The sequence below is a fragment of the Sphaerodactylus townsendi genome, linkage group LG13, assembly GCF_021028975.2.
Source record: "Sphaerodactylus townsendi isolate TG3544 linkage group LG13, MPM_Stown_v2.3, whole genome shotgun sequence".
In the NCBI taxonomy this organism is placed as follows: Eukaryota; Metazoa; Chordata; class Lepidosauria; order Squamata; family Sphaerodactylidae; genus Sphaerodactylus; species Sphaerodactylus townsendi.
Window position 1 is genome coordinate 4,335,492 of NC_059437.1, and position 143,659 is coordinate 4,479,150.

The following is a 143,659-nucleotide window of genomic DNA, read 5'->3' on the forward strand; positions in this document are numbered from 1 at the left end:
CCCCACAAGACTTGATTCCACTAGAAGTTTCCGCTTCGCTTGGTGCATGCGACCCACCAGTTCAGCAAAGGAGTGGGGTGAGGGGTGGGGATTAATAAAACAAGCGTGTTAGGGAAAGGTGTGTGTTTGGGGGGAAGGGTGAGTCGTTTATCTTCCTTGCAACTCCTTCCACGCCCCAGGTCAGGCGTGGATCTTGCCAGGCAGAGCTTTGGGAGGAAACAGTCCTAAAGGAAAGAATTGGTTTATATTTATTTATAATGTCTGCCAGGTTGTTCTAGAGCTGGGACCCCAATGTTTCCCAGCCTGCGTCGGGCACATGAAGAACCCCACACGGCACAGTGGGCACAAAGCGACTGGCGGCACGGCCTGGCTTCCATGATGCAGCGTAGACCCTTGCGCTGGGTCGGCATCCGCTGGTGCCACAGCAACGTTTTAAACACCCTGCCCGACAAATCTCCACTGGTCCTTATGGGCAAAAGCGCCACCTGGCCTCGCGTTGGTGAGTGACCTGGTGCCCGCGGGCACCGTGTTGGGGACCCCCTTTCTAGGGGCACAACAACCTTGCCAGGAACAAAAGGGGGAGGGGGGGCAGCCCTGCCATTCCCTCTCCCGGGGACCCCGGGAAAGTGGAGATGTGGTGATGTGGTGGATCTTGCTCTTCGCTCAGGCCTCTGCGACCCACCGGTTCAGCAAAGCAACGGGGTGGGGGGTGGGGATTAATAAAACAAGCATGTTAGGGAAAGGTGTCTGTGGGGGGGGGGGGTGATAGGAGACCTGATGGGACGGCGAAGAGGGGGGGGGGTCCGATCTTGCCTATTCTTTGCCCCTTTCCCCCGGCGTCTCTTGTTCACAATACTCCCCCCTCCCAGCAACACACACACAGACACACAGACACACACAACACCCCGCCCTTTCCTCCTGCCCCCCCCCCAGAGAGAACGGGCGGCTCCACCCCCCCCGCACCTTCGTCGAATCGCCATTTGCGTGCCAAGCCGAGCGAGGGGGCGCGGGAGGGAGGCGGGTCTGGGCAGCCCCCCCCCCCCCCCGCCGCCGCCGCCGCCTTCAGTCTGGCCCCGGCAGCCGCCGAGGAAGCCTCGCCTCCGCAGACCCCCCGCGCCCCTGAAGGGCTGCCCCCACCCCACCCCAACCCACCCACCCCCACCCTGCTGCGCGGGGGTCTCCCTGGAGGAGGGCGGGCAGCAGCAGCAGCAGCAGCAGCAGGTGTCGCCCGTCGCCCTCCGGGCTCCACAGAGCTCGGCGCCGCTCCGTCCCCGCCGCCCGCCTGCAGGTGGCTCCTCGGGGGCAAAAGGGCCCGCGGGGCCGCCGAGGGAGGGAGCCGGGAGAGCGGCGCCTGCGCCTGAGACGGACCCCCCGGGAGCCTCCCGACGGTGACCCGGGCGCCGCCGCCGCCTGAAGCCCAGCAGACCGGTGAGCGGGCGGGGGGGGGGGGATCGGCTGTCTCGCTTGCGGATCCGGGTCCATCCCGGCGGGGGGGCTCCAGCTGGTTGGTTGGGGGGGGGGTGCCACACGGGAGGGGGGGGCTTCGCCGGAGCTCGGGCTGCTGCGCTGCGTTCCCATCCAGACCTCTCTAGGAAGGTCCCCCCATTCCCCCCCCCCCCCCCACGCCTTAAGCGACGCCGTCGAGCCCGTCCTTGTCCCGCGGGCTTCGCAACAGCCGGTGCTGAGATCCTCCGCCTCACTCGCTGGGAAAGTCCGTCCCGTCGGTTCAAGGGGGCTTACTCGCGAGTAAGGAGGGAGACGGCGCGTTCCCCTGGCCTCTGAGCAAGCGGCGTGCGGGGCCAACCAGAACGCGCGCCCCGCAGCCGAATTTGCGCTCCCGGAGTAGCTGCCCTGCGCTTTGACGCTTCTGCCGGCTGGTCTCGCCCTCCTCCCACCCACCCCAGTTGGGCTCACCAGTTTGGGGAAAGATCGCAGCCAAGTCTGGATCGCAGCCATGCATGATAGAAAGTCAGGATTGTCACCATGCTGCCTAGGAGCCATTTCCCCCATAGCAGCCATTAGAAGTGATGCCGTTGCAGGGTGGATCCCCCCCCCCCCTCCAAAAACAGCATCACTTTCAATGTTGGTTAAACTAGGGAGCCCTGGGTGTGTTCAGATGTGTGCGTTGGGACATGTTCTATAATGTGATGGTGGCTTTTGAGATGACCTGGTGCAAAAAAATGTTGTTTGGTCGTGGGGGGGGGGGGAAGGGACGCTGCCCATATTGGGGGGGGGGAGGCAAAACTCAGATTTTGTCCTGGGCTCCATTTTCCCTAGCTATGCCACTGAACCCTGCCCAGCCAGCTTCTCCCCCTGGGAGCCTGAGCCACTGGAGTGTCGGAGAAAGATGTGGGAAGGCACTAGGGCGGGGGCAGGGGGTGGGGAACCCTCGAACTCAAGCCCTGAGCCAAGCCCGACCCGGCTTTGCGTTTCCCAAGTGGATTCCGCACTGCATATCTATCACGAGATGCAAGCGTGGAAAAATGAACTCGTTTTGGAATATGCGGTGCGGACTCACACCCGGCTCCGGGGCAAAACAGCTGAGCTTTTGTTCTGGGAGATCCTTGCTGGTTGGAGGAAACTGGGCGCTGGAAGAACTGACTCCCAGGTCCAGTCTAGGAGACCATTCTTTCTGGGCCGGTCCCGGTACTTAAAAGAGCGAAAGCCCTAGCACTGTTTGAGTGACCTGGGTGCATAATGTGCACTATAGTAGACAATGGCCATAATGTATATGTTTCAAGTAATGTGCATGATGTATAATGTGCAGCAGGTATTGGGGGGTGGCTGGGGGTGGTTTCCGGATGCCACCAAATGCCCCAGATTTGGAAAAACACCCGTGGTGACAACGTGATGCTGCTCAAATAAAGAACTCCGGCAAACAGGGAGATGGTCAGACCATGAAAGTCTGCTTTGGGCTTCACCCTTAAAATAATCTCCATGTCTAGGAGAAGGTTATTGGGAGGATATGTGATTTCTGTCCTGACTTGGAGGGTCACCCGGTTAGGAACTGTGGACAGAACTCTTCTCCTGACCCCCCACCCCACCCCAATGCATTATCATCCTCGGACCATGCTATTGCTAGGGTAGTTGCTCTGCAGTAGAAGAGCGAGGTTCGAATTCAGGAGCACCTTAAAAACCCAACAGGATTTTCGAAGGTAAAGCTCTGCCAAAGAAAGTTGAAAGCTTCTACCCCGGAGATCACAAAGGTATTATTTGTAGCTGTTTGCTTCCGCGCTTTTGCTACAGATAGCATTCTCATTATTGCTTGCAACCGTCTTACAATAATAGGTTAAAGTGATGTAGCGCCGCTTCTGATGGCAGTGGAGGGCCCATGGCTCAGTGGCAAAGCATCTGCTTTGCGCCCAGAAGGTCGCAGGTTTGGTCCTCCAGCATCTCCAATTAACAGAGATCCAATGGGAGAGAATGTGAAAGGCCTCTGCTTGAGACCTTGGAAAGCAGCTGCCCGTTGGAGTAGACCAGGGGTCTGCGACCTGTGGCTCTCCAGATGTGCATGGACTACAAATCCCATCAGCCCCTGTCAGCATGGCCAGGCTCAATAAAGGCAGCTTCATGTGTTCAGCATTTCAAAAGCCCATGAACTGACTACAGGTTTGTGCGGGGGGGTTGGGGGGGGGGTCGGAAGAAGAAGAAGAGTTTGGATTTATATCCCCCCTTTCTCTCCTGCAGGAGACTCAAAAGAGGCTGACAATCTCCTTACCCTTCCCCCCTCACAACAAACACTCTGTGAGGTGGGTGGGGCTGAGAGAGCTCCAAGAAGCTGTGACTAGCCAAAGGTCACCCAGCTGGCGTGTGTGGGAGTGTACAGACTAATCTGAATTCCCCAGATAAGCCTCCACAGCTCAGGCGGCAGAGCTGGGAATCAAACCCGGTTCCTCCAGATTAGATACACGAGCTCTTAACCTCCTACGCCACTGCTGCTCCTATTGTTAGGGTAAAAACACGTCCAGGAGCCCCACTTGAGCCTGGGAGCAGACTCAAAGCTCTCACAGTCGGAGAGCTCCGTGTTTCTATTCCCAAATGATATTCTGCTTGAGAAAGAACTCTTTTGAGTTCTATGTACTGTCAAAGGCTCTCCCAGCTGGAATCAACTGAGTATTGTGGGTTTTCCAGTCTGTGTGGTCATGGTCTGGTAGTTCTTGCTCCTAATGTTTTGCCCACATCGATGGATATAATTTAAAGTGCCAGCCATAGATGCAAGGAAAACGGGAGGAGCAAAAACTACCGGACCATGGCCACACAGCCTGGAAAACCCACAACACCCACCCGAGATTCATGGCTGAGCAGAAGTTCAGGGCAAACCCCTACACCTACATCCATATTTATTGGGTACTCTTTGTATTCAATGGGTATTCATTGGGTACTGCCAATTGACCATGGCAGCAGGGGCTGATGAGAATTGTAGTCCATGAACATCTGAAGTACCAGAGTTGGACACCCCGGGTTAGAAGAAGAAGAAGAGTTTGGATGTATATCCCCCCTTTCTCTCCTGTAGGAGACTCAAAGGGGCTTACAATCTCCTTGCCCTTCCCCGCTCACAACAAACACCCTGTGAGGTAGGTGGGGCTGAGAGAGCTCCGAGAAGCTGTGACTCGCCCAAGGTCACCCAGCTGGCGTGTGTGGGAGTGCCCAGGCTAACCTGAATTCCCCAGATAAGCCTCCAGATAAGGAGATAGAGTCTCAGACTAGGAGAGGAGAGGACTGCTACTGAGATCATAACATGGAGGTGGGTAGAATGATACTGCAAGTGGTTCTGGGTCCTCATTGGGGGAGAAAAGAGGGGTACAAATGAAATAAAAATAAAATACATATTTCAGGCACCAAAAATCACTCCTCAGCAGGGTTTCCAAGTCCTGCCTCTGGAGCAGCCCTGGATTTCCTTGGAGGCCTCCCGTCCAAGAATGAACCAGGGTCAACTGTAGCTAGCAGCCAGGATCTGATGTGATCGAGATAGCCTGAGCGCTGCCACCACCACCACCTGGCCTGGGAAATTATTTATTTGAAAATCTGTTTATGATGACGCTAGACTTTGCAAGTCACAGTCTCTTTCAACTGAAATCCCCACATTTGCATAACGGAGAGAACATAGTTGTTGGGGATGAAGCAGGCATGTTAAAATCCCCCCCCCCCCCGGCAGATGTTTACAATTGGCCATGCTGGCAGAAGCTGATGGGAATTGTAGTCTGTTAGCATCTGGAAAGGCAGAGTTTGACACCCCTGCTGTAGAGTAAACCTTCACCCTGAGGGCTTATCCACATCAGGAGGTCCATCAGGAAATTGTCCAGAGCAAAACTTTACTCAAGGAGCAGCAGAGGTGTAGGAGGTGAAGAGCTCGTGTATCTAATCTGGAGAAACGGGGTTTGATTCCCAGCTCTGCCGCCTGAGCTGTGGAGGCTTATCTGGGGAATTCAGATTAGCCTGTGCACTCTCCCACATGCCAGCTGGGTGACCTTGGGTTACTCACAGCTTCTCGGAGCTCTCTCAGCCCCACCCACCTCACAGGGTGTTTGTTGTGAGGAGGGAAGGGCAAGGAGATTGTCAGCCCCTTTGAGTCTCCTGCAGGAGAGAAAGGGGGGATATACATCCAATCTCCTCCTCCTCCTCCTCCTCCTCTTCTTCTTCTTCTCCTCCTCCTCCTCTCCTCCTCCTCCTCTTCTCGTTCTCCTTCTCGTTCTCCTTCTCGTTCTCCTTCTCGTTCTCCTTCTCGTTCTCCTTCTCGTTCTTCTTCTTCTTCTTCTTCTTCTTCTTCTTCTTCTTCTTCTTCTTCTTCTTCTTCTTCTTCTTCTTCTTCTTCTTCTTCTTCTTCTTCTTCTTCTTCTTCTTCAAGTGTGGAAGTGATGCAAGGCCTGCCCCCTCAGGGATGCCAGAACGGAAAGACTTCTGGGTGCATTGTGACCCTAGTATTTATTTATTTTGCCGTTCTGGAGTGCAACTAATTCAGTGCGCTGGTCCCTGCGGAAATCACAGCATCGGTGCATGCGCCTGCTGAGCTGCTCATAATAGTTGTATGCGCAGCCCATGTCCAAATGGTGCAGCTCATGCACAAAGGAGAACATGATGTCAGCAACCAAAGTATTGCTTCGTTTTGCTTCGTTTTCTTTTGAGCATTTCTTTCTGTAATTCTGGTTTAGTGCTGAAGACCAAACCAAGCGGGAGATTTCACAAGGATATTAATTTAAGACAACTAGCTAGTATACGCTGGGAATGTTCAGGGAGAGCGGCGGGAGGATAATACATTCTCTTCCCACACACACATACATGATTTTTCAGACATTATATGAGTCAGAAGCGTCTATATTCCAGGTTAGCTCCCTAGTTCTGTCGTGCATTCCAAGTGACTCCTGCAATTAAATAGGCTTTTGGGTGCTGTGTGGTTTCCGGGCGGTATGGCCATGTTCTAGCAGCATTCTCTCCTGACGTTTCGCCTGCATCTGTGGCTGGCATCTTCAGAGGATCCTCTGAAGATGCCAGCCAGAGATGCAGGCGAGACATCAGGAGAGAATGCGGCTAGAACACGGCCATACAGCCCGGAAACCACACAGCACCCAAGTGATTCCGGCCGTGAAAGCCTTCGACAATACATTAAATAGGCTTTTGTTTTGGGCATGCTGGCCAGAAGCACGATTCCTCAAGCTCGAAAGAGGGTGATAATGGTTTGCCTTCGAGCCTCCCTTCCTCCTTTGAGTGAACTTCATTTGCTCTCCTCTGCTTTGTTATGGTTCTTGGTCGCACTAGTGTGCGATGGACTCAGCGCTGGGAAATGTTCGCAAAAGGTCCATCGTTATGATAGAGATGGCATGCGAGCGTAGGTACGGCGTATTTTTCTTACAGATGCCTGGGAGACATTAACAAAATATACAATCTTACGGCAGGAGGAGTATTTGCCGAGGCTGGGTGCTCTTGTATATAGTAAGGACTTGTTAGGGAAAGCCCAGCTCACCTCCGAGATCCCAATTTGCAAAGACTCGGGGGCAAACATACAGAGTGTTGGTTGTTAGCGATGGCTTTTTCGTGCGTGCAGTTGCACGAGGAGGGGAGTTTTTTTCCAAAACAAGTCGTCAAGTGTGTCTGATCTGCTTTGGAATCTCTGATGCCTCCTTTAATCCACCTAAAAAATGTTGCTTAAAAATAGCAATGCTCTGAAGCCAAAATATCCACAATATGATCCGGGGAAGTTGCAGGCCGTGAGACTCTGTACGTGTCTGTCTGTTCTCTTAAAGTCTGGATTTCTCAGTATTGTACTAAAATATCCATTGGGTACACTTTTACCTAGAAATGAGGGTTTTTTTTAAAAAAAATGTGGTGCTCCGTTCCCTTTCTGGCATGCGTTATTTCTGTTGTTTTGTCTTGTGGACATACAAGTTAGAATTCTTTTCCCTCCCCCCACCCCCCCATTGGTGCAGTTGTTAATGAATTGCTGACAAATCAAAGACAAAGCTTTTGATCAACTAAAAGGATGCCCTCGGTTGGGCAGCAAGCTTTTAAAAATCGTTTTTAAATACAGATCTGTACAAATTGTGCAAACAGCCAGAACCCCCTTAGAAGAGGCGGTTCTTCCGCAATAAGGCCAAACAAGTGGGGAGACTTTCTGATGACGCCTGGCCGGTCTTTGCTCATGTCGAAATCGACTCAGATTGAATCAGTCGCATGATTTGAGTAAAAAAAAACCCTCAAATTATTATTCTATACACACAAACATGATTTTAATGAGGTTGAGTGCATGCTGAAATGAACAGCACTGTTGAAATTAACAGCACTGAACCTTTCAACTTTGGCAGGCTCAAGAAGATAAGACTTGGAACGGTTGGTTGAGCTGATTTTGGATTTAGGGCACTGGTCATTTACAGTCCCTCCTAAATCTTTGTCCCCTTCCGCACATGCAGAATCGTGCACTTTCAGTCCACCTTCACAATTGTTTGCAAGTGGATTTTGCTATTCTGCACGGTAAAATCCAGCAGCAGCGTGCATTGAAAGTGGATTGAAAGTGCATGATTCTACATGTGTGGAAGGGGCCTCGGACTGGTTTGTGGTCACAGTGTTACCGCTGCTGCTCGGGTAACATTAAGTGATTTCAGCTCAGGCAACATAGTGAGGCGCAGGAAGACGATGTTCTTCAAAAGTAAAGTATTTTATTCGGAAGTGGTTGCTACAGCTCGGGCAGGGGAATCGCGCTTTCGTAGCCAAGCGCTAGAACTTTTATACACACACATCAAAAGGGGCAAGGGGGCAGGTAAGGGGGCAGGTCCCTTACCTTGCAACAATAAGGAAACATCAACACATAAAAGAAAAGGTACAATTACAACTTTGTGAATGGGACCATGAGATCTCGCTGTCAGGCGTCTTCCTGCGAGACTTTACGATAGTGCTGAATGGAGAGCGGAGAGGGTCCGTTCATAAAACTGGGTGAGGCTGTTTAACACACCCAGGAATCTGGTTATCAGATGGGCTGCTTCCTTGAGTTGTGTCCTGAGGCTCCCGCGCCCCAGTCCCGCAACAAAAGAAAGTTCAAATGGTCCAATGGCGATCTTGGCACGTCCTTCAACGGCTGGGATATCTGGGGTGCCGTCATCAGATTCAATTTGTAAATCCAAAGGGGTCTTTGTTTTCGCTAAAGAGATCTACCGGGTGTTGGTCCAAACTGAATTCCAAGGCTAGCTTCCTTGGCCCTTAATATCAGCTGCTACAAGCTGCTGCTTTTTCCAACAGATACAGATTTCTAAAATAACATTTCTAAACTTAAAACATTAGAGGAAATCTTAAAGAACCTCCAATACAGTACAAGCACATATACATATAAGCATGAGTATCCTAAATTAACAGTAACAAAACCTTAAATCAACTGGAGAACCTAGCTAAAGCATAATCCTAAACATTGGGCAAATAATAAACCCTACACTGAGGGGACTTACATTAAACCTTAAAAAGGATAATAAAACAAGAAAAAACCACATAAAACATGGGCACAATCACATATATATGTCCTTTTCAAGCCTTATGGAGGCTTCTGGACCACACTGGTCTCTTTGCTCTGATCTTTAGCCAGTGTAGTTCAGCGACAGGCTCAGGAAAATATTTTTCCTATTTTCCTGTCGGTAACAACAGGGCAAAGGCTGTGGCTTACTGTGTTTCCCCGAAAATAAGACAGTGTCTTATATTAATTTTTGCTCCCAAAGATGCACTATGTCTTATTTTCAGGGGATGTCCTATTTTTCCGCTCCACAGCTGCATCCTCTGGTGTTCTGTTCGACGGGCATGCTTCCAAACAAAAACTTTGCTACGTCTTACTTTTGGGAGATGCCTTATATTTTGCACTTCTGCAAAACCTCTACTACGTCTTATTTTCCAGGGATGTCTTATATTTAAGGAAACAGGGTAGTAGTAGAGCATCTGCTTGGCATGCAGAAGGTCCCAGGTTCAGTTCCTGACATTCCCAGAGGGGAAAAAACTGGGTAAGAGGTGATGTGAAAGGCCTTAGCAAGTCCTATGGCGTCTTCCGCCCATGCAGAGTAATGCACCTTCAATCCACTTTCACAGTTGTTTGCAAGTGGATTTTGCTATTTCGCACAGTAAAATCCAGCTGCAACGTGCATTGAAAGTAGATTGAAAGTGCATTATTCTGCATGTGCGAAAGTGCCCTGAGAAGACATGACTCAGCTTGATGGATGTCATGACCCTATCTGGGCTCTTGCCATGCTTTCATGTCTTGGGGAGGTGATGGTGGCTGGGAGCAGAGGCGCAGCTAGGCCTGGTGCGCATCCTATATTTTCCACCACCCCATGCCCCCGCAGCGCCCCACCCCCACCCCCCTTCCCACACTTACCTTAGCTCCTTTCCTTTTTCTAGAACTATACTTCCCAGGAAATATACAGCCCCAAGGTCTCCTGGGAAATGTAGTTCCTCAGGCCGTTTTTACTGCGAACATGCCTTTTGCAGCCTGAAAAAGTTCTTGAAAAAGGAAAGGAACTAAGGTAAGTGTGGGAAGGGGGGGTGGGGGTGCCATGGGGGGAAGGGAGAGGGGCCTGGGGGCGATTTTCTGCGCCCCCCAGGTGTGCGCCCTGTGCACAGTGCACCCCCCTATCCCCTTGTGGCTCCGCCACTGGCTGGGAGAATGTGACACCTGATGCATGTGTATTCCTTTTGATTGCTTTGCATTGCATTAGGCTTAGCCTGCTGTTTAAAGTAACGGTGTCATTTCTCTGAGCCAGGCGGCACCCGGCTCCTTGTTGGACTCTGACCCGGGAGAAGCGGCTCAGCCTGGGAACGGAACACTGTTTCTCTTGGGGGGGGGGCTGTGGGAGGGGGTGAAGAGCAGGGTTTGAGTTAGCGGCAGGGATGTTTGAATTTCAGTTTCAGCCACGCTTGAGGGCAGCCTGTTTGTTACTCAGATGCAACAAACCGATTTTGTTTGAACCCGAGTCTGGCTATTGGGGAGGAGGCTGACAGCCACGGCAACGGATGACTGATTCACTACAAGACAGTCCCAGGTGTGCCTGTTTGCCTGGACTGAATTAAGTTTATATGAAGCAGCTGCCTACTGAGTCAAACTACTGGTCCAGTGTATACTAGTGGCGTAATGGCTAACAGCAGGTGCATTCTGATCTGGAGGAACCGGGTTTGATTCCCAGCTCTGCCGCCTGAGCTGTGGAGGCTTCTCTGGGGAATTCAGATTAGCCTGTGCACTCCCACACACGCCAGCTGGGTGACCTTGGGCTAGTCACAACTTCTCGGAGCTCTCTCAGCCCCACCCACCTCACAGGGTGTTTGTTGTGAGGGGAGGAAGGCAAGGAGATTGTCAGCCCCTTTGAGTCTCCTGCAGGAGAGAACGGGGGATATAAATCCAAACTCCTCCTCCTCCTCCTCCTCCTCCTCCTCCTCCTCTGATGGGCAGCAGCTCTCCAGCATTCTCTGCAAAGAAAAGTATTTTCCACTAGCTGCTACCTGAGAGCTTTAACTAGAGATGTCCGGGACTGAACTTGGGAAGTCCTGTAAGCAAAGCAAATGTTTCATCATTAAATCCTCACCTAGGGTTGCCAGCTCTTTCCTGGCTATCGGCGGCGGGTGGGGGTGGGGTGGGGGGGTTAGGATCAGTGGCGTAAAGGCAGTCCAAGGTAGGACTGGGCCTGCTAAAAGAAGGACCTCCTTGCAGGCCAGGGGATGGGGCTCACGGGTAGGGGGATGCCCCCAAGCCCCGCCCCCCACCTCGATGCACGCAAGCCAGAGCTTTTGAAAGCTGCCTGGCACAGGGGGTGGTGGGTGGGTGGGTGTGCCCTGAGAAGGAGTACCTTATGCTGCAAGATCTGAGAGCTTTTACTCTTGCAAGAAGTGCACATTTACCTTCTTCTGTCTTAGAAGGGAAATATCAAAAGATGCTGCAAGGTTATGTTCTTGCTCTCTGAATTCTGTAGAAACTATAGAGCATATGTTATTAAAGTGTCCCCTTTATGAGGAGGCAAGGAAAAAAAATGCCTGTCCCATCTACTACACAAGATGACATATTGTTCTGATAAAGTTTGTTGTGAAAAACTATTACAAGATAAGAAGGAGAATATTACTAAATGGGTAGCAAAATTCTGTCTATTCATTATGAAAAAGAAAAAAAAATGATCTGAATATGGTATCCCCCTTAGATATTTTTGTTTTGCTTAGTATTTTTATGCTGTTTGGTGTGTTTACAAAGTAGAATGATATATAGATGGATAGTGCTGGATTACGGGAGAGAGATCGGCATTCTTGTTTTGTTGTAGGTATTTTGGAGATTTGTAATATATCTGGTCATTGACTGTAAATAAAGTCTTCTTCTTCTAGAGAAGGAGTTGTCTCTGGGTGCCATTTCCTACCCATCCACCTCTGGTTAGGATTGCCAGTTCCAGGTTGGGTGACTCCCTACATATTTGTGGATGGAGGCTGGGGAGGTCCATTTGGGTGGGTGCTGCGGCAAAGAGCCCGCCCTCCAAAGCGGCCATTTTCTCTGTAGCCCGGAGACAAGCTGTAATGCCGGGGAATCCCCAGGCCCCTCCCACTTGGAGCCAGCACGCCTGTCACCATCTTTGCCTGAGGCCAGACCCACGACCCCCATCGCCACCCAGTGCTGTGGGCAAGCCTGGTCCCAGAGGTGGGATCCAGCAGGTTCTCACAGGTTCCCGAGAGCAGGTTACTAATTATTTGTGTGTGCCGAGAGGGGGTTACTAATTGGTGATTTTGCCACGTGATTTTTGCCTTAGTTCCGCCCCTCCTCTCAGCAGTAGCGCGCAGAACTTGAAGCAGTCTAGCAGGAGGTGCACCGGCGTGCGTGGCAGCCTGCGCCTGCGTGCATTCGTTTCCCGCCCAAGGACCGGCACAGCGGCTGCGTCCTTGCCACAGCCCCGCCCTGGAATGCCCCGCCCCCGGAATGCCCGGCCACGCCCTGTTGTGCCCCGCCCAGCTCTACACCACTGTTTGAATCCCACCAACATGGGAACCTGTTACTAAAATTTTTGGATCCCATCACTGCCTGGTCCTTCCTTTTCCTGTGATTTCTAGTCATTCAAGCCAAATTTTCCAGAAAAGCTGGTGTTGACAACTGTGGATTAACCCCCTCCCCCCCCCCGAACAATAAGGAAAATGGGAAAACAGCTGCACCGAGTCCAGCAAGCACTGTAGAGATCAGCAAGGTTTGGGAGATATTGGATCTATCACTGGGAAAAATAAATTGCTGGAGAGCAAACCAGGTCACCAAACCTTCACCTTTCAAGCATGCCAGATCCATGTGTCTGTTTTCTCCCTTCAAAGCCATCAGCGCATGGTTTATTTTTTCAGATAATCTCTTACAACTTTTCTTGTCCCCTCTCTTCACTTCTAGTATTTATTGTCTTGTCCCAAGACATGTGAACATGTTATTAATCTTATCACCGTAAATGTGATTCAGTCAAGTAAATTTTAGGTCAGACTAATCGGCCAATGAAAGCTTTTGACTGGACTGCTTTCAAAAGCCAAAACTCGGGGTGGCTTTGGTTCTGAAAAGCTCGTACCCAAAAGGTCTTCTCGGATTCCCAGAGTGCATTGCACTTGGATCTACCTGCGCAGCTGCAGACCAAACTTGTGGCAACAATGAATGTGTAACTGGAACCAAAAGCTCCGTTGCCCGAAATAAGCATAAGCATTTATTGTCATTGTGCACGCACAACGAAAATTTACAGCAGCATTCCTCGATGCACACAATTTCAGACTCATACCCCATCCTTACTTTCCCCTTCCTCCACCCATCCCTACACAGCCCCAAACACATCAGCACGAAGCCACGGAGTTCAGCATCGCCACAGCTTTAGAGTAGAAGCTGTCTCTAAGCCTCTTGGTCCTAGTTTTGATAGACCTGTTTCGTCTGCCGGATGGTAACAGTTCAAAAAGAGAGTGTGCTGGATGTGACGGGTCTCTCGGAATATTTTGGGCTTTCTTTAGGCTTCGGGAACTATAGAGCTCTTCCAAGGAGGGGAGAGGGCAGCCGATAATCCTCTGCGCAGTAGTGATCACCCTTTGGAGCACCTTCCTATCCGCCACTATGCAACTGGAGAAACATACACAGATGCAGTAGGTTAAGACACTCTCTATAGCACAGCTATAATAGAATGAGGTCATAACGTTTTAAGGTAAAACTGGACACATTTTGTACAGTGCGGGGTGGGGGGAGGGCTGTACCGTTTAGTACACAGGGCTTAATAAAGAGGTAGTTCGTTTTTGGAAAGAAATAGATGTAGAGAGGGGATCAAAAGAAATAGTCTGTGGCGTTACTATGCAAAATGCTGAAGACAAGCTAAGCAGTGTGGCCGTTCATAGCAACAGTAGCTTCTGGCCAAACGGGCTCTTTCTCTATGTTAAATTGCCTTCCATATAACATCCATATGATCAAAAATTGGGATCATTTTAAAAGTGAACTTACCCAAAGAATCAAAGATGTATCACGACAGTCTGATCTGGCAAGATATTCAGATTTTCCTCTATGCTATACACAGAAATATTTCACTGCCCCTGCTCCTTATTTAACTTATCTGGATAACAAAGATCTAAGGGGTGGGCAACTATGGCCCTCCAGATGTTCGTGGACTACAATTCCCATCAGCCCCTGCCAGAATAGCCAATTTGCCATGCTGGCAGGGGCTGATGGGAATTGTAGTCCACGAACATCTGGAGGGCCATAGTTGCCCACCCCTGACTGAAGTGCACATTTACCTTCTGCTGTCTTAGCAGGGAAATATCAAAAGATACCTTATGCTGCAAGGTTATGTTCTTGCTCTCTGAATTCTGTAGAAACTATAGAGCATATGTTATTAAAGTGTCCCCTTTATGAGGAGGCAAGGAAAAAATGCCTGTCACATCTACTACACAAGATGACATATTGTTCTGATAAAGTTTGTTGTGAAAAACTATTACAAGATAAGAAGGAGAACATTACTAAATGGGTAGCAAAATTCTGTCTATTCATTATGAAAAAGAAAAAATGATCTGAATATGCAATATCCCCCTTAGATACTTTTGTTTTGTTTAGTATTTTTATGCTGTTTGGTGTGTTTACAAAGTATAACGATATATAGATGGATAGTGCTGGAATACGGGAGAGAGATCTGCATTCTTGTTTTGTTGTAGATATTTTGGAGATTTGTAATATATCTGGTCATTGACTGTAAATAAAGTCTTCTTCTTCTTCTTCTTCTTCTTCTATGTTAAATTATTTTTTCCTTGTATCTTTTCTAGTGCTTGGAGGGCAGGCCGGGTGGGGTGGGGGGGTTGGATCAGACACAGGAGGGCCCCGGGGCCCCAAAGGAAGATGGCTACAAACTTGTTTCTTGCTCCACACCTTGGCAAATTTGTAGTTTGATTCTTCTCACTGTGTCTCCAAGGCTTTAATTCCGGGCCTCCACCTGAAACAGCTTCGGCTCTTCTTCCGCTACAGGTCCCAGATTCTCAGCACCGTTTTGTTTTGTTTTCGCTGGCAAAGATGTAACAGAGCGGAGCTTGGAAGACCGCTGGCTCCTCCTCGCCTGTGTGCTCTGGCCTCCTTTTGTATGGAGGGCAGTAAAACGGAACACGTGGAAATGTGAGTAAAGATTTGAAATGGTCGGATTAGCAAAGGTTCAGGCCTGCTTCGCAAAGAGAGACCTTGGTTCCATTTTCAGGACCTCCAGAAGCATCTAACTGGCACAAGTGGTTTCATCCCTAAGACTAATAATGTGATGCTGGTTTTCTGATACCATACCGTTCTACAATTCCTAAGTCCCCAGGTTAAAACGAAACATACATTGAAGAAATGAAGCATAATGGGCCCAGGATGCCTTATCACCGGGCATGATGCTCTTTGAGGGTGGGTGGGAAATGGCGCAACTTGGTCACAAGTGGAGAATCCTTCCTTTCACCTCCTCTACAAATTGTGCCGAACAACGCATTCGGGATAGAGGGGAACAGGTTCCCCACTTGACGGTCATCGCAAACTGAAGTCTGCTTTGCAGCCACAGGGCAGTGATGGCGAACCTTTTCAAAACCCGAGTGCCCAAACTGCAACCCAAACCCCACTTATTTATCGCAAAGGGCCAACATGGCAATTTAACCTGAATACTGAGGTTTTAGTATAGAAAAAACGGCTATTCCAAGGCATGTGTTACTCATGAGTAAGCTTGGTGGTAGTCGTAGGCTTTTGCTTTCTAAACTAAACTGTGCAACACTTCAAATGGGTGAATCACAATCCTAGGATATTTACCTGTAGCGCAAAGCCCCAGCAAATCCAAGCTTTACTCCCAGGTAAAGGATCACACTTTTTTTAGTTCTTTGCATGAAAATCAGTAGAGTTTAATGAGCTTTAACAGGGTTATCTACGCCGCTTCCCAAAAGCTAGGTCTTAGGTTTATTGCTAATAATCTCCCTGAATAATTGCACTATTATCACATGATCTAACTCTGTGCATGCGTGCCCACAGAGAGGGCTCTGAGTGCCACCTCTGGTTTCGCCACCACTGCCATAGGGAGACCCTAGAATTGCTTTGCCTGTCAGAGGAACTGTACAGCAATACGTGAAGTTTCCTTCTGCTGTTAATCTTCTTAACGTAATTGATTCAGCCTCCTATAAGAAATACAGTCCCCATTTCTCATCAAACACTCGTTTTGACCATCTGCTTACAAGATCTGTTAATGATGGTCTGCTTTACAAGAGATTTGTTAATTACCTTCTGCTGTTAGATTTGAATTCAGCATCTCCCCTGAGAGTGGCAAGATTTTCAGGGCAGAGGCTTTTCGAGAGCCAAAACCTTCGCCTGATCCGCTGTGTAGGAATGGAGTTCCCTGAATTCTTATTTCCGAATGAGAAAGTGGGAGGAGTGTTGTAAAGGACTTGCACGGTACGCACTCCTTCCTTTGCAACACTCTTCCCACCTTCCGAAAGTGAGAGGAAGAGACTCCGGCCTCCATTCCCATTTGCATCCGACTCTCAAAAGCTTATGCCCAAGAAATCTTGTTGGTCCTTAAGGTGTTTCTGGACAAGAGTCTAGCTCCAGTGATGGTTAACCTTTTCAAGACCAAGTGCCCAAATTGCAACCCAAAACTCTGCTTATTTATTCCAAAGTGCCAACCCGGCAATTTTACCTGAATACTGAGGTTTTACTTTAGAAAAAACGGCTGGCTCTGCTACGCATGCGTTACTCAGGAGTAAGCTTGGTGGTAGTGGGTGGCTTTCCTTTGGTACAACCATGCAACTCTTCCAATGGGTAAATCACAACCCTAGGAGGGTTTACTCAGAAGCAAGTTCCATTACCAGCAACAGAGCTTGCTCCCTGTGTGAAGGATCACGCTTTTAGTTCTTTGCATGAAAATCAGTGGGCTTTAACAGTGCTTCTTTAACAGGGTTATCTACACTGCTTCCCCAAAACTAAGTCTTAGGTTTAATGCTAATAATCGAGCTCCAGCAGCCCAGGCCAGCCTAGATGTGGGGGGGGGGGGGGGAGCCCCCGCCAGAATAGCCAATTTGCCATGCTGGCAGGGGCTGATGGGACCAGGTCCACTGAACATCTGGAGGGCCATAGTTGCCCACCCCTGACTGAAGTGCACATTTACCTTCTGCTGTCTTAGCAGGGAAATATCAAAAAAGATTACCCTTTATGCTGCAGGTTATGTTCTTTGCCTCCTCTGAATTCTGTAGAAACTATAGAGCATATGTTATTAAAGTGTCCCCTTTATGAGGAGGCAAGGAAAAAATGCCTGTCACATCTACTACACAAGATGACATATTGTTCTGATAAAGTTTGTTGTGAAAAACTATTACAAGATAAGAAGGAGAACATTACTAAATGGGTAGCAAAATTCTGTCTATTCATTATGAAAAAGAAAAAATGATCTGAATATGCAATATCCCCCTTAGATACTTTTGTTTTGTTTAGTATTTTTATGCTGTTTGGTGTGTTTACAAAGTATAACGATATATAGATGGATAGTGCTGGAATACGGGAGAGAGATCTGCATTCTTGTTTTGTTGTAGATATTTTGGAGATTTGTAATATATCTGGTCATTGACTGTAAATAAAGTCTTCTTCTTCTTCTTCTTCTTCTTCTATGTTAAATTATTTTTTCCTTGTATCTTTTCTAGTGCTTGGAGGGCAGGCCGGGTGGGGTGGGGGGGTTGGATCAGACACAGGAGGGCCCCGGGGCCCCAAAGGAAGATGGCTACAAACTTGTTTCTTGCTCCACACCTTGGCAAATTTGTAGTTTGATTCTTCTCACTGTGTTCCAAGGCTTTAATTCCGCTCCACCTGAAACAGCTTCGGCTCTTCTTCCGTTATAGGTCCCAGATTCTCAGCACCGTTTTGTTTTGTTTTCGTTGGCAAAGATGGGAACAGAGCGGAGCTTGGAAGACCGCCGGCTCCTCCTCGCCTGTGTGCTCTGCCTCCTTTTTATGGAGGGCAGTAAAACGGAACACGTGAAATGTGAGTAAAGATTTGAATGGTCGGATTAGCAAAGGTTCAGGCCTGCTTCGCAAAGAGAGACCTCGGTTCCATTTTCAGGACCTCCAGAAGCATCTAACTGGCTGTCATGGTTTCATCCTAAGTATAATAATGTGATGTTGGAGCTTTCTGATACCATAATGTTCTGCTACTCCTAAGTCCCCAGGTTAAAACGAAACATACATTGAAGAAATGAAGCATACGGGCCCAGGTTGTCTTATCACTGGGCATGATGCTCTTTGAGGGTGGGTGGGAAATGGGTGCAACTTGGCCGCAAGTGGAGAATCCTTCCTTTCACCTCTACAGCAAATTGTGTGTTGAACAACGCATTCGGGATAGAGGGGAACAGGTTCCCCACTTGACGGTCATCGCAAACTGAAGTCTGCTTTGCAGCCACAGGGCAGTGATGGCGAACCTTTTCAAAACCCGAGTGCCCAAACTGCAACCCAAACCCCACTTATTTATCGCAAAGGGCCAACATGGCAATTTAACCTGAATACTGAGGTTTTAGTATAGAAAAAACGGTTGGCTCCAAGGCATGCGTTACTCATGAGTAAGCTTGGTGGTAGTCGGTGGCTTTGCTTTGAAGCAACTGTGCAACACTTCAAATGGGTGAATCACAATCCTAGGAGGGTTTACTCAGAAGCAAGCCCCATTGCCAGCAACTAAGCTTACTCCCAGGTAAAGGATCACACTTTAGTTCTTTGCATGAAAATCAGTAGAGTTTAACAGCGCTTAACAGGGTTATCTACGCTGCTTCCCCAAAACTAGGTCTTAGGTTTATTGCTAATAATCTCCCTGAATAATTGCACTATTATCACATGACGAACTCTGTGCATGCGTGCCCACAGAGAGGGCTCTGAGTGCCACCTCTGGTTTCGCCACCACTGCCATAGGGAGACCCTAGAATTGCTTTGCCTGTCAGAGGAACTGTACAGCAATACGTGAAGTTTCCTTCTGCTGTTACTCTTTTTAACGTAATTGATTCAGCCTCCTATAAGAAATACAGTCCCCATTTCTCATCAAACACTCGTTTTGACCATCTGCTTACAAGATCTGTTAATGATGGTCTGTTTACAAGATTTGTTAATTACCTTCTGCTGTTAGATTTGAATTCAGCATCTCCCTGGAGAGTGGCAAGATTTTCAGGGCAGAGGCTTTTCGAGAGCCAAAACCTTCGTCTGATCCGTGTAGGAATGGAGTTCCCTGAATTCTTATTTCCGAATGAGAAAGTGGGAGGAGTGTTGTAAAGGATTCCAAGGTACGCACCCCTTCCTTGCAACACTCTTCCCACCTTCCGAGTGAGAGGAAGAGACTCCGGTCTCCATTCTCATTTGCATCCGACTCTCAAAAGCTTATGCCCAAGAAATCTTGTTGGTCCTTAAGGTGTTTCTGGACAAGAGTCTAGCTCAGTGATGGCGAACCTTTTCAAGACCAAGTGCCCAAATTGCAACCCAAAACCTGCTTATTTATTCCAAAGTGCCAACCCGGCAATTTCACCTGAATACTGAGGTTTTACTTTAGAAAAAACGGCTGGCTCCAAGGCGTGCGTTACTCAGGAGTAAGCTTGGTGGTAGTGGGTGGCTTTCCTTTGAAGCAACCGTGCAACTCTTCCAATGGGTGAATCACAACCCTAGGAGGGTTTACTCAGAAGCAAGCCCCATTGCCAGCAACAGAGCTCGCTCCCAGGTGAAGGATCACGCTTTAGTTCTTTGCATGAAAATCAGTGGGGTTTAACAGTGCTTAACAGGGTTACCTACACTGCTTCCCCAAAACTAAGTCTTAGGTTTAATGCTAATAATCGAGCCCAGCAGCCCAGGCCAGCCTAGATGTGGGGGGGGGGGGGGCGCACTCTGTTTGCGCGTGCCCACAGAGAGGGCTCTGAGTGCCACCTCTGGCACCCGTGCCATAGGTTCACCACCACTGGTCTAGCTCTTTGAGTGGAGACCAACATGGCTGCCCTCTGAACTGAGTCAGCCTCTTGGTCTATGAAGGTCAGCACTGACTATGCTGACTTGCAGAGGCTCTCCGGGGTATTGGGCAAAGGTCTTTCACAGCATCTACTACCTCATCCTTTTAATTGGAGACCCTGGGGCAGAGCCGTAGCCATGCCCCCGCACTGGCATGCGCCCGGTGCGTCACGCCTCGCCCTACCCCCTTGGCGCTATGCCACTGCCCTGCAGATGGAACCTGGGACCTCAGCCTGCAAAGAGGAGGCTGCCGTGTTGGTCTATCAGATCCAGTATTATTTACTCAGGCCAGCAGCAGCAGCATTCCAGGGTGTCTTTCCCATCATTTTTACTAGCTGCTCCTTTTAAATGGAGAGGCCAAGGACTGAACCGGGGAGTTGGGACCTCCTGCCAAGCGGACACTCTACCACCGAGTCTCTTTCCTCCCGTGGATTCCACGTGATGCTTGGTGCTTTGCGACCACATGTCGCCAACGGGGCGAGCGCATTCCTTCATTCCAGCTCCAGCAAACGGAGGGATGAGAAAGGGAAGACGGGCATGGCCAGGGTCCAAGCCGAGCATTCCCTCTGCTCCACTGAGCTTATTCACAAGAAGGAGCTGTGCAAATAGCTTTGTCCAAAGCAGGGGCATCACCGGGGGACGGCCGGTGGCATCTCCAGTTCACTGCTTCCCAGACATGAAAGCCTCATTCATCCTGCAGAGGACGGAAATGAAAGCGGGGCCTTTCGCGTCTGCCAACGTGCACCCTGCTCTCTGCTGGGGGAGGAAGGGGAGTGACAGCGATCAGGTTGAAGGAAGGGTGCTAGATTCTAGGTGAGGGATGGAGGTCTTCCACTGTTACGGCTGATCTCCATTGGGTGTCCTTCCCTCAGGACAGAGGTGGGATCCAGCAGGTTCTCACAGGTTCCCGAGAGTAGGTTACTAATTATTTGTGTGCGCCGAGAGGGGGTTACTCATTGGTGATTTTGCCACGTGATTTTTGCCTTAGTTACGCCCCTCCTCTCAGCAGTAGCGCGCAGAACTTGAAGCAGTCTAGCAGGAGGTGCACTGGCGTGCATGGCAGCCTGCGCCTGCGTGCATTCGTTTCCCGCCCAAGGACCAGTGCAGCGGCTGCGTCCTTGCCACAGCCCCGCTGTAAGGAATTCCATAGAAGCAGAAATAAAAGGCTCGTTGGTGAAAAAGACCGTTTATTCAGACATCTTAGAAAGCTCAAGTACACGCAGTGGCAGGAATGACACTTCCCGCCAGAAGCACAGGTTATAACTCTATCCATCCCATCCCCCTCCCGGCTTCCCATGGGAACGGAGACCTCATCTCCCGCGCAGAGATAAAGTCTCCGCCGATGAAGCTGGCCCATCGCCCGGGCTGTGGAATGTACTCAAGGTTAGGCGGCTGCCCTTCCCATCAACACCATTGAAACCTTTACACCCGCCCCGGGAATGCCCCGCCCCCAGAATGCCTGGCCACGCCCCCATCGTGCCCTGCCCAGCCCCATTGGCGCTATGCCACATTTTGAATCCCACCACCATGGGAACCTGTTACTAAAATTTTTGGATCCCACCACTGCCTCAGGGCCAGATCTAGGGGTGTGGGGGTCAGGGGCCCTGGGCGGTGGACAGAGAGAGGGCAGCACAGGATGGGGGAGGGGGCTCTATTGCCTGGAAAACATGGCTTGTTCTGCAGTTAATGGGCCCTTCCCCCAACAAGGGCACTGCAGGAGAGGGTCTGACAGAGGTGGTTTATTCTGCAACGCACATCCTGTTAGGGATGTAGCTTTATAAAACAGTGCCCAGGGCTAACCTTGGGCACCACAGTCATCCCCACCCCCTACCCCCATGTGCGCGCGCGCACACACACACACACACACAGAGCGGCTCCTGTCTCCCAAATTCCACATGGAGATCGGGAGCAGGGCTGGCTGGGCTCAGACCAGCTTGGTCTCCTTGTGAAGTTTGGGAGTGGGCCGACATGAGGAGACTGGGCGCCGGGCAGGCCCATTTGATGCTGGCCTCCGCTCACCTGGGTCTACTTTTAAACTGCAGGCTTCCGACCTGCCGCTTAAAGCTCGATCCGAGGCTCTCGGAGGCCAGGATCCCAGTGAGCCCTGGCTCTAGCTTTATACGGTCGGCTCCACCTCCCAAATTGCGCCCACTCCTGAACGCCACATGGAGACCGCCAAGGCAAGTCCAGCTGGCCCTGCTCCCGATCTACACTGTTTGCACGGCTGTTCCAGGGCGCTGTTCGCATGGCTGCCGCCTCTGCATCAAGGCAACCTGAGGGAATATTCAAACAGAGCTAAAGTGATGTAAAAATTTAATTATTCATTAAAAGTTCATAGAGTTCAACAAAATTTTGTTCTATCATTTAAAAGAGTTGTTGATCATACACACACACACACACACACACACATAAAGAAAAATGTGTATATAATATATGGGGGTGCCATGTTGTACTTTTGTTCCCCTTCAAAAATGTAGAAACTGCCTTGCTTCCCTCTCCAGATCCCACTCTCTTCAGGCTGTACCCCCAAAACCACCAGGTATTTCCCGAGCTAGGAACTCTAGGTTGAGGTATCTCATTCAGTGATTTTCTTTCATAGGCACAGAACATAAGAACTGCCCCTGCTGGCTCTACCAAACTTAATTTCCACCCTGTGTTACATGTAAGAGATTGTCTTTCAAGGAAGAATCCCACCTACTCATTCTTAACCTGTGATATTTTTATAAAATCAGATAACAGATAAAATTAGGAGCAGCAGTGGCATAGGAGGTTAAGAGCTCGTGTATCTAATCTGGAGGAACCAGGTTCGATTCCCCGCTCTGCTGCCTGAGCTGTGGAGGCTTATCTGGGGAATTCAGATTAGCCTGTGCACTCCCACACACGCCAGCTGGGTGACCTTGGGCTAGTCACAGCTTCTCGGAGCTCTCTCAGCCCCACCTACCTCACAGGGTGTTTGTTGTGAGGAGGGAAGGGCAAGGAGATTGTAAGCCCCTTTGAGTCTCCTGCAGGAGAGAAAGGGGGGATATAAATCCCAACTCTTCTAACTGGGAAGAGTTACTAAATGGGCAGTCTGCAGTTTATAGATGCCCAGGTCTGAATCCAGGGAGGCTTCGGGTGGGATCCACGATCCAACACATCTTTATTAATTTACTTTCTCCCCAATGAAGACCCAAAGCAGCTTCCACCGCCCCGGTTTCATCCTCACCACAGCCTTGTGAGGTAGGTCAGGCCGAGTGTATACGACTAGCCAAAGGTCATCTGACAAGCTTCCGTGGCTAGGTGGGGATTCAAACCAGGGTCACCCAGATCCTAGTCCAGTGATGGCGAACGTTTTCGAGACCGAGTGCCCAAATTGCAACCCAGAACCCACTTATTTATCGCAAAGTGCCAACACGGCAATTTAACCTGAATACTGAGGTTTTAGTTTAGAAAAAACGGTTGGCTCCGAGGCGCACGTTAAGCTTAGTGAAGCCAACCGTGCAATGCTTCGAACTGGTGAATCACGACCCTAGGAGGGTTTACTCAGAAGCAAGCCCCATTGCCAGCAACTGAGCTTACTCCCAGGTAAAGGATCATGCCCAGGCTAGCCTAGATGTGTGTGTGTGTGTGGGGGGGGTGATTTTCTGCCCCCCCCCCCACATGATGAACTCTGTGCACGTGTGCCCACAGAATCGGCTCTGAGTGCCACCTCTGGCACCCGTGCCACCTGTTCGCCATCACTGTCCTAGTCTGACTCCTGAACTGCTATACCGTCCTGGCTCACGGTCCGGAAGATAACCTCTCGCTTCTCTAGTGAAAATCATTTCAGAAAGACCATTCTCTGCTGGAGACTCAGAAAAAGCTCCTGTGTGTCAGAGTGGATAAGACAGACCAGCAGTTGGCTTTCAGCGAGACAGTTTCCTAAGTGCTCTGAGCCTGCATCGCAGCCGGGCAAATGGTTCACCTGCTCACAGCTTCGTCTCCTTTGCAGATCCAGAGACCTACTGTGTGTTTCAAGACAAGAAGTACCGTGTCGGAGAAAGGTGGCATCCCTACTTGGAACCCTACGGAATCGTTTACTGTGTTAACTGTCTCTGCTCCGAGGTATTTCTTGCAGCTACTTCTCATGTCTTCTTGGTGCAGAAGGTTATAAATAGCGATCGAAAGGCTGTTGTTTTTTTTAAAAAATGTAGGAAATGGACCAGTGGACAGGGTGGATCTCTACTTCACCTGCCCCATTTTTGTGGTGACTCAAGTGCCCGGAGAGGAAACTTTGCCCAGGAGCAGCAGTGGCGTAGGAGGTTAAGAGCTCGTGTATCTAATCTGGAGGGACCGGGTTTGATTCCCTGCTCTGCCGCCTGAGCTGTGGAGGCTTATCTGGGGAATTCAGGTTAGCCTGGGCACTCCCACACACGCCAGCTGGGTGACCTTGGGCTAGTCACAGCTTCTCAGAGCTCTCTCAGCCCCACCTACCTCACAGGGTATCGTAACGAACTAGTAAAGTCCAGGCAAAAGCAACCGTTATGAGTTCTTTATTGAGCTGGCATTCTTAGTCAGGAACAAGCAATGCGAGAACTGAAACCCAGATCTCGATCAACAGCTTTTACAGGGTAGTAGACAGGCTCCCGCCAAAAAAGTATAAACAAGGCAGGATTTCACACGGGGTTTCACACAGACTAGCAAGCAAGTGAAAGATAACCAAAACAGCTAAATTCCTCTTCCCCGGTGTTAAGCCAAAAACTTCCAGTGGGAACCTTTTCAAGGTCAGACAGCACACACACACACCACCTTACATGCATGAAGTTTCCAGCGCAAGTGGGAATTTGCACTGGATACAATTCATCATGTTGTTAATCATGGTACCAACCCTGCAAGGTAGGCCAATACGATTTACACTTGATATTAATTTATTCAAATGCTTATAATCTACCTTTCCTGACATCAAAGGCAACTTAAGGCAGTTGACAGCTTACAGATAATGGTTCATTGGCACAATTGGCAATGTGTTCATTGGCACAATTAAAAGCAAGCTTAAGCAAGAATGTTCTACCGTATCTGCCTCAGCTACAGTCCCTACCATCAAGACCCCTCTGTCTGGCAGCCAGTATGGCATAATGGTTACAGTGTTGGGCAGGGGCATAGCTACTTAAAATGGCTAACCTGGATGCCACGACCTCCTGATGTGTCCTGCCTCTTCCGGGACAGGGGTACACTTGAAGGGCAGGGTAGTCTTCACCGGGAGTTTGGGAAAGGGGCCAACAGGGCTTACCTTGCTCCCATCTCCACGTGGAAGCTGTGTGGGGCCAGCCGGCTGGCCCTATGCCTGATCCAGTGACGAAGGGAGGGGAAACTGGGCCCGGGAGGGGGGCGCCCATCGTCCCCTCCCACCCCCCTCTGACCCGCCCCCCAAACGGCCCCACCCCCCGACACGTGACGGCAATGGCGGCGCCCGGGACAAGCCACCCCAGATGTCCCCATTGCCGCTACACGTCTGGCCTGATCTCCACGTGGAGTTGGGAGCAGCAAGGGCCTGTTCGAGCCTGGCTGGGACCAAACTCAAACGAGTTCTTGCTGCTCCCGTCTCCCAGGTCTCTATCAGTGCAGATGGGGGCAGAGCAAGCCCAGCTGGACCCATTTCCAATCTCCACATGGAGACTGTGGGCGGGAACCCGCTCGCCAGCCTCCAACTGCGTCTTTGTTCCAAACTCCTCGGGGAGTTCCAGACCAGGGCGCAGTTATGATGGAGGGTGCAGCTGCAAATTCTCCCCCAAGAAGTGGCGCCTGGGGCCCCACTCCCTTGTGCCCACCCAGCTACGCCACTGGTATTGGACTAGAATCTGGGTGACACGGTTCAAATCCCTGTTCTGCCATGGAAGCATGCTGCATGTCTTTGGGCCCGCATCGTACCCCAGTGAAGTCCCTGCTCAAACCCCGCTCTCCTCACGCCCCACCCCCAAATCTCCAGGTATTCCCCAGTCCAGAGCTAGCAGTTTTGGTTCTGAGTCACTCCACTGGACCATCAAAGTCAGTGTTGTCTGCTCAGACAACAGCTTTCCCAGGGGCTAAGACAGGTCTTTTCCACCACCTATTACCAGACTTTTTAGTTGTGGATGTACTAGAGTACGGGTGGCCAACCTATGGTGCTCCATATGTTCATGGACTACAACTGTGGATGTACTAGAGTAGGGGTGGCCAACCTATGGACTACAACTGTTCATGCACTACAGGTCTTTTCCACCACCTGTTACCGGACTTTTTAGTTGTGGATGTACTAGAGTAGGAGTGACCAACCTATGGTGCTCCAGATGTTCATGAACTACAACTGTGGATGTGCTAGAGTAAGGGTGGCCAACCTATGGTGCTCCAGATGTTCATGGACTACAACTCTGGATGTGCTAGAGTAGGAGTGGCCAACCTATGGTGCTCCAGATGTTCATGGACTACAATTCCCATCAGCCCCTGCCAGCATGGCCAATTGACCATGCTGGTAGGAGCTGGTGGGAATTGTAATCCGTGAACATCTGGAGCACCATAGGTTGGCCACCCCTGTACTAGAGAATTGAACCGGGGACCTTGTGCACTTAAAGTAGATGCTCTACTGCTGAGCCCCAGCCAATCCCACTCCATTTCTAGAATTAAAATCTCAGAGTGGGGCATGCCCAACCTGGAAAGTGTGGGTTTATTTTATCAAAGAAGCTATCTCAGAATTTGCCGTTTGCCACCAAATGCAAGCTGCTGGCTGTTTTTCTTCAACAAACATTCATTGTCGTGCCCAACTATCAAGGGGAGAGAGGTGCAACTAGATCCGGGAAACACAAGCACAGAGTCTTATTCCAACCAACAAAATCCCCATGAAGCCTCGGGCAGGCAAATATTTGTGAGCCTCTTTTTTCATTTAGAGACAGCTGAGGGGGGGGCATGTTTATAAAATCATTTGCAGTCTATAAAAGTATTCACAGGGTGGACAGAGTTTGCTTTTTCTCCCGTTCTCGAAATACTAGAACTTGAGGGCGTCCATTGAAGCGGAAGAACAGTATGTTCAGGATGGATGAAACAAAATATGTCTTTATCCAATGAGGGATTAAAATGGGCCGTTCTGCTGCCAGAGGATGCAGCGATGGCCACAGGCATAGACAACCCTGAGAAGAGGTTAGACCAGACCTGGGCATTATAGGGCCCACGGGCCACATCCGACCCCCGGCCGACCCTGACTGGCCCCCCTGCCGTGCTGGGGAGCGCGGCGCCTTTGAAAGCCCCGCAGAAGCCGGTTGCCTTGGCTGCCGGCTTCCGCGGGGCTTTCAAAAGCGCCTCGCCCCCCTGCTTTTTGGCCCGGCCCTCCACAATATTTTCTGTTTCTTATGCGGCCCCATGGCAAAAATAATTGCCCACCCCTGGGTTACACAGATTCATGGAGGAGAGGTCTGTCCATGGCTACTGGCCACGGGGGCCGCCACATGCTGAGGCAGGAAAGACCAAAGTACCTATGCCCGTTGGCAACGTCAGCCTCAGCCGCTGTGCCTGGTGTTGACTGTCCAGAAGAACTGGTTGGCCACCATGTGAAGCAGGATGCCAAACTCGGGCTGCTAGCCCCACACTGGTGGTGGGGAATCCCCCACCTCTGGACCCCACCTCCCCAGCTGGCCGCTGCTGATCAGATCAGGTCAGTGGGGAGGGGGTGAATTTACTGGGAGCAGCTGGGAGTCCTAAACCTCTATTGCTGGCCACACAGCATCATCTGTGTGCGCTGGAAGTGACATCACCGTATCACCAGCATCACAGTGATGCTCTAGAACAGTGGTGGCGAACCTTTGGCACTCTAGATGTTATGGACTACAATTCCCTTCAGCCAATTGGCCTTTCTGGTAGGGGCTGATGGGAATTGTAGTCCATAACATCTAGAGTGCCAAAGGTTCACTACCACGGCTCTAGAATTTAGGCAAAAACTCTATGGTAGAGCTCATTTTTACCATTGAGCGTTTGCCCAAATACCAGAGCACTGATGCAATGCTCACAGTGGGATGACATCACTTCTGGTGCCTCTTGGAAGTGATGTCGCCATGTTGCTGGTTCCCCCATAATGAACTTTTGCGAGAAGCAGGAAAAAAACTAGCAGAGCGCAGTCCGACTGGTGTTGGTTGCGCATACGTTGGTATTGTTACTTACAAGTAAAATCTTTTCACTCAAGTGGGAGGTCTCTGTTTTTGAAACTGTTGTTTCAGCCTGGTTGGTACATATTATCTCTTGTTTGCCATGTTGCTGGTGGCCGTGGTCTAAGCCTCCCTCCTGCAAAGTCTCCCTGCCCCTGACTAGTTTCCAGGAGGGATGTGGCAACCATATGCTACACCAGGGGTCTGCAACCTGCGGCTCTCCAGATGTTCGTGGACTACAATTCCCATCAGCCCCTGCCACCATGGCCAATTGGAATTGTAGTGCACTCTGCAGAGCCTCAGGTTGTAGACCCCTGTGCTAGATAGACTACTGATCCAGCAGGGCCCTTCATATATTGCTATGAATGTATGAAAAATTGGGAGCTCTTTGTGCAACCAAATGAGAAAAATGGTGAGACCTTTCACATACTGCTGTTATCATAAACATAGTCCTTGTGGTTCTTTCCCCAGAATGGAAATGTGCTGTGCAACAGAATACGATGTCCTGCCCTCCACTGCCCGGCCCCGGTCCATGTGCCTCAGCTGTGCTGCCCACGGTGTCCAGGTAATACCTATTTGCAGTCCCACAAAACTCTGGAATGGAGCACTCAGCCATGCTCCGTTCTCACGGTGGAAGCTGCTGTTTCGAGAGGCACTTGCAACGGTGGCAGAAAAGAACTTTCCTTCCGATCTTTTCCTTCCACACACTTGTTGCTTCTCCGGCTGGTTGGGGCTGGTGCGGGACCAGGGTGGGATTCTTCCATGTCTGCACATCCGTGATTGTCAAAGTGCCCCCAAATGCATAGCTGAATGAGGCTGTTGTTCCTCCGCACCACATGACCGCCGGTGGGGTGCCTGTTTCGGTGCTCCTCCCCTGGAAAGAAGGAGTATCGGACAGGTTGCTGTGCCAATGGAGATGCATGCCCCCCTCCAGTGGTGGGATCCAAAACTTTTAGTAACAGGTTCCCATGGTGGTGGGATTCAAACTGTGGCGTAGCGCCAATGGGGCTGGGGCGAGACACGCATTCGGGCTTGACCGGGCATTCGAGAGCGGAGGCATTGCCTGGGGCGGGGCGCTGTGGCAGGAAGCAGCCGCCATGGGCCAGTCCTTGGGTGAGGAAAGCAGGAATGAAATTGCGCCCAGGTGCGGAAGCCTGCCACGCACGCCGGTGCACCTCCTGCTAGACTGCTTCAAGTTCTGCGCGCTACTGCTGAGAGGAGGGGCGTAACTAAGGCCAAAATCACGGGGCAAAATCACCCATTAGTAACCCCCTCTCGGCACACACAAATAATTAGCAACCTACTCTCGGGAACCTGCGAGAACCTGCTGGATCCCACCTCTGCCCCCCTCCCCATATTCACCCTCTTGCAAAAAGGGTCGTGAAAAGCTTGGGGTTGCCAGCTTTGGGCTGGGAAATCCCTGGAGATTTACAGGAATGGAGTTGGGGAAGGTTTGGGGAGAGGAGACCTCGGTGGGCTACAGTGGTATAGAGGCCATCTTCCCTAGTAGGCATTTCCTCCAAGGGAATTGATTTCTGCAGCCTGACGGGCAGTTTAATTCCAGGAGGTCTCCGGGGGCCCCCTGGAGGTTGGCAGCCCTGGGAAAATGGCCGGGGTGGGGAGCTCATTTCTCAGAGGGCAAAATATTTGCATCGGCTCAGGGCTGCTGCAATGTAATCTACCGAAATTGCTGGGGCAGAGCAAACAGACAAATTCCCTGCCTAAAAATAACAATGGAATGCTTTCATGCAGCAAACCCTGTTATACACTCCATTTATGACAAGAGAGGCTTGTATTCTCAGGAGCCGTTTGGCTGGGGGGCAGACTGGATGAAAGCCTGCCCCCCTCCCCTCCTGCCCTCGAGTCCTATGTCTCTCAGGCTTCCCCCCATTCCGTCCATTGGCAAGCGAATTCCCTACAAATGGGCCTGTTTAATAGAAGAAGAAGAAGAGGAAGAGGAAGAAGAGGAAGAAGAGGAGGAGGAGGAAGAAGAGGAGGAGGAGGAGTTTGGATTTATAGAAGAAGAATTAGAAGAAGAAGAAGAAGAAGAAGAAGAAGAAGAAGAAGAAGAAGAAGAAGAAGAAGAAGAAGAAGAAGAAGAAGAAGAGGTGGAGGAGGAGGAGGAGGAGGAGGAGGAGGAGTAGTTTGGATTTATAGAAGAAGAGGAGGAGGAGGAGGAGGAGTTTGGATTTATAGAAGAAGAGGAGGAGGAGGAGTTTGGATTTATAGCCCCCCTTTCTCAGGAGTCTCAAAGGGGCTTACAATCTCCTTTCCCTCCCCACCCCCCAACAACAAACACCCTGTGAGATGGGTGAGGCTGAGAGAGCTCCGAAGAGCTGTGACTCACCCAAGATCACCCAGCTGGCGTGTGTTAGAGTGCACAGGCTAATCTAATTCCCCAGATAAGCCTCCACAGTTCATGTGACAGAGCGGGGAATCAAACCTGGTTCTCCAGATTAGAGTGCACCTGCTCTTAACCACTACGCCACTGTTTCTGTTGTCTTGCTGGGCTGATGGTACAGAGATGGCTGAACATTTATCCAGGAGCAAAATCTTTGGCTCCCAGCTGTATCTGTTTGGCTGGCACACTTTTGACTTTGGGGATGTATCTCAGAATGTGACTACTGCCCTTCAGGGTAGAGTAGGGGTACCAAAGGCTTTCTACCCAGCAAGAAGGGGGAGGTGTTGCCTGACCATCCTAAAGCAGAAATGTGAGGGCGTCAGCACAGAGTTTCTAGGCTTAGAAAGGGGGAAAGCATTTCGCAACCTGCTCCTCTCCGCCTCTTCATTTGGAAGATGGCTGCTAAGGCCAAAGAGAGACTTCCAGCTTCCTGTAGCAGAGAGATGGGCTGCAGGGGGTCAAATTTTCTCCCGTGTCTCATAATGCTAGAACTTGGGTTGTCATCCACTGAAGCTAACAGGTGGGAGATTCAGGGCAGACAGAAGAAATTATTCCTTCACATAACACATGGTGGAACTCCCTGCTCCAGGATGTAGTGATGGTTGCCAAGTTGAAGGCTTTAAAAGGGGAATGGACAAATTCATGGAGGGCTATCAATGGCCCCTAATCATGGTGGTGATCTCCTCCCTCCACTACCAGAAAGTATGCCACTTTAGGTTAAGAGCCTGCGGTATCTAATCTGAGGAACCGGTTTACCCCAGCTTCCCGTCGCTCGAGCTGTGGAGGTTTCTCTGGGGAATTCCAGATTGGGCCTGTACATCTCCCAATAACACGCCGCTGGTGACCTTGGCTAACACAGCTTCGAGTTCTTCAGCCCCAAATTCACCGCAGGGTGTTTGTTGTGAGGGGGGAAGGGCAAGGAGATTGTCAGCCCCTTTGAGTCTCCTGCAGGAGAGAAAGGGGGGATATAAATCCAAACTCTTCTTCTTCTTCTTTATATCATTCACTGGGGAACCTGAGTAGAGGAATAGTGTTTCAGTTGTCCTGCTTGTGGGTTTCCTGGAGGCAGCTGGTTGGTCATTGCATGAACAGAATGCTGGACTTGATGGGTTGTTGGTTTGATCCCGCATGGCTCTTCTTAGGTTCTCATGTGTACAGCCACATTGGTCCAAAAGTACAATCCCCAAATCCAAGAATATGTGCCATGTAACCTGTGTTAAGAGTGCCATCAAGTCACAGTCAGCCTATGCAACCCCGTAGGGTTTTCCAGGCAAGAGATGGTCAGAGGTAGTTTGTCATGGCCTGCCTGTGCCTAGCGACTCTAGACTTCCTTGGTGGTCTCCCATCCAACTGCTAGCCAGGGCTGACCCTGCGTAGCTGATCTGATGAGATTGGGTCATCCAGGTCAAGGTAAAAGCCATGTAATACATGCCTTTTTATGACGTCCAACCCAAGGGAGCAGATGTTCTTGGTCAATGTGTTCTACGAGACCTCATGGACAAATTTCCACCTTTTAGCATATTGCTTATATGTTAGGAGCCACGTGGCATTGTGGTGAAGTGCTTGCCCTGCCACTCACACCCAGGTCAGAACCGAGCCCCCGCTGTGGGTCCAGGATATCCCTGGCAGCTGTGGCTCATCAGTCAACTCAGCTCATCCATCCATTCCTTGAGTTGGTGAAATGAGTGCTCTAACCTCAGGGAAATGCCAAATCCAGGTCTCTCCGCGGATTCATTATCGTCCCTGCCAGCATGGCCAAGTGGCAGGGCTGATGGGAATTGTAGTTCATGAACATCTGGGGGACCATTGAAGACCCTTGACCTAACTCATAGCTAGGGGGTAAAGAATAGCCGGGGAAAGCAATGGCACACTACCCCACAAAAACGGCTTGCCTATAAAATCACTGCTCGCAGTGGTGCCCCAGGGTCGAACACGACTGAAGGGGAAACTTTACCTTTTACTATGTTAGAAATCCTTTGTTGACTATCAATGAAGGGGGTCTATTTTGATCTATCAGATATTGGAGGTGATTCACTGGTGGGGTTTGGTATTATACTTTCATTGCACACTTTATTGCATAGGTGTCAAACTCGCGGCCCTCCAGATGTTATGGACTACAGTTCCCATCATCCCCCTGCCCGCATCATGCGGGCAGGGGATGATGGGAACTGTAGTCCATAACATCTGGAGGGCCGCGAGTTTGACACCTGTGCTTTATTGTGTCCTCCTTCTAAGAGACTCAGGAGAAGCAAGACAACAAGTTCCTGGTGTTATGGTGGTGAGAAGTGGTATCAAGTCGCAACCAATTTATGGCAGCCCTGCAGGCAAGAGATGGTCAGAGGTGGTTTGCCGTTGCCGGCCTCTGCATAGCAACCCTGGTATTCCTTGATGGTCTTCCCATCCAAATGTAGACCAGAACTGACCGTGTTTAGCTTCTGAGATTTAATGAGATCGGGCTAACGTGGGCGATCCAGGTCAGGGCCCTGGTGGTATACCTGATGCTATTCAGTCCTGTCTTAGGGTTGCTTGAAAGGATTGAGAAGGATCCACTCAGCAGCGGTCGTGGTAACAGCAGAAGCAGTTAAGAAAAAGAAAACGCAGGAACCCAGGCGTTGTTCACTTCAAAGAAGAGAAGGGTTTTATTCCTTGTTTCTTAATCACAAAACAGTCTGACAGAGTGCAGTGCAGCAACTGGATAACCAAAGCACGCACAGAGCAAACTGTTCTGTGCACATATATACAGATATACAACCAATCAGGGCGTAGTGATGCAATCACACTGGATGTGCTTAGTCATGGTTGCATCACCCACCTGAAACTAGGTGAAAGGTGGAGGATTGCATCAGCCAAGCTGTCAAGTAGATTTTGCTGATCTAATTGTCAAGTCCTAACAAGAATATGTAACAAAGTCGGCCTCTGGGCTTGCTTCAGGATCTGGTCCCTGGGCTAATGTCCCTTGTAGTCCATCGCTGCTGGTGGGGAACTGTTTTTAGGAGCTGTCTAGCAACTGTTTTGGAAGGCAGCTGTCTATAAGTCAGTGAAAACCCATTGCCGAAGGCCTCTGAGAGATCCAGGATAGCCTATAGCCAGGCACGTAGCTGCAGTAGGGATATGTGGGGCGGCTTGTCCCAAACGCCACCATTTGCAGTCACATGAGGAGGCGGGGGCGGGGAGGAGTGGGAAGGGGTGTTTTGGGGGGGGGAGGATGCGCACGGGCAGCTCATGCTCCGGCCGCAGTTCCCCCTCCCTTTGTGACTGCCTATAGCTCACTGATGAAGTGATTTAAGGTTGGAGCTTAAGGTGACACTACAGGGATGATTTGCCTCTCTCTTCTGGGCAAGGAGAGTGGGCCTGGCTCAGTGGAAGAGCCTGTGCTTGGATGCATAAGGCTCCAGGTTCAGTCCCAGGCATCTCCAGTTAAAAAGGGCCTGGCAGTATGTGGTGGGAGCGACTTCTGCCTGAGATCTTGGACAGCGGCTGCCAGCCTGAGTAGACAAGGGGCGATTCCGCACACGAGTAAAATAGGTTCGACCCAGTTCCCTGAGAAGGGTGCTAACCTAGGTCGAAGCCATTGTTGTTCCCCACTGCAACCAGCTTGATCCCATCTCGGAGGGTGGAATCATCCTGTGCCTCTTCGCCGCTCCGTTCCGATTGGCTACTGTTCTACGGCCATGTTCCGTCTATCCCCACACACGTTATAAAAAAAACTGCCACAGGAATGGAGGGATGAAGGTGGCATTTTTTGATTGGCCAGCTGTAAGCATTCCCAGAACACTCAGCTGTGATTGGCTGAATGGGGGACTCCTGGCACCAGAGATTCTGCACTTTACTGGAATCGAGCTGAGTTCGAGCGGGGTTCCCTGAAAAAGTAGTAGTTCCCAACTGGAGTCGGAAATTTGACCGTTACACGGGGCGAAGCTGGTACAAAACCGCGTCGATCCCAGTGGTTGTGCGGAGCACTTAGGTCGAACGCAGCTTGAACTTAGGTCGATAACACAAGTGCGGAATCGACCATAGAGCACCAACAAATGAAGAAGATTCATTCCAGTTTGGAATGAGTGATCATCAGTATAAGGCAGCCTCGTGTGGATGGAAATGGCTTGTCTTGTACCAGTTTGACTTTGGGTACCAGCCTGGCCTTCACTTCGCCAGGTGGGTTTGGCACAGATTGCCCGCTGAAAATTCTTCTGCGCTCGAGTCTAAGGAACTGGAGCTGGTACATAATAGGACTTGCCTGCATCTGTGTGGTGTGCTCCAGAGGTGTGATGAAGTAGATTTCAGCAGCTTTTCTGGTTTCAAGGGATCCATAATATCAGTGATGTAATCAGTGGCGTAGTGATAAGGGACAGGGGGAGTGTGCGATGCTTTCCCCCAGACGCAATTCCCCCTTGCTCTGGCCCTGAATGTAATTGCCCACCGGTGTCTCGAAAATTAAACCTGCTGCATGGACTGATCCAAATTCAGATTGATAAGAAGGTGGAAACGGTTGAAGCCCTGATAAAATTTCACAATTCCTCTCATGAGTTCAGCTAATAAAAATGCCACTGGTGTGTCTCAAGCAAAGGAGAGGCATTAGGGAGGCAGGGAATGAGCAAGCGGTATACTAAATTTAATAAATGATGATGATGACGATGACGATGACGACGATGACGATGATGATGATGATGATGATGATGATGATGATGATGATGATGATGATGATGATGATGATGATGATGATGATGATGATGATGATGATGATGATAATCCTGGACTGTATGCTTGGGCCAGGGTCACACAGCGAGCTTCCGTGGCAGAGTGGGGATTTAAACCTGGGACTCCTAGATCCTACCCTCTAACCCAGCGATTCCCAACTAGGGTTCCATGGTACCCTGGGGTGCCGTGAGAATGTCCCTGGGGTACCGCAGCAATGCTACTGCGCCCCCTCACTTTTGCGGTGTCTTCCGCCGGTGCCAGCAAGTCGATCTATGGCTACCAATCTTGATCCTCTTTGATCTGAGATTGCAAATGCCTTAACAGACCAGGTGCTCAGGAGCAGCAGCAGCAGAAGGCCATTGCTTTCACATCCTGCCACTTCCCGCCCCACAGTGCTTCCTTTCACCCTGGGAGGGGAAGGTGGGGGGGGTGGCAAGCAGGGGCACTGAGAGGGGAAGGTGGGGGGGATGGCAGGGGTACCGTGAGATATGAAGAGTGAGGTCAAGGGTACCGTGACATCGAAAAGGTTGGAAAACACTGCTCTAACCACTATACCACAGTGGCTCTCATTATTTTTTTATTTATTCATTTATTATTTAAATTTATAGACCGCCCAATCCCCAAGGGGCTCTGGGCGGTGCACAACGCTATCTGCATACAATATATAACAAGGGTCACAATAGTGACCATATACACTAAAATCCCATTAAAAACCATTAAAACCGTTTAAGCAGCGGTCAAAAACAGTAACAATAATAGAACCCATTAGTAGAACCCATGGCCTCATTTTTCCTTTCCCGGTGAAAGGCACAGTGAGGTCGTGTCAAGATGGCATCCTTGGAGGAAGGATCGCTACATTCTTGTCCTGGGCACGGGCTCTGATCGCACCCGCTGGTGCAATTTGTGGAAGGCCACTCCTGTGCCCAAAGGAGCAAAGAAGAACAGAGGGGCAGCCTCAATAGAAGCCATATACGGCCGGAATCCTCCATGCAAAAGAGCTCTACTTTGTAATTAGGGGAAGGAGCTGTAAATCAGAGCTGTGGATGTTTATGGCTACATAAAGCCGTCTGCGTGTTGCGTAATGAACTTCCACAGACTGTACGTTTATTATAAGTTCATTGTTAGGAGCCGCCGTACAATGCCGATGAAGCAAGATCTCGCACGGCTTGGCTGCAAAATCCCCGACATGGCCTAATGTCTGGCCGGTGCACGGCTGTCCCGCCCCGCCGCCTCTCACCACCCTCTCTCTGGCTCCTTATTTCCAGTTATAAAAGGGTATTAGTTACACAGCACTGCAAAGGAGGAATTTAGTCAGCATTCTTCAGAGAGCTACTGAGTTACTCTGCTGCTGATACGAGCAAATGTCAGACAGGATAGAACCCGGGGAAATTGGGGCGAGACCTTACTCGACACATCTAGCAATTGGGTTGAATTGTGAGAACAGGAATGTTAAAGGTCTAGAGAAGAAGGTTAGGGATTTACCATAATAATAATAATTTAAAAACTGCAGGGATTGTCACCTCTAGCCAACAGAAACCATTTCCCATTACTTTTGGCCAACGAAGTAAGAGCATAAGAACATAAGAACTAGCCTGCTGGATCAGACCAGAGTCCATCTAGTCCAGCACTCTGCTACTCGCAGTGGCCCACCAGGTGCCTTTGGGAGCTCACAGGCAGGAGGTGAAAGCAATGGCCTTAAGAACATAAGGAAGAGCCTGCTGGATCAGACCAGAGTCCATCTAGTCCAGCACTCTGCTACTCGCAGTGGCCCACCAGGTGCCTTTGGGAGCTCACAGGCAGGAGGTGAAAGCAATGGCCTTAAGAACATAAGGGAAGGGAGCCTGCTGGATCAGACCAGAGTCCATCTAGTCCAGCACTCTGCTACTCGCAGTGGCCCACCAGGTGCCTTTGGGAGCTCACAGGCAGGAGGTGAAAGCAATGGCCTTAGAACATAAGGAAGAGCCACGCGGATCAGACCAGAGTCCATCTAGTCAGCACTCTGCTGCTGCAGCAGTGGCCCACCAGGTGCCTTTGGGAGCTCACAGGCAGGAGGTGAAAGCAATGGCCTTAAGAACATAAGGAAGAGCCTGCTGGATCAGACCAGAGTCCATCTAGTCCAGCACTCTGCTACTCGCAGTGGCCCACCAGGTGCCTTTGGGAGCTCACAGGCAGGAGGTGAAAGCAATGGCCTTCTGCTGCTGCTGCTGCCGAGCAAAGTAAGTTTTCAAGACTGCAGGATCCAGTCCCCTAAAGCGGGTCCCTGCCACAGATATAGAATCAGCGAAAGCAAGTTTCGCCCATGATGTTGTTTAGTTTTCCCCATTTCAGAGAATCCCTCCCTCCATCTCAATCCCATCCATAATAAGGAACAGATTTATGTCCAGTAGCATCTTGGGGACCAACAAGGTTTGGGCGGAAAAAGCCGTCAAGAGTCAGCACTCTCTTCATCAGATACACATCTGGCAAAAGGAGGTCTCACTTTTGGAAGCGTAAACTTCCAAACTTTTGGAAGCTTAAACTTTGCACGGCTGCCCGTCAGCGCGTTCAGGCCGGGAGGAAGAACTCCAGTGAATTATGCACGAGCCCCCAGTTTATTTTTATTTTCCACATTAACGTTTACATTTATGTAGTTTGCGTAAGTTTATGTAGGAGCAGCAGTGGCGTAGGAGGTTAAGAGTTTATGTATCTAATCTGGAGGAACCGGGTTTGATTCCCTGCTGTGGCTCCCCCTGGGGCTGCCTGCCCCACCCAGCACTCTGCTCTCCTCCCCTCCCTTCCAAATGACCCCGGATGAAAGTCCAGCACCCGACCCAAATGCTTTATATGGGGCCCAGTGTGTGCAGCATCCAGGTGGGCTGCTACCCTTTCTCTGCCTGCCATCAGGGCAGGGGCGTAATGCCCATTGGGCAAGGTGGGCAGCTGCCCAGGGCACCACCTTGTGGGGGGCATCAAGATGCAGGGTTCGTTTTGGGGTATTTTTAGTGGTTTTCCATTTTTGGCCTGCAGGGGGCGCAGTTTTTAGGCTAGTTTCAGCGTTTCATCAGGAGACTGTCAAAAATTTCAAAATTTCAGCGTTTCATCAGGAGACTGTCCTTATGTCCTGATGGCACCCCCAAGGTTTGGTGTAGTTTGGTTCAGGGGGTCCAAAGTTATGGACCCCCAAAAGGTTAGCCCCCGTTTCCTTAGCAAAGAATAGGGGATGGGGCTTGCCCCGAGGGTCCACAACCATAGACTCCTAGAACCAAATACTCTTAAACTTGGGGGGGGTAACAGGACAATCTCTGATTTAGAAGTGGGGTGCTGCTATGTCTATAAATGCACCCCCTGCAGGCACCAATGCTCTGGTGCAAAAAAAAATTTGGTCGTGGTGGTGTGGCCGCCCATGGGGGGGGGCATCCAACTCAGGTTTTGCCAAGGGCTACAGTTTGCCTCGTTACGCCCCTGCACCAGTGGCAGTTGCTCCCCCTCTCCCCTCATAGATCCTGCCCTGGGCACAACATGAGAGGAGATTCCTGGCGTAGGATAATAGCAGCAACATCTGGAAGCTGGTGCATGGCTGGATATCATCAGGATATTGTTGATGAGCCCACATGCCCTGTGTTATGAATGACCTCACTGGAAATGGGATACGAATAGTTTCAAAGTACAGGGAACGCCGCTAACCCCCGCAGAACTCCCCAGGACAAGTCCCAAGCCGTAATCTCTTCGTTGCCAGCAACGACTTTCTGCAGACAACCAAAAAGAAAGGACTCAAACCCTCTCCAGATAACCCCTTTAATCTCTGCTCTACCCTGCAAGCAACAACAGTTAAGAGGCAGACCAGTGTTTCCCAACCTTTTCGAGGTCAGGGTACCCTTGAGCTCACTCTTCATATCTCACGGTACCCCTGCCACCACCCGCCACCTTCCCCTCCCATTGCCCCTGCTTGCCACACACCCCACCTTCCCCTCCCAGGGTGAAGGGAAGCACTGGGGGGGGGGTGGCTGCTGACCTTGTGGCAGGCCCTGCCCCATGGGCCAGCTCCATGTCCTTGCTGGCGCTGGTGGGAGACACCACAAAAATGAGGGGGGGGGGGTAGTGTTGCCGCGGTACCCCTGGGACATGCTCACGGCATCCCAGGGTACCACGGAACCCTGGTTGAGAATGGCTGAGGCAGACCAAAATCCATTTAGGATTGTCAATTTCCAGGTAGCAGCTGGAGATGTCCCGGGATTGCAATTGACCTCCAGATTACAGAGGTCAGTTTACCCGGATAAAATGGCTGCTTTGGAAGATGGACTATATGGCTTTATACACCACGGAAGTCCTTCTCTTCCCTAAGCCCTGTCCTCTTCAGATATTTCCCAACTTGGAGCTGGCAACTATAGAGATCGTCAACCCACAACTACCCGTGCCACCTGAGCCTACGGCTGCTGGGAGATTTCCCAGTGGCTGCTGCTGTTGCCTGCCACCACTCGGAGTATGAGAAAATTAAAAAACAAAACACACTGGAGTCCTCTTTATTGCTACACCCCTTCCAAGGGAAATGGCAGAGTCTTGAGCAATTCCTAGAGGTACCTGACATCACTTCTCAGGTATAAAGTACCTCTAGCCAGGAGATGCTCTTTCCCATCCTTGCCTACAGTCTGCCCACCAACTGCCAGGCACAGCCCGGCAACCCAACCTCAGTCCCAAAACCTGGCCAGAAGAAGAAGAAGAAGGAGGAGGAGGAGGAGGAGGAGGAGGAGGAGGAGGAAGAGGAGGAAGAGGGAGGAGGAGGAGGAGGAGGAGGAGGAAGAGGGAGGAGGAGGAGGAGGAGGAGTTTGGATTTATATCTCCCCTTTCTCTCCTGTAGGAGACTCAAAGGGGCTTACAATCTTCTTGCCCTTCCCCCCTCACAACAAACACCCTGTGAGGTAGGTGGGGCTCCGAGAAGCTGTGACTAGCCCAAGGTCATCCAGCTGGCGTGTGTGGGAGTGCACAGGCTAATCTGAATTCCCCAGATAAGCCTCCACAGCTCAGGCAGCAGAGCGGGGAATCAAACCTGCTTCCTCCAGATTAGATACACGAGCTCTTAACCTCCTACGCCACTGGCCTCTAGGCAGTGGTGTAGCACCCAGGGGGCGGTGTGGTGCACAGCATTCCAGGCACACACTGGTGCGGAGGTGTGGCTGGGGCGCAGGGTGCACGTGTGCCCCGGGCGTAGTTCCCCCTCGCTCCAGCCCTGCCTCTAGGAAACCTTCCATTTGTTCTGCTACCACCCAGCACCAGGTTTTCAGAGAAGCTGGAATAAGATGGATGTTTTGTTACTGGACTACCCCAGTCTTTATTGGCATAAAATAAACATACAAAATCAGCATACAAAATTTGCCCATTATTGCTCACAATTATAGACACTGGTACTAAAATACTAAAATATATACCACATGTGGTCCTTCTGTAACTATATTTCCTTCAGCTGGATTAACTCACTTGGCGATCATGGGATACTGACAGAAGCTAGCAAAATTACTGCTGGCTATATGTGGTCATAATACATAGACATTGGTTGGTATTCATCTAGACTTACGTCTATTATTGTTAGCAGAAATTTTGCTACATTCTCACACACTGTGGGATCCATGTTGTTCAAAAGCATAGGTATCTTAAGAGCATCAGTTAGATTGTTTATACAAAGAAAGGGGATAAGTGCAGGTTGTGACGTTCTGATTTTAGCAAACCTTACACAATGAAAGAGGGTATGATCGAGTGTCTCCACCTGACCCATATTGCATGGACATAGCCTCCTCTGTTTATCAATTTGTTGACATCTGCCATAGCGCAGCATAGAAGGCGTGGGATTGAATCTGGCCAGTGTTAAAGCTCTTCTTAATTTAGGGTTGGTGATCACACTGCAAATAATTGGCCATGTGTCCTTGTTCAATTGGAATAAGCAGGGTCAGGGGGAAACCGCGTTTTCATCGCAGCTGTTATCATATCCCGATACTCTTGTTCTAATAGCTTAGTTTTCAAGCAGCTATATGCTTCTGATAGGGAAAGAGGGACTAAACATTCTAATGAAAAGCCCAGAGTGTTGATCTTTCCCTCAACTAGTGTAAGCCACCTAGAATTTGCATGAGTGGGAAAGCATGAGGGTGTAACAAACTGGAGTGATCCTGCAGATAGTGGATCACGTAGCCAGTATCTGACAGTTCTCAGCCAGACCATCGTGTCTGATATTTGGAAGTTCTAAACATGGAGCTGCATATGACTACAATTTGGTAAGCCCATAATTTTGTGGAAAAAGCAGGACTGGGCTGTGTTTATATTTTTTTTGTTTATAGCTCCACGGTCCAAATAGGTGCTTGCTCCATGGGAGGAGCTGAGAGCCACATTTAGCATTGAACACCTTCAAATACGGATGGTACTACTGGTATTAGAAAAGCGGCTGAATTGCTAGGGCATATTTGTTAGCTGCAGCGAGTGCTAATTTCCTATGTACTGTAATTAAGGTTGCTAGTAAGAGTTATGCCCAAATATTTGAACTGGTTAACTTGTTCTATGGGTCCATTATTGATGGTCCATGTATGACTAGGGGGTCTTCAAGACCAGGTATTTTGGATTTTTCATGGTTAATTACGGTTTCGTTTCCTCTTACAATATTCAGCACAGCAATTTAAGAGAACGAGGTAGAGACCAACTTTAGTGTGGGAAAAGAAGAAGCGGTGTGCGATCAGCATGCACAGTAACTGCAGACGCGTGTTTGAGTGCTTGGTTTGGGAACATGTATTGGCCTTCTGGAGGGTTGGCACTAGATCACTAAGGAATATGTATTATTGAACAAGGAAGTGGGGGGCAATGTACAGCCTTGTTTTGACCCCTCTGGTTGTGATGATATTTTTTCTGTAGGCGGTCCTTTTATTTCGCGGCTTCTTGTTCTGCAGCTAGTGCAAGTAGTAGCTGTTTTATAAGAAACAGTAGTCTGGGGTCCATGTGTAACGCCGTCAATTTTCTCCACAGTAGGGCTCTAGATATGGAGTCAAATGCCCCTTACCCAAATCCAGGAAGGCTGCAAGCAGTTCACGGTTATTATGAGTTATACTTTTGTTAGCTAGGTGTATTAAAACTGTTACATGATCCAGTGTTGATTTATTTTTAGTGAATCCAATTTGCTCCGGTCCTATTACTTCTGCTTGCTTGACCCAATCTTCCACTCTCCTAAGGGGTGGTTTTGCATATAGTTTGCCGATGACAGTTAATAGGCTTATAGGGGCGATAGTTTGAAGGATTTGTAATATCACCCTTTTTGTAGATTAGGACAACTATAGGCGCCAACCCACATCTTTGGGATCTTGACCCGTGTTATTTACATGGGTAAATAAAGGAAGTTGTAGCCCTGCTTTCGGGTGAGGATTTGAATATTTCTGGTATTATTGCATCAGGACCTGGGGCCTTATAAGCTTTTCAAACCACTGATTAGTTTACTCACTTCTTGAGGATTAACCTCAGGCCAATCTGGTAGCTCCTCTGGTATTGAAGTGGAATCAGGGTATTCAGTTAGGCTAGCATTGAACAGATTAGAAAAATAACTGAACCGGTCATAGTGGGAAATGGGGCAACTGGATACGTTTGGGCCCTTCTATTTACATGATCTGCCAGAATTGCTTAATGTTATTTGTTAAAGTGGCTTGATATAGTTGTTCCCACTGCTGTTCGAATTGATTTTTTAGTTTCCATTGTACCATAATTTGAAACTCCTTTTTCAGTTGGGTTATATTGCTGAGTAACGCACCTATAGCGGTAGCTTCTATATAGTGATAAGTATTAAGTTGTTAAATTCAATACAGTGGCGATCAAACCATTCTCTATGACCGTTTACAGCCTTAGATTTGAGTCGAGGAGGCGGCTTGAAGTTCCCCTGCTAAATTTGAAACTAGTTGTTCAAAGTGATGTATTCCGCGTTCTGAGTGTGTCAGCCTGTAATATATTCTCTTTTTTAATTTATTAAATGTAAAGAAGCTAAGTAGTGTTTCTGTGGCAACTGCCACCTGAAGGTGACCATGTTATTTTCTGATGCCTAAAGTTGGTGGGGTCCTCTGTATTAGTCTTTACCTCAAATGAAAAAGTTACATTGAGTGGAAGGGCAGTCACTTAGTAATGAGTGCGCTAAAAGATGTGACACACTGTGGTGTAGATAGGGGGATATTAAGATGTCGATCCATGCTTGGCGAGTTTACTGGGTAAAGCTATCTGCATTCCTATAGCACTTGAGGCCGTTTAACCATAATTTGTTAAATTTGATGGCAAATTTGATTAACTGAATTCCTGCCGCATTCACGAGAGAGTCCTTTGAGGAGCGAAGAGCTGGAGTGACTACCCCAGTCTAAGTTTTACACTGGAACTTCTAGGGCAGGGGTAGGGAACCTGCGGCTCTCCAGATGTTCAGGAACTACAATTCCCATCAGCCCCTACTGCTTGCCAGTGGCCATGCTGACTGACTGATGGGGTGTGGATTCCTGATTTCTGACCTCTGGGAGATCTCCTGCTAATACCTGGAGATTGGCAACCCTAGCAAGGACTTATTATGAGGCTTCCGGACAATAGTGTAAAGCAAAGTTTCCACTGGGATAAACAAATACACTCCAGCCTTTAACAAAGACTTTCCATCTTCTACCTACTGCTTTGATCTCTCAAAATGTTTGGCTGGGTAACACCATGTTCTGCCGCATGGGTCAGCCCATCTGGCTCCAAGCAGCATTTTCAGCTTGTGACTCAGACTACTTGAAGGCTGTAGGAACATTCATGATTAGTTACACATTTACGCTCAGGCTCCTGTGAATTTATGGTTTTCCAGCATGTATCAGGTTCAAACAGCTTCTTCTCTCTCTCTCTCTCTCTCTCTCTCTCTCTCTCACACACACACACACACACACACACACACACACACACACACACACACACACACACACACACACACACACACATATTCCAGTATATATATATTTTATTTATAAGGTCCAAGACAAGGGAATAAAACATAGTACAAAAATACTAAAAATAATACAAAACTTTGTACCAACATTTGCATGTTTAAATGTGGCACTGTTTTTCTAAAATTACAAGTGACTCACACAGGTTTTCCATATTTTACTCATTATTCAACCATTATAAGTGAACTCCTGGTTCCTATACTCTGTCCCAACTTAAGTTAAAAAGAGATTTGGGAATTAATCTGCCATTTCCTGGACTGCCTTTGTTCTAGAATGCTCCGCTTGGGTCCTAGTGCTTTGGGGGCAGAACTATTCATTCATTCATTCATCTCTCTCTCTCTCTCTCTCTCTCTCTCTCTCTCTCTCTCTCTCTCTCTCTCTCTCTCTCTCTCTCTATCTATCTATCTATCTATCTATCTATCTATCTATCTATCTATCTATCTATCTAATTCCATCCTGTCTTATCCCTGCAGGGCTCAGGGTGGGTCACAACACAATTTCTCAAACGTACAAACCATTAAACTTTAAAACATTAAAAATATATAATAACAATACAGAAATATATACTATGATACTTTATATACTATAAAACCAATGCTAGGACAGGTGTTAGAAAACAGACAGCAATGAACCCCACCCCACCCCCCACCCCGCCTCCATTCCCTCCCTAGGAAGGCACTCGGACCCGAGTAGAGCATAAGTTGGGACTGAGTATACCTGTTAGCACAGTCAAAAGGAGAGTTTTTCTATCTCTTCCTTGGAAATGAGAGAGTAATGAGACCTCCCCTAATATGACTATAAATCTGGCAGTCAAATAAGATATACACCATTGACTCAATGATCCCTTCTCCACACAGACGTAAACATTCTGCTGGAGGTATTCTTTTGTATTTACCATAGAGGATGGTAGAGGGTAATACATTGCATCTTAATACAGTAAAAAATATTCTACAATCAGGATTATCTAAATTCTTAACATAATGCATCAAGATGTTCAGGGTACTTGGATTGTAAAGAAAACTCTTTAACTTTGTTCAGATCATGCTGTCTTTCTACGTTCAAGTTTCTCTGTTTCACTATCTCCAGAGGTGGGATCCAGCAGGTTTTCACAGGTTCCCGAGAGTAGGTTACTAATTATTTGTGTGTGCCGTTACTAATTGGTGATTTTGCCATGTGATTTTTGCCTTAGTCACGCCCCTCCTCTCAGCAGTAGCGTGCAGAACTTGAAGCAGTCTAGCAGGAGGTGCACCGGCGTGCGTGGCAGCCTGCGCCTGCATGCATTCGTTTCCCGCCCAAGGACCGGCGCAGCGGCTGCGTCCTTGCCACAGCCCCGCCCAGGAATGCCCCGCCCTGGAATGCCCAGCCACGCCCCCGTCATACCCCGTCCAGCCCCATTGGTGCTACGCCACAGTTTGAATCCCACCACCATGGGAACCTGTTACTAAAATTTTTGGATCCCACCACTGACTATCTCCTTTGCCTGCGCATAGTCCATGGTTATGAGAAGTTGTTGTGGAAGACCATAGTATCTCACTTTGCCCTCCACCTGCCAACTCCGTTCCATGTTGAAAAAGTCAGGAAAGTCAAAAGTGGGGAAATTAGGCTTTTAATATTTTTTTAATCATTCCTATACATTAGATCATTACTTAGCCTACGTCTGTATCCAGTTGACAAGATCTTTCTTTTGCACAGAAGTGCAAAACAGTAATCTTAGAAAACTCTACAGTTCTTACAGTAAGGAGTAATTTAGAATAGGGAGATATAGGCAAGAGGGCACAGCGCCACTGTCCTGATCGAATTCAGAGCCCCCCCCCCCCCGGGGCCGCCTATAGCAGTGACGGCGAACCTTTTCGAGACCGAGTGCCCAAATTGCAACCCAAAACCCACTTATTTATCACAAAGAGCCAACACGGCAGTTTAACCTGAATACTGAGTTGGCTCCAAGGCGTGCGTTACTCGGGAGTAAGCTTGGTGATAGTCGGTGGCTTTGCTTTGAAGCAACCATGCAACTCTTCCAACGGATGAATCACGGCCCTAGGAGGGTTTGCTCAGAAGCAAGCCCCATTGCCAGCAACCGAGCTTACTCCTAGGTAAAGGATCACGCTTTAGTTCTTCGCATGAAAATCAGTGGGGTTTAGCAGCGCTTAACAGGGTTATGTACTCTGCTTCCCCAAAACTAGGTCTTAGGTTTAATGCTAATAATCGAGCCCAGCAGCCCAAGCCAGCCTAGATGTGGGGGGGGGGGACTCTGTTTGCCCGTGCCCACAGAGAGGGCTCTGAGTGCCACCTCTGGCACCCGTGCCATAGGTTCACCTATAGGTTTTCGTTTGAGTTTTAAGAGACAGTCGCAAATTGTCATAATTTACCAAATTATGTAGGGTGGTGAGAACCACAAAGGATTGCGAAGAGCTCCAAGCGGACCTTGATAAATTAGGTGAGTGGGCTCAGAAATGGCAAATGCAGTTCAATGTAGCAAAATGTAAAGTGATGCACATAGGGGCAAAAAATCCAGACTTCACATACACGCTACTGGGGTCAGTGCTATCAGTCACAGACCAGGAAAGGGATTTAGGCGTCTTAGTTGATAGTTCCATGGGAGTGTCAACTCAATGCATGGCAGCTGTAAAAAAGGCAGACTCTATGCTGGGGATCATTAGAAAAGGAATTGATAATAAAACTGCAAAGATTGTCATGCCCTTATATAAAGCAGTGGTAAGTGCTGACCGCACTTAGAGTACAATGTCCGGATTCTGGTGGCTGCATCTCAAAAAAGGATATTGGGGGGCGAGAAAAAGAGGTGCAAGAGAAGGGCAACAAGGATGACTGGGGGACTGGAGCACTTTCCCTATGAGGAGAGGCTGCAGCGTTTGGGACTCTTTAGTTTGGAGAGCAGGCGGCTGATGGGGGATAGCAATTAAGTCTACAAAATTATGCCCGGCGTAGAACACGTTGACAGAGAGAAATTTTTCTCTCTTTCTCCTGTCACTAGAACCAGGGGACATTCATTTATGAAAATGCTGGGGGGAAGAATTGAAACTAATAAAAGGAAACACTTCTTCACGCAACGTGTGATTGGTGTTTGGAATATGCTGCCACAGGAGGTGGTGATGGCCACTAACCTGGATAGCTTTAAAAGGGGCTTGGACAGATTTATGGAGGAGAAGTCGATTTATGGCTACCAATCTTGATCCTCCTTGATCTGAGATTGCAAATGCCTTAGCAGACCAGGTGCTCGGGGGGAGCAGCAGCAGAAGGCCATTGCGTTCACATCCTACATGTGAGCTCCCAAAGGCACCTGGTGGGCCACTGCGAGTAGCAGAGAGCTGGACTAGATGGACTTTGGTCTGATCCAGCTGGCTTGTTCTTATGTTCTTCTTATGTTCTTATGTCAGGATCAGGTGTGGATCTGTGTGATTTGTTTGTTTAGAAATTAAGGAGAAGAACAATCACCAAGGGCCAGATGAACAAAGGTGAAATCCCGATAGGGAAACAATGAGAGACCCCTCGTTGCGTCCCGTTCTCTAGAAGCATCAAACACCATGAACCTTGCAAGCCTTCTGAAAATATCCTCCCAGCCTCTGACATTGTAATCTAATATTATGATTTGTGGAGAAAGAGAGGTTTATTAGTGGCTTTTTGCCATGATGGTTCAGAGGAACCTCCATATTCAGAAGCAGTCAAATCTCCCAGGAAGTTGTCTGCCTCCGTGCCTCTATTTGTGGGCCTTCTGGGGAATCTGATTGGCTAGTAGTGACGGAAAGTGCCATCAAATCACAGCCGACATGGCAAGTCAGCAGTGTTTCCATCGCAAAAAACGTTCAGAGACGATTTCGCCACTGGCTGGTACTGTCGTTTCCCATCCAAATGCTAACCGTGGTTGACCCTGCTTAGCTTCCCAAAAATGGCCAGATCAGGCTAGCCTGGACCATCCAGGTAAGGACGTCTGCCTGGTTATTGTAGGGAAAAGGATGCTGGATTTCGCCTGTTTAATGTCTCATTCATGCCCTCATTGAGTAATTTCTTGTGCCATTGTAACCTCAGCTCGCGGGTTCTGTGGGGCAGAACTTGGAATGAGTTTGCAGCAACAATTTTTTTAAACAAAATGGTTTACTTTCTTAACATATAACATTAAACATCAACATTTGACATCACATTTCAAGGTCCTGTTCAGGTTGTATTTTCAAGTCCTTATCTTTACAGTCTACTGATACTGCCAAGTCCAATTCTTCTTTGCAAGTGGGTTGGCTCCTGAAGACTCCAAGGGCTTGATGAACAGGATGCAACATGATGAAGGTTTCCAGGAGAACTCTCACCCATTACAAACATAAAAAGAAACCCTGAAACAATAAACTCCAACATTTACAACATAGCAAAAATAAACAACTACCTTCCCAGTAGTTCCCAACAATATTGCAGTTACCTTAACAAGGTGTTAAGGGCTTATAGAAATCAAGGTCCGAGTCTGGTAGCCTTGTCTCCTCCAACTACATGAGGTCTGCTGCAGCCTCTTGCTGCTTTGAGTCTCCACCCCTTACTGGGTCAACCCATTCTGAGCATGGGGGTTACACCATCATAAAAAACAAACAAAGAAAAACACAGGAAATTAAGCTGCAGGCACACACCCACAAATACAAAAGCACTGGCGGGCAAGCCACCTTTTGCTCAAGGAAGCTAAAGAAACCTGATCATCAGAATCAAAAGGGTACCATTCACCTGATATAGTCGATAGGCCATTTATGGTCGTACTGGTTTAATAGGGCCAAGCGGTGGGTGATCTTGTGCGTGCTACCGGCTGGAATAAGGCCCTACGTTGGCTTGGTGTTCATAAGCTTAGCACAGCCCTTGAAGTTTCTTTCAAAAAGGACAGGGTAGGGTAATGTGTTTGACACCTGTGTCTTAAGGCTGCACATCTGGATTCAGTTAGCGTTCTCATTGGCGGTTGTTTGACACTGGATTGCTTCCCGGCCTCTTTTCACTCCTTTCAGCTGTTGCTTAAAAAGTAACCCATTTAGAAAACGAATCTGAGCCCTTCTCCCAAATCACTTTGTATTTTATTTAACTATTACATTACAGTATGCTTAAGGACAGAGGGATCTGGATTTGCCATTCTTGAATGTATGTACATATGGATTCTAGGGTTTCTTCAAAGCCCATTTAAATCCTTGGAAAGTTTCCCAATGACTTTGAAAACAGCACTGAATGTTATATACCTTATCGCCGACAGTTCTGAAGTTAATTAGAATTACACACACATGCACAAGCATGCATGCACTCAAAGTATTTCAGTTCTAGAGAAGTTTGCAATCCTGGTTTCTAACAAAATTTCTTGTCCCACTATTCAAAAATAATTGCTATTTAAAGTTTATCTCCTCAAATTAACATTGGGCAAATAAATGTAACTTTTTGAACCTTTTGTTCCTTTGACTTCTGCCGTTTCCGCACGGCCAAATAACAGTGCCCTAGGGACGGAAAAAAACCCGTCCCTAGGGTGCTTGTTTGCACAGGAGGTGCTGCTGCATTGCAGCAGCGCTGTCCTGGCCACCCCCAAGTGGCGCGAAGGCGCCGCTTTCAAACCTCGGTCAACAAGCGAGGTTTTTGAAAAGCAGCATCTTCCCACCGGTGCGGTGTGAAGAGCACCAGCAGGAAGACGCCGCTTTTCCTGTCCCCTCCACTCACCTTCCCGTCCAGCGCTGCTCTGGAGGGACACGCCCACACTGCCCTCCAACCCCTGGAGCTGCCTCTCCGGCTGGGGAGAAAGTCGGGGCCACTCACACAATAGAGGGCAAACAGTCCCCAAGCCTCCACCGGCATTATGCCGGTGGAGCTGCATTTCCGCCACCGTGCGGAAACGGCCTTCTCTTCACACCAGCTCTAGCCTTTATCATCCACTCTGGGAAAAGAAAACAAAAAAGCAACCTAATTAAAATTGTATATACACAGAATATTTTAGTTCTAAAGAAGTTTCAGTCCTGGTTCCTAACAGAATTCCTTGTTATATGCTTGAAAAATATTGCTATTTAAACTTTTGCTTTTAGGAATAAAATAATAACCTTAGAAATTTTGCACCTTCAAATTCTTCGGCCTTTTTTCATACCAGCTCTAGCCTCTATTATCCAATCTAGAAAAAGAAAGCAGGAAAGGAAGAAGAAAAGGAGAAAATGGGTGGAGTGCATATGGTCATATTCTCAGGTTGGTCTCAGGGGTTGATAAGGTAAAAGCACAGAGGCGGAGATACCAGCAGGCTGGGGAGAGCGTGTTGCATCGGGCGCATTCCTGGGGGTGGAAAATCGCCCCACCCACCCCCGCGGCACACCACTCCCCCCCTGCCCCCACACTTACCTTATTGAAACACTGCAGGCTGGAGAAGCGGCCTGTTCCCTTCAGGCTGAAAACAGCCTGGCGGGAACTACACTTCCCAGGAGACCTTGCGAGCCCCAAGGTCTCATGGGAAGTGTAGTTCCCACCAGGCCATGTTCAGTCTGAAGGGAACAGGCTGCTTTTCCAGGCTGAACTAAGGTAAGTGTGGGGGGGCAGGGCGCTGCAGGGGGGCCGCGGAAAACGCAGAGTGCACACCGGGCACAGTATGGCCCAGCTACGCCTCTGGGTAGGCACCTGGCACGTCCTGCGATATGGCAGACGTTCTCTTCCACAACTGAACCAATAAGTTCACTCTCCCATTTCCCAAAGGAAATGCCTGGAAGCATCAGCAGAAGCCAAGTACAAGAGAACTGTGCTTTGCTGTCTCCTTCAAGCACCTTTTCAATCAACCTGGAGACCCTGATACCATTACAGTGAATCATAGTTGCTCCTTTGAGGCCCCTTCCACACATGCAGAATAATGCATTTTCAGTCCACTTTCACAATTGTTTGCAAGTGGATTTTGATATTTCACGCTGTAAAATCCAGCTGCAAAGTGCATTGACAGTGGATTGAAAGTGCATTATTCTGCATGTGTGGAAAGGGCCGCAGACCCACCAGCGCCAGTGGAGCTAAAAGGACTGAGAGGAAGTTTTAGTCCAGGGGTCTTCAGCCATTGAATTCCACTCCTTCCAGAGGTGGGATCCAGCAGGTTCTCGCCAGTTCCCGAGAGTGGGTTACTAATTATTTGTGTGTGCCGAGAGGGGGTTACTAATTGGGTCTGCTTTTCCGTTAGAAATTCCATTAGGTCCAAAAATCATAAAGTCCTGTTGTTTCCTATGTGGCTGGTTAGCAAAGGTAGAAAACGGGATAATTCTCCCTGTTGGGCTGTTTTTAAAACATGTTTTAGAAATATGGTCAAGTTCCTTGTTTAAGGAAAGTATCCTTCTTTTGATTTCTAGAAACAAAATTAAGTATTTGAAAGTATTAAGTATTTGACAGGCAGTCAATTAGAGGAGAAGTAGTTGTTTCTGTTGGCAGTAGACGATAGGACTTGCTATAATGAGTTTAAATTATGGACAGAAAGATACCAGCTGGAAATTAGGTACTTTTGTTTTTACAGTAAGTTTTTTACAGTAACAGAGAAATTATTAATGCCCCGCCCCCGGAATGCCTGGCCACGCCACTGTTGTGCCCCGCCCAGCCCCATTGGCGCTACGCCACTGTTTGAATCCCACCACCACGGGAACCTGTTACTAAAATTTTTGGATCCCACCGCTGACTCCTTCATCCACCACTCTAGCATCTTTGAAAACAAGAGACAACTTGTGTACTTTAACAGATTCGGAAAAATCACTTTGTTGCTTATCAGAGGCAACCAGTGACTCGAAGCCCATGAAATGAAGCCGTTTGGGAGGGGGACAGTCTTCATTCAGAAAGCCAGAATCACCCAACCAGGGATTTGGGGGTGAGGTAGTCTTTGAGTTAGGTACCATATGCCACCGTTAATATACTGTGCATGAACCAATGGGGAGGGAGATTGTATAATGCTACCAGACATGTGCCAAGATTTTTCAAAGTACGCACTTGACATTTACACGAGCAAATTACTCTGGGTTTAGTTTTCTGTTTGGCAGGACAAGGGGTTATTATGAGAGCAGCCAAGATCTTCCAATGAATGTGGTTTTACATATCAAGTTTGGAGAGGAACCAGGAAAGGGATATATGCCGCAGAAAAGGAGGTACAAATCTGAGCTATTATCAATTCTTGTACCTGCAGTAAATTTCCTTAGGAGTAAGTCCCATTGATTTCCTGTGGGGACTTGGCCTATGAAATCTAGTACATGTACAAAATGGTTCACAAACTTATTTGGATACATTATTAGGGACTGTGGTCTATACTGCTACGTATAACTTACTGTAAGTAGGATCCAATTAAGTACCACTTAAAGCTGTGGTGGCGAACCTATGGCACGGGTGCCAGAGGTGGCACTCAGAGCCCTCTCTGTGGGCATGCGCAAACAGAGTCCCCCCCCCCCCCCAGGCTGGCCTGGGCCGCTCCGCTCGATTATTAGCATTAAGCCTAAGACCTAGTTTTGGGGAAGCAGTGTAGGTAACCCTGCTAAGCGCTGTTAAACGCCACTGATTTTCATGTGAAGAACTAAAGCACAATCCTTTACCTGGGAGTAAACTCAGTTGCTGGCAATGGGCCTTGCTTCTGAGCAAACCCTCCTAGGGTCGTGATTCACCCATTTGGAAGAGTTGCACGGTTGCTTCAAAGCAAAGCCACCGGCTACCACCAAGCTTACTCCTGAGTAATGCATGCCTTGGAGCCAACCGTTTTTTCTATACTAAAACCTTAGTATTCAGGTTAAATTGCCATGTTGGCACTTTGCAATAAATAAGTGGGTTTTGGATTGCAGTTTGGGCACTTGGTCTCGAAAAGGTTCACCATCACTGTCCTGTGGGGACTTGGCCTATGAAATCTAGTACATGTACAAAATGGTTCACAAACTTATTTGGATAAATTATTAGGGACTGTGGTCTATACTGCTACGTTTAACTTACTGTAAGTAGGATCCAATTAAGTACCACTTAAAGTGTCATGTTAGTGGAAAAGTTTGGATTTATTCCCTGTCTTCGCTCCTGTGAGGAGTCTCAAAGGGGCTTACAAACTCTTTCCCTTCCTCTCCCCACAACAGGCTCTTTATGAGGTAGGTGGGGCTTGCAGAATTTGGAGAGAACTGTGACTGGCCCAAAGTTACTCAGCAGGCTTCATAAAGAGAACAAACCCCGGTTCCCCAGATAAGAGTCCACCACTCATATGGAAGAGTGGGGACTCAAACTTGGTTCTCCAGATAAGAGTCCACTGCTCTTATCCACTAAACCAGTGGTGGCGAACCTTTGGCACTCCAGATGTTATGGACTACAATTCCCATCAGCCCCTCCTAGCATGGCCAATTGACCATGCTGGCAGGGGCTGATGGAAATTGTAGTCCATAACATCTGGAGTGCCAAAGGTTCGCCACCACAGCACTAAACCATTCTGGCTGTCTTATGCTATAAGCTATGCTTCTATACATTCTGATGGTTCCAGATGTCAACAATCGTGATGCATTGGTTATTCAATGTCCCATTTTCTGACTGTAATCTCCCTCGAATCCCTGTGAAACAGGTGGACTATAAATAACGTAAATTAAAATGTAAAAATAAAATAATGTAAGTTACATGTCATCAAGTTACTTCTGAATTATGGGGACGCTATGAATTAACGACCTCCAAAACATCCCACCTGGCTCAAGTCTTGCAAACTGAAGGCCAAGACTTCCTTTATAGAGTCAATTCTTCTCATGTTGAGTCTTCCTCTTTTTCTGCAAACTAGATGGTTATTTAACTGATTTAACTAGATTGTTATTCAACTGAAGACCTCTGCATACGTGGAGCAGGGAGGGGGCTGGCAAATGTAGTCACCAAGAACATGTGAAGCCTTCTGGATCAGACCAGCGGTCCATCTAGATCAGCATCGTGTCTTCCACAGTGGCCAACCTGATACTCTGGAGGGCCAAACAACACAGGATTCCAAATGGAGCTGTACTGTAGCTCTACACAAGGGTCCATTCCGCAAAGCACAGAAAAGACCTCTGTGGGACATCTTTAAAAGTGGCAACTGCCTCTTTTCACTCTGCCCACCCAAAATAAGATGTCTGGGGGACGTCTTTAAAAGAGGGGACTTCTGGTGTGTTTTCCAGACAGCAAAGGTGGGAAACAGGCTGTTTCCCGACTGACTGTTTTGCTGTCTGGTCAGTTTCACCCTCCACTTGCATCCGACATTTTGTGCGCAACTGAAGGGATTCTTCCTACCGCCATTTGCTGAAAGTTGCCTCAGGATGTTTGCTCCTCAGGCTCCGATCCTGGGCACCTTTTCAGCCCCAAAAGTACATAGTTGTACTCAGCTGGTCCTGTCAATTCGGGCAATATATGGTTTTCCTATTTTTAAAAAAAAGTTCAATGGACTATCTCCATAGCGACACAGACAAAAATATGAGAATCTTGGCCACTCAAAAGATGGGTCTACCACCCATTGAGAAATATTGGGTTGATCTGCTCTCTGTGAACCGACTTGATTCGGTCTGTGGAGAGCAGATCAACTCAGTGCTTCTCAGTGGGAAGTAGATGGGTCTTCCAAGCAGCTTAGATTCTTATATTTGTGTCTGTATAGCTATGGAGATAGCTCATTGGAAACAACAGGAAAACTATATATCGCCAGAGTCGACAGGACCAGCTGAGTACAACTATGTACTTTCTGGGCTGAAAAGGTGCCCAGGATCGGAGCCTGCGGAGCAAATGTCCTGGAGCAACCTTCAGCATCTGCTCACAAAACGTTGGGCACAAGTTGCGGGTGAAACTGACCAGAGAGCAAAACAGTTGGGTGGGAAAAATGGGATGCCTCCTGAGCTCTGCATTCTGCACAGCCAGGCAGGAAACGTTTTGAAGGCGGCTTAGGGGGGAAATGTGCACTTTGAAGCGTTCTCCAAAAAAGACGGCTTGAGTTAAAATAAGGCATCCTGGGGCCATCCTGGAAAGAAAGCTGTGTGAAGTGCCTTCCCAGGATGCCTTCTTTAGCACCCCCAGGATGTCTTATTTAGGCTGTGCTGAATAAACCATGGGCAATATAAGAACATAAGAACAAGCCAGCTGGATCAGACCAGAGTCCATCTAGTCCAGCTCTCTGCTACCCGCAGTGGCCCATCAGGTGCCTTTGGGAGCTCACATGCAGGATGTGAAAGCAATGGCCTTCTGCTGCTGCTTCTGCTGCTCCCGAGCACCTGGTCTGCTAAGGCATTTGCAATCTCAGATCAAAGAGGATCAAGATTGGTAGCCATAAATCGACTTCTCCATAAATCTGTCCAAGCCCCTTTTAAAGCTATCCAGGTTAGTGGCCATCACCACCTCCTGTATATATATATATAAAATATCAGTCATTTTATTTCCAGTCCCTTCCCTAATCGTTTGCTTTTTGCAAGTCAACCACCAGCTGTTTGTTCTGGCCCCCTTGACTGCCCTTCACTGAAAGAAGATCAAGTGGTGGGAACGTGAGAGAAAGCTTTTTAGGGGACAACCCCACAAATAGGAAATGGCCTACCCAGCAAGGGTGTTCCTGATCCCCTCACTTTCCCTCTTCAAGAAGCAGTCTTATTTAGGACCACATTAGATTATTTTACTGTCTCCTGAGTTGTGGCTTTAAAATTCATTGTTTCTAATGCATTTTATGTAGCCTGTTGTATAGATTTTATTAATATCTGCCGGCACATATGGGAGTATAACTGTACGTGACGGTGATCTCTGTTTTTTCCTTCTTATGCGCTCACCTTCCTTGAAAGTGGCTCTCCACCCAGCAACCATATCTAGGGCTTCTGGCTCTGGGTTGGGAAATACTGGGAAATTCTCAGGGCAGAGCTTGGGGAGGTGTGGGGGCTGGGGGGAGAATGGGGGAGGGTGGGGGAGGGTGGGGGTTGGGGGGGATAATGCCACAGAGCCCACCTTCCATTTTGTCCAGGAAAACTGATCTAGGGTTGCCAAGTCTTCCCTGACCAATAGTGGGAGATAGGGCATAGGGTTGCCAGATGCAGATTTGCCAACGTTTGAAGATTTGGGGGTGGACTGGAGTCTGGGAAGGACAAAAACCTCGCTGGGGTTCAGGGCCATAGCATCCACCCTCCAAAACACCCATTTTTTTATTTTTGTAGTCAAGGTGTAATTCTGGGGGAGTCCCAGGTCCCGGCTGGAGGCTGGCACCCCTAAACTGATTTCTATCATTTGATTTCTTTTCACCTGATTTGATCTACTTTTGCTCCTCTGCCTCCACGCCTACAAGAGAGGCTTCTGCTTTCTGCATTATAGTCTGCAGCGGGGAGAAGGGGCTGCCAGACAGTGTCTGGCAACTGGACGGAGGGATGGGCAGGGGGAGAGGGCAGAATGCTAGGAGAAGAATTTAAAAGAAAAGCTGTGCTCCAGCCAGAGCTATAGCAAGGGGGAGCTGCGCCCGGCACGCACGTGTGCCCTGTGCCCCTGCCACGCCCCCACCATGTCCCTGAATGCCCCCGCCACGCCTCCGCACCAGCACGTACCTGTTGCGTCACGCCCCCGCCACGCCCCTTGACGCTATGCCACTGGCTCCAGCTACTTAGAAGAAGAAGAAGAGTTTGGATTTATATCCCCCCCTTTCTCTCCTGCAGGAGACTCAAAGGGGCTGACAATCCCTTGCCCTTCCCCCCTCACAACAAACACCCTGTGAGGTAGGTGGGGCTGAGAGAGCTCCGAGAAGCTGTGACTAGCCCAAGGTCACCCAGCTGGCATGTGTGGGAGTGTACAAGCTAATCTGAATTCCCCAGATAAGCCTCCACAGCTCAGGCGGCAGAGCTGGGAATCAAACCCGGTTCCTCCAGATTAGATACACCAGCTCTTAACCTCCTACACCACTGCTGTTCTGACCGTAGAGGTCCTGGCAATTCCTAAAACTATCTGGAACTGACTGATGTTAGTTCAAGAAAAACATCAGAAACTTCATGGTAAGATTATCATATAGTTTCTGGAGATCCATTCCACATAGCTCTAGAGAGCATCTGGTGCCCTGTGGTCAGAACTTCCTGAGAGTATACAAGGCCCTTATTTTTCTTTTTAATTTTTCTCCTCAGGGTGATTCACCCCCTATCAGCCCCCATTTCTGCCCACCGATCAGCGAACCAGTATTGGCGGGCAAGGGCTAAAATTGATTTGCGATCTCCTGCCATAAATGGGGAAATAGAAACCCCAGCCCTCTCCCTGACTAAATAGTGGCCCAAGAAAATCACAAGCAAGGGACTCTGGAGGAACAGTAGGAGAGCAAGGCTGCCCCACATTTTCAAGTAAGCCAGGGACACAATTTAACATGAGCTCAAAGGGATCAAAATCAAAAACGGTTTCTCCCTTCCCCATTCTGTACCTCGGCCGTGAGGCCTCGGGGGTATACACATAAGACTGTAACACGTCAAGTTTCATGGGTATTATGCAATACAGAGGTCCTGAGATTTACTTTTCATGTTACTTCAAAGGGGTATTAAAAGGCCGAGGTGCCCGCGTGCCAAAATAAATGGTTTACAGAGGCCTCGAAACATTGCTGTTTCTCTCTGATGCCTATAACCTGAAACCTCTCTCGCACATTTGGTCGAGTGCCCAACTTAACAAATGAAGGGAGAGGGCAGCCCGGCATTCCTCGGTAGCATAATAATTCTGGAGCGTTTCTTTTTACATTATATTAACCCACAGATGTTAAGAAGCTGCAGCCACCCATGAATTCTGCAGGTCAGGGACGAGGGTTTCGTTTGCACTGAGACTCCAGCCCGGCGGATTCCTTGCGTGCCATCATTATTTGGGTTCCAGCAAACCAACACTTTGTCGTTCCTTGCCCAAAACACTTGGTTTAAAATGACTGTGTGCTGAAGCAAACTTATAAGGTTCCCAGCGGACAGACTTGCTTAGTTTGTGAAGCCGCCGACATAACGTATTGTCAACGGCTTTCGTGGCCAGAATCAACTAGCAGTTGTGGGTTTTCCGGGCTGTGTGGCCACGGTCTGGTAGTTTTTGCTCCTAACATTTCACCTGCGTCTTATTGCATACATCTTACCTTGATGTGCCTCTGAAGAGGCCAGTCATAGATGTGGAATGAAATGTTAGGAGCAAAAACTATCAGGCCATGGCCACACAGCCTAGAAAACTCACAACAACCTACCAGAGGCATATCGGGGGGAAACAGCACCAGGGGACAACACCTGCTCCGGGCACCCCCGCGCCCCCTGCTGGCAGGGGCTGATGGGAATTGTAGTCCATGAACATCTGGAGAGCCACAGGTGGCAGATCCCTGGTATATGGGAAAATGCAGTCCCTAAGATAAGAAGGTCCTAGATTGCAAAGGGCTTTTAAGGTTAGGTGTCAGCACCTTGACTTGAATATGGAAATAGCCAACATAAAGGCCAAAGAATCAGGTCCACGTGCACATAAGACTCCACCCCCACCCCTTAACATTTTTAGTGCTTCAGCATTTTTAAGTAGTCATAAGTACAGCATTCCCTTCAAGGAGAAGGCCATGTAGAGCGTATGAAAATAATCTGTTCATGATGGTTACTGTAGTAGGAATTAGCATTGTTGTCAAAGGCAAAGGATTGTATTATTTTTGCTGTTGTTGTTAATTGCTTTTCTCCTCTGCCACCACCACCCCCCAACCCCCATCTCACCTTTACAGACGATTCCCTTTTTTCCATGGGTGGTAAGATCACTGGGAAGTCATGTGAATATAACGGCACCACCTATCACCACGGAGAAATGTTTGTGGCAGAGGGACTCTTTCAGAACAGACAAGCCAACCAGTGTGCCCAGTGCAGCTGCTCCGTAAGTAACACAGCAGCTCAATACTCCCACTGTGTACGCTGCATTAGGTGTACTAAGATGTAGAGCAAACCTGCTGAACAGACCTGGTCAGACATGCAGAGTTTTGAGGCGAGTTTAAACTCTCATAAACAAGGTCAGAGTATGAAGGAAACCCTAGTAACACAAGCGAGTTCACACCCTAACAAACTGAATGGTGCTATGTGTTTTGAAATATCTAATGTTTTTTAACATTTAAACAGGACCCACAGGATAATAGTAGAATAACATGAAAGCATGTGCTTAACTTGGAAATTATTTTCATATATATGTATTTTCCTATTGCTTCATAGGAATAACAACATAAACAAATATTTCTTTGTACCAAAGTTGTACACACCTATTGCTTCATAGAAGAATTATATGCAGAAAAATCATTTCATAATTAACAACAAACACTATTAGGTAACAAACACTATTTTTAGTCACAATATAGCACAGCAATTTTAAGGTCTCATTCAGAGTATTTGACTGTGGTATGACACACAGCTAAATTCCCATTCATAATACTCTTGTCCAAGTCAAAATAGGCACTTCATTCATAATAGGTGACAACTCTCTGTAGACTCAGTCCATTCATGAAATTGGCTCTCCAGCTGACGCTATCCAAGGAGTCGCTCATAGAAAGTCAATTCAAGGACAACCTTGTAAGATAGGACGTCTGTTGCAAGCAAGCATCAGACAGAACGCATCGCGCTTGATATTGCGTTTTCAGCTTAATGTTAAAAAACATTAGATATTTCAAAATACATAGCACCATTCAGTTTCTTAGGGTGAGCTTAAATTCACCAGAAAAAGTCAGCCACCACGAGGCCAATGACGTAAGGATAGGGTTGTGCAGTGTTCAGGTATGTCGCTTTATTGTCTCTATACTGACTTATGTCAGGAGACCTGGAAGGTTGTGCCTGGGAAAGGTGTAGTTTCAGGGAATGTGACATCACATACTCTGTGATGTTCTAGGAATTTTGTCCATATCTGTGGTAAAGACCATAGAGACTGGTGAAACACCTGAAGAATCTTGAATGATGTTAACATCATTTCTAGGTGGACTTTTGGAAAATAGGTCATTCCAGATGATTCTGTGAGGATCCTTACAGTCTCTATATTCCCCTACTCCCCAAATAATCAATAGCAAGGGATTAATGTTGAGGTGCGGATTTGTTCACTATGGGAGGGCAAAGTGCAAACCTATATGAGGGCATTATGAAGGAGTCATATTAGAGTTACTAACCTCAGAGAAGGTCTAGAGCAGTGGTGGCGAACCTTTGGCACTCCAGATGTTATGGACTACAATTCCCATCAGCCCCTGCCAGCACGTCGTGATTTACCCATTGAGCGTTACGCAGGTTGTTTCACCAGCTTACTCGGCGTAACATGCACCTCAGAGCCAACTGTTATTTCTTCTAAGCGAAAACCTCAATATTCAGGTTAAATTGCCGTGTTGGCACTGCGATAAATAAGTGGAGTTTTGGGTTGCAATTTAGACTCGGTCTACCAATGTTATGCGTCACTGATATGGAGCATCCCTGAAAATACAAGGCAGTAGTAGAGGTTTGCTGAAGTCACGAAATATAAGACATCCCGAGAAAGTAAGCAAGTTTTTTGTTTGGAAGCATGCAGCCAGACAGAACCGCAGAAAAATAAGACATCCCTGAAAATGAACACAGGCGCCTCTCTTTGGGGCAAAAAAATTAATATAAGACACTGTCTTATTTTGGTGTTAGGCCTGAGCAGACCAACTCATCTCTTATAGCGGTGCTGGAGGAAAGCCGAAAGGAAGTCCAGTGTCTCCTGATGCAGAGCTTGATCTGAAGCATCAAAATGACTATTCTGTTTCCCAAAATAAGATCTATCCGAAAAGTAAGACCTAGCATGATTTTTAGGGATTTTTTGGAGGATGTAGCGAAATATAAGCCCTACTCAAAATAAGCCCTAGTTACAGATTCCCGGCAGCTGATCTGGTCATGTGGGGGAGTGCAAAATCATGGGGAAAAATAAGGCATCCCCTGAAAATAAGCCATAATGCACCATCTTTTGGAGCAAAATTAATAAGACCCTGTCTTATTTCCGGAAACACAGTACAGCCAGACCTTCAAAGATTGCTTGAATATAGCATCTCATGCACACTCATTGCAGCTGACCGAAGTGGTTAGACACACTGACCAATGTGCCCGTTACTGGGAACTAGAAGTCTAAGTAAAGTCTCATGCCAGACTCTACTCCTTGGACACCTTGCCCAGTGCCTTTTGGGTTGCAGGTGTGGCAGGATAGTTGCCTTCTGGCTTAGGAAATTCTGGATAGATTTGGGGAATACCTAGCAGGAGAATGATAGAGGTGTAGTCTATGGTTATCTAGGTATAGGTTAAGCCACCACAGCTCTATGGCATCACATCCCCTCTGAGTTCTCCCCAAATCCCATCCTCTTTAAGCTCCGCCCCCAAATCTCCAGGAATTTCCTAACTCAGTGTTGGCAACCCTGCTTTGCCATCTGCCAGTCCGGGCAGCTGCGTGCCACCTGACTATATTTGTGCAAAGGCTTCTGGTAGCCTTTGTCATTAGGGCTGCCAGCTCTGGGTTGAGAAATACCTGGGGAGGGTGGAAGGATTGGGGAGGACTGGTAGAGTGTATAATGCCACGGGTACACTTCCGCAGCAACCATTCTCCAGGGTCGAGGCCGAACCTCAGGAGATCTCCAGGCCCTACCTGGAGGTTGGCAACTTTATTTGTGATGCCAAAGGTTCCATTCAGAGATAGACCAGCCCTTTTCATTGACCTTGAACATTCCTGCTGGGTGGGTTCAGGGTGGCCGCTTTCTGGAGATTTGTGGGATGGAGCTGGGATGGGTGGAGTTTGGGAATGGGAAGGAGATCAGTGGAGATATAGGATATCAGGGGAGTCACAAGGCAGCCATTTTCTCCAGAGTGCAGATCTGAGCAGCCTGGAGACCGCGTGTAATGCCAGGAGGTATCAAGGCCCCGTTGGGAGGCTGGCTGCATTTCCAGCATGTCCAACATTTCTTCATGGTCAAAGACCATCCCCACTCAGGTAGGGCTGACAGCCTCCAGGTGATGGCTCCAGCTCTTGCAATTGATCTTCAGGCAATAGGGATCAGTTCTCCTGAACAAAACAGCTGCTGGAAGGTGAGCTCTATGGTATTAAGCCCACAGCTGAAGTTCCTCCCCTCTGCAAACCCTACGACACCAGGCTCTACCCAAAATCTCAGGTGGCTAAATGTCCCGGAACTGGCACAGCTGTGGGGCTGCAGCAATTCCTATTAGGAAATTCACACCTGGCATAGGAGTCACCTGAAGAAGGAGGGGAGGGAATTCAGCAGGATATAATGCCCTAGAACCCACCCACAGGGGTCTGCAACCTGCGGCTCTCCAATTGGCCATGCTGGCAGGGGCTGATAGAATTACAGTCACCAATTTAGGACTCTTGCTCAGGAGAACTGATCTCTGTAGCTGTAATTCTAGGAAATTTCCAGAACTCCAACCCCCATAAACATTGGGACCCTCAAAGGCTCCCCTCCCCCATTCTTTGCTAAGGAGATGGGGGCTACCCTTTTGAGGGTCCATAACTTTGGACCCCCTGAACCAAACTGCACCAAACCTGGGGGGTACCATAGGAACGGTTTCCAGATGATGATACCCTGAAATTTTGGTAACTGATACATCAAAATGCATATACTGGAACATCCCAGAAATTTGCCCAGAATCTTTGTTGAAGCATTGAGTTTTCTATATTGCTTGCTGTCAATGGGGGTTGCAGGCTGGGGGGGGGGGCATTTCTGAAGACACAGTCTCAAAACTTTCAGGGTCTCATCAGGAGATTTCCCTAATGATACACCCCAGGTTTGGTGCAGTTTGGTTCAGGGGCCAAAGTTATGGACAGACCCTCAGATCTAACCCTCATCTCCTATTATCCAGTGGAAACAATGGGGATGAGGCCTGCTAAGGGGAGTCCCTTTGGATCCATGACAAACCACCAAACTTGGGGGTAGCGGCAAGGACAGTCTCTGAGTGATACCTTTGAAATTTTGGTGCTGCTAATAAAAACTTCTCCCTGTGGGCCAAAAATGGAAAACCACTAAAAATACCCCAAAACCGAACCCACCGTTTGATGCCCCACAAGATGGTGCTCTGGGCAGCTGTCCACCTTGCCCAATGGGCATTATGCCCCAGTTCCTAGTGGCTGGCAAGCTGTCTTTCTTGCCCTGCTGGCCTGAGACTGGCTCTCCAGCCTTCCTGGCCGTCCTTGTTGATTGCAGCCTGGCTGGGGTTGTGCTGTCCCTGCCCCACTCTCTAAGCTGCTGTGGGCTGTTGCTTGCAGCTTGGCCAGGGCTGTGCTGCCTCCACCCTGATCCCTGGAACTGCTGAAGCCTGCTGTTGTTGCTCAGGCTCTTCTGCCATTTCTCTGCTGCTCCTTCTTGCTGTTGGCTTCCTGGAGGTCGGTTATGGGATGCCCCAAGGCTTCCTAGAGCATCACTATGGCAGCCACCTTTGCTCCTCCTCAGTTCCTCAGTGAGTGGGATTGGAGCTAAGGCAGGCAATTGGCAAGCCACGTTTCATAGGTTCTTGCAGTGGACACTGGATTGTGGACGTGTGCATTTTAAAAAAATTGTATTATTTGGCTGATTGGGAGGACCCCTTTGTGGGAAAAAATGGGGTTCCTGCTCAGGAGGAAAGAGGGATGTTAGCAAGAGGAACCAGAAAGGAAATTCCGCTGGGGGGAAAACGGAGCCGTGTTCTCTGCGGCCAACTCTTTGGCTGTCTCCATTAGTGCAAGTGTTTTAAACTGTGGCTTGATTTGCAGACTCTCTGCAAGACATTTCTTTGCTTGTTTTATAGTTTCAGCTTTACAAACAAAAACACGTTCAGACTTTTTTTTTTAAAAAAAACATTCCTCCGAGAAGCATAAATGCAGCCAAGGATACACAATACTGAATAAGCCCAATTATGCTTCATTTTTGTGGCGGAAACATAAACAAGGAAACAAATTCAAATACTGACTTTGTTTAGTGTAAGACAGACTGGTAATTTCTGGAATCGCCAGGGGTAGTTGAGAGAAGTAATGGCAACTTTCAGCAGCATGTTTCACCTTAGCTTTCCAGATACCTTGGTTAAATTAAGTCTGTTTATTTGTTTGTTTATTTCTAAATAAATAATATGTTGATGAAGGCATGTCACAATAAAGCAGCTTCAAGATCCATTGATTTATATATTTTTAAATTTTTTTATAGTATAGAATATTATTATATTGGTTACATTCAATATGTTTGTTCCAACTATATACATTTTCCTTTTCACCCCCTCCCCTCTTTTCCATTGATGGATTTCAAGCAAGCAGCTGGGTTCATTCTTCTTATTCTCTTGTTCCATGGTTCTTAGTCAAATCCGGCTTCTTCCATGCATTTTCTAATGTCCATAGCTTTATAATATCTTCTAGTTTCTCTTGCCATGGTGTATTTTTTTTTTGCCAGACTCTCAAGGAATCTCTAACTGAATTGTTCCAAATATATTCCAACCATTTGAGACTGTCCATTTCTTGTTATCTTCAATAGCGCCAACACTAGGTATTGCTGCTCTGATCATTATTTTATACATTGGTTCAAATTTCTGTTCACTCTTATATCATCTAGTATTCCCACAATAAGATCCATTGGTTGTAGAACCTTTGGCATCTGATATTCTTTGCATCGTTTACAGAGAGTTAATTTTAGATCGAGAATATGCCTTATGAGGGAGGCTGCAGCGTTTGGGACTCTTTGGTATATACTTTCAAATGTAATTTTGTTTCTAGAAATCCAAAAGAAGGATACTTTCCTTAAGGAACTTTACCATATTAGGAAAAATGGAGCCAGCGGAGTCGATGCTCCCTGTTGGGCTGTTTTAAAACATGTTTTAGAAATAGCAAGTTCATTTTAGAAATATCTGATAAAACAAATGAATATTAAAAAAAAATGAAGCGATCAATTAGAGAGAGAAGTAGTTGTTCCTGTTGGCCATAGGCGATAGGACTTGCTATAATGAGTTTAAACCCCTTGGACAGAAAGATACCAGCTGGAATTAGGAACTTTCTTTTTTTTGACAGTAGAGTTTTACAGTAACAGAGAAATTATTAATGCTGCCCCTGGAATGCCGCCCGCCCCACCGTGCCGCCTAGCCCATTGGTAGCTACACCACTGTTTGAATCCCAGCACCATGAAGACCTGCTACCTAAAATGTTGGATCCCACCACTGAGCGTGTGTCTTATACCAAAATCAGACTATCAAAGGTCAGTCTTGTCTACTCAGAGCGAGCAACAGATCTCTGCTGGTGAGGCAGAGCTCTTTCATATCTCCTGCACACTACTACGGTGGTTTTAAACTGGGAGATGCCAGGGATTGAACCTGGGAACTTCACATGAAACAGATGCTGGGTCACTAGTCCCAGCCCTTCCCAGCAATTTGGTACCAGCCTAAACCACCTCGGATCGTTCCAAGGACAGTTCTCTCAAAATTCTCTCAGCCTTACCTACCCCACAAGGTCCATTGTGTGTGGGCGGGAGGAAAAGAGTTTGTAAGCTGATTTGGGGCTTCTTAAAGAAGAGTGGGTATAAAATCCAACTCTTCTCCTCCCGTTCGGGATTTAGCTAGCTAGCCACACAGCTCATTTCTCTTCTCTTTAAGGGTCAGTGGGACAGAGGCCAACATTTGACCTATATATAAGCTGCACAGTGTTCTGGAAATCAAGAGCAATTCTGTTCTCCAAGGGACAGGAACACAGAGGATTCATCACGCTGTCTGATGGTAGCTGCTCAAAGGCAACAATCTCTTTAGGGATGCCCAGAAAGTTATGCATGGTCTGCGATGCCCATTCTGAATCCTTTCAAGACCATACTGCTGACCATGTGAAGAATTGAAAAAGGGCAGATTGGCCTGGCCTGGTGGAACAATGGTGCAGAATTCCTGCCGTGCATCCTAGAGATGTGCTTTCCTGCATCTTATTTCAGCAGAAGGCTACTCTGGGTGGCGTGAGAAGTGCAGACAGGCTTTCAAGAGTAAGAAAGGCACTGAGAATGTAAACAAGAGGAACAAAAATAATGCCAAACGTGCAGATCAAGCTGCGAAGTAAAACTTCGATTACCTTTTGCCCGTGCGCGTGCGTGCATGCGTGTATCTCAAAAGCGAGAAGAAAGTGGTCTTTGGAGTAGGGTATAGGGTTCTTGGAATGCACACTCTGAAGCGGTGTAAATACCCCTCACTCACGTCAGAGAAACTGTGGGTACATTTTGCAAAAAAAGCTCAAGGCCTTGGAATAGGGATTGCTGTTTATATTGCATGCCCTTGTCCAGTGGTGGGATCCAAAATTTTTAGTAACAGGTTCCCATGGTGGTGGGATTCAAACAGTGGTGTGGCCAATGGGGGCTGGGCGAGGAGACTGCCAGAGTGGCCGGGCATTCCAGAAGTGAGGGCATTAATAATTTCTCTGTTACTGTAAAAGCTCTTACTGTCAAAAGAAAGTTCCTAATTTCCATCTGGTATCTTTTCTGTCCCATAATTCAAACTCATTATAGCAAGTCTATCGTCTTCTCCTCTCAACTACTTCTCCTCTCATTGACTGCCTGTCAAATACTTAATACTTTCAAATGCCAATTTTTGTTTCCTGCCTCCTGATGGTCTGCCTCTCTTCTTTAAAGTTGAAGCATGGAAGTGTAAATGATTTGAAACCATGAATGTGTGTTAGTGTGGGGAGGATCATCCATGTCTCCTGTAACAGAAGTGTCTGGTGGGTGAGGTAGTGGGTAAATTGAGGAGTTCAGTGTCTTATTTACTTACCAGCAATGTTCAGGAGATGGTCTCAAAGGTCTGTTAGGCGGGGCATTTTGGGGTAGTAGTCAGTCTGTAGGTTCAACTTCCCAATTTTCTTCATCGATATGGTGGCACACATCCGTTCTGTTGCTGTTGTTTAAAGATGTTCTAAGCTGGAAGAGGGTCTGGGGATTATATTTCCCATGCTAGCCCATACAGACTGCAAGAAGTGTCTCTGTGTTTTCAGGTCCATAGCAGCGTCATTGTGGTGGTGGAATATTGGATGCTTGTTGGATTAAGGTAAATCTTTATCTTTGTTGAATGCCTGCATTGAACCTCAGGTAGCTCCTTGTCCATCTTGGATGCCTCAGAACTTCAAATTGATGATTTAGCTTCAGTTATAGGCGGGGTTTCCGGGCACTTGTGGTTGTACTTGTAGATGGATTGTGGTGGCACTCTCACCTGCTGTGCAGTTTGTAGAGAGTCATCCAACTGAGTTCAAGTAGTTAAATTGTGCCCATGATTTGCGGCTGTTACTTTGGGTCCATGGATATAAAGCCTCCATGGGTTTGGGTCCCATCCCACTCATGCGCCCACATTTTGAGAGAACTTTGACAGTTGTTGCTTTTGATTTAGAGTTTCCATATAAAGCTTCATGGAGCTAATGTAAGCTACAGGTTAATAAGCTAGAACTGGGGTGTCAATCAAATTCAATTAGTTCTCATCAGAATCAGGCCACTCCCTGTCCTGTAGTGTCTTCTTTGGACTTTGCTTTTCTTTGTTGTCTATTTAATATCCCTGTGGTGATAAGTTGGTTTATCTTATTAAGCTCCTCCTGTTCCTGTTGGGATAGTGAGCACCATTTGATCAGAAAGGATTGTGATACTAATTGATTTCGTCTTCCTATAAAGCGGGTGAGACTAAGCTTTGGTACTATATTCTTTGAAATTGTGTGCATCGAGGAATGCTGCTGTAAATTTCGTTGTGCGTGCACAATGACAATAAAATGCTTATGCTTATGCTTATGCTTAGATTCCCTTCCGATCAGCTTGTTCATGTGATGCTGAAGCATTTCTTTTCCCTAAGGATATCATATTTTTTCTGCGGTGCTCTTTAATTTGGAGCAAGTCTATTAGGAGTCTTGCTTTCATAGCGATGAGAACAAGCCTTTATAATAACCGACCCATTTTGGGGAGTGACTCCAGATTTAAGAAAGATGTAAACTCAGGTTTACATTGCAACAGAAACTTAGTGACTGTCTGATTGAATAATGAAGCTGCTAACGGTTTGCATTCAGACTGGAGTCTCCAATATACAAGGCTATTTGCTCCCTTTGCAGTACTAAGGACTAAGGACTTAATAATTTCTCTGTTACTGTAAAAAGCTCTTACTGTAAAGAAAAAAGTTCCTAATTTTCCAGCTGGTATCTTTCTGTCCATAATTTAAATATTGCAACAGTCATAGTCTGCAGCAAACAACTTCACTTCTCCTCTCATTGACTGCCTGTCCAAATGCTTAATGCTTTCAAATACTTAATTTTGTTTCTAGAAATCAAAAGAAAGATACTTTCCTTAAAACAAGGGAACTTTACCATATTTCTAAAACATGTTTTAAAAAAGCCCAACAGGGAAAAATTATCCCGTTTTCTACCTTCGCTAACCATTGCCACGAGGAAACAACAGGACTTTATGATTTTTGGACCTAGATGGAATTTCTAACAGGGAAAAAAGCAGACCCACCAGTAACCCCTCTCGGGCACACACACAAATGATTAGCAACCCACTCTCGGGAACTGGTGAGAACCTGCTGGATCCCACCTCTGGACACGTTCACATATGCATATGAAATGTCCGAGACTGCTGTTGAACTCTGAAGAACACGTTCCTAGCAGTAAGTCCCACTGAATGAACCTATGATTTTTAACTAGAACGGTTCTTGATGCCACTTGGTTTGTGAATATGTTGGCTAAATGGCATAGGAGCAGCAGTGGCGTAAGAGGTTAAGAGCTTGTGTATCTAATCTGGAGGAACCGGGTTTGATTCCCAGCTCTGCCGCCTGAGCTGTGGAGGCTTATCTTGGGGAATCTCAGATTAGCCTGTGCACTCCCACACACGCCAGCTGGGTGAGCCTTGGGCTAGTCACAGCTTCTCGGAGCTCTCTCAGTGCCCCACCCCACCTCACAGGGGTGTTTGTTGGGAGGGGGAAGGGCAAGGAGATTGTCAGCCCTTTGAGTCTCCTGCAGGAGAGAAAAGGGAGATATAAAAGGGGGATATAAATCCAAAAAAATAAAAATAAATAAGCTCCTGGGGCTTGTTCGTAATTCCAGCCCTCCCAAAGCTGCTCAGCGAGGCACAACTCATAGCACAAATCTCACTAAGAGAGACATCTCCTGCTGCACATCTCACAAAATGACACGGCTGGACCCTCCTAACAACCAGCTCTCGCTTGTTTCCCCCAAGGGAGGTTTTCTACCAAAATGGAAGAAATTCAAAGCAGCTCAGATCTGAAGGCCAAAGGCGTGAAGCAACTCTTCTGGGCAGCAAAGCCTTTAACGATCGCGTCTCCTCTAGAACATACGAGGAAATCCGGCCAGCAAAAATGCCTCGCCTTCTCTGACAGAGGCCCATTGTCTTTGTGAGAAAAATAATTAAGCTCAAGTAAACGAGGGAACTCGTTGCTGGAGATGTAATTGCAACGTTAGAAAGCAAAGAGGAGGACGAGTGCTATTCATCTCCTCACAAAGGGCCGTGCTGCCATAATTTCACAGCAACGTTTTCTCTTGTCTTGGTATTATTTTGGACATACGAACAAGAGGGAAAAGGTGGAGCTCCATCGCATTTCTGGGACGACTGCAGCGGTGGGATTCGGCTGGTTTGCACCACTTCAGCAGAACCGGTTGTTGAAATGGTGCTTGTAAACAACCAGTTGTTAAGTTATTTGAATTCCACCTCTGAATGAGTGCAAGCAGATTTTGATAGATCTTCCAACTCTTGTTTACTCAATGGTTTCAGCTTGTCTATATCAACAGTTTTTTAAAAAAATGGTCCAAGAAAAAATGGATTTATATCCCTCCTTCTCTCTCCTGCAAGGAGAGACTCAGAGGGCTTACAAGCGAGCAACAGTGGCGTGAGGGGAGGTTAAGAGCTTCGTGTATCTTATCTGGAGGAACGGGTTTGATTCCCTGCTTTCTGCCGCCCTGAGCTGTGGGGAGGCTTATCTTGGGGGAATTCAGATTAAGCCTATACACTCCCACACATGCCAACGTTGGGTGACTTTGGGCTAGTTACATAGCTTCTCAGAGGCTCTCAGCCCCCACCTACCTCACCAGGGGTGTGTTGTGTGTGAGGGCAAGGGAAGGGATGTGTAAGCCCCTTTGGAGTTCTCCTGCAGGAGAGAAAGGGGGATCTCATCAAATCCTCCTCCTCCTCCTCCTCCCTCCTCCTCCTCCTCCTCCTCCTCCTCCTTCTTCTTCTTCTTCTCTTCTTCTTCTTCTTCTTCTTCTTCTTCTTCTTTCCTTCTTCTTCTTCTTCTTCTCTTCTTTGCTTCTTCTTCTTCTTCTTCTTCTTCTTCTTCTTCTTCTTCTTCTTCTTCTTCTTCTTCTTCTTCTTCTTCTTCTTCTTCTTCTTCTTCTTCTTCTTCTTCTTCTTCTTCTTCTTCTTCTTCTTCTTCTTCTTCTTCTTCTTCCTTCCACAACAAACACCCTGTGAGAGAGCTCCAAGAAGCTGTGACTAGCCCAAGGTCACCCAGCTGGCGTGTGTGGGAGTGCACAAGTTAATCTCCATTTTCCAAGGAGACATATTGCATTATTTTATTTGAATGTCGCCTTTCCATTTCTGTAGTCTGGAGATGAGTTGTAATGCTGGGATTTCTCCAAGTCCCACCTGGGCCCTGGTATCCCGACTTCTGCTGGACATGTTAGTTGCCTGGCAGCCACATTCTACACCACTTTCCATTTCCAAAATGGTCTTCAAAGGCATCTCACCAAAGTTGGGTTCGTTCTTCCCACAATAAGATCACCAAAGCATACATCAGAGATCTCCGACATGGTTCCTGCCAGAGGGCGCAGGGTTGCCCTCGACCTTTTCCCTCTTCCCACAGCCAGCAAATCTAGTAAACCCCCCCCCCTGCACTCCCTTGCGCTGCTTTGCACGCTTCTACCTCACCCTCCTCCCTGTTGCCGACTCCTTCTGCCTCTGTAAACACTTGTATTGATACATTGATTTCAAGCAAGGTCTGTTTCTGGCTCCATCCCACCTCCCCCACTCTGCTTCTTTCCTTCCTTCCCCGATGATCGGGAGGGTGTTTTTAAAACTCTCTTTCAGACAAGCTTCTATTTTAAAAACAAGTCTCTTTCTTGCAGCAGCAGCAGCAGCAATGAGAGAGAGTGTGTGGAGGGGAAGAGAATATCAGCGAGATCTGTGCCTTTAAGGCTGTTGATGGGTGGTGTTAAGAGAAGCAGCATAAGGAGAGGGTTGAGACTTCAGTAAGCAGCTGCCTCCTCGTATGTAAAACTGAGAAATGTGAGGAGAGCCCTCTGCAAACCCACTGCACAGAGAAGAGTCCTGAGGTAACCATTCCCTGCGTAATCTGCCATTATGAGAAGACAAGAGTCACTGGAAAAAAACAATGCTAGGAAAAGTGGAAGGGAACAGGAAAAGAGGAAGACCTGACACCAGGTAGGTTGACGAGTAATACACGGTCCTCAGTTTGCAAAACCTGAGCAAGGCTGTTAATGTTAGGATGTTAATGATAGGATGTTTTGGAGGACACTGATTCATAGGGTTGCCACAAGTCGGAAGTGACTGGACTGCACTTAAGATATACAAAAAGGGCATGGAAAGGAAATGAGCTTGTTAGTCATCCCAGTGCTGTTGTATGCATTGGCCAGAGGTATAGCAGCTAAGACATAGTGACCAGATGTCCCGCTTTTGGCGGAACAGTCCCACTTTTGGCGGGACAGTCCCACTTTTAAGCAATTTGTCCTGTGTCCCGTGGGTTTTTTAAAATCTCCCGATTTTTGGAAGGCTGCCGCACTGCTTTCTGGGGTGCTCCCCTTTTCCCACCCTGTCACAGGGGAGTGCCCCTGTCAGAACCCCCAGTAAAACGACAAACTCGTGTTGTAGAACAGCAGTTTATTGAAACGATGGGTCTGCAGTTGGCAAAGCCAAGAATACCGGAGTCAGTATTCACACAGCAATTATAGTCAAACGGACAACCACCCCCCCAATGGGAAAGAGCGCCCCACATAGAATGCATGTAGATAACAGTGAGAGAACCAGGGCCTGTGACCTTTTGAAGACACTCCAGCGATGATGCAGACATTCCAGTACAGCAGCTGCTAGAAAGACAGTTAGAAAACAGCATTAACCCTCCTACTCCTCCCCTACAGTGAGACTCTAAAGCAGCAAAAGCGCATATCCCCTTTATTTAGGCCTCCTGGACATACTGCCTCTCTTTTAGGCTTTCCTCCCGCTTGTTTAAGCAACGTTGATGAAACTTTTTTTATAAGACTAGGGGGGCTTTTACATTTGTAAATAAAGATCCATTGATTCTGCCCAGGCAAACAACCTTTCCAGGAGACCAAATACTGTAGGCGGTTTCGAGAGATGCAAGAATCCAAGAATAGTTGTGACACTTCATAATGCTTTGGGAACCATCAATCAGAATCGGAGGGGGGCATCTTTTCATCTCTGGATGCCAGACACATCCGGGAATTGGTTTTCTTCAGCAGGCTGCAATGAAACACAGGGTGAATTTTACTCAAAGCTTTTGGCAAAGTCCAGTTCAGTGGTTACCTTGTTACATGACCCTGGACACCCAGGGGGGGCAGCTCCACATATTTCTCGCGACTCAGCTTGGAGGGTCGGTGTGCAGACTACGCGAAATTCTTAGTGGACAAATAGTCCATGTCACCCACCACCAACGGGAAATCACTATACTTATTTGCTTCTGATCGCTCGTAGGCCTCCCTTAGCCTTCTTTGTAAGCGGGCACGCAGGATTTCTGGCCATTGCTGAGCCACAGACTGAATCCAATCCTGAAGTTCAGGTGCGGGTGAAGCATCTGACAGCAGTTAAAATGGGGCAAGGAGGGTGCTGACTGTCCATGAACCACCTTCAGAATGGAGTCTTGCCCGTACTCGCTATGAACAACAGAGTTATTATAGGCTTAGTTCAGCATAGGGGCAACAGGTCAACCCAATTATCCTGCTGATAATTGGCATAAAGCAACGGCTATTGTTCCAATGTCTGTTGGGTTCCTCTCGGTTCAGTTTCATCGATCTGTGGATGAAAAGGCAGATGAGACCCCTGCTCCACCCCCCCTAACAATTTGAGTAAGGCCTCTCCAGAAACGAGACTAACTAACATGGAGCCGCGATCCCAAAATTAACTTCTTCGGAAACGTATTGTAAACGGTAGATATGCAACATAAACAGTTCAGCCAATTTCTGGGCAGTGGGAATAGAAGCACATGGAATAAAGTGGGCTTGTTTCTCGAGAATAAAATCTAATACTACAGTCCAAATCACCGTTTTGCCATGACTCAGAGGCAGGTCAGTAATGAAATCCATGGAAATCACTTGCCAGGGGGCACTAGGTAAGGCAATGTCCTGTAACAGGCCCTGAGTCTTTACAGGGATTGTCTTGGCCATGGCACACACAGGACATCCTTTGATGTAATCCTCAATATCCTTACGATGAGTTCTCCACCAAAACTGCCTTCTTAACAAGTGCAGAGTTTTCACAAAGCCAAAATGGCCTGCAGTTTTGACATCATGTCCCAGGTGGAGAATTTGAGACCGCAGTGGGGGTGGAACAAACAGCAGAGATCCACAATACCAAAGACCATTCTGTAAGATCAGCTTCATCACCCTCTCTCCTCCTTTGTAACCGGGAGACTCTGCCAGCCTCCAAGAACCCAGAGAGGAGGTGGTCTGGAGGAGCCAGTCCAGGCGTGCCCTGAGCCTGGCGAGCGAGAGCGGGTAACCACGAGGCCCAAATGGGAGGGGAGAGAATCGCATTTACGAGGAGGAAAGCAGACGGAGGGAGGGCCTCCCCCTCCTCCCCGCAGCCTAGAGAGCGATCCGGCCAACCGCATTGGTTTTGCCAGGAAAGAAATAACAGTGAATCTGAACCTAGCAGTTAGAAATCCACCACCGCGAGCTGCTTTAGCTGTCAGATCTACCCGGGGTGCATAAAACAGCCAGATTTTTATGGTCAGTCCAAACTTCAAAAAGGCTGTTCAGCTCTCTAAGAAATGCCTCCAAACAGACAGAGCAGACTTGATAGCACAGGTTTCTTTATCCCCCACAGTTCAATCCGCTACAACTCCAGCCCCCCGGTAAAAATTCTGCGTAGACAGGTAGGCGCAGGGGTGGAGGCGCTTACCAGCAGAGTCCTCTCTGGAGGAGTGGCAGTGCCAAGAGCTTTGTCAGAGGCATCCACGTGCAACACAAAGCGGGGACGAGAGGGGTCAGGGTGAGCAAGCGACAGGCTTCCAGATGTGAACGCCGCCTTCAGGTTGTCGCCGCTTCCTGGCAGGCAGAGTTCCAGGGCAAACTAGCACCGGGCGTGGCTGCAGCAGAACCCCTCGTCTTGGTATGCAAGAGGTCAGGGCAGGGCAGAGCCAGGGAGGAAAAATTTGAATAAAGTCACGGTAGAAATTCGCAGTCTGCGGTGAAGGACTGGAAGCTGTTTACGGAGCAGGGGACTGCCAGGCCAGCACATCCTTCACCTTGGCAGGGTCCATTTGTAATCCAGCAGCAGAAATACGATAACCCAGTGAAAGTCCAGTTGAGATTTATGAAATTCACCACTTGAAAGCTTCACAAATAAGGGAGTTTGCAAGAAGCCGCTGACAAGACCTCCCTAACCAAGGCAACATGAGAGGCCTCGGCCCTGGGTATAAATTAACACATCATCTAAGTAGACCACCACCCCTTGAACAACAAGTCATTCAGAACAACACCAAGCTGATAAGACTTTGAAACACTGGGAGGGGCCCCCCAGTGAGGCCGAACGGCATCATGCAGTAATTTGAACTGGACCATATCTAGTGTTGAAAGCAGTCAAGTGCTCTTGGGCCAAGCAGCCATGCGACTCCTGTAGTAAGCCTCTATCAAATCCAGTTTAGTGAAAACCTTTCCAGAGCCCAAGTTGGACAACAAATCCTTGATCAACGGGAGGGGGTATTTATTAGAGCTGGAAACAGCGTTTAAACCTCTATAATCCGTGCATTAAAGCGTGAAGTTGAGCTCATCTTTCCTCTTCACAAACGTAAGACAATAGGGCAGCATAAGCACCGCGCGGCTTTTTTTTTTGAATAAATCCTCGAGCCAGATTCTTGTCCAGAAAAAGCCCTCAATTCAGCATCCTCCAGGGACTCATGGGATAAATCCTGCTCCTTTGGGAAGCTCTTTGCTCCAGGAATCAGTTCAACTTACAGTCTGGTCTCCCCGGTGGGGGAGTGTAGCACATTACACTCCATAGTTTCCTCAAAGACACGCTTGTAAATCCCGGTAAGGGGCAGGGACCGCAGGATCAACGCTTGGCCGGGCTGGAAGGCTACACGCCATGCCCTTAGGTGCACATAACAGGTGGCTGGGAGGCTCAGATTGCATGTGGTCCCCACAAGGAGGGTCAGTAAAAGTCAGTGTTCTGCGAGACCAACGCACGTTAGGGTCATGATTGGTGAGCCAGGAGAGCCCCGAGATCCCAGGGTGCTGGGAAATGGGGGCAATGATGAAACTGCGGCACTAAGCCTCTAACGCTTCCTTACAACCAACCAAAAGTTTGGGAGTGCGGGACGTAATGGGGCCGCCCCCCATAGGGGAGCCATCCATCTGATCGAACCGAATAGTCTCAGTCAATAGTACTGGTTGCAGGTGCAAAGCTTCTACCAAACGTGGGTGGATCAAACAATGGGAGCAGCCCGTGTCCACAAGGGCCTGCGCTAGAAATTTAGGGCAACCCGGACCCATAGTCAGAACAAGGGGCAACAGGATAGGATCACTCACCCGTTCAGCTTGCGGGGGCTCCCAGGGGATCGGCTGCTCCCTGCCCTCAGAGAGACCCGTGGCAGCACGGCCCCCCCCCCTTTTGAGAAGGATTTCCAGATTTAGGCGACTTAGCCACGGGAGTGGAGGAGGCGGAGGGGGCCCCTTTCTTGGCGGGACAGGCAGAGGCAAAGTGGCCCCCCTCCCCACAATAGAGACAGAGGTTCAAACGACGACGGCGAGCATTCTCCTCCGGGGTGAGCTGGCGGCGGGGCTGCTTTTAGAGCCTTCTGGCTTCGGCTAGAAAACCACCTTCCGTGGATGCAGCAGCGTTGGTGTTTTCCTCCAGTTTACACTCCCAGGTGTGGCTGCTTCCACGCATCCTAGCATCCTCGCAGAGTACCAGCCAGGATAATCCATTCCATCAGGGTCTGGGGGTTATCCCGAATGAGGCACCAGTTCAGAAGATCAGGGTGCTAGGCCTTTTTGAAGGCAAATACTTTGACAGGATCGTCCCAATCAGGAATCCGGCTAGCTACTGTACGGAAAAGTCTCGGCTAAATTCCACAAAGGGAGTTTTGTTCCCTGACGATGTCCATGAGTTCCTGTTTAGCCTGGGTTCCCCAACAAAGGGGCTTTCAAAACGCCGCGTGAGGGCCATCATAAATTCCTTGAAAGCTGTACAGGCTCCAGAGCTTGGCGCGCTTGAAGAGGCTCCACGTATCTTCAAATTCACTCAAGCGGTCCATCCAGATTCGGGAAGCCAACTTCACACACAATACGCTCCGGGCAAATCATTCCAGGTACTGCCTCCCATATTGTAACATGTGAGTGTTCACCTGAACCAGGAAAGCAGGCAACAGATCCTGGGTTCCATTAGAACGGTAGGAAAACTGAACCCTGGCCATGAACGGTGGCCGAGGCAAACCCCCCCCCCCCCAATTGCCAGACTGGAGGAGCTCCCATCAATCCCGGCATTGGCGGAGCCAGAAGCGGAGCTCGGGGTGGTACAGGTAGTTGAGGGGCCGGCGGCGGTGGCGGTTGAACAGGTGGTTGAACAGGAGGTGGTGGTTGAACAGGTAATCCAGGCGGAGGCGGGGCAGGTTGCGCAGGAAGTGCCCCAGCTCCATCGACAGGTGCAAGGCCAGGTGCAGGAACAGGGCCAGGCACAGGAGCATGAGGTTGCAGTTGCAACATGGTGGCTTGCAACTGCCCCACCGTGAGTTGCATCTGTTGCATGGTCCGACGATACTCTTCCCTGTCCAAGTCCCACGCTTCCTCGGCGGTCTGCAACATTCTCCAAGCAGCAGCCTCAGAGGCATCAGCTGGGTTCCAGCAACACGGTCCGACCCCGGTTACAAGTTTCTTTGTGTTAAGGAGCAGTTGCCCACGAGGCGCTGGACGTTCCCCAAGGTAGGGAATCCCAGTACATTCCAGCATTTCTGCGACGCCTCACGGTGACCCCTTGTGAGGCATCCAAGGGAGCAGTCAGGAATCGGGTAGGAGCCTCCAAATAGCTGGACACAGACAGTGCCCCTCCGGAAACAACTGTAGAGGTCCCTCCGGCTGCAACTGGAATTCCAGCCGGGATGCGAGGTCCTTCCAGAGGGTCAGGCAATGAATCGGACCCGGTCAGATCGGGCTCCAGTGGGAGTGCCGGTTCAACTCTCAGAGTCCCATCTCCCCCGGTAGCACCCGAAGTAGACATACTGGCCAACAATAGTCCTCAGACAGAAAAAGCAAAAAGAGAAAAGAAAAAAAAATGGAAAAGGTGAAATTCCAGCAAGCAAGTCCGCGTGGAATTCAGCCTAAGTGGGATTCTTGGGGATGTCAGAACTGCCAGAAGGGCAGTGCGGCGGCCTCCCGCGCTGCCACGCTGCCTTCTGGGGTGCTCCCGGTTCCCGCCCTGTCACAGGGGAGCGCCCCAGAAGGCAGTGCGGCAGCCTCCCGCGCTGCCTTCTGGGGTGCTCCCGGTGACAGGGCGGGAAACCGGGGAGCGCCCCAAAAAGGCAGTGCGCTCCTGCGGCCGCGTGTGCGCGCCCATGCGTGGGCGCGTCCCGGTTAAAAAAGGTGAAAATCTGGTCACCTTAAGCTAAGAGCAGGGGGTCTGTCTTGTAGAGCAACTGGGCAGAATATTGCTGGCACGCTTTTCTCTGTGCCTTCACAAAATCCCAGAAGTTCAGCTCTGGTTTTTAATTATGTTTATGATGCTTGCTTTTTAACCTGTTTCAATTGTTAGCAGCCCGTGGCCCTCACTGGGCAGGAAGGCAGGATATAAATTTTGTCAATAAACAACCAAAAGGGGTGTAGTCATACCTTCCTTTCAGAACGAAAGCTGGAAATTCAGGGAGGTAGCCCTCATACCTTCAAGCCTGGAAAACTGGCTGTCTACGTGGTCTTTTTATCTGATCGTTACCAGATTTAAAAAGTCTTATTGACCTCTCCTCTCCATCAGCACAAACATCGGTCTTCTGTTAATCTTGGCACGTCTGATGACTTTGTTCCGGACTGATCTCATCCACAAAACCATTTGGACTTCGCAAATCATGTCCGACACCTGCTGGCTGGGAAGAGCTCAGAAGCTCTCTGTGAGCTGAGGTCATGAGAAATGTCCAGTTGCAACAGCGGGACGTCAGCTGCCCTTTACAAATGCTGGAGAACAAGGGCAAATACATCATAGGTGGCGAAGCTGACTCTGAAATCAACTGGAGTCTGGCCTTGAAAGTTGCTGAGATGCATTCTCAATGTCCCCAATACCAAGGCGGATCCTACGCAGCAGTGGCGTAGGAGGTTAAGAGCTCGTGTATCTAATCTGGAGGAACCGGGTTTGATTCCCAGCTCTGCCGCCTGAGCTGTGGAGGCTTATCTGGGGAATTCAGATTAGCCTGTGCACTCCCACACACGCCAGCTGGGTGACCTTGGGCTAGTCACAGCTTCTCGGAGCTCTCTCAGCCCCACCTACCTCACAGGGTGTTTGTTGTGAGGGGGGAAGGGCAAGGAGATTGTAAGCCCCTTTAAGTCTCCTGCAGGAGAGAAAGGGGGATATAAATCCAAACTCTTCTTCTACTTCATCCTCCCACACCACTGAGCAAAGGCAAAGGTTGGGATGCCAGTCCCTAGGTGGGACTTGGGGATCCCTTGGAATTATAGCTCATCTCCAGACGACAGAGATCAGCTCCCTTGGAGAAAATAGATGATTTGGATGGGGGACTCTATGGCAGTGATGGCGAACCTTTTCGAGACAGGGTGCCCAAATTGCAACCCAAAACCCGCTTATTTATCGCAAAGTGCCAACATGGCAATTCAACCTGAATACTGAGGTTTTAGTTTAGAAGAAACAGTTGGCTCTGAGGCGCGTGTTACTTGGGAGTAAGCTTGGTGATACAACCGTGCAACCAGTGGTGGGATCCAAAAATTTTAGTAACAGGTTCCCTCGCCAGCCCCCCCTCAGCAAAGGGAGCAGAGGCATACCTAGGCAAACCTGAGCCCTGGGCAAAACCTGAGTTGGATGCCCCCCCCCACGGGCAGCCACCTCACCACGACCCCCCCAATTTTTTTTTGCACCAGGTCATTTCTAAATCATCATCACATTATAGAAAATGCCCCAACTCACAAATCTGAACACAGCAATGGTGAAACACACAGGTTCTATGATAGAGGCTGGTGAGATAAAAGGTACGAAAGGCTGAGAATCAATGAATTGTGATACCTGGAAGGGATTAACCCAGTTCAGGGAGTTACACTATTAGTCGCAATTGCTATATGGAACCTTCACGTTCAAAGGCAGGATGCCTCTTGGGGAGGCGAGGGTGTGGAGACGGAAAAGCGGACCCAATTAGTAACCCCCTCTCGGCACACACAAATAATTAGTAACCCACTCTCGGGAACTGGTGAGAACCGGCTGGATCCCACCTCTGCGTGCAACGCTTCGAATGGGTGAATCACGATCCTAGAAGGGTTTACTCAGAAGCAAGCCCCATTGCCAGCGACTGAGCTTACTCCCAGGTAAAGGATCATGCCCATGCCAGCCTAGGGGTGTGTGTGTGCGGGGTGTGTGTGTGATTTTCCGCCCCCCCACATGATGAACTCTGTGCACGCGTGCCCACAGAAAGGGCTCTGAGTGCCACCTCTGGCACCCGTGCCGTAGGTTCGCCACCGCTGCTCTATGGCATTTGCCTCACTGAGGTCCCAGCCCTCCCCTGGCTCCGCCCCCATATCTCCAGGAGTTTTCATACCTGGATCTGGAAGCCCTACCCCACCCCCACCATCTCCAGCTGGTGGCCAGGAAGAACCTGGCAACTCTAGTTGGAGAACTTCCTGCAGGCCACGGAGACACATCGAAAGAAGTCATGTCAGGCTGGAGGATGACTGCTTTGCAGAACAGTTAGCTCCGCCCCAGGGCATCCCTGAATGTAATTGTGATAATGATGTGTGCTGCTTTGCTGAGAAACAAAAAATGTTATTTTTTTCAATCCCATCCACCCCAAGTGAAGCTCAGGGTCCACCCACAGTCCGTTCTCTACCTGGGAACAGCATGAATTCATGGCTCTTCTCACACTGGCGGTATTTATTTATTTACTTACTTACTTTATACCCCAACATTCTTCCCGAAGGAGACCTAAAGTGATAGGCACACGGCAAGGCCCTGTCCACAGAGCAAAAGCTCTGACCGGTTACAAAAAGAACCATCCAAAAGCTTCTTCAGTGTTCAGAGATTGATTGTTTTCATTCAATTCTGTGCAGAGGAGGGAACTCTCCTCCGTTAGCAACAGAGAGGAGGTTCAAAGGGGCTGTTGCTTGCGTGACATAATTTATACCCTCTGACAAACATGCCTCCTTGTCTTCTGACCATTGGTTTGAGTCAAGAAGACGTACAGACCTGGTCATCTCATCCCACCTTTTGCCACACCTGGCCCATTCCCATATTTGGTGAAACTTAAGTCCAAAACGCCTTGCGTAAAAGGTTTCTATAATAACTACTGGTTTCTGTTTTACCTTTATCTGTATTTGTGAGCTTCTGCTAATTCCTTATCTTGTTGCGAGCTTCTGCTAATTCCTGTTTTCCCAAACCACTTGAAAAACTCAGGGTCAGGCTGCTCCATGAGTTTCATTTCTTCCAACGAAAGTAAGCTTCTGAAGTGCTTGGTGCCCAGTGAATTACTCTCCTATAACTTGTATGATTAAATACAATGGCTTAAAACATCACAAACTACATGTCCATATCAAAAGTGGTTGACAGCATTCTTCTCTCCTCCATTTTCCCACGTACAACGACTCTGTGAGGTCCATTAGACTGAGCATGCTTATTGGCCAATGTTCACTGAGCAATAGGATGGCCAACTCCAGGTTGGGAAATTTCTGGGTTTTTTGTAGGGGGGTGGAGTCCAGGAGGGGTGGGGTTTGGGGAGCAGCAGTGGGGCATAATGCCATAGAGTACACATTCCACAGGAGCTATTTTTTTTCTAGGGAAATGATCACTGTTGTTTGGAGATCCCATGTATTCCAATGAGATCTCCAGCCCCCATGTGGAGGCTGGCAATCCTACCCAGCATGGGAATTTGAACGTGGGTCTCCCAGATCCTAGTCATTCTAACCCAGGAGTGTCCATCTCTGGAGCCCCAGATGCTCATGGACTACAATTCCCATCAGTCCCTGCCAGCATGGTCAAGTGGCCATTTTTTCAATCCCATCCACCCAAAATGAAGCTCAGGGTCCATCCATGGTCCGTTCTCTACCTGGGAACAGCATGATTCATGGCTCTTCCTACACTGGCTGTGCTTATTTATTTACTTCCTTCCTTTATACCCCAACTTTCTTCCCGAAGGAAACCTAAAGTAGTTGATCAGGGGCTGATGGGAATTGTAGTCCATGAACATCTTGGGCACCAGAGTTAGACACCCCTGGCCTAACCATTACGCCATGGCAGCTTTTTCCCAGTTGGTATTTTCTAGAGCTGCTGTTCTCCCTTGATATGTTGCTATTTTGGTTGTTGCCATTGAATTATTTTTATAATTTTATATGTTTAATTGCCACTATAGCTGCTTTCAAGGTCAGCCGTCTTGGATGCAAATGATGAAATGTATCAGTGGCCCTTTCTGCACAGACGTTTGAAAACATTTTGAGGCAGGAAATAAAATGTTTCCTCCATGGAGTGCTGCGTGGTTTTTACCCCAAAACATTTAATTTGCAGCCTCCAAATGTTTTAAATGAATGCCGGTTTGTTTTCAAAATGGCTCCATTTACCTGCGTGGGCCCTTTAAGAGTTTGCCAAAGCCTCTCTGCCTCCCCTGCACTTCCTCATCAGGGCCATTTTTCTCAGCTCACTCCTTGCCTTTTGCCTGTTTCTCCTGCAGGTTTTATCTATTTTCCCCACAGGTTTCTTTATTGGGGAGGGGTGCGAATCAGAGGTGGGATCCAGCAGGTTCTCACCAGTTCCCGAGAGTGGGTTACTAATTATTTGTGTGTGCCGAGAGGGGGTTACTAATTGGGTCTGCTTTTCCGTTAGAAATTCCATTCGGTCCAAAAATCATAAAGTCCTGTTGTTTCCTATGTGGCTGGTTAGCGAAGGTAGAAAACGGGATCATTCTCCCTGTTGGGCTGTTTCTAAAACATGTTTTAGAAATATGGTCAAGTTCCTTGTTTAAGGAAAGTCTCCTTCTTTTGATTTCCAGAAACAAAATTAAGTATTTGAAAGTATTAAGCATTTGACAGGCAGTCAATTGGAGGAGAAGTAGTTGTTTCTGGTGGCAGTAGACAATAGGACTTGCTATAATGCGTTTAAATTATGGACAGAAAGATACCAGCTGGAAATTAGGAACTTTTTATTTACAGTAAGAGTTTTTTACAGTAACAGAGAAATTATTAATGCCCCACCCCCAGAATGCCCGGCCACACCCCCATCGTGCCCCGCCCAGCCCCATTGGTGCTATGCCACTGTTTGAATCCCACCACCATGGGAACCTGTTACTAAAAATTTTGGATCCCACCACTGGTGCGAATTATTGAAGGATGAACTGCAGAAAGTGCAGGGAATGGCAGTCCTTCTCTATGAAACACAGAAGCAATGTTCTCAAGTGGAAATGTGGGGGGGGGGGGGAGAGAAATCACAAAATGACAGCCAGGAATTGTTTGGAGGGAGGTGAGCAGAGGTGGAGCAAAGGGAAACCATGCCTGGGGCACGCGGGTGCCTTGCGCCCCCACCACAGCGCTGCCCCCCCACCCTGGAACATCCCCGTCACGCCCCCACAGCCCAGCCACCCCTCTGCCGCTGCTCTGCCCAGGGCGTCGCCCCCCCGCCCCGTTGGCACAATGTCACTGGGGGTGAGTGGCGTAGTGGTTAAGAGCAGGTTCATTCTGGAGGAACTGGGTTTGATTCCCCGCTCTGCCACCTGAGCTGTGGAGTCTTATCTGGGGAATTCAGGTTAGCCTGTGCACTCCCACACACACCAGCTGGGTGACCTTGGGCTAGTCACAGCTTCTCGGAGCTCTGTCAGCCCCACCTACCTCAAAGGGTGTTTGTTGTGAGGGGGGAAGGGCAAGGAGATTGTCAGCCCCTTTGAGTCCCCTGCAGGAGAGAAAGGGGGGATATAAATCCAAACTCCTCCTCCTCCTCCTCTTCTTCTTCTTTCTTTTTCTTCTTCTTCTTCTTCAAGCGGGGGGCAGGGGGGTTGGGAATTTGTGCTGAAAGGACCAGTTTTTTGAACTAGCCAATCAATTGAAACACAAGGAACAGGGACCTGAATGAAACACATGTCAGGCAGAAAGTTTCCTGTTTGAACAACTTCAAATTTATTAACTTATAAAAGTGACAGAACAAGTTACATAAATAATGACTGCATGTTCTTTGTGTGGAGTGGATACCCCACTCCACGCCTAAAGGGGGGAAAAAAAGCCAACCCAGGGTACTGTTTGTTTTGCTAACATGAAATAACCTCACTACGTGTTTTTCTTTTTCTTACCGAGTGACCGTAAATACACAGCCGGCACCCAACCTGACTTGTTGCCAAGACGAAAGGCTGTTCGTCTTTCCTTCGAACTAAAAATATAATTTTGATCAATGTACATTTGTCAACTGCCTTCAACTGCCTTCTCTGTAAGATTGTCAGCTCTGGCCCGGGAAATCCCTGGAGATTTGTTGGTAGAGATTGTGGGGGGCACAGCTTGGGCAGGAGGCAAACCTCAGTGGGGTAGAAGACCACAGGGCTCACCCTCCAGCCATTTTCTCGTCTGGACATCAGTTGGAATTCCAGCACCCACCTTTTTGGAGCCGGTGGCAATCCTGACCCAGGGTGGTGGGCACAACCACAAAATGGCTACTGTGAGCATATTGTATAACAGTATTTTCATGCCCACCCACAGCTTAAAATGGACTTGGATAGCTTTAAAATGGACTTGGACAGATTCATGGAGAAGTCGATAATTGGCTACCAATGTTGATCCTCCTTGATCTCAGATTGCAAATGCCTTAGCAGACCAGGTGCTTGGGAGCAGCAGCAGCAGAAGGCCATTGCTTTCACCTCCTGCAGGTGAGCTCCCAAAGGCACCTGGTGGGCCACTGCGAGTAGCAGAGAGCTGGACTAGATGGACTCTGGTCTGATACAGCAGGCTCTATCTTATGTTCTTATCTTCGGTCACGTAGTGCTGTTGTAGCAGCTGTTGCGAAGCCATTCAGCTTTCCAGTGACCAGTCAGAAGTCCTGCTGGCCAAAAGCCCCACCTGGCCATTCCACGATACCCACAAACACCATGTTGGTGGCCCCTGGAGTCGGGAAGGCCAACACGGAGTGGATAGCCATATATGGACTATGCCCACATTCTCAGGGATCTTAACCAGGGCGATTGGCAATACTTCCTGCAGAAGTTGTGCCCTTGACAACCATGGGCCATACACTGTCTCTCAGCTTATCCTACTTCACAGGACTGTTGTGAGGATTAACCAAGGAAGAAAGAATCACACATGCTGCTCTAAATTACTTGGAGAAAGGTTAGGACAGTGGTGGCAAACCTTTGGCACTCCAGATGTTATGGACTACAATTCCCATCAGCCCTGCCAGCATGGCCAATTGGCAAGGGCTGATGGGAATTGTAGTCCATAACATCTGGAGTGCCAAAGGTTCGCCACCACGAGGGTAGGATAACAATGTAATGGCGCAATAGGTACCTTTCCTTGATTTACTGGATTGTGTACATCTCGGCGTGCCGTCATTAAAGTGTGCTGCTTCAGAACCATGTCCTATCTGTTACTATATCTGATAACTTTCTTAGTGCTTATGATTTTTATAGGTGTGTTAATAACAAATTCGTCACCTGTCACTGTTTTTTGCATATGTCTTCAGTGGCATCTTAACTGAATAAGCTGTGATCACACCTCAGACTGAGACAGGTCTCTGTTTACTAGATACACGACAGCTGCAGATATACATCTGGTGGGGGAAGTTGATTTTCTCATCATTCCTGCTTTGTATTGTCGAAGGCTTTCACGGCCGGAATCACTGGGGTGCTGTGTGGTTTCCGGGCTGTATGGCCGTGTTCTAGCAGCATTCTCTCCTGACGTTTCGCCTGCATCTGTGGCTGGCATGTTTTCTTTGTTACTCACAGACAATGTTTCTTCACCCACCCTGGACACTCCAACAGGTATATATACTCCACTTGCTTTCCATTCCTACCATCAGATCCTCTGAAGATGTCAGCCATAGATGCAGGCGAAACGTCAGGAGAGAATGCTGCCAGAACACGGCCATACAGCCTGGAAACCACACAGCACCCCAGAGGATAGATCCTCTGAAGATGCCAGCCACAGATGCAGGCGAAACGTCAGGAGAGAATGCTGCTAGAACACGGCCACACAGCCCGGAAACCACACAGCACCCCAGAGGATAGATCCTCTGAAGATGCCAGCCACAGATGCAGGCGAAACGTCAGGAGAGAATGCTGCTAGAACACGGCCACACAGCCCGGAAACCACACAGCACCCCAGAGGATAGATCCTCTGAAGATGCCAGCCACAGATGCAGGCGAAACGTCAGGAGAGAATGCTGCTAGAACACGGCCATACAGCCCGGAAACCACACAGCACCCCAGAGGATAGATCCTCTGAAGATGCCAGCCACAGATGCAGGCGAAACGTCAGGAGAGAATGCTGCTAGAACATGGCCGTACAGCCCGGAAACCACACAGCACCCCAGAGGATAGATCCTCTGAAGATGCCAGCCACAGATGCAGGCGAAACGTCAGGAGAGAATGCTGCTAGAACACGGCCGTACAGCCCGGAAACCACACAGCACCCCAGAGGATAGAGCACCCCAGAGGATAGATCCTCTGAAGATGCCAGCCACAGATGCAGGCGAAACGTCAGGAGAGAATGCTGCTAGAACATGGCCGTTACAGCCGGAAACCACATGCTAACACCCAGAGGATAGATCCTCTGAAGATGCCAGCCACAGATGCAGGCGAAACGTCAGGAGAGAATGCTGCTAGAACACGGCCATACAGCCCGGAAGCCACACAGCACCCATTCCTGCTTTGTTACAATTTTGGCGATTCAGCATGCCGTGCACGACGCTCCACATATACATTTTGAGTGGCTATGGCAAGGTGCAAATTGTCCAGCTTGGGTGATCTAAAACCCCGATTTTTGAGGGTGAACAATTGCCCACACGGAAGCTGGAAAACATACGTTACCCTCTTTACGCACGATGGTGTCATGGTTAGAATATTCTCTCTTTAATGTGAGGTGAGGGCACTGAAATCATAATGACTGAACGGGATTCTGATTGTTTCTAGGAAGAGACCCAAATACATGTTAAGTTACCGCGGGAGCGGTTTGTACTGCTTGAGAAACCCTTCCGACGTCTGAAAAACAAATGACAGAGCACATCCTAAAGCAGTGATGGCGAACCTATGGCACAGGTGCCACAGGTGGCACTCAGAGCCCTCTCTGTGGGCACGTGCAAACACACACATCTAGGGGCACGAGTCCGTCCGTCCCCCCCCCCCCCCACATGTCTAGGCTGGCCTGGGCTTGATTATTAGCATTAAACCTAAGACCTAGTTTTGGGGAAGCAGTGTAGGTAACCCTGTTAAGCGCTGTTAAACTCCACTGATTTTCATGCAAAGAACTAAAGCGCGATCCTTTACCTGGGAGTAAGCTCGGTTGCTGGCAATGGGGCTTGCTTCTGAGTAAACCTTTCTAGGGTTGTGATTCACTCATGTGAAACGTTGCACAGTTACTTCAAAGCAAAGCCACCGACTACCATCAAGCTTACTCCTGAGTAACACATACCTGGCGAGGGAACCTGTTACTAAAATTTTTGGATCCCACCACTGGTTGCACGGTTGTTTAACCAAGCTTACTCCCGAGTAACATGCGCCTCAGAGCCAACTGTTTCTTCTAAACTAAAACCTCAGTATTCAGGTTAAATTGCCGTGTTGGCCCTTTGCGATAAATAAGTGGGTTCTGGGTTGCAATTTGGGCACTTGGGTCTCGAAAAGGTTCGCCATCACTGTCCTAAAGGCCTGAGCTTTGAATTTGTCTCAGGTCTGAGCTTGGGATTTGGGGGTGGTGGACTTTTGTAAGAGATCTGCGAGTCTTTCTCCTCTGCAGGTGTCTGGCTCCGCTGGCGTGGCCTTGGAGCCCGGAAACTCAGTCTCTTATCAGGCGTGAACGGTTCCCAGCTTTGCCGTTGCTTTGTTCTAAGGGAAGAGCAGAGCCGGTTGGCTACGGGGATGAGGAGCGTCAGGGGATATAGGCAGCGTGTTTGCGTGAGCTTCTCAGAAACGTCTTTGCGGATGCTCAACTTCAGGTGCCTAATAAAGATTACAGAACGAGTCTACGGTTTCTACGATTTACGGACCCGGGGTCTGACACTCTGGCCGTGTTTGCGTTAGTATCCGCCATTACAGTAGGCCCTGGTTTAAGTGCTAGTTGGTCTGCAGTCTAGCTTTGCATCTTCAGACTCACCAACACCTATGACCTTGTGTTTGCTTCCCCAGCTTGGAAACCAAGATGAGTTCTTTTGAGACTTTCCGTCAGTATAAAAGTTGTGGTCTTTCCCCGCGCCTGCTTGCGGATGAAACTTTCACTGTACTGTTCAGCTTGCCACAAATTATCCATGTTCAACTCTGTAAAGCAACGGAACTCTACGTGAAGCTAAAGGCCTCCTGTCCACTTCTGCCGGTGACCCAGAGCCCTTTGAAGAGACGTCGTCAGGGCGGGCACAAATCTACGCATAAAGCAGCAAGTTGCGCTGGGCACGAGATGAATATTGACACGCGTGAGAAGTTTGGCTTTCAGGGCACCGGCGGCACGAGCCCAAGGTGCCCGCCGTCTAGCTGCAGATCCATGCCGTCGCCGGTTTCCTTTGGGTCTCCCACCCCCTTAACAGTGGTCCTTTTCCGACTTCTCGAGATACAAAACTTTGACCAAATCCTCCAGTTCAGTCCGACACACTCTGCTTCTGCACATGTGGCTGATCTGAGCTTCTCCCTCGCTGAATATTTTCCACTGACCTAAAAACAAACACACAGAACAGTTTCATGAGAAACGTCACCGAAGACGGGGAGCAGGAATGGCTACCCTGTTTCCCCGAATATAAGACATCCCCAGAAAATAAGACGTAGTAGAGGTTTTGCTGAAGTGCGAAATATAAGGCATCCCCCGAAAGTAAGACGTAGCAAAGTTTTTGTTTGGAAGCATGCCTGGCGAACAGAACGCAGAAAAATAAGACATCCCCTGAAAATAAGACATAGCGCATCTTTGGGAGCAAAATTTTATATAAGACACTGTCTTATTTTCGGGGAAACACGGTACCTCTTGCAAGCCCCACGTGATTCTGAAAGGTTTGGTGAGAAGATTCCATGCTGTCATATCCTTCCCGAGAGATCCAAACAAGCCCCGAGGCCTTGTTGATTCTTCTGTGCACATCAGTTGGTCACCTGAACTTCAGGCCATGTCTTGCATGTGTGAATTGCCCAGCACAGAAATAACCCTAACTCAGTGGCGTAGCACCCACACTCCTGTGCAGGGGCGTGGCCAGGGCATGAAGGGGGTGTGGCAGGGGTGCGGGGCGCACGTGTGCCCTGGGCGCAGTTCCCCCTCGCTCCGCCCCTATCCTAACTATAGACCTAACACTTTAATATCCACTAAAATCACTTTCAACACAATGGCTCTGTTCAGTCACCTTAAGATACCACCATTTCTTGGAACTAAAGTTAGCTTGTAAAACCCGAATTTGGCTTGTCGATGACTATTGAAATCTCAGTTTTCCTTGACCAAGGTTAGTCGTTTACTCTTTCTCTGAATACCTGGCTGGTCTCCTGTGGCGAGGGCAGCGCTCTGGAATCAGGATTAAGCCAGGATATCTGTCTTCACACGTCATGCAAAACCATAGCTACGATTTTTGGTGAGTGCAGCTCCCAGCGGATGCATCCAAAAATCAGGAATGCAAAAATGTGATTCCCATCAGGACTTGGGGCAATTAGGGGCGGGGGTAAAGATTCCCCCCACATCAATTTCCTAAACTGAAATGACCCTGGAAGCTGCTATTGGCCACCAAAAAAAGAGGGCAAACATAGGGAAACCTGTACCTGTATGTTTATTGGCTGTTTGTCCCAACAGGGCAAACATTAAGGGTACATGTATGTTTATTGACATATATAACAATTCCAGAGGGCTGGAGGTCATTAATTCATAGGGTCTCCATACGTCAGAAGTGACTTGATGACCCATTATGCACAAGGGGTCTGCTGGCCGGGGTGGGTGGGGGGTGGGATGTCTGTGGCAGCAAGATTTTTTGCACGGATGTATTTCCTCAAGCCCCACTTTCACTTTCCATTCTCTCCACAGCAAGTGAGACCACTTCTAGCCTGACCCTTCATTCACATCCATCAAATGAGGACTATAGCTGATTCCCAGCTGTGGGATTTTCTTGATAGGGCTAATCTGGGGACATCTTTAAAAACCCTGTCTCCTTATTTTTCGTTCAGAAAGGACAAAAAACCCAAAGCGTTTGAGGAGAGAGTGACTTATTTCTCCCACCCATCAAAAAGCTACTCAAAATTGTATGCAAATCTACTCTTATTCTCAGGAAAGGATTGGCCTGTAGATAGAAACACCTAGGAAAAAATCTGAGTAAAAAGCTTGACTTACTCAGAGTGGTCCTTGTGATTTGCTTGAAGTTAGGAAGTTCGTTGAACTCAGTCTTGGGCAGTTTCTCTCTTTCAAAATGACTTAGGACCCCTGCAGCAAAACAATTAGGATTACATTGCTCGAGATGTTTCCGAAAATCTCTTCTAAATTTTTCCATGAGCTTAGGAGTTATGAAGTACCTAGTCTTGTTTCAGAAGCAGAAAAAAAAATGAAATAAGAACTCTCTATTCCTTTTCGGTTTCCAATTCTATACTGCTCATGAACACATTACTGGTTTTCAAGTTCTCTTGTTAAGCATCTTTTCTAACTCTGGTCTGTTATGCGCAGCCTAAATAATAATAACAAGAAGAAGAGTTTGGATTGATATCCCCCCTTTCTCTCCTGCAGGAGACTCAAAGGGGCTGACAATCTCCTTGCCCTTCCCCCCTCACTACAAACACCCTGTGAGGTAGGTGGGGCTGAGAGAGCTCCAAGAAGCTGTGACTAGCCCAAGGTCACCCAGCTGGCGTGTGTGGGAGTGCACAGGCTAATCTGAATTCCCCAGATAAGCCTCCACAGCTCAGGCGGCACAGCTCTTAACCTCCTATGCCACTGCTGCTCTACGCCACTTTGCTCAGTGAACAATAATTTGCTGGTGGTCCCTGGTCTGAAGGCTATCTGGCTGCCCTTGAACAGACCCAGAGCCTTCCCAACAAGTGGTCCAGGCCTGGTAGAGCCATTCTGTTGAATGAGACCGGGGCCCTATGGGATCTTGCACATTCCCACAGGGCTTATAAGACAGACTCGTTCCATCAGGCCTATGGTTGAGGGCAGTGACGGCTTCTATCCATAGTGACTGGACCTCCCTTCCCCTTTCTTGATCAGCCCGTTAAGACCTTTAAATATATCATGTTAAACTAGGCCATCACTCACCTTTCCTAATGGTCCACGTGTGGATTTCTACCTGTGGTGGCTTCTCTGTCTTCACTGCTATCTTTCGGATGATTTCTCCATCCTCTGCATAAACGGCTTCGTAGACAGGAAGGGTTTCTTCGCCACAAAAATAATCTTTGTGGTCAAGGTTCTGATTTTCAGTTTCTTCTGCAAAAGAAGGTGATGCGTTCAGAACGAGGGCTCTCAGATTTGGAATCTCTTGGTGCTAAAATGAATATATAGTCTGTGTCATGAGCCAGTCCCTGGGAGATGAGGAATCTGATGGAGAGCCAGATGGCACCACAGACCAGGAGCTGGCTCCTTGGGAGGAGAGGAAAATAACAGGGCCAAGCCTTTCCCTGCCAGCGAGGTGGAGCCAGATGCAGCGCAGCTGGGAGAGCCTTTAGCAGCCCCAGATGAGCCAAGTGACAGGCCAGCTGCACGAAGGAGGTAAAAGCAGCAGCTTTGTATTAAAAGGAGAAGTGCCTGCATTGCAGCTCAATGTGGCAAAAAACTGTGCGAGCTAGAAACAGCAACATCAGAGGAGGACTGAGTCCTTGCAGGATCATTGCCTCTTTAGCAAGGGCCTCCTATATAAACCCAGTCTTGGGTTTTACTCTGCCTGGGTGCAATGAATGCGTTTTCTCTGGCAAGCTCCACTGACCTGGTTCTCTGTTCCACGCCTTGAATCTCCGTTCCTAGCCTGCCTACCTGGACTACCTGACCTTGGACTGCCTGGGCCGACTTGTGCCTGCCACCCGCCCTGACCTCAGATTATCTGACAAACCATGGCTGACACCTGCCTACAGCATGACTGTCTATAAAAGAGATTCTGATGGGAACCATAATAGGTAAAGGTACAGGTGCAATCACTGGGTCATTACTGATCCATGCAGTGACATCGCATCATGGCATTTGCTAGGCAGTCTGTGTTCACAGGGTAGTTAGCCATTGCCTTCTTCAGTTGTCTACACTTTATCCCCAGCAAGCTGGGTATTCATTTTACCACCCTCAGATGGAAGGATGGGTTCACTTTGAGCCATTCCGCAGTGACTTAAAATGCGTATAGCACATGCTGCTGCAACCTTTTGTAGCACAGTTAAGCCTGACCATTTTGTCTGCCATTTTTGTACATTTCTGAACAGCTCCGAAAGGGTGATTTTAAAACAGATTTTGCATTTAGAAGGACATCCCTAATTCAGCCTGGGCCAAAAAAAAAGGTCCATCAAAATCTCACCAACCAGAAAACCCCCCCTCAAAAATTCATATCCTCTTCAAATCAATCCATAGTCACAGTGGGGGCCACTCACCTGGAGAGCTTTCAAAGGGGCTGGGACAGATTGATGGAGGAGGAGTCGATTTATGGCTACCAATCTTGATCCTCCTTGATCTGAGATTGCAAATGCCTTTATGAATAGCCAGGGTGCTTTCGAGGGAGCAACAGCGGCGAGAGGCAGGCCATTGCTTTCACACTTCCTGCATGTGAGCTCCCAAAGGCACCTGGTGGGGCCACTGCGGTGGCAGAGAGCTGGGGCCCCTAAGATGGACTCTGGTCCTACGATCCAGCAGGCTCTTCCCCTTAGCTGGCCCAGGGCCGTTTAACTTTCATCCTGCATGTGAGCTCCCAAAGGCTTGGTGAGCCTACTGCGGAAGTGGCGAGGCTGATTCAGGGTGGACTCTGGTCACGATCCAGCAGGCTCTTCGCGCCGCTTCTTAAAGGCCATTCCCCAGCTTTCACATCCACTGCATGGCAAGCTCCCAAAGGCACCTGGTGGGCCACTGCGAGTAGCAGAGAGCTGGACTAGATGGACTCTGGTCTGATCCAGCAAGGCTCTTCTTATGTTCTTAAAAGGCCATTGCTTTCCACATCACCGTGTGAAACCACGAGAGCACCTGGTGGGCGCGGTAGCAGGCTGGACTGATGGACTCTGGTCTGATCCAATCTGCATATGTTGGCCGGGCCATTTGGCTGCATCCTGCTGCATGTGAGCTCCCAAAAGAGCACCTGAATTTGGGCCACTGCGGTAGCAGAGGCTGGACTAGATGGACTCGGTCGCGATCAGCAGGGCTCTGTATGTTCGCCCAAGGCTGGTAGCGCCATTGCCGCGTGAGCCGAGCACCTGGTGGAATTTTCATTAGCAGAGCTGTAGATGGACTGGTCTCTGATCCAGCGCAGGCTCTTCCTTATGTTCTTAAGGCCATTGCTTTCACCACATTCTGCCTGTGAGGCTCCCAAAAGGCACCTGGTGAGGCCCACTGCGAGGTAGCAGGACTGGATGGACTCACGTTCTGATCCCAGCAGGCTCTTCCTTATGTTCTTAAGTGCATTGCTTTCACCTCCTGCGTAGCCAGGCTCCCAAAGAGAACACGATTTTCGGTGCTTGAGAGCTGGACTAGATGGACTCTGATTCAGCTGGCTTGTTCTTATGTTCTTATGTGGGGGGAAAACCCTTTAGCCTGTCCTTCAAGAAATCTGCATCTCAAATCTGCAAGAAATCTGCATCTCAAATGAAGCAACCTGTCCTTGTTCGAGTAATAGTTGTATGACTCATGAAATCAGCCAATGGAGGAGATTTATTGGGTTAGTGTGTCAGATTAGGACCTGGGAGATCTGGATTCAAATCCACCCTCAGCCATGGAACTCACTGGGTGAAGATGGAACAGACACTTTGGCTGATTATGCTCTGCACAAATATTAAAGACATCCTGAGGATGCAAAAAAGAGGAATGTTGGGGAGGAACTCCCACGCTGCTCATACCAGATGTCCTCGGGACGCCCTTCATTTCCAGCTCGAGACGTCCTGTTTTAAGGCTGCAAAACTACCAACCATTTTTCCCCAAGCCATCGACAACTCATCTCCTCTTGTTGTGCCAAGCTGAGGAGATGTCTTGTTTTTCCCACCCAACCGTTAAAGCTGTTGTCAGTTTCCTCCACCTGATATTTTGTGGTGCTGCAGCGATTCTCTATCCCTGCAGTCATTTGCTGAAGGTTTCCCCGGGATATTTGCTCTGCCGTTGCTCTGCCGCTGGGTGCCTTTTCAGCCTGAAAAGTACATCATGACTGATTCTCATATGCATGTGTTTTTGTCTTTGAAGACAGCTCGTTGAAAATTAAAACAAATGGGGAAACTATATTGCTGTAACTGGCATGATGGTATTTCGTTGAAAAGTAAAATGAGGGAAACTATATATATATTGCTGTAACTGGCATGATGAAATACATTCAAGTATTGGATCAAATTATGTTTTAACTCTGATGTGCGCAGTTTAATATACACTATTGGCGCTTGAATATTGCCATTACTCGAATGGTATCAACTTCTCTCAGGTCAAGAAATTTACTACTCAATAGGTTTATTACTGGAAGATCTCTGTATGCTGACACCCAGAGAGATTTTCGAGATCTTAAGAGTAGACTTCTAGAACAGGAATACCGCATATATCTTGTTGGGGCAAGCCAAATAAATCGTATGCTCACCCTCTCTGTGATAAAGGAATAATACCGGAACAGGGGCACATAGCCAAATATCTTGAATTATTAACTGAACCCCAACAGGAGATGGATCATCTACAAGAAGCCAGATCCAATACCTTCCATCATTAAAATTACAAGGTGCTTATCCATCCCGTCTCTCCAGGATCGGGGTTTTTGTCCCACACTGTGAAGAATCCAGGAGTGGAGACTCTTGCTCAGCATTATTTGTCGTGTGACTCGTCGAGGATATGCTCTTGGGCATTAGGAGTTTCTCTCCCAGGCTGGCCCTTCAGACAAATCTGGAAAGTGACTCTGACTGCTCTGTTGAGTTTCTGTTAAGCAACACAGATAATGGTATGCTCTTGGAAAAAGTAGCAAAATTTCTTTTACAAGTGACAGTGGGCGACTTTTCCTAAGTAATGTATACTGCTCTATACAGTCTTCCTGTCTGCGCTTTGGATGTACTCTTGATTTGTATTTTTCCAAAAATGTCTAGGCAATGCTCTAGAACCTGCGTGGTGTGCCGAACCTTTGGCACTCAGATGTTTACATGGACTACGGAATTCCCATCCAGCCCTACCTACTTGGCTCCCCTGTTGCGAGGACTGGACGAGGGTGGAGATGATGAATTGTAATCCTAACATCTGGAGATATAAGAACCATCTACTCAGAACTTCCTATTTTAAATGTAAATAAAGGTGGTTGTTGGATTTGTTGGTGCGTTTGAGCTGGCTCAAGGTAAAAATCATGAATTTTGACACAGGAAAGAAAGGTTAGCAAAATTGGTGGACACTTCCAAGAGGCACCATGTAATGTCCGGGGGGAAACCCTTCAAGCAAACCGTGGATGCAGGGATGGAGAATCACTACGGCACCATAAATGTCCAACCCAGAGCTGGCAATTCCATGAGACACCAAGCTAGAAGCCAAGCTTACCCATGCAAACTTTACAGCACTTCCCTTCAATCTTCTTTGGCTGCTTACAGGGATATCGATCTGGGCAGTTGATTTTTTTACACTCTTGCTTGGTCACGTTGCACATGCACAAGACACACTCCACGATCCCATAGGACCGGAGGTTGGGATGCCAGGATTCCCCATGTGAGTAGGTTTTTCCATTGGAGACACATACTATAAGAAAAAAAATGAGCAAAATTACCCTGTTTCCCTGAATATAAGAGACATCCCCAGAGAGTAAGACGTCGTAGAGGTTTTGCTGAAGTGCTAAATATAAAACATCCCGAAAAGTGAAGTGGACGTATTAGCAAAGTTTTTGTTTGGAAGCTTATGCCGCCCCGTCGACCAGAGCAATGCAAGCTGTGGGAGGCGGAAAAAATAAGACATCCCTGAAAAAATGAACATAGCGCATCTTGGGGAGCAAAAATTAATTAAGATACTGTCTTATTTTCGGGGAAACATGGTATCACTGAAAAGAAAAGGAAAAGCATATCAAAGGAGACAAAAAAGTTGAATCCAATGCACCACACACAGAACAAGTTTGTGAACCGGATGTGTCTTGCATCTTCCTTCAGCCTCCTGAACCCCTCGGCAACCATAAACGACACAATGCGTAGGGTTTTGATACCCAATCACCAGGCCTTGGTTGAGTTGTGTGACTGGCTCAAGATCACCATCGAATTCTTCCATGGCGAACGAGCTTGGGAATGTGCTGGAATGGGACAGGTTCCCAGATCCAAATGTGGTACCTTAACCTCTATACCAGGCTGGAAAAACACTGAAATGATTTCCTTAGATAGGTGGCGTGAGAAACTAAGGAATATCCTAGGTCAGTGGTGGCAAACCTTTGGCACTCCAGATGCTATGGACTACAATTCCCATCAGCCCCTGGCAGCATGGCCAATTTGCCATGCTGGCTTTGGCACTCCATTTGCTATGGACTACAATTCCCATCAGCCCTTGGCAGCATGGCCATACGTTGTCAGCCCGCCATGCTGGCAGGCGGCGGTGATGAGAGCTGGCGAACTCATATTATCCTCTGGAGTGCCAAGGTTCATACGCCGGTCCTAGGTCGCTTTGAAATTTAGCAATAAGTATGATTAGATTAATTCAGGGGAGGAAAAAGAGAAAACGAATTTAAGATGATTTGGACAGCTTCATCATTTATTTAATGGAATTTTAAGAGCATAGCTTGTTAAAGAATTATTTAATGGTCTTATATGAAAATTCTGAATGAGATATTGAATTCTTATTTCAGTGGATTTTTAAATAAATGAATTTGTAAAGTGTCCTTTGAGGGAAAAGAACACAAACACACACATTTTTCTCTCTCCCTCCCCTTTTGTTGCTGTGTGTGTTTTTTGATTTTCGTTACTGCATAACATTGGTATGAGGTGAAGCTTATAAACATATTGGATGTGAAGTTACAATATGGTCATTTTATTTGTACTGATGTGTGGTTGATATCTTGTTCTGTATGTGTATATATTTAATTACATTTATTTTTTTAAAGTACAGTATACCGGCTTTCTTTTCTACTCCTCCTGTTAAGAAAAAAAAAACACAACTTGCATATCGCCAGCAGAGTGGGGAAATTAGGTGGGGGTGGGAGAAATCTGAACAGAGCAATCACCGGCTGGGTAAATGTCTGGAAATGTGGGATCTGGATAAAGGAATTCCCATTGGTCATTTTCCATTGTTTCGAGCTGCAACTTTTTGCAAAGCCATTTGAAGCTTGAGAGTCCTACGGGGTTCCTGCCCATGACCTGTTTGAAGTTCATCCCAGTGAGTTAATGTAATGGTACCTTGCTGTTACTTTTGCACACAACTTGCCAGAAAGAAAAAAGCCCGTGTGTCAGCAATTCTTTCTTCCATCTGAAAAAAACTCCCGCTCACTTTGTTGGCCGAGAAGCACACAGTCTTCTCCGAATGCATGCCCCCTATTGTGGTCCTGCTGCATTGGGAAATGTGCTATTCATTTCTGGGGACCTTTATTTAGGCTAACTCGAAGCAAATCGGTTCAGAAATGGCTTTGATGGTGTTAGCTGCTTGTGAACAAGGGGTTGGAAACACGGCAGTGGGGACGGGGATCTAACATGAAACATGTACGCCCGCCCTGAGCCAAATGCTTTATTTCCGCGATTGAATTTCCAGGTGCATAATAAAGCCAGCCTTCCTTCAGTGAGTTAATGCCTTGGAAGTTTAGTTGACCATAAATCAAAGGCTTTTAAATGTCTGTACGTGTGTCAAGTGCCCAAGTTGCAGCTTTCAAGGAAAGTGAGAAGCAGAGGTGACTTGCTACTGCCTTCCCCCGCAGAGCCTTCCTTGGTGGTCTCCCTTCCAAGTACTGACCCTGCTTAGCTTCCGAGATCTATACCATACTGCAGACCTGGGCATTATATATGGCCCACGGTGCCCGTACGACCTTAGCCAGATGATCCTGACTGGCCCCTACCTTGCTACAGGGCGAGCACAGAGAGGCCTTTACTAGCGGTTGCGGCAGAGCCCGGTTGCCTTGGCTGCCGGCTATCTCTTGAAAGCCTATGCCTGCTGCCATACTGGCGGCGAGGCACTGCTAGAAACCCTGCAGAAGCCGGTTGCCTTATGCGCGGCTGTGACTTCGCTAGCAATGCCTCACCAAACGCTACAGGGCGAAAGGCGATCTTTGAAAACCCATGAAGCCGGTTTGCCTTGGCTGCCGGACTTCTGCCGAAGATTCGCCTAAACCCCTACTGACCGGCCCGGCCCTCCCACAATATTTTCTGTTTCTTGGAAATGTTACATGGAAAAATAATTGCCCACCCCTGTCATACTGCATCCCCTCCCTTCAAAACTTGGGGGCCTACATTTTGAGCTTCTACATATAGACAGTTGCTTTGGTGCAAACCTGCAATTCTATGTTAGATCGTTTTTAGTGTGGTTTGGGTCTCAGCTAAGGTTTGGATTGTCAAATTCCAGGTGGGGCAGGCCTGGAGATCTCCAGGAATCACAACTGATCCAAAGACAGAGATCAATTCCCTTGGATAAAATGGTTAATTTTGAGGAGAGAGTGTACGGCATATCCTCCTGAGGCCTCTCCCCAAATCATACCATCCCGAGACTCCACCCTCAAATTTCTAGTAGTTTCCCAACCCAGAACCAGCAACCAGTGGCGTAGGAGGTTAAGAGCTTGCGTATCTAATCTGGAGGAACCGGGTTTGATTCCCAGCTCTGCCGCCCTGAAGCTAATGAGGCTTATCACGAGAACCTGAATTATCTTGCTTACTCCCACCACCGCCAGCCAACTGGGTGACCTTGGAGAAGATCCGCGGCTTCTGGGGAGCTCTCTCAGCCCACCCTACCTCACAAGGGTGTTTGTTGTGTGAGGGGGGGAAGGGCAAAGGAGATTGTAAGCCCCTTTGAGTCTCCTGCAGGAGAGAAAGAGGGGATATAAATCCAAAACTCCTCCTCCTCCTTTCAAGGGCGATCAACCTCTAGGCAGGGACTGGAGATCTTCAGCTAATCCCCAGTTACACAACTCCGTTCCCTGTGTGGAAATGTCAGCTTTGGAGGGCAGATGGCCTGACATTGTATCCTCACTGAGTTTCCTCCCCTCCACAAAATTTGCCCCCCCCCCCCAAACTCCCAAGCTCAAGGGGGCGTCTCTGGTCCTCTACCAGCTTTGGGCATGATTCATGCCATCACTGGCTAGAAATCCTGCGCACACTTCAGGCAATGGGTCTGCAGTATACACATGCCATGAATATATCATATACGTGTGTGTGCATACATCTTTAAACATTGGTACTCGACTGGGGAAGAAGGGTTGGTTTTGTACCCTGCTTTTCGATGTCGCAAGGCTTCTCCAAATGGCTTGCACTCGCCTTCCCTTCCTCTTCCCACAACAGACGCCTTGTAAGGTAGGTGGGACCGAGAGAGTTTTGGACGAACTGCGGAAAATCATCAACAGCAGGCTGAATGGAAGGCAGAGTGGGAACCAAATCAGGTACTTCCAGATGAGAGTCCACCGCATTTTCGTTGCAGAGGAAGGCGGGAATCACGGTCCTGGATCTCCAGATTAGAGCCTACCGCTCTTAACCACCGCACCATAATGGCAAATCTTCCCTTTCAGGGCAATGGGGCTGCTGTATACACAGTATACTCATTTGTCATATGAGGGGGTGGGTGGGTGGATGTACATCCATCCTTATACATTTACACCATATTGGAGAAGAACAAGGGTTGCTTGGATACCCTGCTTTTCTCTATCAAAAGGCTTCTCAAAGTGACTTACTTGCCTTCCCTTCCTCTCCGCATAAACTTAACGGAACACCTTACCGAAAGCAGAGGTGGGATCAGCGGATCGCCAGGTTCTCAGGTTTCCGAGTAGGTTGCACTTATTATTTCCCATTTGTGTGTATGATTGTAAGGAGGGGTTACTAGTTGGTAGGTTTTGCCGCACGTGATTTTTTACCTGGATCGCGTCCCTCCTCTCAGCAGTAGCGTGCACGAAACTTGGAGCAGTCCCCAGCAGGAGGTGCACGCGGCGTGCATTACGTTTCCCAGCATGGGACCCGGCGCAGTGGCTCGATCCTTGCCACAGCCAGCCCGAGATGCCGGCCCGCATGCCCAGCTTGTAAATTGCCCAGCCCAGCCGGTATTGGCTCACGCCTATTTTGAATCCCACCACCATGCAGGAACCTGTTCACGAAATTTTACGAATTTTTGGATCCCACCGCTTTTAAGAAAGTGGGGGGTCGAGAATGAAGTTCTGAACAAAGCGGTGACTGGAATGGCCAAAGAGATCATCTGGTTTTTTTCAGAATAGAGTCCCTCTATCACGGAGGAAGCGAGAATCAAACCTGGTCTCCGATTAGAGTCTGCGGCTCTTTACCGCACTACACCATGTCAGGCAAATCTTGCTTGCTTTCAAGAGATGGAGAACCGCTTCAATTGAAGTTAAGCACAACAATGTTAGTTGGTGGTGTATGTGTGCACTGCGGCTTCCAGGCTTGTCAACTCCGGTTGCGAAATTCCTGATGATCTGTGGGCGGAGCCTGGGGAGGGCAGGGTTTGGGGAGGGGTGGGGCCTCAGTGGGGCCCATTACCACTCTTAAAATGATATTTGTCTTTGTTGGAAAAAGGTAACACGAGGGGAGACTCATGCTCCTTGCCCCTGAAAAGGTTCAGGAAGCTCAAAGATTGCATATAGCAGTGGTGGCGAACCTTTGGCACTCCAGATGTTATGGACTACAATTGTCGGCCCCACCAGCGCACTTGGCCAGCGGGCGGGGGCTGCGTCAGGAATTGTAGTCCCTGGAGTATAATTCTAAGGTTAGGGGAGATCCACCATATGGGGCCTGGAGATTTCCCTGAATTACAACCAATCTCCAGGCGGAAGAGCTCAGTTCACACGGAGGAAATGGCAGTTTCAGTGGAGGCAGAGGGTATGTTCTCGATTTCCCCTCCAGCAAGTCACTTCTCCCAAATACGGGAATTTCCGAAGACCATCCCAGAAGCCACTAGCCCGGCAGTAGGCGTGGCTTCCAGGAGAAGGGGCACGTGCCTTGCGGAGTGCGTGATGCCAGTGTGGAAGTGGAATGGATGTTACCGATTGGGGGGTAGCAGAGGGCACAGGTTACAGACGTGCCCTAGAAACAGTTTCCCGCCTGCAGGATCTGATATGCCTGGCCTTCTCACCCTTTTATGAATGTGTGAAGTTGAGGTTCTTGTGTGTTCCTCCATGAATATTTTTGAAGTTCTTTTAAAAAAAAACCTCGGTGATCAGATTTGGATGTCTACTGGCTAGTGTCAGTATCATCATCTTCATTGTGCTATAAGGGTGGGAGCTGTCGAGGCGTGTGAACTTTGTTGGAAGTCCTTCCTCACACCTGGCAGCAGGCCGAAGCCACTTCAGATAAGTATCAAAGGTGCCTCTTTACCTCGTCCATGCTTATGTTTGTTGTTGAGGACAATCTGTACGATGGTTCCAGAGGCCTGCTGTATTATTAGGTCTGCTTGGCGGCTCACTCTGTTGCTTCTGCCACCCACTGAATCGTATTGGCATGTGGGAAGGAAACACACGGGGCACTGCTGGAGCAGGTCATAATGAGGAAGCAGGTGGTCGACTCAGTTGTTGGAAGAAGAAAGAGAACAGGTTAGATTATCTATCAAGGAAGGAAGGACTTTTGGGGGATATCCCATGTCTTTTCTCTGGAGCCTTTCTTGTATCCCAAATTTACAGTCCTGCAGCAAAACCAGAAAAGAGCCTTGTACTAAAAAAACCAATTTGTTTGTTGTGGCAGAAGAGCTTTTTTTGGGTTAGCCTTTAATCTTCAGAACCCGTAAAACTTACCTAAAGGTGGCCGGGACATATTTATGGGTCAATGACTGACCACAAAACGAGGCTTGCGTGTATTCGGTGAAATGGTACCGTTCGCTTTAGGGCTCCATGGGTGTCAAATTGGCCCTCCCGGATGTTATGGACTACCCAGCTCCCATCATCCCCTACTGCCAGCATCATGCTGGCGGGATGATGAAATGGACTCGGAGGTCAACTATCGGCTAACAATGAAGAGGCCGGGTATACATGGGCTTTTTTGGGGGGGGGGGGCTCTTCACGTGCAGTGGGGTTGTGATTTAAAGGATCTCTCCCTGCATTTCTCTTTCTACTACACACAGGAATACCGTTGCTTGCTGCATGGAACATAGAACTCTCCGGTTCCTCCCAGGTACAAACTGCTTTTCCTGGTTCTGTTAACTCTGCCCATCCACTCACTCTTAAAGGCACACATCTCATCGCACCTGGTAGTTGCAAGCCTGCTGGCTTTATTCAAGCCCTTTAAATCGCTGTTATATCAATAAATATTGCTGTCTCTTTGTTATGCTTTTGGGTCTACCCTTTCCAAAAATAATCCCCCCCAAATGAAAGAGGCAAAGCAATTCTCTGGATCACACACTTTGCTGAAGAAGAGGACCATGTTTTGGAACTGATAATTTTCTCCCCCTGCCCACTCCAAACACCCACCCCCCCACCCACCCCTCTCTCTCTCTCAACGCCTGGGTGCCGTTTTGCCCCGGGGTCTGGTTCCCTTCCCCACGCCTCTGATTAGATCTATCATTATTTTGATAGGTCTAATATGATACAAGAAATGTAACGTTTTTAAAAGCCCTTGTGATCATCAAAGAAGAAGAAGAAGAAGAATTTGGATTTATATCTCCTTGCCCTTCCCTCCTCACAACAAACACCCTGTGAGGTAGGTGGGGCTGAGAGAGCTCCAAAGAACTGTGACTAGCCCCAGGTCACCCAGCTGGCATGTGTGGGAGTGCTGGGCTAATCGGAACTCCCAGATAGAAGCACTCCTGACTCAGACCTCCAGGCGGGGAGCTCAAGTATGATTCACTCAGATTAGATACGAGCTCTGTAACCTCCCTACGCCACTGCTGCTGCTCAAAGGGTGGAAGCAGAGTGGTGGAGGTGGAAGTATTGTCAAAGCCCAAAGAAGCAAAGAATAGCTGTGCCATTGGTTTCATGTCTTCCTACTGCATAGAAAGCAGGAGGAGAGGCTCTTTGTCCATTCCCACAAACAGCGAGCGTTTATGGGATCTGCGTTGTGAAAGACTCTTGGTCTTCAAATTATTGCCAGTTACCCAATTCACGAGTAGGCCTTCCCGAGGTCACCGGATCCGAGAGTATTTCCACACCACTTCCTGCTTTCGATCCGGTCTGCTTGGGACATAATAGAGGATTGAGGCGCAGGATCTGCAGCAGCAAAGCGGGAATTGACCTGCCCCTGAGTCATGGCACATATCCATTTTTGCAGGGAATTATACACTGTCAGGATCTGATGCCTACCTGGGGGCAATTGTAACCCCCATGCTCAGAATGGGTTGACCCACTAAGGGGTGGAGACTCAAAGCAGGAGGAGGCTGCAGAGCTCATGTAGTTTGGAGGAACAAGGCTACCAGACTCGAAGACCTTGATTTCTATAAACCCTTAACACCTTGATGTTAAGGTAACTGCAATGTTGTTAGGGAACTACTGGGAACACTTGTAAGAACAAGCCAGCTATATGCTGGAATCAGACCAAGAGTCCATCTAGACCGGGTCTCTGCTACTGCTTGGTAATGTAGCCCACCAGGTAGATTGTTTGTTTTGCTATGTGTTGTAAATGTTGGAGTTTATTGTTTCAGGGTTTCTTTGTGTGGTTGTAATGGGTGAGAGTTCTCCCTGGAGGCATGGCTCATGTTGAGATCCTGTTATCAGAGAGCCCGGGAATGGCCAGGAGCCAACCCACTTACCTGCAAAGAAAGAGGTGGACTGGCAGTATCAATGGGCTGTAAATATAAGGACTTGAAAATGCAAGCTGAACAGGACCTTGAAGTGTGATGTTCAATGTTGATGTTATGTTAAGAAAGTAAACCATTTGTTTTTTAAAATTTGTTGTTGTTGCAAACTCATTTCCAAGTTCTGCTCCACAGAACCCACAGATAGAGGTTACACAATGATTAGTCGTCTTAGATCATCCTTCTGTTAACCACACAGGATGCCCCAAATCACTAGGCATTTCCCAACCTGGAGCTGGCAACCTTAAGTGGTGAGGTGTTACACATTGCCAAAGAAGCGGATCCTGACTCAACAGCAGAAGCGTTGTGTTGCCGAGCAGAATTTCTGGGGTTCTGGCTTCTCGAGTGAAAAGATTAGGGATGTTAGGAAGAGCGCTGTGTTGTTGCGAGAGCTAGCTGACCTCCACATCTGGGAGTTGGAAAGAATTCCCCTGCTTGGCAGGCGAGCAGTTTGTACGTTCCTTTTTCATTTGCGAAATTAAAAAAAACCTGCCACTAGAATCTGCTGTCTAGCTGACTTTTTTATAGGAGTTTCTTAACTTACGAAGGGTCTGTGCGGGTTGCAGTTGTTAGCACGAGTAGCGAACATAAAGGCAGCCTAGGGTTAACTTTCTCTCTCTTTGTTATGCTTTTGGGTCTACCATTTCAAAACACGGAGGCTTCTCTACCAATTATGATGTTGTAGCAATCAGTTATGCCAGACTGCAAAAGTTCAACATTTTTCTTTCATGATGCAGTTACTAAAATCATTGCAGATTCAAGTTTAGGTTTATATTTACGGCATTTCCTTTGAGGCTCCAGGGTGATGCGGCATTCCAGGTGTATCTTCCCCAAATCGGTTCAAGAGCTTGGGAAGACTGCCTGCTCTGAGAGTTTGCCTCACATTATTCAGATACATGGCAGAGTTGGTGGCTGTAGCAGGGATGAAAGGGATCCTGGTGGCTAACAAAGGGCCCTTCGCATTGTAGGAGTTGACCTTAGATCTAGCGGAGTCCGACCTTGAATCCTCCGCTGAGCCGTGGCCGTCGGACTTCGTGTCTGACTCAAACTCACCCCCCCTCGCCAGTTGAATTTCAGAGCTTCGACTGGGGGAGTCGAGTCAGAGCTGGCCCGAACTTCAGGGGTTAGCATCGAGTGAAGCCGGTAGTCATGGGGAGATCGTCAGGCCAGGCTTCGACTCTGCCATCTACCCAATCACAGCTCAGTATTATTTAAGCCCATGTCTAGCCAGAATGGGAGACTGCATGTGGCGGTGGCCCGGCTTTGGGCATGTGCCGTCGGAGACCATTAGCGGCGGCAACCAATCAGAGCGCGCCAGTGCAGGGAAGTGGTCCCGCCCTCTGAGCTCCGGCTCTGGAGACCGCGGAGTCAGCGCTGCTGAATGCGGAGAGATATAAGGAGGACTTCGAGCTGAGGAAGTGCGATTCAGAGCAGTCGAACCTGAATTCGATCTGATGTGTATGGGAAGGGGCCAAGGAGTCTCGGCTAATTGTTTCCCGCTTGCTGACTTTGGGCTCATAGGAGAGGTTGGCTGTGAGCATTGCAATGTTGTGTGTGCCGAGTATACTGTTGAAGGCTTTCGCAGCCAGAATCAACTAGCTGTTGTGGGTTTTCTGGGCTGTGTAGCCACGGTCTGGTAGTTTAAGCTCCTACAACCTTTACCATGCGCATTGGTAGATCTTTGGGTGAAACGATAAAAGAAAAACTACCAGTTTTGCTACATCGACATTCAGCTTTATTTTCCAGGGAGTCTGTATTTTCTGGTCTTCTTTTAGGCCGGGCATCATACAAAGGCTCAAGGAACAAGCTGAGCAAAGCTCAACCCCTCCATATGAACTCTGGGAGAGTCTCTTTTGGGTGGGAGGAGGCACTGGGAGCTTGGTAAGGCTGATGTTTTCAGGCAATTTCAAGGGCCAAAGATCCCCTGTTTTTAAGAGCTGCCTTATCCAGATGTTCAGTTGGGGTTGGAATTCTTCTGGATCCCATTCTACACGACTCCCTTGAAAGTAAACCTCCTGGCCGCTGGAGCCAGCAGCAAACACGCAGATTGCAGAGCGGACTAAAAACCCTGTTGGGAGGGGAATTCACACAGATCCCGCCCCAAACAAATGTTATTTCCCCCTAGAAGATGTCTAGAAAATCACTAAACAAACAGCACTTTTCCAAAATCACAGGTTGCAGCCACTGGCCGGGCAGGGGCACATTTTATTACCCATTTTTTCCTTAAAAAAAAATTTTTTTTTTTTTTTAGCTTGCTACTCGCGGCTACACAGGTTGCGGCATGTATCGTGGGACTTAGGCGTTTCTTGGGATTCATTTGTGCATGCCTGCATGAGCCTTCGCATATGTGGGAATGTGGTAAAAGAGATGTGTCTCAAGTCACGAGAAGGTCACGACCAGAAACCTGCCATGGATGCGATGAAGCGAAAACAGGAAGAGGTTCCTTTATCTGACTGGAACCAGTTATATGTTGCTGTGTGGAAGGGCTCTGAATGGGAGGGCTGCGTGTTTATGCACTAATGAAATACTGGGACACCATGCAACTGTACCATTTTCACACGCATTGCCACTGTTGATAGCTTATTGTGGAGTTGTTGCATTTTTCCTACCATAAAACAGTGGCCCGTAAAGACGAATAAATTTTTTTCCAGCTAGTTTTCATCTCACTTTGGCCAGCATAAATTTAACCACCTCCCCTACCATATCCTCTTGGCTATAGATATTAAAGATATCAATGCAGAGGTGGGATCCAACCAGTTCTCACCACTTCTCTAGAAGTGGTTACTAGTCCCTACAGGTGCAGAAGGGGGTTACTAAAGCAACCTCCCTGCCCAATAGGGACTGGAGGTCGCGTGTGTCTGCCAATGGCGCCACTGTTTGAATCCACCACCATGGAACCTGTTATTAAAATTTTTGGATCCCGCCACTATATTAATGCATAGTGAATGAACCCAGCATACACAGGTCAAAGCATTTACTTTTTAATTTTATTTATACTCCATTTCCCTCCCTTTCTCCATTTTATCTTCACTTGAAATGGTCTCCTTTTCTGCCTCTATCTTGCAACTATCCCTGCAATTGGGTTTGGCTAGGCATTATGGGACTGGCTGAAAGTCCAGCCAACCCATTTCCATAATGGGAACTTGAACTTAGGCCTGCTCAGATGTCCATGACAGAAGCCCACATCCTTAGGACTTGCTGATTACATCTTTAAACAACAGCAACAGAAACGGATGTGTGGTACACCATATCGATGAAGAAATTGGGAAGTTGAACTCTACAGACTGACTACTACCCCAAAATGCCCCGCCAACAGACCTTGAGACCATCTCCTGGAACATTGCTGGGTGGGCAAATAAGACACTGAACTCCGAATTTACCCACTACCTCACCCAATTCCGTATCATTCTGTTACAGGAGACATGGATGACCTCCCCAATTAACATTCATGGTTACAAATCATTTACACTTCATGCTTCAACTTTAAAGAAGAGAGGCAGACCATCAGGAGGCAGGAAACAAAATTAAGTATTTGAAAGTATTAAGTATTTGACAGGCAGTCAATGAGAGGAGAAGTAGTTGAGAGGAGAAGACGATAGGACTTGCTATAATGAGTTTGAATTATGGACAGAAAGATACCAGATGGAAATTAGGAACTTTCTTTTTGACAGTAAGAGCTTTTTACAGTAACAGAGAAATTATTAATGCCCCGCCCCTGGAATGCCCGGCCACGCCCTGTTGTGCCCCGCCCAGCCCCATTGGCGCTACACCACTGTTTGAATCCCACCACCATGGGAACCTGTTACTAAAATTTTTGGATCCCACCACTGGACAAGGGCATGCAATATAAACAGCAATCCCTATTCCAAGGCCTTGAGCTTTTTTGCAAAATGTACCCACAGTTTCTCTGACGGTGAGTGAGGGGTGTGTGGCTTTCTACACTGTCAGAGTGTGCACAAACCCCTCCAAGAACCCTATACCCTACTCCAAAGACCACTTTCTTCGTTTTGGAGATACACGCATGCACGCACGTACGGCAAAAGGTAATCGAAAGTTTTACGCCTGCAGCGTGATCTGCACAAGCTTAGCTATTTTTGTTCCTCTTTGTTTACATTCTCAGTGCCTTTTCTTAATTTTTGAAAGCCTGTCTGCACTTCTCACGCTCACCCAGAGTAGCCTTCTGCTGAAATAAGATGCAGGGAAAGACATCTTCAGGGATGCACGTGGCAGGAATTCTGCACCATTGTTCCACCAGGCCAGGGCCAATCTGCGCCCTTTTTCGAATTTTTCACATGGTCAGCAGGTTTTGTCTTGGAAAGGGATTCAGGAATGGGCATCGCAGACCATGCATAACTTTCTGGGCATCCCTAAAGAGATTGTTGCCTTGAGCAGCTACCACGCGTATGCGTATGAACTCTCTGTGCTCCTGTCCTTGGAGAACAGAATTGCTCTGATTTCCAGAACACTGTGCAGCGCTATAGGTCAAATGTTGGCCTCTGTCCCACTGACCTCTTAAAGAGAAGAGAAATGAGCTGTGTGGCTACAGCTGAACCTTGAACGGGGAGGAGAAGAGTTGGATTTATACCCCACTTTTCTCTTTTTAAGAAGTCTCAAATCAGCTTACAAACTCTTTCCCTCCCCCTGCCCACAATGGACCTTGTGGGGTAGGTAAGGCTGAGAGAATTTTGAGAGAACTGTCCTTGGAACGATCCTGGGAGGTGGTTTAGGCTGAGACCAAATTGCTGGGGAAGGGCTGGGACTAGTGACCGAGCATCTGCTTGGCATGTGGAAGTTCCCAGGTTCAATCCCTGGCATCTCCAGTTTAAACCACCGAGTAGTAGGAGATATGAAAGAGCTCTGCCTGAGATCACAGAGATCTGCTGCTCGTCTGAGTAGACAAGACTGACCTTGATAGTCTGATTTGGTATAAGACACGTTCAGTGGTGGGATCCAAACATTTTAGTAGCAGGTTCCCATGGTGCTGGGATTCAAACAGTGGTGTAGCGCCAATGGGGCTAGGCGGGGCACGACGGGGGCGGGCCGGGCATTCCAGGGGCAGGGCATTAATAATTTCTCTGTTACTGTAAAAAACTCTTACTGTCAAAAAGAAAGTTCCTAATTTCCAGCTGGTATCTTTCTGTCCATAATTTAAACTCATTATAGCAAGTCCTATCGTCTATGGCCAACAGAAACAACTACTTCTCCTCTAATTGACTGCCTGTCAAATACTTAATACTTTCAAATACTTAATTTTGTTTCTAGAAATCAAAAGAAGGATACTTTCCTTAAACAAGGAACTTTACCATATTTCTAAAACATGTTTTAAAACAGCCCAACAGGGAGAATGATCCCGTTTTCGGGCTCCATTTTTCCTAATATGGTAAAGTTCCTTGTTTAAGGAAAGTATCCTTCTTTTGATTTCTAGAAACAAAATTAAGTATTTGAAAGTATTAAGTACTAAAGAGTCCCAAACGCTGCAGCCTCTCCTCATAAGGCATATTCTCGATCTAAAATTAATCCCTCTGTAAATCGATGCAAAGAATATCAGATGCCAAAGTGTCTTCTACAAATCAACGGATCTTATTGTGGGAATAATAGATGATATAAGAGTGAACAGAAATTTGGAACCAATGTATAAAATAATGATCAGAGCAGCACACGCAGTGTTGGCGTTGGGCTGGAAAGATAACAAGAAATGGACAGTCTCAAAATGGTTGGAATATATTTGGGAACAAATTCAGTTAGAGATTTTTGAGAGTCTGGCAAAAAAAAATACACCATGGCAAGAGAAACTAGAAGATATTATAAAGCTATGGACATTGTATGAAAAATGGATGGAAGAAGCCGGATTTGACGAAGAACCATGGAACAAGAGAATAAGAAGAATGAACCTTCAGCTGCTTGCTTGAAACGATCAATGGAAAAGAGGGGGGAGGGGGGTGAAAAAGGAAAAATGTATAGTTGGAACAAACATATTGAATGTAACCAATATAATAATATTCTATACTATAAAAAAATTTAAAAATATATAAATCAATGGATCTTGAAGCTGCTTTATTGCATATGCCTTCACTGCACATATTTATTTAGAAATAAACAAACAAATAAACAGACTTAATTTAACCAAGGCATTCGGGAAAGCCAAGGGTGAAACAGGCGTGCTGAAAGTTGCCATTACTTTCCGAACCACCCTGGCGCATTCCAGAACATCAGTTCGTCTTACACTAAACAAAAGTCAGTATTTAATTTGGCTCTCCCTTGTTTATGTTTCCGCCACAAAAATGAAGCATAATTGGGCTTATTCAGTATTGTGTATCCTTGGCTGCATTTATGCTTCTCGGAGGAATGTTTTTTTTAAAAAAAAAGTCTGAACGTGTTTTTGTTTGTAAAGCTGAAACTATAAAAACAAGCAAAAGAAATGTCTTGCAGAGAGTCTGCAAATCAAGCCACAGTTTAAAACACTTGCACTAATGGAGACAGCCAAAGAGTTGGCCGCAGAGAACACGGCTCCGTTTTCCCCCCAGCGGAATTTCCTTTCTGGTTCCTCTTGCTAAATATCCCTCTTTCCCTCCTGAGCAGGAACCCCTGCCATTTTTCCCACAAAGGGGTCCTCCCAATCCGCCAAATAATAATAATTTTTAAAATGCACACGTCCACAATCCAGTGTCCACTGCAAGAACCTATGAAACGTGGCTTGCCAATTGCCTGCCTTAGCTCCAATCCCACTCACTGAGGAACTGAGGAGGAGCAAAGGTGGCTGCCATAGTGATGCTCTAGGAAGCCTTGGGGCATCCCATAACCGACCTCCAGGAAGCCAACAGCAAGAAGGAGCAGCAGAGAAATGGCAGAAGAGCCTGAGCAACAACAGCAGGCTTCAGCAGTTCCAGGGATCAGGGTGGAGGCAGCACAGCCCTGGCCAAGCTGCAAGCAACAGCCCACAGCAGCTTAGAGAGTGGGGCAGGGACAGCACAACCCCAGCCAGGCTGCAATCAACAAGGACGGCCAGGAAGGCTGGAGAGTCAGTCTCAGGCCAGCAGGGCAAGAAAGACAGCTTGCCAGCCACTAGGAACTGGGGCATAATGCCCATTGGGCAAGGTGGACAGCTGCCCAGAGCACCATCTTGTGGGGGGCATCAAAATGCAGGGTTCGTTTTGGGGTATTTTTAGTGGTTTTCCATTTTTGGCCTACAGGGGGAGAAGTTTTTAGGCTAGCAGCACCAAAATTTCAGCGTATCATCAGGAGACTGTCCTTATGCTACTCCCCAAGTTTGGTGGGGTTTGGTTTAAGGAGTCCAAAGTTATGGACTCCCAAAGGGGGTGCCCCATCCCCCATTGTTTCCAATGGGAGCTAATAGGAGATGAGGGCTACAGATCTGAGGGTCCATAACTTTGGCCCCCCTGAACCAAACTGCACCAAACCTGGGGTGTATCATTAGGGAAGTCTCCTGATGAGACCCTGAAAGTTTTGAGACTGTGTCTTCAGAAATGCCCCCCCCCCCAGCCTGCAACCCCCATTGACAGCAATACAGAAAACTCAATGCCGAACAAAGATTCTTGGGCAAATTTCTGGGATGTTCCAGAAGGGGGCGCATTTTTGATGTATCGTTACCAAAATTTCAGGGTATCATCTGGAAACTGTCCTTATGGTACCCCCCAAGTTTGGTGCAGTTTGGTTCAGGGGGTCCAAAGTTATGGACCCTCAAAAGGGTAGCCCCCATCTCCTTAGCAAAGAATGGGGGAGGGGAGCCTTTGAGGGTCCCAATGTTTATGGGGGTTGGAGTTCTGGAAATTTCCTAGAATTACAGCTACAGAGATCAGTTCTCCTGGAGCAAGAGTCCAGATGTTCATGGACTGCAATTCCCATCAGCCCCTGCCAGCATGGCCAATTGGAGAGCCGCAGGTTGCAAACCCCTGTGGGTGGGTTCTAGGGCATTATATCCTGCTGAATTCCCTCCCCTCCTTCTTCAGGTGACTCCCTCATATAGCCAGGAATTTCCCAATAGAGAATTGCCAGCCCTACAGTTGCCAGTTCCGATTTGGGAAATACCTGGAGATTTTTGGGGTAGAGCCTGAGAAATGTAGGGTTTGCAGAGGGGAGGAACTTCAGCGGGGCGCAATACCATAGAGTTCACCTTCCAAAGCAGCTGTTTTGTCTAGGAGAACTGATCCCTATTGCCTGAAGATCAATTGCAAGAGCTGGAGCCATCACCTGGAGGCTGTCAGCCCTACCTGAGTGGGGATGGTCTTTGACCATGAAGAAATGTTGGACATGCTGGAAATGCAGCCAGCCTCCCAACGGGGCCTTGATACCTCCTGGCATTACACGCGGTCTCCAGGCTGCTCAGATCTGCACTCTGGAGAAAATGGCTGCCTTGGGTGGTGGACTCCCTGATATCCCATCTCCACTGATCTCCTTCCCATTCCCAAACTCCACCCATCCCAGCTCCATCCCACAAATCTCCAGAAAGCGGCCACCCTGAACCCACCCAGCAGGAATGTTCAAGGTCAATGAAAAGGGCTGGTCTATCTCTGAATGGAACCTTTGGCATCACAAATAAAGTTGCCAACCTCCAGGTAGGGCCTGGAGATCTCCTGGAAATATGTCTGGTCTCTAGACCCTGGAGAATGGCTGCTGCGGAAGGCAGAATCTGTGGCATTATATTACCTGCTCAGGTCCCTCCCCCAACTCCACCCTCCCCAGGTATTTCTCAACCCAGAGCTGGAAGCCCTAATGACAAAGGCTACCAGAAGCCTTTGCACAAATATAGTCAGGTGGCACGCAGCTGCCCGGACTGGCAGATGGCAAAGCAGGGTTGCCAACACTGAGTTAGGAAATTCCTGGAGATTTGGGGGCGGAGCTTAAAGAGGATGGGATTTGGGGAGAACTCAGAGGGGATGTGATGCCATAGAGCCGTGGTGGCGAACCTATGGCACTCCAGATGTTCATAGACTACAATTCCCATCAGCCCCTGCCAGCATGGCATTCCCCAAATTCCATCCAGGAATTTCCTAAGCCAGAAGGCAACTATCCTGCCACACCTGCACCCAAAAGGCACTGGGTGTCGGTGTCCATGAGTAGAGTCTGCATGGAGACTTACTTAGACTTAGTTCCGCCTGTGCAACGGGGCACATTGGCCAACAAGTGTGCTCCAACGACTTCGGTCAGCTGCAATGAGTGTGCATGAGATGCGAGCCTCGTTTAGGTCTTCTTTGAAGGTCTGGCGCCATGTACTGTGTTTCCCTGAAAATAAGACAGGGTCTTATATTAATTTTTGCTCCAAAAGATGCATTATGGCTTATTTTCAGGGGATGTCTTATTTTTTCCCCATGATTTTGCACCCCCCACATGACCAGATCAGCTGCCGGGGAATCTGTAACTAGGGCTTATTTTTGGAGTAGGGCTTATATTTCAAGCATCCTCCAAAAATCCCGAAAAATCATGCTAGGTCTTATTTTCGGGATAGATCTTATTTTTGGGGAAACAGAAATAGTCATTTTGATGCTTCAGATCAAGCTCTGCATCAGGCACTGGACTTCCTTTCGGCTTTCCTCCAGCACCGTCATAAGAGATGAGTTGGCCCGTTCAGGCCTACCGTGTTTTCCCGAAAATAAGACAGTGTCTTATATTAATTTTTGCTCCCAAAGAGGCGCTGTGTCTTATTTTCAGGGGATGTCTTATTTTTCTGTGTTCTGTTCGTCGGGCATGCTTCCAAACAAAAACTTTGCTACATCTTACTTTCGGGGGATGCCTTATATTTCGCACTTCAGCAAAACCTCTACTACGTCTTATTTTCAGGGGATGTCTTATATCAGTGACGGCGAACATTTTCGAGACCGAGTGCCCAAATTGCAACCCAAAACCCACTTATTTATCGCAAAGTGCCAACACGGCAATTTAACCTGAATACTGAGGTTTTCGTTTAGAAGAAACAGTTGGCTCTGAGGTGCATGTTACGCGGGAGTAAGCTTGGTGAAACAACCGTGCAACGCTTCGAATGGGTGAATCACGACCCTACAAGGGTTTACTCAGAAGCAAGCCCCATTGCCAGCAACTGAGCTTACTCCCAGGTAAAGGGTCATGCCCAGGCCAGCCTAGGTGTGTGTGTGTGTGGGGGGGTGATTTTCCGTCCCCCCCACATGATGAACTCTGTGCACGCATGCCCACAGAAAGGGCTCTGAGTGCCACCTCTGGCACCCGTGCCATAGGTTCGCCACCACTGTCTTATATTCAGGGAAACAGGGTAGTTTGGTGATTTCAATGAAGTTCACTTGTAGTTTCCGTAGCAAGTATGGTTTTGAAGCACTTTGGATGGTGCTTCTCCCAAGGATGGGGTGGCGGCCCATCGCCCAACCCTCTTCCTTTTGCATCTGGACTTGGGACCAGGAATGGCGGAGTTGACTGCATGGCGGGCTAGACTTCATTTCAACCCTATTAAAACAAAGGGACCTCGGTTGTTATACAATGCTGCCACCTAGCAACAGACACCCAGAACTGCGCCTGTGTGAGCAAGGGCAACATTCCTCTGCAGCGGAACGCAACAGTCCATTTTTTAAGAATTTCCTCTTTAATTGCTCATTTCTGTCTGGTGGAAGTCCTTTATATGGCTAGAATAAGTATACAACAATTTTACTGAAGAAGGCTTTTTTAAAGCCGAAAACGCAATATCAAGCGCGATGCGTTCTGTTTGATGCTTGCTTGTAATATACGTCCTACCTTACAAGGTTGTCCTTGAATTGACTTGCTATGAGCAACTTCTTGGACAGCTTCAGCTGGAGAGCCAATTTCATGAATGGACTGAGTCTACAAAGAGTTGTTACCTATTATGAATGAAATGTCTATTTTGACTTGGACAAAAGTATTATGAATGGGAATTTAGCTGTGTGTTATACCACAGTAAAATATTATGAATGAGACCTGAAAATTGCTGTGTTACATTGTTACTAAAATATTGTTTCTCACCTAATATTTGTTGTTAATTATGAAGTGATTTTTCTGTATATAGTTCTTCTATTAAGCAATAGGTTTGTATAACTTTGGTACAAAGTAATTTTTGTTTATGTTGTTATTCCTATGAAGCAATAGGAAAATACATACATATGAAAATAATTTCCAAGTCAAGTACATGTTTTCGTGTCATTATTTATTATCCTGTGGGTCCTCTTCAAATGTTAAAAAATATTAGATATTTCAAAACACATAGCACCATTCAGTTTCTTAGGGTGTGAACTCGCTTGTGTTACTAGGGTTTCCTTCACACTCTGACCTTGTATAGGTTTCTTCCAATGTTGTCCACATTCTAGAGATGGTCCCTGTTTTCTCACCTCCGGCACTAGTAAGCCTGTCTGCCTACTTCACTAAGTGGGTTCTAGATCAAATGAAGCCTGAACTGTCCCTGGAAGCTAAAATGACTAAACCGAGGCTGTTGTACTTTGGTCACATAATGAGAATCATAGAGTCAGAGCAGACCACAAGGACCAACAAGTCCAGCCCCCTGTCCTGCGGGAAAACGCAATCAAAGCACTCCCGACATATGCTCATTCAGCCTCTGTTTAAAACCCTCCAAAACCCTCCAAAGAAGGCGACTCCACCACTCTCCAAGGCAGTGAATTCCACTGTCGAACAGCCCTGACGGTCAGGAAGTTCTTCCTAATGTTTAGGAGGAATCTCTTTTCCTGCACCTTGAATCCCTTACTCCTTGTCCTAATCTCTGGAGCAGCAGAAAACAAGCTTGCTCCCTCTTCAACACGACATCCCTTCAAATATTTAAACATGGCTATCATGTCACCCCTTAACCCACGCTTCTTCAGACTAAACATCCCCAGCTCCCTAAGCCTCTCTTCGTAGGGCATTGACTCCAGACCCTTTACCATTTTGGTTGCCCTCCTCTGGACCCGCTCCAGCCGGTCAATATCCCTCCCGAACTGCGGTGCTCAGAACTGCACACAATATTCCAGGTGAGGTCTAACCAATGCAGAATAGAGAGGTACAATTACATCCCTCAATCTATACGTTACTCCTGTTGATGCAACCCAGAATCACATTGGCTTTCCTGGCTGCGGCATCACGCTGCTGACTCATGTTCAGTCTGTAGTCTACTATGACTCCCAGATCGCTTTCGTGCATACTATTGTCAAGCTAGGTGTCACCCTCCTGTATCTGTGTATTTTATTTTTTTCTGCCTAAGTATTGTATCTTACATTTATCTATGCTGAAATTCATTTGGTTAATTTGGCTGCTGTCGCCGTAGTTTCTTCATCACTTGCTGGAGCTGCTGCTGTCTACTACCACAATTCGTCTTAATATTTTTTATTCATTGAACATTGGTGATACTGACTCTTTCAACTGACTGGAACGCAATATGACTATTGCAGGTTTCGTGCCTCGTGGACAGTGTTTATGACATGCTCTCATTATATGTTTGTTTATTACCTTTATATCCAGTTAAATAATCACAATATATAAGAACATAAGAACATAAGAACAAGCCAGCTGGATCAGACCAGAGTCCATCTAGTCCAGCTCTCTGCTACTCGCAGTGGCCCACCAGGTGCCTTTGGGAGCTCACATGCAAGATGTAAAAGCAATGGCCTTCTGCGGCTGTTGCTCCCGATCACCTGGACTGTTAAGGCATTTGCAATCTCAGATCAAAGAGGATCAAGATTGGTAGCCATAAATCAACTTCTCCTCCATAAATCTGTCCAAGCCCCTTTTAAAGCTATCCAGGTTAGTGGCCATCACCACCTCCTGTGGCAGCATATTCCAAACACCAATCACACGTTGCGTGAAGAAGTGTTTCCTTTTATTAGTCCTAATTCTTTTCCCCAGCATTTTCAATATACGCCCCCTGGTTCTCATATCTTTATGAATAATCTTTATGAACGGTTTATGAAGTATCTATTGAAATTATACTCGAACTAACTGCTTATACCTCATTGCCTTGTATCCCTATATATACAGTCCTTGTTTTTTAGGCTTGGCTGACCTCAAATTTTTCAGTATTGGTTTGACTGTATATATTTGCTGATCTGTTACATACAGGAGCTGGCAGGGGCTTCATGAACTTCTGGAGGGCCAGAGTCTAACTGCCCTGCTGCAGGCTTTTCAAGGTAAAAGACGAACAGAGATGTTTGCCATTTCCTCCCTCTGCATATCAATCCTGGACCTCCATCCAAATACTAACCAGGGCTGAGTCTGACCCCGATCAGCTTCTGAGATCTGAAGAGATTGGGCTCGCCTGATCAGGGCAGTAACACAAGACCAACAAGAATTTCCCAGCTATAAGCTTTTATAAGTCACAGCTAAGTTCATCAGATAGTTCACCTTGGTAGCTGCCAAAGGGGCTTTCCCCACTACAGAAGGGAGCTACGGTTGACTCAGTTCCCTTCAGTGGAGGGCGATTCCAGGCTGTCCCCACAGCAACTGAGTTGGCCCCCTGGAACCAAACTAAGTGGGCGGGATCATCTTGGTGCCTGGTTTCTCGGGCTTCCTCGATCGTAGATTTGGGCGCTTGTGTATACGGGCGGAAAGCGGGAGTGTTCTTTTTTTCCCCCAGTTTTACAGTTTTACCATTTTACAGTTACATGCACTTTCTTGCTCCGCCACGACTCTCCCGTTTCTGGCGCATGCCTACAACAGCGGCTCCGTGGATTGATTAAACGGATGAGGTGTCGTTTCGATGCTTCCCCACTTCGAAGATTCAAGCTTTCTGTGTATCGGCCTTGTTCCGGGTATAGGCAAAAGTGTAGTTCATAACTGCGACAAGGATGTCGCAGTTCTGAGGGGGGGGGGGACTGAGACAAAACAATGTTGAGCTCGGTGGCAGTGGGGATTCACTGAGGCGAACCTGGGTAGAAACCAGTTCAATTCTGTCCGTGGGGAAAGCCCCAAAGTGCACTTTCGCTCATGAGAAACATTATTGTTGTTTACGGTGCTATTGGACTCAAATTTTGTTCTGCTACTGCAGAGTTCAATGCGGGTCTGTCCCAGCTTCGCCCCCTCTGTCAAATTTCCAACTCCACCAGGGAGGTGCAACCTTTTCGGCGAACCTAGGTTGAACTCGGGTCGAAGCCGGTAAAGTGGGGAATTGTCCTTAGAGTTTCTTTTGTTCACGGGGGGTGGGGGTCACATATCCCGAGGCGCATGCCAGCTGGTTACGTGGGGGTGGAGAATCGCCCCCCCCCCACATTCCCTCCCCTCGACCCTGCCCTGCCAGGCTCCTTCGGCCGGCAGAGCCTCTGCCAGCGGGAGGAGCCTCCACCGGTCAAAGGAGCAGCCTGGTGGGGCGGAGCCACGGGTCACCCAGCAGTGACCCAGCCAGGCTGTTCCTTCAGCCAGCGGAGGAGCAACCCGGCAGGGCAGAGCTGAGGGGAGCCCGGCAGAAGCCCAGCCAGGCTCCCACCTGCTAAGGTAAGTGGGGCGTGGGGGAGGGTGTGGGGGCAAGGAGGGTGGGGGATGCCCTCAGAGCAGGTGTTGCCCCGGACACCATTTCCCCCCCCTACGCCTCTGATCCACTAACTCTGCAACCTCTTTACTAATCTTTACTAAGTCTTTTATATCTTTATCATTATCAAACTAGTAACCTTCCAGTTATTCTTTTTACATAATTGATTCAGCTTCAAATAAGAAATAAAGTCCCCATATCTCACCAAAGTTGTGTTTGGGCTGTCTATTTACAAGGCTTATTAATTTAGCCATTATAGCGGCATATGCTCCGATTTTACCTTCCCAAATTCTGTACTAAGATCTTTATCGGATTTCCAACAAGATCCAACCGTTACTCTTGCTGCAGTTAATAAGTGCGGCCAACGTAGTTTGTTAAGCTTCTTCGGAAGGTTTTCCAGTAGGACACCTGAAGGCCCCTCCCCTTGTTCCAACCCCACCCACCCCAAGCTCCAGCCCCCAAATCACGAGCAATTCCCCGACCCAGAGCTGGCATCTGTAGGGACACTGGACGTTCTGTGTCCGCCTTTGGGTCGAGTAGCATGGGTATAGTAGCCAGCACTGGCTTGGGAAACACCCAGAGATTTTGGAGGTGGAGTCTTGAAGAGGGTGGAGTTTATGGAGGGGAGGGACTTCAACAAGGCACAATGCCATAGAGCCGTGGTGGCAAACCTATGGCTCTCCAGATGTTCATTGTTATGGAAGTTTTTACCCATTAAAAACTCCACCCAAGGATGGCTAATAGCAAGCTAGGTTTATTGACATGTCTGCAGACATGGAGAGAGTAATACCGTGGTACCAACTCTCTGAAGTCTGCATCACAATACAGCTCATTTTAAGACATTTCTGGACAGACCCTCCTGGCCAATCCTGGCCGGCTGTCCACGCAGGCTCACAATCTTGACTTGTTGCAAATCAGCACACTCCAAGATATATTTTTAAAAGAATACGTTCAGCATCATCTGACTTGGTTATGTGTGGGGCTATGTATATTTTCTGTCCAGCAAGCATGATCAGCAAAAAGCCTAACCAGTTGGGTGAACCATCTCCATATACTTCAAACTCCAAGGTCAGTGCTCACTGTTGCCCTTTCACTCATAAGCAAGTATCTGCTGGTTCTTGCAAAATAGCAAACGCGGCGGTTCCAATAGCACTCAGTCACTGATTTCCTGAGTGCAACCGCAAAATGTATATTCAGCTATGAATGTTTCTCGACTGTGGTCTTGCAACCAGCATATCTTTATAAATTTTATATCATCATGGACTACAATTCCCATCAGCCCCTGCCAGCATGGCCACTTGGACACGCTGGCAGGGGCTGATGGGAATTGAAGTCCATGAACATCTGGAGTGCCATAGGTTCACCACCACAACCATAGAGTCTACATTCCAAAGCAGCCATTTTCTGCAGGTTAACTGTCACCTGGAGATCAGTTATAAGCAGGAGATCTCCAATAGCCTCCTAGGAAGTTGGCAGCCCTCAGCATGGGCCTTTCTTGTCTGCTGGCCCATTGACAGTGGAGCCATGGCAATAAATGAAAAGTCTTCTTTCCCTCTGAATTGGGGTCCTGTCCCCAGGCCCTGTGCCACACTGGGACCAGAGGAGCAAGCTGTTACAGCAATGTTCTCCCGTGCCGTCCTCCCCCTGTTGACTTTCATGAACTGCGATTCCACCCCCAGACTGAGTTTGGGATTTCTCTCTCACCCTGGCCTGGCTCCAGTGGCAAATAGCACACCAGCCTCTGGGGTGAATTGCATTTTCTAGATCATAGGTGTCAAACTTGCGGCCCTCCAGATGTTATGGACTACAATTCCCATCATCCCCTGCCAGCAATCATGCTGGCAGGGGACGATGGGAACTGTAGTCCATAACATCTGGAGGGCCGCAAGTTTGACACCTGTGTTCTAGATGGAACGGTTCCTACCCAGGTGAAAATGGACTTTTGCTTCCGGTGGAGGGGTGGGGGCTGGGAACAAACTGAGTGCGGAGCCTGATGGGGCCACGTTGCCATTCAGCTCTTCACACTCTTGTGGTCATGGGAAATGCGGTCAAGTCACAGCTGACTCCTGGCGGCCCTGTAGGGCAGGGGTAGGTCAAACTCACTTGTTATGAGGGCTGAATAGGATATAAATGTGACAGAGGAGGAGGTGGCGGTCACAGCTGGTGAGCCCCAAGAAGGCCCACCGGCCCTAATCAGCATGGGGCCGGGGGCTGCCTCAGCTGACAAGCCTGCAGTGAGCTCAGTAGTCTAGATGGGCACGGGGCGGGGGTGGGGAGGTGGCTCTGTAGACCAGATGAGGAGTAGGGTGGAGTGTACTGGCAAGTCCACAGCCGACTCCCCAGGCCTGATCAGGAGTCGGGGGGGGGGTCCTCAGCTGGCTCATGGGCCTGATACGTCCTCTCAAGGGGCCAGATCTAGACCCCAGGGCCACATGTTTGATACCTCTGCTGTAGGGTTCTCAAGGCAAGATATATTCATTGTCTGGCATTGCCATTGCCTGCCTCTGCACAGCAACCCTGGACTTCCTTGGGGGGTCTCCCATCCAACTGCTAGCCAGGGCTGACTCTGCTTAACTTCCGAGACTGGGCTAGCCTGGGCCATCAATGTCAGGGGATTCAAACCCTGCACTTTCCATTATTGTTGTTGTTGTTGTTGTTGCGCAAGAATCCATGTATCTTGCAGCCTCCCCGAGGTTATTCTTCCAAGCACTGTTTCTGGTTGCAAAGGGTTAAGGGAATACTGCATCCTTCTTCAAGGATGGGGATTCTGTGGTGCTCCTCTTGTGTAAAGAGACAGGCTGCACTGATTGGCTCTGATGCATTCTCCTCTCTTTCAAACTCTCCACCCCATCTCTGGACGGGGCCATCTCTCTGATAGGGAAGACTATTCCTGTGCTTTATTTCCCATGACAGCACAAGAGGGAGGTTGTAGCTCAATGGCTGAGTGTATGTATTACATGCAGAAGACCCCTGGCTCCTGCTAAATGGTACCAGGTAGCAGATAACCCTTCCCTACTTGCCTGCCACTGCTCATCAGAGCCAGACAGAACCATGTGGCAACCCCGTTACAGAGGTGGGATCCAGCAGGTTCTCACCAGTTCCTGAGAGTGGGTTACTAATTATTTGTGTGTGCCAAGAGGGGGTTACTAATTGGGTCTGCTTTTCCGTTAGAAATCCCATTAGGTCCAAAAATCATCAAGTCCTGTTGTTTCCTATGTGGCTGGTTAGCGAAGGTAGAAAACGGGATCATTCTCCCTGTTGGGCTGTTTTAAAAACATGTTTTAGAAATATGGTAAAGTTACTTGTTTAAGGAAAGTCTCCTTTTGATTTCTAGAAACAAAATGAAGTATTTGAAAGTATTAAGTATTTGACAGGCAGTCAATTCGAGGAGAAGTAGTTGTTTCTGTTGGCAGTAGACGATAGGACTTGCTACATTGAGTTTAAATTATGGACAGAAAGATACCAGCTGGAAATTAGGAACGTTTTTTACAGTAAGAGTTTTTTACAGTAACAGAGAAATTATTAATGCCCCGCCCCCAGAAGGCTCAGCCATGCCCCCGTCATGCCCCGCCCAGCCCCATTGGCACTACGCCACAGTTTGAATCCCGCCACCATGGGAACCTGTTACTAAAATTTTTGGATCCTACCACTGCCCCATTACCAATGTGCTACCTTCCCCTTCACAACAGCGATGAAAGCAGAGCAGAGAATGTATTGTCGAAGGCTTTCACGGCTGGAATCATTGGGGTGCTGTGGGGTTTCCGGGCTGTATGGCCGTGTTCTAGCAGCATTCATTCCTGCGGGCGAAACGTCAGGAGAGAATGCTGCTAGAACACGGCCATACAGCTCAGAAACCACCCAGCACCCCAGAGCAGAGAATCTTTGCCATGTGGAAGCAAGAAAGGCTGGTATTGTCAGCTCCAGGTTGAGAAATTTCTGGAGTTTTTGTGGGTGGAATCTGGGGAGGGGAAGTTTGGGGAGAGAAGGGAACTCACCAGGGTATAGTGTAAGGTGACCAGATTGTCACCTTTGTAAACCGGGACCTGGCCGGCCACATGCACGCGAAAGATAGGTATTAGCCGCAGAAGCACACTGCCTTCTGGCGCCTCCCGTTTCCGTGACAGGGCGGAAACAGGAGTTTCCCAGAAGGCAGTGCGTCCTGCCGCGCAGCACGTATTGAGGCTTCAAGATTGCCTTGGGCGCTACCTGCAGAAGGCAGTGCAAAAATAGGGACGGTTCAAAAAACCCGCGGGACGTGGGACAAATTGTTTTAAGGCGGGACTGTCCCGCCAAAAGCGGGATGTCTGGTCACCATAGTATAGTGCCATTAAGACCACTCTCCCAAGCCGCTATTTTCTCCCGGGGAACGGATCTCTATTGGCTGGAGAGGAGCTGTAATTCCGGGAGATGTCCTGCCACCACCTGGAGGCTGGCAACTCTCAGAAAGGCTGTTTCACACATTTAATCATCCTGTTCCTTTATGCACAGGCAGAAGCAAAGTCACCTCCTCTACAGCTGCAGAAGGGAAGACCTAAAGGTCCTAAGTGACAGGAGGACGAGCTTTGGTAGAACATCAGGAGAGATTCTAATGCAGGGGTGGCCAATTGGCCATGCTGGAAAGGGCTGATGGGAATTGTAGTTCATGAAAATCTGGAACGCCATAGGTTGGCCACCCCTGCTCCAATGGAAAGAGCAGCAATGGAGCCAGTTATGGGGGTTGGGGGCTCTCTTTCACTGGAGGTCTTAAGAACATAAGAACATAAGAACTAGCCTGCTGGATCAGACCAGAGTCCATCTAGTCCAGCACTCTGCTGCTCGCAGTGGCCCACCAGGTGCCTTTGGGAGCTCACATGCAGGATGTGAAAGCAATGGCCTTCTGCTGCTGCGGTCCCCGAGCACCTGGTCTGCTAAGGCATTTGCAATCTCAGATCAAGGAGGATCAAGATTGGTAGCCATAGATCAGGGGTAGGGAACCTTTAACACTCAAAGAGCCATTTGGACCCGTTTTCCATGGGAAAAGAAAACACTTTGAGCCGCAAATAATTTTTGACTTTTAAAATAAAGGTAACACTGTATATATTGGGTTTTTTTACCCTTTACTCCGCTCATTCTGAGAAGTGCATGGATGCGTCCACCCTGCTGCCTGCAAGGCGGGCAAGGATGGGGCCAGCGGCTCGGCCTCGCCGGCCGCCGGGAAAGCACCCGCCCCGCTCCAACGGGGCAGGCGAGAGGGGAAGTCCGCACGCACTTCCCAGCATGGCCGCGGAGCAGTTGGTGCGCCCGCCCTGCTGCCTGCAGGGCGGGCAAGTATGGGGCCAGCGGCTCAGCTCGTGGAGCCGCAATGCAAGGGCAGAAGAGCCGCATGCAGCTCTCGAGCCGCAGGTTCCCTACCCCTGCCATAGATCGACTTCTCCTCCATAAATCTGTCCAAGCCCTTTTTAAAGCTATCCAGGCTAGTGGCCATCACCACCTCCTGTGGCAGCATATTCCAAACACCAATCCCACGTTGCGTGAAGAAGTGTTTCCTTTTATTAGTCCTAATTCTTCCCCCCAGCATTTTCAATGAATGCCCCCTGGTTCTAGTATTGTGAGAAAGAGAGAGAAAATTGAAGCAGAAACAGAACGGCCATCAGTCAAGAATGCTCTAGCTTTGCATATTCTGCATCGATTGAGGGGGTGGACTGGATGGCCTCTAAGACCCCCCTCCAATTCTATGTATCATACAGTTTGCATCTGCATTAAAGGAAGGGGTGTGGCCAAGAAAAAAATCAGGGCAAGCAGACCCACTGGAAAGCTATTGATTTAGCCTTGATTTTTTGGTAACAAAAAAGTTATTTATTATAGCCTTTCTTCCGTGGTAGTGTCCATTCAGTTCCCAGAGTGCCTCCCAATACAAGCACAGACCCTACTAGGCCGACCAGCCTCCAGACAGGACCTGGAGATCCCCTGGAATTACAACTGTCCTCGGGGGGGTGGGGGGTGGAAGCTTCAAAGGACAGGATCTATCGCAGTGGTGGCGAACCTATTGCACGGGTGCCAGAGGTGGCACTCAGAGCCCTCTCTGTGGGCACTCGCTCACAGAGTTCATCATGTGGGAGGGGGTGGAAATTCACACACACACCACACACACATATATCTAGGCTGGCCTGGGCATGATCCTTTACCTGGGAGTAAGCTTGGTTGCTGGCAATGGGGCTTGCTTCTGAGTAAACCCTCCTAGGATCGTGATTCACCCATTTGAAGCGTTGCCCGGTTGCTTCACTAAGCTTACTCCTGAATAACGCGTGCCTCGGAACCAACTGTTTTTTTCTGAACTTAAACCTCAGTATTCAGGTTAAATTGCCGTGTTGGCCCTTTGCGATAAATAAGTGGGTTTCGGGTTGCAATTTGGGCACTCGGTCTCGAAAAGGTTCGCCATCACTGATCTATCGCATACCGATTGCGACTCAGTTATTTCCCACTTTGCCAAAGTTTCAATTCCGATGAAGACTGCCAGCTCTGGTTTCGGAAATTCCTGGAGCTTGGGGGGTGGGTACAGCCTGGGCAGGGCGGGATTAAGGGAGGGTTAAGGCCTCATCACGATATAAAGCCATAGAGTTCACCCTCCAAAGGAGCAGTTGGAACTGATCCCTGTCCTCTGGAGACAAGTGGTAATTCAGGAGATCGCCAGCCCGCCCCTGGAGGCTGGCAACCCTAATTCCAACTATGAATCCCTAAACAATTCATTAAGCCTTTATTGGCATATACACGATAGTATAAAAATACAGTTCCAGTTAAAAAGTGAATAGTACAAAACTTCGCGTTTGTCATACATTCAGTTTACAAACTTCTGACAAAAACTTTGCCACTATAAGGCAACAATGAAAATCCTGACAATTTAAAAGCATAGCTACTTTATCTGATTCAGTATAATCAATCATAGAGTCTATAGCTTGGGATAACAGGCTGGATCGGAGTTCTTGGTATAATAAGCAGTTCAGGAGAATGTGTGGGATGGAATCCAGCTGTCCTATGCTACAGGAACAGAACCTCTTACCGCTTGGAAGACCTTTAAGTCTTCCTCTATGTAGCGGGAATCCCTAAACAGTATGGCCCCCATCTATGTCTGTTGAAGAAGAAAAGTTTGGATTTACAGTCAGCCTTTCTCTCCTGTAAGGAGGCTCAAGGTGGCTTACAAACTCCTTTCCACTTCCCCTCCCCACAACAGACACCTTGTCAGGTAGGTGGGGCCGAAAGAGTTCTGAGAGAACTGTGACTAGTCCAAGGTCACCCAGCAGGCTTCATGGGTAGGAGTGGGGAAACAAACTTGGTTCATCAGATCAGAGTACACCACTCTTAGCCAGAAGCGAATGGGCTTAAAAGTATGTAAGGAATAACTGAGGAGCTTCTGAGTACATAAAGGAGTGATCTTTTATTAACCCCACCCCTACCCCTACCCCTGCCCCCCAGCATTCTTTGACAGCAACTTGAGGGAAACACCTGGGGACGGGGGACTTGCCCTGTCTTGTACACTGCCCTTTTCCAATTGCTACCCTTTTCCAATCATTGCCCCGGGGCAGATCAGGAAGGTTCCGCTTGTGTCGTTTTCATGTAAGGGCTGCAAAGTAATTTCTCAGGATTAATGCATTGTTGATATTATCATCCTCACAATAGGCCTCTGTCATGTTTGTTTTGCTTCTCGATTAAAGTGCCATTTATATTTCTTATTGCTACTACCAATTATTATAACTAACGTCATTACTAATTATTAGGGTGGATATTATTACTAAAAACAGCCAGCCATAATACCAGTGACATGCCCTTCTTCTTTCCAGATCCTCTTTGGCAGAGATTTCACTTAAATCGACGGATCTGGCGGCACCGGGAGAGACTTCGTCATTCGCTGCCTGGTGGCCGCAATAGTTTTAAGTTATTGATTTTAGATTCAGATGTATTTTGGGAGAAGGAGATCTGAAGTATTTATTATGACTTGCATCGTTTTGACTGAGATTGTAAATCACCCTGGGCCTCTTAGGGAAAGGCGATGAAAAAATGTAGTGAATAAAATACAATAAATCTCACTCTTGGGGGGCTCTCCTCCAGGTAATGGTAACAATCGCATGACATTTCATGCAGCCTTTTGCCTTGAAATAATGGCCTTTTGTAGCCCCAGAGAAGAGGGGGGGGGGCATTTCCTACCTTTTTTCTTTCTTGGCGCTGAGGATACGAACCTGCCTTATTTATCTGCATTTATTTGTGTATATTCCACTTGGGACTCAAGCCAGCTTTTATAACATCGTGATCACTGCCTCTGTTCATTCACAACCACCTTGTGAGGTAGGCCAGGCCGACAGTTTGTGATGGGCTCAAGGTCACTCCGTGAGCTTCCGCAGCTGGAATTCAAACCCAGGTCACCCTGGGTCCTACTTGGCCATGGCACACTTGGCTTTCCCTTTGGGCAGGCACCCATTCCAACCCCTGGTTTTCCATAATTGAAGAAAAAATTGCCTCTATCAGACTGTCAGTGGATTCACTTTGCCCTTTGTCCTATTAAGAAGCTTATAGGAAATTAAAAGGTCAACTATTGGATAGAGAGTTCTCTACCCTAATCACCGCAGCCAAGAAAATGTGCCCCCCCCCCCTGTATTTTTCTCTCCCATTTGAACGGGGCCACTTGGCACACTACCTGTATTGCTTAATAAACCCTGTTCAAAGGAGAGCCTTAATGCTCGCCAGGTTTAATGTTATGCCTTCTGCCTTGTTACATGGCAGATTTAATAAGCAAGAAAAGGCTAAAAGATTGTGCCCATGCAACGATGGCTCAGTTGAATCTCTGGCCCACCAATTATTTCACTGTCTCAGATTCAAGGAAATCAGAACCAAGTATGTGAATCTCACTCCTTTACATTTACCCGATCTCCCTGATTTAATTAGATTACACTACTTGTTGGACAATCCTGATCCTTCTCTCTGTATGATAGTGGCAGACTTTCTCCTGGAAATTACTAAACGCCAGTAGATTTCCTTCGTCCTAACATGTATACCCTGTATTGTATATGCTTTTTAATCTGTTTTTATTATTGTTGTACTGCTGTCTATGCCAATAAAGGCTTGCTTCTTCTTTGGGCAGGCAATTCCCAGTCCTCCTGGGTCGTATTGGCCCACCAAAGCTCCCCATTCCTTATTTCTGATGCCAGCCCCCCTTTCCTGGCAAACCGATGATGATGATGATGATGATGATGATGATGATGATGATGATGATGATGATGATGATGGTTTTTAAGCAGCCTTCCTGTCCGTCTCAGCACCAGGGTGCCCTGGGTGAATACGCTGCCAAAGAGCCAGACCCCACCGCCAGCAGCCATGGAGGAACCGAGGGGTCCCCACAGTGGGCGGGGCTCTGCCCGGCATCTCCTTGCTGGACCGCTGGGGGAGGGGGGGCTTTGCGGGCCGAGGAGGGGCGGGGCACGTGGGCCTCTCCGGAGCATCTCCCTCCCGGGCCGGGCTCTGGAGGGTTAACCCGGAGGGTGGGGGGCGCCGGTGAGTCAGTGCCGGGAGGGGAGCAGCCCGGGCCGGCCGGCTCCTCATCCGAAGGAGCGGGCGCAATCGCCTCCGGGAGCGCATGGGTCTCTCCGCAGGCCGCCTCCCTCCAGCCGCCGCTCGCCGGCTCCCGTCGCACGCCCACCGCCGCAGGTTCGGAGCTTCCCCTCCTCCTCCTCCTGCGCTGCTTTCTCCGGCTTCAGCGAGTCGTTGACAGCCTGAGCTATTTTTGTGGGGGGGGCCCGGCTAATCCCCCCCCCACACACACACACACACCATTTCTCGACTGCGGATGCAGCTGCAGGCAAAGGCGGGCAGCATGCTGAAGAACTGCAGCTATCTGCCGTGCACGCTGTGCTCCTTCCTCTTCATCTCCCCCTTCTCCTGCGCCGAGCCCATCAAAGACGGCAGCCTGGCCTGCAAGCAGCACCCCCAGCGCCCGGCCGGCGGCGCCCACCCCTCCCGGGCCCGGATCGCCTGCCAGCCGCAGCACGGTAAGCGGGGGGACCCCTTGGGCTGAGCTGGGGGAGCCCTTTCCTTCAGCCTGCCTGCCTGCCTGCCTGCCTTTCCTTTCCTTTCCTTTCCTTTCCTTTCCTGCCTGCCTGCCTGCCTTTCCTTTCCTTTCCTTTCCTTCCTTTCCTTTCCTTTCCTTTCCTTTCCTGCCTGCCTGCCTCCCTGCCTGCCTGCCTTCCTTTCCTTCCTTCCTTCCTTGGGCAGATCTGCTTGCATGGCAGGCAGGCAGGCAGGCAGGCAGGCAGGCTCTGGCTCCCAGGATCCATCTTCCATCCCCCGAAGGCCTCAGCCCTTATGAAGTCATCCGTGCAGACTCCCGGGTCTTGGATCCCTTCTGGAAGCTGGCATCCCCCCCCCCCCCCCCGGCTCTGGTTCCAGCCCGGCCCTGGCGGCCTCTGAACTGGCACGGCAGGGACCTCTGTTGACGCGGTCGGTTGTTTTTAATCCCCCTGAGCAAAGTGTGGCTGTTTCTCCTGCCTGGAGAAAGGAGGCTCCAGTCGATTGTGCGGGCCTAGCGAAAGCAGAGTTTGGGATCTGGAGAGGCGGTGGGGGGGATCTTGGCTCTCTGGCACCGTCCGGCAGCTCTGCCCTGTCGTTTTTAGGGCTCGTTCACAGGGATGAGCCGCAAAAGAGAGAAAAGAAACCTGGAAATACCAACAGATCCTTTCACGCATCACACGGCAGCAAAACCACGTTTGTTGCTAAGTGTGCACCCGACAGAAAGATACAACCGATCCTGACTCCCGGCCGAGCGTAACCTGTGTGAGACACGTGTTTGCGCAGCAGTGGCTGTTAGCATGTCCTTTGTGGTGGCTACATCCCGTGTGGGTGGATACCCAGAAAAAGTCATGTGTGAAAGGGTCGCTAGTCAGTCTGGTTGGGTCGCTTGCCAGTCTGGCTTTTATTCGGCTAAGAGTCCAGAATGGCCCTCTGTTGCGGGTTAAGAGGTGGTCGCTGTTCAGGTTCCAGCCAAGACTGGCTAAGTTGTGGAGAGCAGGCCAAGGTCTGTGCAAATAGGCATGGAGAAACAGAGAGAGAACAGAGCTTTCAGCTGGCTATAAGGCAGTGGTTCTCAACCTTCCTAATGCCACGACTTTTTAATACAGTTCCTCATGTTGTGGTGACCCCCAATCCTAACATTTATCCATTTTACAGATGGAGAACACTGATGCGGAGAGTCTTAGGCGACCCCTGTGAAAGGGTCGTTCGACCCCCAAAGGGATCCCGACCCACATGTTGAGAACGACTGCTATAAGGGAAAGTATCTATAAGGACTGCTATGAGGGAAAGGAGCAGCAGTGGCGTAGGAGGTTAAGAGCTCGTGTATCTAATCTGGAGGAACCGGGTTTGATTCCCCGCTCTGCCGCCTGAGCTGCGGAGGCTTATCTGGGGAGTTCAGATTAGCCTGTGCACTCCCACACACGCCAGCTGGGTGATCTTGGGCTAGTCACAGCTTCTCGGAGCTCTCTCAGCCCCACCTACCTCACAGGGTGTTTGTTGTGAGGGGGGAAGGGCAAGGAGATTGTCAGCCCCTTTGAGTCTCCTGCAGGAGAGAAAGGGGGGATATAAATCCAACCTCTTCTATCTGGCAGGGGAGGGAAACTGCCCTTGCCCTGCCAGACACTTTCCCTTATAGCCAGCTCGCAGCGCTGTTCTCTCTCTGTCCGGTGTAGCGGATCTGTGCCCTTCTAGATGCACCTCTGCTTTCCCTCTGCCTGTGGAGTTGTAAAGAAAGCCAGTATTTCAGAAACAGATTACAAAACATCCCAACGCAACCAGGAAAGTCAGGTTTTGCTCAGTTCATCTGTCCTACATTTTAAAAGAAATGGGTGAATTTGCTTCAGTTTGCTTCCGGCTGTCGGCAAAACACTTAAATATCCCAGAACCCCACCCACCCACCCGCACACACCAGATACCCACCCTTGGGTCACTCCGGGCATTTAAAAATGGCGGCCTAACTGAACGTTACCTTCTAACATGCGTAAACAGGGGGCTGACTTTTTTTAAAAAAGAGAGAAGCCAGTTTGGTAGAGCAGAAACTGGAGCGAAGAAGCAGAGGCAGTGGTGGGATCCAAAAAAATTAGTAACAGGTTCCCATGGTGGTGGGATTCAAACTGTGGCGTAGTGCCAATGGGGCTGGGCGGGGCACGACGGGGGCGTGGCCAGGCATTCCGTGGCGGGGCATTCCTAAGCGGGGCTGTGGCAAGGACGCAGCCGCTGCTCCGGTCCTTGGGCGGGAAACGAATGCACGCAGGCGCAGGCTGCCATGCACGCCGGTGCACCTCCTACTCGACTGCTTCGTTCTGCGTGCTACTGCTGAGGAGCGGAGTAGGGGTGTAACTAAAGCAAAAATCACGTGGCAAAATCACCAATTAGTAGCCCCCTCTCGGCACACACAAATAACTAGTAACCTACTCTCGGGAACCTGTGAGAACCTGCTGGATCCCACCTCTGAGCAGAGGGGGTGTGGCCTAACCCTTTTTCTACGTCTCATTTCTGCGCTGTAAATCACCGTGACCGTGGCTCACGCGCGCTCCCCAGCTCCAAAAATTGAACACACGTTTGCAGTTCAGCAACTTGGGGAGAAAAAGATTTGAAGGCAAAACGCAGCAAGTGGGGAAAACCCTAAGAATACCTTCCCCGCCCCCTTCCCCGCTCCTCTGCTGTCGCGTCCCCTCCCCAAAGCAGCGTTCAGTGGTTGGTTGGTTAGCTTTTTAAAATAAAACAGCAGCTGGGTGCAGTTGGCACCTGTTTGGAGATGACCCTTAGGAAGTTTCTAGTTTTCACCCTTTTGCAAAGAACAATGGCAAGAGGCCAATCTGCTGGTGGTCCCCGGCCCCTGAATGATGCGGCTGGCCTCCACACAGGCCAGGACTTTTACAGCCCTGGCCCCGGCCTGGTGGAACACCCTTCCTCCAACTGTCCGGGCCCTGCGGGACCTCGGTGAGTTCCGCAGGGCCTGTAAGACCGTGTTGTTCCACCGGGCCTTTGGAGAGACCGGCCGCTGATATGGTGCCCCCTCACTGCCCTTGCCTTGGCACTGTTACATCAGAGCCCCCTCATATTGAGGGGCCTGCTTTCCCCCTCTTTGGGGTAGGTATTAATTGGGGTTTTGGACGCCTCTTGTTTATTTATTGTTTATTTATTGATTGTTATCCGCTGTTTTATATGAATTTTAAGATGTTTTATTGGTGGTTAATAGGATGGAGCCTACGTATTGTATGATTTGCTCCTGTTTAATGTTTTGAACTATGTTTTTCACCGCCTGGAGCCCTACGGGGATCGGGCGGTATAGAAATTGAAGATATAAATGAATGAATGAATGAATGAATGAATGAATGAATGAATGAATGAATGAATAAATAAATAAATAAATAAATAAATATAAAAGATCATGGTTGCCAGCCTCCAGGTGGGCTCTGGGGATCCCCAAGAATATCAGTTCATTTCCAGACTACAGAGATGAATTCCCCAAGAGAAAATGAAGACTATGCCATTGAACCCCACTGAGGTTGCTGTCCTTTCTGGGCGCTATCTCCAAATCTCCGGGAGTTCCCCAACTCAGAGCTTGCCACCAACTTCCAAATGCAGTGGCGTAGCGCCAGCGGGACAGGGGGCGCAATGCCCCAGGCGGAGCCACGGCGGAGGCATGACTGGGCCGTGGAAGGGGCATGGTGGGGACGTTCCGGGGCGGGCGGCACTGTGGCAGCGGTGCAGGGCATACACATGGCCCGGGCGCAGTTTCCCCTGGCTCCGCCTCTGTCCAAATATATTTGCTGGAATGTAACAGCAGCTGTTCTGGTTTGCAATGGAACACGTAGATTTGAGTCCAGTAACACTTTAGGGACCAACAAGGGGTATAAGCTTTGGGCGGGGGCGGGGTATAGGTATCTGATGAAGGGAACTTTGACACTCAAAAGCTCACACACAAAAACACACACCCCAGTGTTGCTGGTCTCTTCATGTGCTCCTTGACTGAAATCTAACTTCTCTGTTTGAGGACGGTTTGGTCTCAGAGGGTTAACTCAGCCACATCAAAAGACTGGACAGCGGTGCCTCCTCCAAGCCATGTGCTTCTGTCAGATCTCCCAGCAATTCACAGATGCAAATGGGGACAGACTTTTGCGCTTCCACAGACCACAAGCAAGAGACCCAGCTTGGGTGTGAGAGCATAACCAGGAAAGGAAGAATAATTTGAGACGGGACGTTTAACCCCCCAACCATTGCTTTCTGGTGCTGCCGATCCCCTCCACCCGTGCCTTTGTCACTGTGCCTTTGACAGCAATTTGATTCACAGACAGTAGCTTGTAATAACACGTACCCCTCAGTGGGGAAGCTTGATTTGTGGAGTTGTGCATATCTATTCTAAAAGGCGTAGGCGCAAGCTGAAGTTATTTCTTGCTGAAATAACTTGTTGGCCACGTCAGCCTGTTGCTGGTCTTCGGGCGTCTGGAAGAAATTTTTTTCTAATTATTCTTTCTAATTATTCTTCCCCCCTCCCCCCCCCAATATATATTTTCATTTAATGATTTTCTGACTTCCACGAAAAAGAACATCAGGAAAGATGTGGGAAGAAAATGTGACGCCTACAGAGAACAAGAGAGGAATATCCTAAATGCCAGATCTCCCAGGGGTCTTTTCTTAGGTCCTCCTCAAATCAGACCCAAAAAGTGTCCTATTTGACAGCTATTCTCGTTTCCCAGGGGAACCATAGACTGTTCTTTATGGCGAAGGTAGATTAGGGATTTACCAAACTACAATTCCCAGGATTCTCTGGTGGAAAATCAGTGCCAGTTAAAGTGGTATAAATCCATAATATGGTCTCTTGTAGAATGCTGGAAGGTTCACAGGGATGTTGAATGGCAGTCGGTTCTGGTCAGAGACTGGGCAGCATCTAGGGCTTGAACCCTTTGGTTTGGGAAATTCCCAGAGGTGGGATCCAGCAGGTTCTCACCAGTTCCCGAGAGTGGGTTACGAATTATTTGTGTGTGCCGAGAGGGGGTTACTAATTGGGTCCACTTTTCCGTTAGAAATTCCATTAGATCCAAAAATCATAAAGTCCTGCTGTTTCCTATGTGGCTGGTTAGCGGAGGTAGAAAACGGGATAATTCTCCGTTGGGCTGTTTTAAAAACATGTTTTAGCAATATGGTAAAGTTCCTTGTTTAAGGAAAGTATCCTTCTTCTGATTTCTAGAAACAACATTAAGTATTTGAAAGTATTAAGTACTTGACAGGCAGTCCATTAGAGGAGAAGTAGTTGTTTCTGTTGGCAATAGACGATAGGACTTGCTAGAATGAGTTTAAATTATGGACAGAAAGATACCAGCTCGAAATTAGGAACTTTTTTTTTACAGTAAGAGTTTTGTACAGTAACAGAGAAATTATTAATGCCCTGCCCCCGGAATGCTTGGCTATCACTCGTCAAAAGTGCTCCACCCAGCCCCATTGGCTTACCGGCCACTTGTTTGAATCCCACCACCATGGGAACCTGTTACTAAAATTTTTGGATCCCACCACTGGAAATCCCGGGTCATTTGGTAGCATTGCCTGAGGAAGGAGCTCAGCAAGAATGAGGTCCCACAGAATCTGTCCTCCAAAGGAATAGATCTGCATAGTCTGGTGATCAGTAATTCTGGGAGAATCCCAGGCCTTACCTGGAGGTTGGTTAACTTAGGCAATTCAGCATTCCCGCAATACATCGTTAACTTAGGCAATTCAGCTCTTAGGGTCGCTAGCTTAGAAAGGAGATAGGACAAATTCGTGGAGAGTAGTCCCATTAAGAAATATTAGCTATGATCGTTAAATAGAACCTCCAGGTACAGAGGCACTCTTCCTGAATACCAGATGCTAAAGGGACAGTGGCAGGGAAAGAAACTTTTGCCTCTGTGCCCTGCTTCTATGCAATTGAGGGTCATTTCTTCAGCCACTCTGGGAAACAGGATGTTTTACCACTGAGCTGATCCATCAGGAATCTTCTAATGTAGCTTACATTTTTTTAAAAAAAATTGCAGAGTTGTCGCATCTTTTGCTGTGCGTTTGCAGAGCAGTTATTTAATAGGTCATTTTCCTTTGAAGCAGTTATTGCTGGAGACTTACATGCTTGCATAATCCTCTGCGACTGTACACGTCGAGCTGGTATCGTACGGGGTGCAGAGAGGCAGCGTTCTATTAGTTTATTTACTTCATTTACACCCACCTTTTCCCCTACTGCAGACCCAAAGCAGCTCACATTGTTTTTCTCTTCTTCATTTTATCTCCTTGCAACAAACCTGTGAGGCTGAGAGCGGGCAGCTGGCCCAGGATCACCAATGAGCTTTCATGGCAGTGTAGGGATTCGAACCTGGGTCTAATGCTAACTGCGACACAATGCTGTTACCAGAGAAAATAGCATCACTGTGTAGCTTTCACAGCTACATTTCCCCCCTCCTCCATAGAGTCCTGAAATGGCTTACCCTGTCCTCCTCTTCTTCTCTGTGAAGGTATAGGTCCGTGGTGGCAAACCTTTGGCACTCCAGATGTTATGCACTACAATTCCCATCAGCCCCAATTGGCCATGCTGGCAGGGGCTGATGGGAATTGTAGTCCATAACATATGGAGTGCCAAAGATTCACCACCACTGGTATAGGTTGAGCATCGCATAGTGCTCATAGGCAGTGTTTTATTTATGTACTTCACGTACATCCTTTTCCTTTCTGCCGCTCGCTTTATTGGAGGCTCCTTCTATAGCTCCATGGTGATTCTGCCTTAATTGAGTTGACAGAGAAAATTCTATCTTCCTCTCACTGTTTATCTTCCTCTCATGTAACAGACTCCCCTCCGTGATACACCTCTGAAGGTGCCAGCCACAGATGCAGGCAAAATGTTAGGAACCAGAGCCACCAGACCACGGCCACACAGCTCGGAAAACCCACCACAACCAGTTGAATCCAGCCGTGAAAGCCTTCGAGAGTATTTGGTTCTTTGTCTGAGAGGACTTGAATGGGTTAAAGCAATAGAGCTGTGATTCCTAGGGAGCCTGCACAAGCCCTCCAACTTCTTTATTTCCTGGAATGCTGGAGGAGAATTGTGGGACGCCTGGAAGGGTAAAGAATGGTCGTGTGCAGGTCCAATTACGTCATTCTCTTCTCCTTTATATCCTCAGAACAACCATGTGAGGTAGGCTAGACTGGCCCAAGGTCACCCAGGAAGCTTCCAAGGCAGAGGAGGGATTTAAACCTGGAACTCCCAGATCCTATAGTGTAGGGGTGTAGGGCTAATTGGCCATGGTGGCAGGGGCTGATGGGAATTGTAGTCCATGAACATCTGGAGCACCATAGGTTGGCCACCCCGCTATAGTGAAACACACTAGCTATTATAGCACACCATCTCTCAGTCCAAGAACGGTGTCATTTAAAGACTGAATTGACTGATCATCGGATAGGGCCTGTAGCTTTTACTCATGCGTTACTGCAAAGGGGTGGGGTGGGGGTTGTAAAGTGTCATCAAGTTGCAGATGACTTACAGCAACCCTGTAAGGTTTTCAAGATGAGAGACTAACAGAGGTGGTTTGCCCTTGCTTGCCTCTGCAATAGCGACCCTGGTATTCTTTGGTGATCTCCCATCCAAGCGTAATGAATCCAAGAGTAATGTCCGATGTTCGAGTAGAAGGGCACTGCTGACATTTTAGGGCAGGTATAACATTGGCAAATGAACAAGCGAATGAGTGGATATGAGGACAGATCTTGGTTTAATGTATTGTTGAAGGCTTTCCCGGCCAGAATCACTGGGCTGTTGTGTGGTTTCCAGGCTGTATGGCCGTGTTCTAATAGCATTTTCTCCTGATGTTTCGCCTGCATCTGTGGCTGGCATCTTCAGGGGATCTTGGCTTGTTGGAGACTTCCTTTGGGCAAGAAAAGGTTTGCCTCCCCTTGACTGTGAGAAGAGCATCATTTTCCAGCAAGGGTCGCTGTCGCTGGTTGATAATGATGTGTTGAGCCAGTTTGAGCTGAGAGCCATCTTTTAGTGTTCGAAGCTTGTTGTAACCCGCCCAGAGCCCTTTGGGGATTGGGCGGGATAGAAATCCAATTAATTAATTAATTAAGGCAGGTTGACCCTGCTTAGCTTCTGAGATTTGATGAGATCAGGCCAGCCTGGGTCAGCCAGGTCAGGGCTACGCTTGACCGTATCTGATCAGAGCTTTTTTTTTAAAGCACATATTTTAAATTATTTTTGTTTTAGTGTCCGCTTCCTTAGGAGCATTTTTGGCCGCAAGGAACATATAAAAGCGCCGAATCAATAAAATGCAAATCTGTTCCAGGAACTCGGGGATGCAGGAGATATTAAGAGCCTCTTGCTGTCATGTGGTCCTAATTCACACTGGCTTGTGTCCAACAAGGGCTGCTCCTGGAACAGAGTTTGCAAACCAGGGTTTTTCCTGATTTCCCTTCCCACTACAGTCTGCTGAGTGCCCCCCTCCCCCCCAAGTTCCTGGGGCCAACAGACTCTCAGGAGCAGCGTAACAGGAAAGTAGGGTCCTGCAGTGGGAAGGGCAATTAGCAAAAAAAAACCCTCCCTTCTTCCAAAGATGGGAAATCACTTCCACTTTAAGAAACCCATTTGGAGAGTCAGACTAGTATCTGCAACAGCCGGTTGACCTCTCTGCCATAGAAGTATGCCAGTTGACCTTGGATAGTTGCATACTCTCAAGTACTCCAACCTCACAGGGTTGTTGTAAGGATAAAATGAAGAAGAGGAGGACAATTTTGTATTAATGGCTGCATTTTAATTTATATTATTTAGAGATTAACTTATATTTGATTGTTATGTTGTTCACCGCCAAGATTCCTCTCGGGGTTGGGGCATGCATAAGTTGAACGAACGAAACGAACGAACGAAATGAATGAACGAACGAACGAAATCGAACGAACGAACGAACGAACGAACGAACGAACAATCAGATAGAGAGAGAGAGAGATGATGAGAGAGCGATGGACGGACGGACGGACGGACGGATGGATGATGGATGGATTGGACGGATGGATGGGTGGATGGATGGATGGATGGGTGGATGGATGGATGGATGGGTGGGTGGGTGGGTGGGTGGGTGGGTGGGTGGATGGGTGGGTGGATGGATGGATGGATGGATGGATGGATGGATGGATGGATGGATGGATGGATGGATGGATGGATGGATGGATGGATGGATGGATGGATGGATGGATGGATGGATGGATGGATGGATGGATGGATGGATGGATGGAAGCCACTGGGAGTCCCTGTTGGGGAGAAAGACGGATATCAATGAAGTAAATAAATAAATTATAAAAAATGGGTAAGATACAAGCCATTATCCAAAATTTCAGTCTGCAATAGAGATATACACACATAATTTACATTAAAATATTTGCCGCCTTTCTCCTTAAACTCTCCTATGCTCATCCCATAGATTACCGTTTTAGTCCTGCCTTACATGTTCATACGCAGTGGCGTAGGAATGTCCCAACCTGGAGCTGGGAACCTTAGGAAAAGGCCTGCCAGCCACCCACAATAAACAGCTCATCCACAAATTGTAAGCTACGTGAACATCAGCATCTGACCACGTGTGGGGGTAGCGACCAGCTCACAGCAGGGGAAGGTGACTCCCCCTTGCAATAGACCTGCTTGCCCTCAAGGGCAGCTAAACTAAGGTGACCAGATGGTCACCTTTGTGAACCGGGACGGGCAGCCGCGGGCATGCACACGCAGCCACAGGAGCGCGCAGCCTTCTGGGGAGCTCCCGTTTCCCGCCCTGTGACAGGGCAGGAAGGCAGCACCCCAGAAGGCCATGCGCTCCTGCGGTCACGCACGGGAGGCTGCTGCACTGCCTTGCGCCCCAGAAGGCAGTGCGGCAGCCTTCAAAAAACCGGGACACTTGAAAAAAACCGCGGGATGCGGGACAAATTGTTTGAAGGCGGAACTGTCCCGCCAAAAGCGGGACGTCTGGTCAGCCTAAGCTAAACTTCCCTCGCCCACTCTTGATTCCTTCGATACGGATGGCTGCCATCAGCAGGATCCTATTTTTGTTTCCCAGAAGGGGACCTTATGGATAAAGAATAGGGAGTGACAGCCTTAGGTCCCTTCTGCACATGCAGAATAATGCACTTTCAGTCCACTTCCAGTGCACGTTGCAGCTGAATTTTATTGTTCGAAATAGCAAAATCCACTTGCAAACAATTGTGAAAGTGGATTGAAAGTGCATTATTCTGCATGTGCGGAAAGGGGCACTCCTCTACTCAAGTCAATGAGAAAAACTCCACTCTCGTTTGTACATCCCCAGGGCCAAGATGGTGAGTGGCTTGAGAAAGTTAAAAGACTACTGTTCACGTTAAAAAAAAAGAGGTCACCAAAGTAGGCAGGTTTCATTCAGGCAGACTTTCAATTTAAAAATGTTGTAACATATCCCCCCTCAGGCAGAACCCAAATAAATGTAACCAAACACCAGAGAAAGAACCAATACATCCAGTGGTGGGATCCAAAAATTTTAGTAACAGGTTCCCATGGTGGTGGGATTCAAACTGTGGTGTAGCGCCAATGGGGCTGGGCGGGGCACGACGGGGGCGTGGCCAGGCATTCCGTGGCGGGGCATTCCTAAGCGGGGCTGTGGCAAGGACGCAGCCGCTGCTCCGGTCCTTGGGCGGGAAACGAATGCACGCAGGCGCAGGGTGCCACGCACGCCGGTGCACCTCCTGCTAGACTGCTTCAAGTTCTGCGCGCTACTGCTGAGAGGAGGGGTGGAGCTAAGGCAGAAATCACATGGCAAAATCACCAATTAGTAACCCCCTCTCGGCACACACACATAATTAGTAACCTACTCTCGGGAACCGGTGAGAACCTGCTGGATCCCACCTCTGGATACAACGAGTTCTTCGCTAAGCCTGCTATACTAAAAAAAATCCTGATATTTTTCCAGTCGGTCAGATTCTCCTCAGCAAAAGCAACGGCCAGTGGCCCAAACCAATGGATGTCATCCTCCCTCTAATGCACAGGTGTCAAACTCGTGGCCCTCCAGATGTTATGGACTACAGTTACCATCATTCCCTACCAGCATGATGCTGGCAGGGGATGATGGGAACTGTAGTCCATAACATCTGGAGGGCCACGAGTTTGGACCATCAGTGGACGAATTCCCCATGGGTGCCATACATCCATCACACTACCTCACCAGTTTTAAGCAGTAGCTGTTTCCTAATGTGTTATCCAAGTGTTAAAGAATAACAGGAGAAAGTTCCATGTCAGACACTATCAAATTCTTTCACTGTTCCCAAGATATTTTTGTAATTCCTTTTCAAAAAAAGAGAAATTCCTTTTCCGAATTTGAATTCCCCAGAGAAGCCTCCAGTGGTGTAGGAGGTTAAGAGCTCGTGTATCTAATCTGGAGGAACTGGGTTTGATTCTCCGCTCTGCCACCGGAGCTGTGGAGGCTTATCTGGGGAATTCAGATTAGCCTGGGCACTCCCACACACACCAGCTGGGTGACCTTGGGCTAGTCACAGCTTCTTGGAGCTCTCTCAGCCCCACCTACCTCACAGGGTGTTTGTTGTGAGGGGGGAAGGGCAAGGAGATTGTAAGCCCCTTTGAGTCTCCTACAGGAGAGAAAGGGGGGATATAAATCCAAACTCCTCCTCCTCCTCCTCCTTCTTCTTCTTCTTCCACAACTCAAGCAGCAGAGCTGGGAATCAAACCCAGTTCCTCCAGATCAGAATGCCCCTGCTCTTAGCCACTACGCCACTGCTTACTCAGTCCTTCACTAAAGAGTCACTGTGGTGTCTGGTAAATCACAAAAACAATTTTTGCTAGGATTTTTGTCGTGGCTGTGCTATAGCTGAGCTGTTCCCTCAAGGGATGATTATGTCGCACTCAGTGTTGAAATGGGCCCCATGTTCAGATTGTGACCCATAATGGTGGTGCAAGATAACGCAACGGAGAGATAACGCAACAGTGTGTAACTGTGATGCAAAAGAAGAGTTTGGAGTCACACCCACCTTTCTCTCCTGTAAGGAGACTCAAGGCAGCTTACAAACTCCTTTTCTCTTTGCTTCCCTACAACAGACCCCTTTGTGAGGTAGGTGAGGTTGAGAGAGTTCAGAGAGAACTGTGACTAGTCCAAGGTCACCCAACAGGCTTCATAGAATTTGCATATCCCCTGGGGGCACAAGAGTATCTGGAGGTACACAAAAAATTACGTAATGGAGGGAAAAGGTGTGTATGTACACCCTACAAAAAGGGGACCCTCTGCCAAGATTCCCTAAGCTGTGCCAGGAGCCCCCCAGTCCTGGTTGGGAAACATTGGCCTACATGGGAGCAGCAGTGGCGTAGAAGGTTAAGAGCTCGTGTATCTAATCTGGAGGAACCGGGTTTGATTCCCGGCTCTGCCGCCTGAGCTGTGGAGGCTTATCTGGGGAATTCAGATTAGCCCAGACCTGGGCATTATACAGCCTGCGGGCCACATCCGGCCCGCCGGATGACCCTGACTGGCCCCCCTGCCGTGCTGGGGAGCGAAGCGCCTTTGAAAGCCCCGCAGAAGCTGGTTGCCTTGGCTGCCGGCATCTGCGGGGCTTTCAAAGGTGCCTCACCCCCCTGCCTTTTGGCCCGGCCCTCCACAATATTTTCTGTTTCTTATGCGGCCCTATGGAAAAAATAATTGCCCACCCCTGGATTAGCCTGTACACTCCCACACACGCCAGCTGGGTGACCTTGGGCTAGTCACAGTTCTTCTGAGCTCTCTCAGCCCCACCCACCTCACAGGGTGTTTGTTTTGAGGGGTGAAGGGCAAGGAGATTGTCAGCCCCTTTGAGTCTCCTGCAGGAGAGAAAGGGGGGATATAAATCCAAATCCAAACTCTACATGGATCAGCGGCCGGGGGGGGGGGGGACTGATCCAGCTGTGACCCCTGGGCCCTTGGCCCCAGCAATGGTCAGCATCGTCATCCTCAGCTGGCCACCGGCAACCTCAGCTCCTGTCACCGGGGTCCACTTCCTCCACCCATCCTCTCCACCCTTCCCCATCTCCTGGGCCCCGTTCACTCCCTTCATAACCTCATCCCATCAGCACTGCGGTGGCCACTGAGACCAAAAGCCCCAGCGCTCACTCGACCTTTTTGCTGACTCCTGCAGAGTGGAGAAGGGCAGAAGTACGTCCATGGCGAGCCAATATCCATCTTCGCTGCCACTGATGGGTCAACAACAACAACAACAACAACCTTTATTTGGCATTTAAAAATAGGGCGTTGCCAGAGATTTTTGAAATACAAATACAAAAATATTTGTATATTTGAAATACAAATACATTTTTGTATATTTTGAAATACACATTATTTTGTATTTTGAAATACATTTTGAAATACAAATACAAAAATGTATTTGTATATTTGAAATACAAATATTTGAAATACAAATACAAAAATCAAGAGTACATTCAAAGTGCAGACAGGAAGACTGTATATAGCAGTATACATTATTTATTTATTTATTTATTTATTTATTTATTTATTATATTTATATACCGCCCTCCCCCGGGGGGCTCAGGGCGGTGAACATGAATATACGAATAGAGCCCAAAATAAAATCAATAAATCTCAAATAATTAAATAAATCATAATAAAATGGCTCTATTCACTTTAAATCGTTAAAACCCCATTAAAAGCAGCGCGTTAGTATCAAAATACAATAAATAATACAACAGGAGGCGACCTACTAACTAATCCCCTAAAAGAGGGGCGGGACGGCAGGATCCACAGATGTTAAAGTTCTGTCACTTATAAAAGAAATGTTGCTACTTTTTCCAAGAGCACGACATCTGTGTTGTTTAACAGAAGCTCCACAACAGAGCAGTCAGAGTCGCTTTCAGATTTGTCTAGGGCCACTGATGGGTCCATGTCAAGTGACCCTGAGACACTAGCCAAGCTGCCAAAGTTCAGATCTCTGCTTTCGCTGGTCTATCAGCCCTCTAGGGAGCAGCCTACCAGGAAATTTCCCTGCAGTTTCCCCACCACCACCACTGAATTGGGGCAAGAAGAGTCTAGGTGGCATCACCTGCAGACACCTCTCATCCAGAAATAGCTCCCCCCCACCCCCTGGGGACTTATAGTGTTCATTAAGGGCCCCTGGTGGTTGCCAACCCCAAGGTCAGCCCTGGAGCTCCACTGTAATTGTGGAAGAACTCCAGGATACGAAGATCAGTTCCCTTGGCTGCTTTGGAGTGTGGACTCTATGGCATTATACTCTTTCCCCTCACCAGATCCTGTCCCTTCTGGGTTCTACCCCCAAATCTCTAGGGATTTTCCAGTTCAGAGTTGGCCACTCTAATCTCCCCCATCTCAATTCCAGCAGTGAAGTTGTTGCTGTATCTGACCTGATCAAGTCATCTGAATTCTCTGCCACCCTGTGACAATAAGAGGCTGAAACTGAACTGCATCCCAGTGGTTAGCATGAGCAGGAATGAAAATGGCTTCGCTTCTTGCAAGCAAAGCAGCAAGTAACTTTGCCATTTCTGACCACAAGAGGGTGCCAAAGTGACAGTTTCAGAGTTTCACACAAAGCCAGAATCAACCTGTTACCTTCCTTTCGTGTTTTTGGCCTGCAGGGGGCGCAGGTTTTAGCCTAGCAGCACCAACATTTCAGGGATTTTTCAGGAGACTCTCCTGATGATTCTGCCCAGGTTTGGTGAGGTTTGGTTCAGGGGGTCCAAAGTTATGGACTCCCAAAGGGGGTGCCCCATCCCCCATTGTTTCCAATGGGAGCTAATAGGAGATGGGGGCTACACCTTTGAGGGTCCATAACTTTTGACCCCCTGAACCAAACTTCACCAAACCTGGGTGGTATCATCAGGAGAGTCTCCTAAAGATACCCTGAAAGTTTGGTGCTGCTAGCTTAACAATTGCAGGCACCCTCCAAATTTCCCCAGATTCTCCTTTTAAATCCACCCCCTTTGGTTATGGACTTAAAGGGAGAATCTGAGGTCCTCAGTTTAAATATTGAAAGTGATGCTGTTTCAGGGTGGGGGATAATCATCTCCAGAGGAATCCACCTCCAGTGGAATCCACCCCAAACAGCATCACTTTCAATGTTGTTTTAACTGGGGGGCCCAGATTTTCCCTTTAAGGTGGATATAAAAGAAGTATCTGGGCTCCCTAGTTTAAGCACCATTGAAAGCGATGCTGTTTGGGGGTGGATTCCACTGGACGTGTTTTGTGAGAGATTATGCTGATATTTGTTTGGTAAATGTTTTGCTGGAGGTGATTTGTGAGAGACTTACATGCTTAATACCCACTTGCACTGGCTTGGGGCTGTTTCTCTAGCTAACAACCTACCTCATAGGGTTGGTGTGAGGACAAAATTAGAAAAGAGAGTTGGAGGGGAGAGAGCCATGTATGTTTTGCTGGAGGTGGGAGGTGTTTTTTGAGCTGGTGCAGAAAATTATTGTTTGGTAGTGGGGGAGGGTGGCTGCCTATGGGGGGGGCAAACTCAGGTTTTGTCCCCCGGCTCCAGTTTGCCCAGATACGCCTCTGATAAATATTCAACGATTGCTTGAATGTGAAGCAGGTTTTGATGTGTACTGTGCTGTATCCGGCTGATACAGATTAATGTCCTTGTTAACTTACCTGTATATCTGTATGTTGTAAAGTTATAAGAATATTTACAG

At 48.4% G+C, this 143,659-nt stretch overlaps 2 protein-coding genes across 2 annotated transcripts; one reads left to right on the forward strand and one right to left on the reverse strand.

Annotated features, from left to right (window-relative positions):
* The first annotated feature begins 1,086 nt into the window (after positions 1–1,086).
* LOC125442924 (chordin-like protein 1) lies at positions 1,087–63,455 on the forward strand. The gene is made up of 6 exons (XM_048514711.1): positions 1,087–1,428; positions 17,812–17,953; positions 23,912–24,024; positions 28,539–28,632; positions 58,747–58,892; positions 63,261–63,455. Exons 2-6 carry the CDS (start codon positions 17,857–17,859, stop codon positions 63,453–63,455), a joined length of 645 nt encoding a protein of 214 aa, XP_048370668.1. The 5' UTR covers positions 1,087–1,428; positions 17,812–17,856.
* Positions 63,456–87,109: 23,654 nt separating this feature from the next.
* On the reverse strand, positions 87,110–125,068 carry LOC125442925 (chordin-like protein 1). Its single transcript, XM_048514712.1, has 9 exons — positions 125,006–125,068; positions 110,260–110,450; positions 104,413–104,614; positions 102,834–102,945; positions 101,126–101,311; positions 95,184–95,378; positions 90,774–90,941; positions 89,862–89,951; positions 87,110–88,222 (listed from the first exon to the last, which is right to left on the reverse strand). The coding sequence occupies exons 1-9, from the start codon at positions 125,066–125,068 to the stop codon at positions 88,092–88,094; spliced, it is 1,338 nt and encodes a 445-aa protein (XP_048370669.1). The 3' UTR covers positions 87,110–88,091.
* Positions 125,069–143,659: the final 18,591 nt, after the last annotated feature.

Bases quoted from the DNA above. Each gene is read 5' to 3' on its own strand.
- LOC125442925 (XM_048514712.1), bottom strand. From the start codon at position 125,068: ATGGGGGCCATACTGTTTAGGGATTCCCGCTACATAGAGGAAGACTTA. The intron at 110,451-125,005 runs GTAAGAGGTTCT...TGTTGCTTGCAG, and splicing joins ACTTAAAGGTCTTCCAAGCG to CTTGGCCAGGGCTGTGCTGC. The intron at 102,946-104,412 runs GTGAGGCAAACT...TTGCTGCTGCAG, and splicing joins CTGCCATGTATCTGAATAAT to ATCCTGCGCCTCAATCCTCT.
- LOC125442924 (XM_048514711.1), top strand. From the start codon at position 17,857: ATGGGAACAGAGCGGAGCTTGGAAGACCGCCGGCTCCTCCTCGCCTGT. The intron at 28,633-58,746 runs GTAATACCTATT...TCACCTTTACAG, and splicing joins GTGCTGCCCACGGTGTCCAG to ACGATTCCCTTTTTTCCATG. The intron at 58,893-63,260 runs GTAAGTAACACA...TGTTGCTTGCAG, and splicing joins GTGCCCAGTGCAGCTGCTCC to CTTGGCCAGGGCTGTGCTGC.